Here is a 138,588-nt window from a genome sequence, read left to right as displayed (position 1 = left end):
TTTCCCAACTCTTTCAAATGTTCAAACACATTCCACAGTTCAACAACGTCACTACACGTCAATCACCAGGACAGCTTTGTTGCGAACACATGATTTACCCAAAACAGCTGCACTATCAGGTTACATAAGCACTCACTCTATAGCGTGAGAACATCCGAACAGGATGTACATAAATGGGCATAACCACGTGGTACATAAAATAGGTCATCAATCACTTTCGGACACATGCAGCCTACTGTATTCTCTCTCTGATACTCTGTGTGCCCCAGGTTCACTACGATGAATTCATACCTATGTTTGAAAAGAAGTATCCTCAGTATCCATGGAAAGAGGTTGAGATAAACACACACTTTTAATCTTTCACTTGTGTCTGTATGTGTGAGTTAAGAAGGGTGGACACTTTACGACTTTCAACATTAAACGACCGTCTTCCCTGTATTTTTGTTGGGGTGTTACCAACGTAGTGGTTCTCACACTAAACGATGTGGCACAGAAGGGGGGGTCACACACTACAAGATTCTTCACTTGGTCGTGAGGATTGTTGATACCACGCTGTCTCGCGAAAACAATGATGTGATTTAATGTAGCCACAACGAGCTGTGGCTCAAAGCAGCCTCATACACGTTTTCAGTCAGACATTCAGTTGAAATATCTAGTCAGCATTTTGAATTGAGTAACATTTGCTTGTGAACTTCAGAGCTGTAATGATTTGACGCTTTGGTTAAAGGCAAGTACAAACACATACTTGTAGTAGTCATGGCTCCTCCTTCTTCTCTGGTGAGCTCTCATTGGCTATTGCTGATCATCGTTCTCAAACATTGCCGTTGCACATCTCGCACTGCAAGAGCATTGCAGATTTTGTGCAGATAAAATCAAACATGTTTGAAAGTATTGGGACTTCTGGGACTGCTCAAAGACTAGATTGGTAACCCTTAGATTGCGTCTTTGACCCGCTCACATTAAATGAGCGTGGGTGACGGCCGCGCAACCCGAGTAGGCAACATGGGCATATGGTCTCTGATCTCAAACTTGACTAGGACAGGTATATCGTGGCCAACATCGTGCAGTGTACACCCGGCTTTTCTCTGTAACTCTTAAACATAATCAGAGATTAGTTAATTGTCACACCCTGACCATAGTTTGCTTTGTATGTTTCTATGATTTGGTTGGTCAGGGTGTGATCTGAGTGGGCATTCTATGTTGGATGTCTTGTTTGTCTATTTCTATGTCTGGCCTGATATGGTTCTCAATCAGAGGCAGGTGTTAGTCATTGTCTCTGATTGGGAACCATATTTAGGTAGCCTGGCTTTCACTGTGTGTTTGTGGGTGATTGTTCCTGTCTCTGTGTTTTGCACCAGATAGGACTGTTTAGGTTTTCGCACGTTTGTTGTTTTGTTAGTTTATTCGTGTACAGTTTCTTTATTAAAGTACAATGAATAACATCCACGCTGCCTTTTGGTCCACCTCTACTTCACCTAAAGAAAACCGTGACAGAATCACCCACCACAACAGGACCAAGCGGCGTGGTAACGGGCAGCAGCAGGAGCAGCGTAATAAGGATTTCTGGACTTGGCAAGAAATCCTCGACGGGAGAGGACCCTGGGCAAAGCCAGGGGAGTGTCGCCGCCCCAAGGTGCAGCAGGAGAAACGGCAGCAGGAGCAGCGAGAGGAATGGACATGGGAGGACGAATTGGACGGAGAAGGACCCTGGGCTCAGCCTGGAGAATATCGCCGCCCCAAAGAAGAACTGGAGGCGGTGAAAGCGGGGAGGCGCTGGTATGAGGCAGCACGGCGGCGTGGATGGAAGCCCGAGAGTCAGCCCCAAAAATGTATTGGGGGGGCTCACAGGAAGTGTGGTGAAGCCAGGTAGGAGACCTGCGCCAACTTCCTGTGCTTACCGGGGGGCTGGAGAGACCGGGCAGGCACCGTGTTATGCTGTGAAGCTTCCAGCTCCGCGTATCGGCCAGGCTAGAGTGGGCATCGAGCCAAGTGCCATGAAGCCGGCTCTACGCATCTGGTCTCCAGTGCGTCTCCTTGGGCCGGCTTACATGGCACCAGCCTTGCGCACGGTGTTCCCGGTTCCCCTGCATAGCCCAGTGCGGGCTATTCCACCTCGCCGCACTGGCAGGGCGACCGGGACCATTCAACCAGGTAAGGTTGGGCAGGCTCGGTGCTCAAGAGCTCCAGTGCGCCTGCACGGTCCGGTCTATCCGTCACCACCTCCACGCACCAGCCCTCCGGTGGCAGCCCCCCGCACCAGGCTGTCTCTCCGGCTCATCCTTACAGAGTCTCCTGCCTCTCCAGCGCTGCCAGAGCCTTCCTCCTCTCCAGCGCTGCCGGAGCCTCCCGCCTGTCCGGCGCTGCTGCCGGAGTCTCCCGCCTGTCCGGCGCTGCTGCCGGAGTCTCCCGCCTGTCCGGCGCTGCTGCCGGAGTCTCCCGCCTGTCCGGCGCTGCTGCCGGAGTCTCCCGCCTGTCCGGCGCCAGAGCCCCTCAGCCCAGAGGCGCCAGAGCCCCTCAGCCCCTCTGTCCCGAGCTTCCGTCCCGCGTTTCCGCCCCTCTGTCCCGAGCTGCCGCCCCTCTGTCCCGAGCTGCCGCCCCTCTGTCCCGAGCTGCCGCCCCTCTGTCCCGAGCTGCCGCCCCTCTGTCCCGAGCTGCCGCCCCTCTGTCCCGAGCTGCCGCCCCTCTGTCCCGAGCTGCCGCCCCTCTGTCCCGAGCTGCCGCCCCTCTGTCCCGAGCTGCCGCCCCTCTGTCCCGAGCTGCCGCCCCTCTGTCCCGAGCTGCCGCCCCTCTGTCCCGAGCTGCCGCCCCTCTGTCCCGAGCTGCCGCCCCTCTGTCCCGAGCTGCCGCCCCTCTGTCCCGAGCTGCCCCTCAGTCCAGTGGGGTCATTAAGTAGGGTCGCCGTGGCTAGGAGGCTACGGAAGCGGACAAGGTGGGGGACTAAGACTACGGTGAAGTGGGGGCCACGTCCAGCACCAGAGCCGCCACCGCGGACAGATGCCCACCCAGACCCTCCCCAATAGGTTCAGGTTTTGCGGCCGGAGTCCGCACCTTGGGGGGGGGGGGGGGTACTGTCCCACCCTGACCATAGTTTGCTTTGTAGGTTTCTATGATTTGGTTGGTCAGGGTGTGATCTGAGTGGGCATTCTATGTTGGATGTCTTGTTTGTCTATTTCTATGTCTGGCCTGATATGGTTCTCAATCAGGTGTAAGTCATTGTCTCTGATTGGGAACCATATTTAGGTAGCCTGGGTTTCACTGTGTTTGTGGGTGATTGTTCCTGTCTCTGTGTTTGCACCAGATAGGACTGTTTAGGTTTTCGCACATTTATTGTTTTGTTAGTTATTTCATGTCTAGTTCCTTTATTAAAGAACATGAATAACCACCACGCTGCATTTTGGTCCGCTTCTCCTTCACCACAGGAAAACCCTTACATTACTTGGAAAGGTAATACATTTAACAAAGTAACCCGCTACTTTGCAATATTACTTTGTGTGGATAGTAAATGTGTTATTTTCATGAGAAATCAAAATCTCACTCATTTGTTTGACTGTCAGAGATGCGCCACCAAAGATGGGATACTTACTCAAATCAAATGTTATTTGTCACATGCTTTGTAGACCACGTGTAGACTAACAGTGAAATTCTTACCAACGTGTCCTTTTCCAACAATGCAGAGTTAAAGTTAAGATCAAATAAATATATAGAAATAGTGACAAGAAATAAATAAACAGTGAATAACTAATAGAAATGAATAAAAATAACATGGCTATATACAGGGAGCACCAGTTTCGAGTCGATGTACTGTACATACAGTGCCTTCGGAAAGTATTCAGACCCTTTGACTTTATCCACATGTTGTTACGTTACAGCCTTGTTCTAAAATGGATCAAATCAAACCAATTCCTCAATCTACACACAATACCCCATAATGACAAAGCAGAAACATGTTTATAGAAATCATTGCTAATGTATTATAAATACAAATCGGAAATATAAATAACTATTCAGACCCTTTGCTCAGTACTTTGTTGAAGCACCTTCGTTAGCGATTAGAGTCTTCTATGAAGCTACACTCATCCCACTGCTATTGCACTCTTGAACGGCAATTGTTAAGTTGACTCAGTAAATAGGAGAAATGTTGTTGGGGCAATTCAATTAAAAGGCACTGCATTTTCCTCTGAACAGTCACTGTTGTGGGCTAATTTCCATCTTAATAGTGTGATCCTACGGTTGACAGAATGCCACTTCACTTTCCTACCATTAGTATGCTGTGTTGTAGACATTACAAAGGTCAGTGAAATTCCATTGAGGTCACACTTTCTGACCCCTAAATAGTGGGTCCAAAGGCACAGGCTATGGGTAGATGATCTGTGTGTGTGAGAGAGAGAGAATACCTCACCCAGAGTATGTGAGCAGAGTTGAGCGGTCAGAAAATCACAAAAAATAATAATCAAAATTCGCTCCATTAATTAAAATCCCTATTTAACCAACACCCATCAATTTTTGTGACTACATGGACCTCCCATTTGGTTTTGAAGTATTGAAACAAAACCATATGATTTGAATGAAAAGTATAATAAACATGAAAGGGTGATTGTAAGAAGTGCTCGTCATTTCAAATAGATGCCATATTAAACAGCATATAAACGCTAAATAGGTCAGGAGACAGACAGGGACTCTAAGAAGGAACGGATTTGAATTATTTCCGCTATATTATTTCAATTATTTCAAGGCTATAGCCTACAAAGAATTACATCGTGAAGCATTTGCGAGTGCGACACACTATTAGACTCAGTCTAAAGTGCCTTTGAATTGATATTTAGATACACCAGTTTGGCCAGAGTCTGTGGCTTCAGGCTCATGTGATGGTGCCTGGAGAGCAGGCCAACAGTGGAGAATATCTTCTCACCATGCTTGCAGAGCCACTGGAGATGCCAAACACCTTTTTGGCCACTCTGGCCAGTCTGAGCAGGAATGCAGAGTTGTTTTTCTTCTTCTATAGGTAGGCCTAAAGGTTTTCAGACAAAATAACCCAAGCAAAATGGAAAACTCCTTGAAAGTTGGAATATGCCAGGCCTATTGATCCAAAATCAACTAGGGCCTATTGATCCAAAATCAACTAGGGCCTATTGATCCAAAATCAACTAGGGCCTATTGATCCAAAATCAACTAGGGCCTATTGATCCAAAATCAACTAGGGCCTATTGATCCAAAATCAACTAGGGCCTATTGATCCAAAATCAACTAGGGCCTATTGATCCAAAATCAACTAGGGCCTATTGATCCAAAATCAACTAGGGCCTGTTGTATCAACTAGGACCTGTTGTATCAACTAGGGCCTATTGATCCAAAATCAACTAGGGCCTATTGTATCAACTAGGGCCTATTGATCCAAAATCAACTAGGGCCTATTGATCCAAAATCAACTAGGGCCTGTTGTATCAACTAGGGCCTATTGTATCAACTAGGGCCTATTGTATCAACTAGGGCCTATTGTATCAACTAGGGCCTATTGTATCAACTAGGGCCTGTTGTATCAACTAGGGCCTATTGTATCAACTAGGGCCTATTGTATCAACTAGGGCCTATTGTATCAACTAGGGCCTATTGTATCAACTAGGGCCTATTGTATCAACTAGGGCCTATTGATCCAAAATCAACTAGGGCCTGTTGTATCAACTAGGGCCTATTGTATCAACTAGGGCCTATTGTATCAACTAGGGCCTATTGTATCAACTAGGGTCTATTGTATCAACTAGGGCCTATTGATCCAAAATCAACTAGGGCCTGTTGTATCAACTAGGGCCTATTGTATCAACTAGGGCCTATTGTATCAACTAGGGCCTATTGTATCAACTAGGGTCTATTGTATCAACTAGGGCCTATTGATCCAAAATCAACTAGGGCCTGTTGTATCAACTAGGGCCTGTTGTATCAACTAGGGCCTATTGATCCAAAATCAACTAGGGCCTGTTGTATCAACTAGGGCCTATTGTATCAACTAGAGCCTGTTGTATCAACTAGGGCCTATTGATCCAAAATCAACTAGGGCCTGTTGTATCAACTAGGGCCTATTGTATCAACTAGGGCCTGTTGTATCAACTAGGGCCTATTGATCCAAAATCAACTAGGGCCTGTTGTATCAACTAGGGCCTATTGATCCAAAATCAACTAGGGCCTGTTGTATCAACTAGGGCCTATTGTATCAACTAGGGCCTGTTGTATCAACTAGGGCCTGTTGTATCAACTAGGGCCTGTTGTATCAACTAGGGCCTGTTGTATCAACTAGGGCCTGTTGTATCAACTAGGGCCTATTGTATCAACTAGGGCCTATTGTATCAACTAGGGCCTGTTGTATCAACTAGGGCCTATTGTATCAACTAGGGCCTATTGATCCAAAATCAACTAGGGCCTATTGTATCAACTAGGGCCTATTGTATCAACTAGGGCCTATTGTATCAACTAGGGCCTATTGTATCAACTAGGGCCTATTGTATCAACTAGGGCCTGTTGTATCAACTAGGGCCTATTGAAAAATGAAGGAAAGTTTTAAGAGATCAGGTTTTTTGTTTAGAAATACTTGCTACAATGCTACAATGACACACTTAATTAGCTGTGGTGTTGTTGAACCGTGATGTCAATGGGATCTGGGAACAATTGAACCACCCAACTTTCTATCAGAAATTGTCACGTGACCCCACACCACTGTCCAAAGAGGAGATTCACTGCAAGCTGAAGTCTCTTGTGGAAAGTCGAGACATTATGCAAAAATAATGTGAATTCATGAAAGTAGATCTAATCAGGAGCGTTATTCATGCCTCACCAAAAATCCACAAACTATTGGATAAGCCACCAGGGAGACCTATTGAGCCCTCATTTGGTTCCTTGACTGAAAATATTTCTGCTTTTGTAGATTTCGTTCTATAACCCAGTGTGCTGTCACTCTGCATATGTACATGATTCTATGGACATGATTAACACCCTTAAGACAATGCACAACATCAATGGGGAGATGCTTATGGCTTGCTTTGATGTTGAATCCCTGTATACTAATATCCCCCTCCAGAGAGGCCTAGAAGCCATGGCACACTGTCTTAGTCAACGACCCAATGGCACACCCCCTAGAACTTGCTGAGATTGTCAAACATGAAAAGGTTCTTAGTCAGAACAGTGACATGTTCATTCAACAGAAGGGAACTGCTATGGGTATTAACATGGCACCAAAATATTCCAATCTGCATGTGGGGTTGTTTGAGAAGAATGTGAAGAATTTCAGTCCTAACAATTCATTCTTGCGTCATATCAGACTCTGGAAACGCTTCATTGATGACGTATTTCTTCAACTCCAGCTAGCCTTTGATGCGCATGAAACAAGTTTCCTTTACATTTTGATTAAGAGGGGGGGGGTAACACGGATCTATACATGAAGCCGTAGGACAGGAATTCCCTGTTACTCGGAGACAGCTTCCACCCCACACCCCTAAAAATGAGCCTCCCCATTAGCCAATACATTCGTATATGCAGGATTTGTGAAAATTATCCACAATGGTTACTAGCCGAAGAACCCTTTTCTGGCACTATATATAACCATTTGTTTTTAGTGTGTATTGCATCATGTTTTCTAGTCTTTTCCATTCCATAATCCCAACATTACCACACTTCGCACAAATTCAATTTATGGTGACATACATTTCCTTTTTCCAGTCCTTTGATTATGGCCACTTGCCTTACAAGTAGTGAAAGAGAAATGAATTACTGAAAGAGAAAACGAAGAGGGGAAGAAAGGATTAGGAAAAACACTGATGTAGAAGATAAATCGTATCACAAGGTTTCAATAAGGGAATAGCCTTGATCCTTTCTTGATGAATTTTACTGAGTTGGTTGAGCATGGCAACAGTGCAATCCCTTGTTGGCTGTTCTCCCTGAGCTCTGGCCCCAGAGAGGAGCTAAAAAGCTACAGCAAGATAGCATGACTCTGCTTTTTTAAGTTTCAGCAAATGCACCACACCCAGAGAGTGTTATCTCTGTTCTTTGCTGTATTGAAGAGAATGAGAGAGTTAAAGAGAAAGAGAGAGCGAAAGGCTGTAAGCCGAGCAACAGGCCCAACCTCCACTAATACACCCGCCCAAGCCACATCCTGCAGCCTAAGAGGCATGCACCAGATGCTCAGCTCACACCTAGTGGTCCAAGCCTAAACCACGCAAATAACAACACTGGACACTGTGTAACACAAAGCCTTGACTATTTCATCCTGGAATATACAAGATCTGCCATTGAACTAAAGAGCGGGAACCCAGACCACCAAAGAAATCAGGAAATACAGACATTGTCATCCTACAAGAAACATGGTACAGAGGAGATGGTAGTCCCATCCACCAAAATACCTGGTGTGAAACAGGGAAGAGACTCAGGGGGTATGTGTCACGCCCTGACCTTAGTATTCTTTGTTTTCTTTATTATTTTGGTTAGGTCAGGGTGTGACATGGGTGAAATGTGTGTTTTTGTCTCATTCTAGGGTGTTTCTACTGTCCAGGTTTTTTTTGTAGATTTATGGGGTTGTTTTCATCTAGGTGTTTATGTTGGTCTATGGTTGCCTAGATTGGTTCTCAATTAGAGGCAGGGGTTTATCGTTGTCTCTGATTGGGAACCATATTTAGGCAGGCATCTTCTTTGGGTATTTCGTGGGTTATTGTCTATGTTATGTTGCACGTTAGCACATGTTTATATAGCGATCACGTTCGTCTTATTCGTTTTGTTGTTTTTGTTTAAGTGTTCTTCGTGTTCTTCATTAAATAAAGAAGAATGTATTCTAACCACGCTGCACTTTGGTCTACTCCATACGATGATCGTGACAGAATAACCCACCAACCAAGGACCAAGCGTGGTAACTGGCAGCAGCAGCAACAGCAGGATAGGCAGCAATATTTGGAGAAATGGACTTGGGAGGAGATTTTGGACGGCAAAGGACCCTGGGAGCAGCCAGGGGAAGATCGCCGCCCCAGAGCAGAGCTGGAGGCAGCGAAAGCAGAGAGGCAGCATTATGAGGAGCTAGCACGGCAGAGCGGCTGGAAGCCAGAGAGACAGCCCCAAACATTTCTTGGGGGGAGGCACACAGGGAGTGTGGCGAAGCCAGGTAGGAGACCTGCGCCAACTTCCTGTGCTTACCGGAGAGAGAGAGAGAGGGACCGTGTTATGCGGTGGATGCGGTGGAGCGCACAGTTTCCCCAGTGCCTGTGCATAGTCTGGTGCGGTAAATTCCAGCCGGGCTAGAGTGGGCATCGAGCCAGGTGCCATGAAGCCGGCTTTACGCATCTGGTCTCCAGTGCGTCTCCTCGGGCCGGCGTACATGGCACCAGCCTTACGCATGGTGTCCCCGGTTCGCCTGCACAGCCCAGTGCGGCCTATTCCACCTCGCCGCACTGGTCGGGCTACGGGGAGCATCCAACCAGGAAAGGTTGTGCAGGCTCATGAGCTCCAGTGCGCCTGCACGGTCCGGTCTATCCAGTGCCACCTCCACGCACCAGCCCTCCGGTGGCAGCTCCCCGCACCAGGCTTCCTGTGCGTCTACAGAGCCCAGTACGCCCTGTTCCTCCTCCCCGCACTCGCCCTGAGGTGCGTGTTCTCGGCCCAGTACCACCAGTGCCGGCACCAGGCCTACAGTGCGCCTCGTCTGTCCTGAGCCGCCAGAGTCTCCCATCTGTCCTGAGCCGCCAGAGTCTCCCGTCTGTCCTGAGCCGCCAGAGTCTCCCGTCTGTCCTGAGCCGCCAGAGTCTCCCGTCTGTCCTGAGCCGCCAGAGTCTCCCGTCTGTCCTGAGCCGCCAGAGTCTCCCGTCTGTCCTGAGCCGCCAGAGTCTCCCGTCTGTCCTGAGCCGCCAGAGTCTCCCGTCTGTCCTGAGCCGCCAGAGTCTCCCGTCTGTCCTGAGCCGCCAGAGCCGCCCGTCTGTCCTGAGCCGCCAGAGCCGCCCGTCTGTCCTGAGCCGCCAGAGCCGCCCGTCTGTCCTGAGCCGCCAGAGCCGCCCGTCTGTCCTGAGCCGCCAGAGCCGCCCGTCTGACCTGAGCCGCCAGAGCCGCCAGCCAGCCAGGACCCGCCAGAGCCGCCAGCCAGCCAGGACCCGCCAGAGCCGTCAGCCAGCCAGGACCCGCCAGAGCCGTCAGCCAGCCAGGACCCGCCAGAGCCGTCAGCCAGCCAGGACCCGCCAGAGCCGTCAGCCAGCCAGGAGCCGCCAGAGCCGTCAGCCAGCCAGGAGCCGCCAGAGCCGTCAGCCAGCCAAGAGCCGCTAGAGCCGTCAGTCAGTCCGGCCGGAGCTGCCCCTCAGTCCGGAGCTACCCCTCAGTCCGGAGCTGCCCCTCAGTCCAGTAGGGCCCTTTAGTAGGGTTGCCAGTCCTAGGTTGGCGGCGAGGGTCGCCGTTCCTAGGAGGCCACAAAAGCGGAATAAGACTATGGTGGAGTGGGGTCCACGTCCAGCACCCGAGCCGCCGCCGTGAAAGAGGCCCACCCAGACGATCCCCTTTAGATTAGGTTTTTGCGGCCAGAGTCCACACCTTTGTGGGAGGGTACTGTCACGCCCTGACCTTAGTATTCTTTGTTTTCTTTATTATTTTGGTTAGGTCAGGGTGTGACATGGGTGATATGTGTGTTTTGTCTCATTCTATGGTGTTTGTACTGTCTAGTGGTTTTTGTAGATTTATGGGGTTGTTTTCATCTAGGTGTTTATGTTGGTCTATGGTTGCTTAGATTGGTTCTCAATTAGAGGCAGGTGTTTATCGTTGTGTCTGATTGGGAACCATATTTAGGCAGCCATCTTCTTTGGGTATTTTGTGGGTTATTGTCTATGTTATGTTGCACATTAGCACATTGTTTATATAGCGGTCACGTTCGTCTTATTTGTTTTGTTGTTTTTGTTTAAGTGTTCTTTGTGTTCTTCATTAAATAAAGAGGAATGTATTCTAACCACGCTGCGCTTTGGTCTACTCCATACAACGATCGTGACAGTATGCTAATTTGGTATAGAGCAGACCTAACCCTCTCAATTAAATAATAAAAACAGGAACATATTACATCTGGTTAGAAATAAATATGGAAATAATCTCAACAGAGAAATTTCCTTCCTTCCTCCTTCCTACAGTGCCTTGAGAAAGTATTCACACCCCCTTGACTTTTTCCACATTTTGTTGTATTACAGCCTATATTGTATTACAGCCTATATTTAAAATGGATTAAATTAATTTTACAAATTAATGACAAATGAAATGTTCAACGGTTTTGAACCTCTGTTATGGCAAGCCTGAATAAGTTCAGGAGTAAACATATGCTTAACGAGTCACATAATCAGTTGCATGGACTTTCAAACACAGATTCAACCACAAAGACCAGGGATGTTTTCCAATGCCTCGCAAAGAAGAGCACCTATTGGTAGATGGGTTAAAAAAAGCATACATTGAATATCCCTTTGAGCATGGTGAAGTTATTCATTCCATTTTGGATGGTGTACCAATACACCCAGTCACTACAGATATTCAGGCGTCCTTCCTAACTCAGTTGCCGGAGAGAAAGGAAACCGCTCCGTGATTTCACCGTGAGGCCAATTGTGACTTTAAAATAGTTTCAGAGTTGAATGGCTGTGTAAGGAGAAAACTGAGGCTGGAACAACAACATTGTAGTTACTCCATAATACTAACCTAAATGACAGAGGGAAAGGAAGGAAGCCTGTACAAGATACAAATATTCCAAAACATGCATCCGGTTTGCAATGAGGCACTAAAGTAATACGGTAAAACAATTGGCAGGGCAATAAACTTTTGGTCCTCAAGACAGTGTTGTGTTTGGGACAAATCCAACCAGTGGATACTGCTGAGGGACAGCTCATAATAATGGCTGGAATGGAGGAAATTAAATGGCATCAAACACGTGGAAACCATGTGTTAAATGCATTTGATAGCATTTTTATTATTCCGCTCCAGCCATTACCAGGAGCCCGTCCACCCCAATTAAGGTGCCACCAACGTCCTTTGAATCCAATACAACACATTACCATTCTTCATATTTTCAAGCATAGTGGTGAGTGCATCATGTAATGAGCATGCTTGTAATTGTTAAGGACTGGGGAGTTTTTCAGGTTAACAAATACATTGAATCCTATAGGAAAACCTGGTTCAGTCTGCTCTCTACCAGACACTGGGTGATGAATTCTCTTTTCAGCAGGACAATAACCTAAAACACAAGGCCAAATCCACACTGGAGTTGCTTACCAAGAAGACAGTGAATGTTCTCAAAGTATGAGAAAATTCACTGCCCTTTTAACCAAATTCAAGCAGAAACTCACCCCCAACCTGAATTAGCATTTCTTTGCACTTTACTCGTAAAAACAAAGACAGGAACAACACACCCAGATTCTTATCTAATCAATTTAAATGATAGGAGCGCACCTCTGTGTCACTCCTCTTTGAACTATCCCTGTCCAATGAACAAAAGAATACAGCTTCCCTGTAACAATAAATCCATAGCACTTGCAGTACAATTAAATATACAATAAGTCATAGCTCTTTATAAACTCTTGAAACAATGCAAACATGACAATTTCATTCACACAGTAACATTAATTTTGTCTATTTCATTCCTCTTCTGGCATCAGTGACCCCAGGAATTGCATGGGAACGTCCCGCACTGGAGAAAAACCACAGATAAGGTGTGTTTGAACCCTGTGTTAGCCCACAAATGGTCAGCCATCCAAACAATGTCATAAAAAATGTGATTGAGTCTTCACGCTGGGCTTCAGGGCCTGCAAGTTGCCAGTCACGATTATCACCTTCACTCATTATTCCAGTAAAACAGCATTCCTTTCACAATATCCCCCCTAGACACAACTACGACAAAACAACCAACAAAAACGGGTCACAACTCCTGCAGTTCTGTCACACACTGGGTCTGTACATAGTCAAAGGTAGGCTTCGAGGAGACTCTCACAATAGGTAGACCTACAGCTCATGCCTTGGCAGCAGTACTGTAGACTAGTTTATCACTGACCTCAACCCAGAGTATCTCAGAGAGTTCACAGTCAGACCACTGACACCTCTATCAGATCACAACAAAATCAGTCTTCTTGAACAGAGCAATACTCAATCATGAGGCCTCAAAGCCGAAAAAACTGCATACTATTAAGAAATGCTAAAGACGGAAGGAAAATAGTGTGGAAATCTACCAGAATGTCACGACTTCGCCGGTCTTCTAACCATCGCCGATCCATTTTTCATTTTCCATTTGTCTTGTCTTGTTTTCCCACACACCTGGTTCTCATTTCCCTCATTATGTGTTGTGTATTTAACCCTCTGTTTCCCACATGTCTTTGTGTGGTATTGTTTATTCTGTTTCATGTTATGTGCACGTTAGTCTGTTGCGCTGGGTTATGTTAACCCAAATTGTTATTTCGTGTTCACTTTGCCGTGTGGTTTTGGTTCGCCTAAATAAAAGGCTCCGTTGGCTACCCAATACCTGCTCTCCTGCAACTGACTCCTTTACAGTCATGTACGCATACCTGACACAGAAAACAATTAGCCAACAAAAATTTTAATTCATTTCAGACAACTTCATGACGGTGGTAAAGTACTTAAGTAGGACTTTAAAGTATTTTTTACTTAAGTAGTTTTTGGGGTTATTTGTACTTTACTAGTTATATTTGACCATTTTACTTCACTAGATTCCTAAATAGAATTTTGAATGCGTAGCAGGACAGGAAAAGGGTCCAATTCACACACTTATTAAGAGAAAATCCCTGGTCATCCCTATTGCCTCTGATCTGACAGACTCACTAAACACTAATGCTTTTTTATTTTTTATAATTATTCATATTTTTTATTTGTAAATTGCAAAAACATGTGGCCTACCGAGTGGTGCATGTGTGGCCTCCCGAGTGGTGCATGTGTGGCCACTGCATCGCAGTGCTTGAGGCATCTCTACAGACCTGTGTTCGATCCCAGGCTGTGTCACAACCGGCTGTGAGTTGGAGTCCCATAGAGCAGCGCACAATTGGTCCAGCGTTGTCCGGGTTAGAGGAGGGTTTGGCCTGGGAGGCTTTACTTGGCTCATCTCACTCTAGTGACTCCTTGTGGCAGGCCGGGCACCTGCAGGCTGACTGATCGTCAGTTGAACAGTGTTTCCTCTGACACATTGGAGCTAAGCGGGTGGGTGTTTTTTGGCAGGTCATGTTTCGGAGGATGCATGACTCGACCTTCGCCTCTTCTGAGCCCGTTGGGAAGTTGCAGTGATGAGACAAAATCGTAATTGATATTAGGAGAAAAAGGGGGGACAAAATGTTTTGCTGCAATAGCCAAGGTGTAAACTTGGTAGTAGAAAGTCTAAATAGTATATTTGACCTCTCAGCCTCCTAATCAAATCTAAACATTTCAACCAGACAACCTAAGAAAATGAACTACAATGACAAATGCTTTGATGAAGAATTCAAAAACCTAAGAAAGGAACTGAGGAACCTATCCAACCAACCTGTCCAACCAAAAACAAAGTGACCCATAAAACCTGAGCCTACGCCTTCACTATGATTGTCAAAGACTCCAGCCACCCTAGTCATATACTGTTCTCTCTGCTACCACATGGCAAGCGGTACCGGACAGCAAAGTCTAGGTCCAAGAGGCTTCTAAACAGCTTCTTCCCCCAAGCCATATCCAAGAGGCTTCTAAACAGCTTCTACCCCCAAGCCATATCCAATAGGTTTCTAAACAGCTTCTTCCCCCAAGCCATATCCAAGAGGTTTCTAAACAGCTTCTTCCCCCAAGCCATATCCAAAAGGCTTCTAAACAGCTTCTACCCCCAAGCCATATCCAAGAGGCTTCTTAACAGCTTCTACCCCCAAGCCATGTCCTAGAGGTTTCAAAACAGCTTCTACCCCCAAGCCATATCCAAGAGGCTTCTAAACAGCTTCTACCCCCAAGCAATAAGACTCTTGAACACCTAATCAAATGGCTACCTAGACTATTTGCATTGCCCCCTCTTTTACTCTTGTTGTTATCATCTATGCATAGTCACTTTAATAACTCTACCTTCATGTACATATTACCTCAACTAATCGGTTTCCATGCATATTGACTCTGTACCGGTAGCCCCCTGTACAGTGGGGCAAAAAAGTATTTAGTCAGCCACCAATTGTGCAAGTTCTCCCACTTAAAAAGATGAGAGAGGCCTGTAATTTTCATCATAGGTACACTTCAACTATGACAGACAAAATGAGAAAAAAAATCCAGATAATTACATTGTAGGATTTTTTAATGAATTGATTTGCAAATTATGGTGGAAAATAAGTATTTGGTCAATAGCAAAAGTTTATCTCAAAACTGTGTTATATACCCTTTGTTGGCAATGACAGAGGTCAAATGTTTTCTGTAAGTCTTCACAAGGTTTTCACACACTGTTGCTGGTATTTTGGCCCATTCCTCTATGCAGATATCCTCTAGAGCAGTGATGTTTTGGGGCTGTTGCTGGGCAACACGGACTTTCAACTTCCTCCAAAGATTTTCTATGGGGTTGAGATCTGGAGACTAGCTAGGCCACTCCAGGACCTTGAAATGCTTCTTACGAAGCCACTCCTTCGTTGCGGTGTGTTTGGGATCATTGTCATGACCCAGCCACGTTTCATCTTCAATGCCCTTGCTGATGGAAGGAGGTTTTCACTCAAAATCTCACGATAAATGGCCCCATTCATTCTTTCCTTTACACGGATCAGTCGTCCTGGTCCCTTTGCAGAAAAACAGCCCCAAAGCATGTTTCCACCCCCATGCTTCACTCTTTGGATGCAACTCAGCATTCTTTGTCCTCCAAACACGACGAGTTGAGTTTTTACCAAAAAGTTATATTTTGGTTTCATCTGACCATATGACATTCTCCCAATCTTCTTCTGGATCATCCAAATGCTCTCTAGCAAACTTCAGACGGGCCTGGACATGTACTGGCTTAAGCAGGGGGACACGTCTGGCACTGCAGGATTTGAGTCCCTGGCGGCGTAGTGTGTTACTGATGGTAGGCTTTGTTACTTTGGTCCCAGCTCTCTGCAGGTCATTCACTAGGTCCCAACGTTTGGTTCTGGGATTTTTGCTCACCGTTCTTGTGATCATTTTGACCCCACGGGGTGAGATCTTGCGTGGAGCCCCAGATCGAGGGAGATTATTAGTGGTCTTGTATGTCTTCCATTTCCTGATAATTGCTCCCACAGTTGATTTCTTCAAACCAAGCTGCTTACCTATTGCAGATTCAGTCTTCCCAGCCTGGTGCAGGTCTACAATTTTGTTTCTGGTGTCCTTTGACAGCTCTTTGGTCTTGGCCATAGTGAAGTTTGGAGTGTGACTGTTTGAGGTTGTGGACAGGTGTCTTTTATACTGATAACAAGTTCAAACAGGTTCCATTAATACAGGTAACGAGTGGAGGACAGAGGAGCCTCTTAAAGAAGAAGTTACAGGTCTGTGAGAGCCAGAAATCTTGCTTGTTTGTAGGTGACCAAATACTTATTTTCCACCATAATTTGCAAATAAATTCATAAAAAATCCTACAATGTGATTTTCTGGAATTGTTTTTCTCATTTTGTCTGTCATTAGTTGAAGTGTACCTATGATGAAAATGACAGGCCTCTCTCATATTTTTAAGTGGGAGAACTTGCACAATTGGTGTCTGACTAAATACTTTTTTGCCCCACTGTATATAGTCTTGCTATTGTTATTTGACTGCTGCTCTTTAATTACTTGTTACTTTTATTTCTTATTCTTATCAGTTAAAAAAAACTGCATTGTTGGTTAGGGGTTCGTATGTAAGCATTTCACTGTAAAATTTTATTTGAGACACAATAATTCTCTATATTTCCCTCAGATTACACAGAAACACAAAGAATTGTGTGATTATGTGAACTTCCACAGTATACCACCACAGCAGCAAGATATGTGATCTGTTACCACAAGAAAAGGGCAACCAGTGGAGAACAAATACCACTGTAAATACAACCAATATTTATCAGTTTATTTATTTTCGCTTTTACTTCAACTATTTTCACATTGTTACAACATAGCCAACAATATAACATTTGAAATGTCTATATTATTGTAAAACCTTTGTGAGTGCAATGTTTACTGATAATTTATGATTGTTTATTTCCCTTCTTTATTTCTCTTTTTGTTTATTGTCTATTCCACTTGCTTTGGCAATGTAAACATGTGCACCCATGCCAATAAAGCTCTTTGAATTGATTTGAGAGAAAGAGAGAGAGCGAAAGTGAAAGAGTTAGGACACGACTTGTCTGCTTCCTCAAAAGCTCCCGAGCCACTCCTTTGTCTGTGGTGAAAGGGCAGATCAGGGATGGAGGATAGGAAAGGAGGGGGGAAGGGGGAGGGGGTTATCTCTCACCAGGTCCTTTATCTGAAGAAGAACCCACCTGGAGTGTGTAATAGTGCATCTGTCACCTGCAATCCGCTCTTTCATTGATTTATCATTATAGGGTAGCAGAGAGAGAAGCCCCGTTTATACCTGGTTCTAACATGAATCCTTTGTCCTGATCTGTCCAAATTTTAGGACAGGGGTAGACGATTAAAAGATGCACTGTGATCTGATTGTGATTCGATCTTCCTGACCACCTCTGGAAGTCGTCAATCTTCCTGACCACCTCTGGAAGTAGTCAGGCACACATTGCGTCCGGATATCTTACAAGTGTATACAGATATGGACAGTGAAACCATTTTAAAACATTATTATTGCACCTTCTAAAATCATTGAAAGGTAGCACCCACGTCTATTCCATGTTGGTTCAACGTAATTTCATTGAAATTAAGTGGAAATACATTGATTCAACCAGTGTGTGCCCAATGGGACCATTGACTTATGGCATCAATATGTGTCTTAATATGTGTCTTAAAATAAATAAATACATAATATTTTGAAAGAGTAGCTGTTAAATAATTTGCTTACAGAGAGGGACCAGGAAATCTGGTCACAATGCGAACACAGTGGAAAGATATGAGCCACATTTGAATACAATGTGTAGACACATTTCTGAAAATATGGGCACAATCAGAATGTGGACAAGATCGAGATAAAGGACGCATGTTAGCGGCAGGTATATATGTGGCTATACAGAGAGAGGCGAGAGAGAAAAGAGAGCGCTATGCTCAGTGAGCCTTACAGCAGGTCTACAGTAGCTTTTACTGTTGAAAATTACATAAAAAAATGCTTTGAGTCAAGAATAATGTATGTGCATGTTGAAAAGTTGTTGCTCTCTGTGTGGTTAAAATGAATTGCTTGATGGTTACCTCCTCACTGAGTACATATTTACCACAGCACTAATATATAACAGATGGTTGTTATGGTGTCACTGTTTACTACCCATTCTGCTAGAGAGAGAAACCAGATCACATCCCTGAAAGCTGATAGGCTACACGTGCTCTAAGGATACGTTTTTGTTAGCCGGGATTCAGGAACATGAACACACAGTCAGGTTTACAGTTAGTTTTGTGTCACACCTATTTAGGGTTCTTAGCACCAAAGATGCAGGAACCCTATTGTTTTTGTTTTATTATTTGTTTCTAACCAAATAACAAATAGGTATGGTACATAACTGTTATAGGGGGCTTCACACACTTACACAGTGATATGTTTGATGTTGATGTGCTCAAACTATTAAGACTGTAGCTCTCATTTATATTTGTTAGAGGGTCGTTCCACAAATATAGTGCCTTTTCTTTGATATTATAAGTAGAAATTGTGCACCAATATTGAATTTTAAAAGAATGTTATATTAAATGAAGTGCCCTTTAATATAGAACACATGGAGAATTCAATAAACCCGATTTCTTTTATATGAATACAGGCTTGATGAAGTGCCAATATTCAGCCTATGTCAACCCTTTTGTCACTTCTAGGAACATTTTAACCCACATAATCCCAAAATGTCTCCAAGTTTTCACCATCATTATAAATCCCTAGTTATTTTGTTGCTTTGACAAAGTAATTTCTGAAGATTATCATTTATTTCATGTGATTAGTGATTGACGTCTGTCCGTCATTTTAAGGTCAACCTTAAAACCTCAACCTTTTAATATGGTGAAACTATTCCTTTTTTAAAATTCAAATGAAACATTGAACATCTAATTGTCAAATCGTAGAGTAAAAGCAGATGAGCTGGTTCTACTGTTTTTGGCCATTTTCTGGTGTTTTGTGGTAGAAAACTGAGCAGGTCGATGCAATGAACACAATTTTGTGACGCTTGTATTCAATTGCCACTCCCTGTTTCACACAATGACCTTCCTTTTCCCCTGTCACAAAGGGATTTATGGCTGACTTAAAAATAAATCGTCAACCCTGTTATTTTATTTGGCACAAAATAGGCACTTAAGTGCCAAATATTTTACCTTTTGAGATTTTTTTTTATTACGTTGATGACAGAATGTTAAAATTACGTGAAATCTAAAGTTTTTGGGGGACTAAGTTACACTTCTCAAAAGGCACTTATTTGTGCCAAATATTGGCACAAAATAGGCACTTAAGTGCCAAATATTTTACCTTTTGAGATGGGATTTTTTTTTATTACGTTGATGACAGAATGTTAAAATTACGTGAAATCTAAAGTTTTTGGGGGACTAAGTTACACTTCTCAAAAGGCACTTATTTGATGGAATGACCTTACTAGTTTGCAGAGGTATGTTTTGTAGTGTTCATGTTTGCAACAAACCAATACCTTCAAGTGTACCAGGTGGTTCATGAACTCGAAGTTAGCTCCAGGTAGAAGTTGCCCTTAGAGTCAACTTGCCTCTACTCCTAGAAAGGATGTAGCATGCAGTACTATGTATTTACATTTTGGACATTACTCAATGAGACCGCTGCTATTGCTTGCCACCAATTACTTTATTTCCACCGCTCTCTGGTTTCCACTAGTTACCACAGCCACAAAGTAAGAATGGGCTTTTCGTAAAAATTCATGAAAAACCAAATGAGCTTTTTGGTCTTATTTTTAAGGTTAGGCATAAGGTTAGGTTAGCAGTGTGGTTAATGTTAGGGTTAAATTAAAAACACATTTTAAGAAGATACGTTTTAGAAATAGGCGGGGATTATGACTGGTAACTAGTGACGACCCAGTTTGGCGCTAGGTAGCTCGTGGCGTGCAACAGCACAATTCCGACTCGAGATCGGTGATTGGCTGACATAATTCTCCCGGCTGTCTTTCTTGTAACCTAACCCAGTACCATGTGCGTGCAACCAAGTTTACACAACAGGAAATAAAGTAACCGTTTTGAAGACTGGAGCTAGCAGACTTTGTCGCACCGCACGCGTGGAAGTTGGCCAAGCCTTTGAATAGAGCCAGCCGGAAAATATGGAACCGGTAAAAAAAGATGCGAAGACGAATCCATCGGCAACAGCTAATCTTTTCTCACAGGTATTCTTCTGGTAAGTCAACAACCTTCGCCGCCGGGTTATTGAAATAAAGTTGAGCTAGGCTCTACAGGTAGTCGTTATAGTGTTTACTGAAAGTGGTACCGTTAGGATATTCAAAACGTATTCGATACATTTTAGTTTGAGGGGTTAAATGATTTGCTGATTAATTGAATTAGGTATAACGTCATAATAAACACTTATAACTCAAATCACTAGTATGGTTTAACACAAAGTGCGTTTTACCCATGTAATTCGATGAGTTTCCCCACCGAGAAATCACCATTTCCGGTTGATTCATACAGTCTTGGATTAAGGATGATGCCAAATAAGATTCCAGTAATTTATGAATCAAGAATATTGTTTGCGCAAACTAGGCTATTAATCGCCATCTCATTTGTCTCGGTAAACCTCTGCGAGAAGGGAAAGGATGGATGCCTCGTTTTGACTGAATGAGACAAGCTGTGCTTTATATTTGCATTAAAGACTCACTCCAGCAATATTTAGACATTTCCTGTTGAAAAACAATACACCAGTCCCACGTATAAATACAGTAATGTACAAATGGGTAAAACAAATGTTTTGAGCAAAATCGTTTTTTTTTCGAGTGCAAATGAGCTGAAAAGGAGATTGAAGTAGGTCTTTAAAACATAATTTGCTGTTTGCTAAGGCATTTGCTGACAATTTGTACATTTTACATGCACAGTGCACACAGTTGGGTACTCAAGCATTTGCAATAAATGCTTTTTACAAAGACATGCTACCAGTAGGCCTATGTCACAAATAGAGTAGATTGTCTACTGCAGTGGAAGCTTGGAGAGGTAGTGGGAGATGAAGAATAAACAACTTTTTACATTTTTTTTGTTCAACTTACTCTTGAAAGTTGTAATAGTATAATGCACAAGGTGCAATTTCGAAATTGGGTAGTACATCAGCACTTTTCCTCTTGTCTTTGCAGACCTTAGAGCTATTTATAACTTGTCAGAAATGTCCAGGTGATGTTCACCAATTATGAAAGTAGTCATCGGGGAAAAATTGATAGCTACATATCGGGATATTATTTTTGATGTATCGTTTTGACTATCCCAATATTTTTGTGCTAGTTTGCTGTACCAAATCTCCAGTATTTTTCCTTCATAGCTTGTTCCCCATCTTTTTAAATAGGGAGCCAATTCATTTCAGCACTTTTATTTCTATGACGGATCAAAACTCGTTTTCTGATAGCTCTCTTGTCCCTCTGCAGCAGACATTTGGTGAGCAATATGTTTGGAACATTGAATCACAGTATAGAATCACAATGCATATAATATCGGCACCTAAGTATTGGGATAATATCGTGAGGTGCCTGGTAATTGCTAGCCCTAGATGAAAGGGGGGCATGGGTGAAAAAGTTTAGGAAGCACTGGTCTACTGCAAGATTTCCCAAAATTGGTCCTGGGGCCTCCCTGAGTGCAAGTTTTTCCCCCAATTTGTTCCCCACTAGCACTACACAGTGACTCAAATAACTAACTCATCATCAAGATTTGATTATTTGAATCAGATGTGTAGTGCTGGGGGGGGGGAACAAAACGTGCACCCGGGGGGCCCGGGACCGAGTTTGGGAACCCCTCGTCTAGTGCATGCATTGCTCTGCTCATCCTGAATGTAACACTACATGTATTGAACTCTTCATCTCTACCTCTTCTCTTCCCTTTTTCGTTAGCTGGCTAAATCCTTTGTTCCGCATTGGATACAAACGGAGGTTAGAGGAAGATGACATGTACAAAGTGCTTCCGGAGGATGGATCTGAGAGACTGGGAGAGGAACTACAGAGGTATGGCAAACATCATTCTGAACTAAGTCAGAAGTGGCCTGTTGAATTGTGGTTAATTAAGGCCAAATAGAACGTAATAGCGGAAGGGTCTTCCAACCAGATGTTTATCCTCCCACTACTATACACCAAGCATATCATGACAACCATATTCTGTTGGCTGTTTACCCTTTGATAAATAGATGGAAAGGAGTTGCTGCATTTAACATGTCATTGTTAATATTTTACAGGCTGCCTGTCCTGCCTGCTTTCAAGGATGATTGTGAAATAGCTCAGTAAAAGGAAGCATGTAAATGGAATAAATGAGAAAATAATGTTGTCTAGCTTCACCTATCCAACCTGGACTCAATTTGTAGGATTTGGAATGTACATTTGTATCCCTCCATTTAGTATGATATGTTACCGTACAAATGGAATAATGGTCGTACCACATCATAGAAATTGGATGACTGAATGTATCAAGCATCTTGGAGGATGTATAGTATTATACGTCTTGCTCTAAGGCCAGGCTTCTTGGTGCGTCATTAGCATTTGTGGCTAACGTTAGCGGCTAAAGCAGCAGGTTAGGAGTATTAACTTAAATTCTCCATACCTGCAAAGTAGAGGTTAAGGGGAACAGTTAGCTAAAATGCTACAGTTGTCCCCGACGCGACTAAAACATGTAACCTTTGAGTTGCTGGACGTACCCATTCTCCCCGACCAACCACCCAACTTTTGTTTCTGTCTTAAGTAACCGGACCATTATTCCATACGCAACATAGCGTATCATACTAAATGGAGGTACACAAATTTAACTAAAATATCCCACGTCTGTTAAATGTGGTCAGGCTGACCAATCTGTTGCCTTTATCAAAACAGGGGTGTCAAACATAGGAGGGGTCCAATCTGGCCCGCAGGTAGTTCGAATAATAAAAAACGACTTGTTTTTGCAGGGAAAATGACCTCGATATATTTTAAAATGACAAATCAATGTAGTTACGTCAGAACTATTTAAAGGTGTTCCATGTCACTCATTTAAATGTAAAGAAATTGCTGTACCAATCCTAGATTGTCCATTTGTATCACCACATGATGCAATGCAGAATTGAACATCCAGGTACCTATAGGGACTTCTTGCGTCGTAGGTCCTCGCCTCCTTCTCAATACTCATTGGAGAGGACATGACAAATCAAGTAATTTCAATTGCGATTCTCCCATAGTAAAATAAAAGCCGTCTTTCCTCAGGCACTGGGACCATGAGGTGCAGAAAGCTGCTAAAGAACTCAGGCCTCCCAAACTCACCAAAGTCCTCATCAAGTGCTACTGGAAACCCTACGCAGTGCTGGGGATCTTTACTCTTATTGAGGTATGTAGAAAAAAACATGACTTGTGGAAGACTTACCGGTACCCTGTCCTGCTAGGGAATTTCAATTTTATATATCAAGCTGTGGATTCACCTCATATCCTCTGTATTCTCTACCTCTTCTCTTGTTCCCCCAATAGGAGGTGATTAAGGTGATCCAGCCAGTGTTCTTGGGAAAGCTGATCCAGTACTTTGAGAATTACGATCCTGATAATATGGACGCACTGTATGAGGCCTTTGGCTACGCTGCTGGTGTCTGTCTGTCCACCCTGATCCTGGCTATCACGCATCACCTCTACTTCTTCCATGTCCAGAGGACCGGCATGAAGATGCGAGTAGCCATGTGTCACATGATCTACAAGAAGGTCTTTATAAGAGACACATGCCTACACACCTTTTTTTTCAGGGTCGTTTCTGAACTTGAGCTCGGCTGACTAAAGGATGAGTCTCTCTCTCACACACTCTCACACACGTCAAACTCATTCCACAGAGGGCAGAGTATCTGCAGGTTTTCGCTCCACTCTTCTACTTGATGAATTAAGGTCACTAATTGGTAAGGAACTCCCCTCACCTAGGGCAGTATTTCCCAACCCTCTCCTCGGGGACCAACATACGTTTCACATTTTTGTTGTAGTCCTAAACTTGCACACCTGATTAAATTAGTCATGGGGTTGATGATTGATAGAGTAATTTAATCAGGTGTGCCAGTTTAGGACTATAACAAAAATGTGAAGCGACTAGTGGTCCCTGAGGAGAGGGCTGGGAAACACTGCTCTAGGGTATGACTGCCTTTCCAAACTGACGTGTAGGTATTTTCTTTGTATTGTGACAGTGACAAATCACTTGGTGTTATTTATTGAGTTTGCAATAATTAACTTGGTAATGTCTGTGTCACCCCAGGCCCTGTGTCTCAGCAGTGCAGCGATGGGGAAAACAACCACAGGCCAAATAGTGAACCTGCTATCCAATGATGTCAACAAGTTTGATGAGGTATGAATCCTGTAATACATAAGGGTAATATATATATATATATATTTTTTTTTTTATCACTTTGCATATTGCTGACTTGGTCTAATAGCAACAGCAGAAAAAAGCTTTTGAAAATGAACCTATACTTTTGATCCACTGTGCAGACAGACCCAATCCAATATCAGCTCTGTTACTTCAACCCTGCACCCACCTTGCATAAGTCGCACAAGGCTGACTGAGTTGTTACTTTGACTGGCACCATGCAGGTTAACACTTGAGTTTAATTTTGATCTGTGTGCTGACACCTGGGGTGAAAACGTAACCTATTTTGGCATCTAAAGGGATCTGCTTCTTGGTGACAGACTGAAGTATAGTACTGTACATTCTGATAAAGGTCAGTCACAGGCTTCTCCAGGCACCTGGCAGACACATTAACATTTGAGTTGTTACTCCAGTGTTTCCCAATCCTATTTCCCCAGTACCCCCAACAGTACACATTTTTATTGTAACCCTGGTGGACAAGCACACCTGATTCAACTGCTCAACTAATCATCAAGCCCTCAATGAGCTGAATGAGGTGCGTTTGTCCAGGGCTACAATGAAACCGTGTACTGTTAGGGGTACTCGAGGACCACGGTTGGGAAAACACTGCCCTGCTCCACCCTACTGTTTTGATGCATGTTGTGGTCAATGATTCAAAGTCAAGGAAAGATGCTGCTACATATTACTGTTTAGAACATGGTTGAATGGAACGTACACAGTCCGATTCAGTGACTAGCATCAAACTACAGTGTAGATGAAGCAGACATGTTGAAGATGTAACACAGAGGTCTAGAACTCATGGCTTGTGGGCCACATCAGGCCTGTAAGTCACTGGTGGCCCGCGGGTGGGAATTTGAGACAACTGATGTACAACCATCTCCCAAAATCCTGTTGTCGTTTAGAAATACTCTCACCCTATGAGTTCTAACACATGATTCCCCCCCCTCCCCCCGCTTGGTTACAGGTGACTATTTTCCTGCACTTCCTGTGGGTGGGGCCTCTCCAGGCGGCGGCCGTCCTGGGGCTGCTGTGGGTGGAGATTGGCCCATCATGCCTCGCAGGCATGGCCGTCCTCGTCATCCTCATGCCAACGCAGACCATGTTCGGAAGGCTCTTCTCCAAGTTCAGGTAACACACAATGTAGATAGGAGTTTGAGCTTAAGATTTTTCAAAATAAGGGAGGGAGGGAGTTCGGTGAGTGCCTTCCTCCCTTTTCTTGCCCAATACGAAACCAAATGAACATACCAATGGCTTTGTAAACTGATCTTTGGCCTGCTTTTAGCATGGACCGCGTGAGAACGTAACCCCAGCGTGGACCGCGTGAGAACGTAACCCCAGCGTGGACCGCGTGAGAACGTAACCCCAGCGTGGACCGCGTGAGAACGTAACCCCAGCGTGGACCGCGTGAGAACGTAACCCCAGCGTGGACCGCGTGAGAACGTAACCCCAGCGTGGACCGCGTGAGAACGTAACCCCAGCGTGGACCCCGTAAGAACGTAACCCCGGCGTGGACCCCGTGAGAACGTAACCCCGGCGTGGACCCCGTGAGAACGTAACCCCAGCGTGGACCCCGTGAGAACCTAACCCCAGCGTGAGAACGTAACCCCAGCGTGGACAGCGTGAGAACATAACCCCAGCGTGAGAACGTAGCCCCAGCGTGAGAACGTAACCCCAGCGTGGACCGCGTGAGAACGTAACCCCAGCGTGAGAACGTAACCCCAGCGTGGACCGCGTGATAACGTAACCCCAGCGTGAGAACGTAACCCCAGCGTGGACCCCGTGAGAACGTAACCCCAGCGTGGACCACGTGAGAACGTAACCCCAGCGTGGACCCCGTGAGAACGTAACTCCAGCGTGGACCGCGTGAGACCGTAACCCCAGCGTGAGAACGTAACCCCAGCGTGGACCGCGTGAGAACGTAACCCCAGCGTGAGAACGTAACCCCAGCGTGGACCGCGTGAGAACGTAACCCCAGCGTGGACCGCGTGAGAACGTAACCCCAGCGTGAGAACGTAGCCCCAGCGTGAGAACGTAGCCCCAGCGTGAGAACGTAACCCCAGCGTGGACAGCGTGAGAACGTAACCCCAGCGTGAGAACATAACCCCAGCGTGGACCCCGTGAGAACGTAACCCCAGCGTGGACCCCGTGAGAACGTAACCCCAGCGTGGACCCCGTGAGAACGTAACCCCAGCGTGAGAACGTAACCCCAGCGTGAGAACGTAACCCCAGCGTGGACCCCGTGAGAACGTAACCCCAGCGTGAGAACATAACCCCAGCGTGGACCCCGTGAGAACGTAACCCCAGCGTGGACCCCGTGAGAACGTAACCCCAGCGTGAGAACGTAACCCCAGCGTGAGAACGTAACCCCAGCGTGGACCCCGTGAGAACGTAACCCCAGCGTGAGAACATAACCCCAGCGTGGACCCCGTGAGAACGTAACCCCAGCGTGGACCCCGTGAGAACGTAACCCCATCGTGAGAACGTAACCCCAGCGTGAGAACGTAACCCCAGCGTGAGAACGTAACCCCAGCGTGGACCCCGTGAGAACGTAACCCCAGCGTGAGAACGTAACCCCAGCGTGAGAACGTAACCCCAGTGTGAGAACGTAACCCCAGCGTGGACCCCGTGAGAACGTAACCCCAGCGTGGACCCCGTGAGAACGTAACCCCAGCGTGGACCCCGTGAGAACGTAACCCCAGCGTGGACCCCGTGAGAACGTAACCCCAGCGTGGACATTAGCACACTAGCACATTTCGCTGTCTTGTCAATAAACCAGGTTTTTCTAAGAAATATATAGTGGTCTTTTTTTCTTTTTTTTTAACGTTTTTTTTTGGGGGAGCAGATGGTCAGGGGGCTTGAACACAATTACAAATAATTTGTAGACTGCAAATTGACCGCAATAAGCCCAAACAGATATAATATTTAACTAAATAATAGTAATTTACATTTGTATACAATCATATGCAAGTATCTCTATGTGTGGGAGTACTAAATAAAATCACATGAAGCTGGTGTTTTTACAGTCTTAAAAATTGCTCAGAACTGTCCTTTTCTTGCAGGAGTAAAACCGCTGCCTTGACTGACAATAGGATACGCACCATGAATGAAGTGGTGTCTGGAATCAGGATCATCAAAATGTATGCCTGGGAGAAGCCCTTCTCAGCACTGGTCAATGATGTCAGAAGGTAAAAAAAAGTATAACATTGAAGCTTCTGAACGGATCCCGCTGCACAGAACAAACTCAATATTGAAATAGTGTTAGATTTGTAGATATTGTTACTGTAATAATGCTTACTTAACAAGCGCTATTGTCCAAAGCCCATTACAGATTGTGAAATGTGTTATTTCAAGAATTCTGCCATCACCCATGATTCAATTCAGCTGGTTATCCTGTTAGGATTGCTGACGTGAGTCACGGTCCCATGATGTGTTTTAACCAAATACCTTCCTCTTATTTTTCTGTGATGAGGAATCGACACCAACAACAGCTTCTTGTGATGTTGTAACGCTGTTTAAGGAAATTGTCAAACACACTAACTACATTCATGTCAGTCTCCTGAGGGTTTGTCCAGACATTTTAGATAAGCTTATCTAGACAATGCATTGAGTCCATCTCGTACTTTGTGCCAAAGTAACACTGACACAAATGTATAAGTTATACAAACATACAGTTGTCAGTCAAATCGACTGAAATCCTAGTGATGAACCCTTTTTCATTAGGCTGTGGTGGTGTACTGGGGTATTTTGAAGTACCCATGTTATGATTTTCAATACTGTCAATATATACTCAGTGGCCAATTTATTAGGTACACCCATCTAGTACCGGGTTGGACCCACCTTTTCCTCCAGAACGGTCTGAATTATTCAGAGATTAGAAACTTTGCTCAATTAGTATCAATGGACCTAACATGAGCCAGGAAAACATTCCCCCACACCATTACAACACCGCCACCAGCCTGTACCGTTGACACCAGGCAGGATTGGGCCATGGACTCATGCTGCTTATGCCAAATCCTGACTACCGTTGGACCAGGCAATGTTTTCCACTCAATTATCAAGCGTTGGTGTTGGCGTGCCCATTGGAGCCGCATCTTGTTTTTAGCTTGATAGGAGTGGAACCCCGGTGTGGTCATCTGTTGCAAGGACAGAGGAGTTTTGTGTTCTGAAATGCCGTTCTGCACACCGGTGTTGTACTGCGCCGTTCTTTGCCTGTTACCCCCTGTTAGCTTGCCTGATTCTTGCCATTCTCCTTTGCGCTCATCAACGAGCTGTTTTCGCTCACAGGACTACCACTGACTGGATGTTTTTGGTTTGTCGCACAATTCTCTGTAACCTTAGTCCACTGCCGTTGCTGAGATACTGGAACCGGCCCGCCTGGCACCGACACTCATACCATGCTCGCTTTGCCCATTCTAAAGTTCAATCGAACAGTAACTGCATGTCTGTCTGCTTGCTTTATATAGCAAGTCACAGCCATGTGAATTACTGTTGGGGTGGTGTACCTAATAAACTGGATACTGAGTGTATGTATTTTTTTTTGTCATCTTGTGCACTAGGTTAATAGATAAAGCAGATCTTGTTCTTCATTTTGCCTGTTGCTTATTTGTTTTTCTCATTATGAAGCCCTGCCCCAAAGCAGCTGATTGAGCCAATCATGGTATGTTTGTTTACAAAGAGCACAGAGTTAACGGAAGCTTTCGTGACGACTGTTGTCCAGTGCAAGAGAGGTGATCAAGTTTGCCAACTAAATATCTTACGTTTAACTATCTAAGACGTGCCAAATAAATGTAAATGGTTTGCTAGCTAAGTGGCTAGCCTGCAAGATCAAGATTCTTGGTTACAGCAGAGACGATCAATCCCCTCCTGGATCAAGAACCCTGCTGTCTAATATTTGTTGTGTGTGCAGCAAACCTTTTGACATAGTTGTACAGCTTCATGAGCTGGGGTGTCTGTCCTTGTAATTTGTTTATGTTGACTTGCGCTTGTTCGCAATTAGCATGCGTCCGCTACGGGAATACGCTAGTAATTTGTAAGCATTTTTTTTGGGGACTGTTTGAAAAGAAATGCTGCCCCCTTGTGTGCATTGCCGGGAACCCCATACCCTGGTATGTTACAGTAGCGGTATGAAAATCTGGATACCACCTGACCCTACTTTTCATAACCACCACTATTGTCTTGTGCGGTATTGCTAGAGGGCCTCTGACACACAACCACCATGTACACTGAGTGTACAAAATATCTTTCCATTACGGACTGACCAGGTGAAAGCTATGATCCCTTATTGATGTCACTTGTTGTATCCACTTCAGTCAGTGTAGATGAATGGGAGGAGACTGGTTAATGAAGTATTCTTGAGCCAATTGAGACATGGTTTGTGTATGCATGCCATTGAGGGTGACTGGGCAAGACCAACGATTTAAGTGCCTTTGAACGGGGTATGGTGGTAGGTGCTATGCACACCGGTTTGTGTCAAGAACTGCAACGCTGCTGAGTTTCGCACGGAACAGTTTCCTGTGTGTATCAAGAATGGTCCACCACCCAACGACTTGAGACTCCTCTGCGGGCAAAAGTGGGGTGCAACGCAATATTAAGAAGGTGACCTTAATGTTTTGTACACTCTGTGTATATTACGATGTCCTAAAATGGACAACGGATCACAGAGCTGGCACAAAGCCACTGGCATGTTAACAGGTGTCGACAAGCTCTGCTTCTCCACCTCAGAGCTGTGACATGCTACTACTATCCAGTCATAATGCTGTCTAAATCTGTCACCTGTCTGTTAGTATAAGGAGAACAAGGTGCCCATGGTTTATCCCAGTGATAAAAATACTCAATCTGAGCAATTTTATAAAGGGCTACATACGGATTCCTCGTGCAGTGGTTACTCATGTCTCTGAGTGAATCTGTGATGCACATCAACCTCTCCCCATGCAACAGGGCAACCCCTGCTCCTCTCCTTTTGAATATCCACACGTGTTTACACATACTCGCAGGGCTCAGAAAAGTGGCCAGATAAACCAACAGTCATCAAAGCCATGTTATCAGTGTGTCGTCGTCCTGGTTTTCATGTCAATCACGTAGCATCCTCAGGCATATTTATATGCAGACTTGTTTCTGTGGTCTTATATTTATTGAAATGCTTCCTGGGTTTGTTTATGTTACGGAACTCCTCTCTCCCATTCTTCCCCCAGGAAAGAGATCTCCAAGATCATGTCAAGCTCCTACCTGCGAGGCCTCAACATGGCCTCCTTCTTTGCGGCCAGTAAGATCATCGTCTTCATCACCTTCACCGTCTATGTCCTCCTGGGGAACACCATCTCAGCCAGCCGGGTGTTTGTGGCCGTGTCTTTGTACAGTGCCGTCCGCCTCACCGTCACCCTCTTCTTCCCCTCGGCCATAGAGAAACTGTCTGAGACGCGCATCAGCGTCCGCAGGATCAAGGTACAAAATACATGTGAGCTTCTGAGACTGCAACCATTTTAAGAAGGAGTTTCAGTATTTATTTGTGGTATCATATGGTGAAGTTACTGGGCAGCACACAGCATCTGTAGTTAATCCAAGGTAGAGATGCTATGACGCATTGTCCTTCGTTAAAAAGAAACCATGTCAAATGAAGACGTAAAAGTAGCAAAGAGCTGATGTGAATCATGACATTATTTCTTGGGTGGGTTTAATCATTATCTCTGACATATGTAAGTATTATCTCTGTGTGAACCATACAATACCAGAGCTCTCCTGAGGTTGTGCAAGGCTCGTCTTCTGCACGTGTTGGCTTCCGACAGTGCAGGTGTCGTCTCTGCGCTCGGTTCCTTTTTAGTTAATTTTAGACGTGCTGCCCTGACAGTTGCCTGGATGCCAATGTGAAACACAAGTCCCAGCTCTGGATCTGACCTCCTAAGACTCATTATGTAATCATGTCACATTATCAGGCTTTATGATCAGTGACTGTAAAATCATCATGGGTCTTATCTGAGCCACAGCCAGGCTTTTCATTACTGTAGGTCATCTGATTGTTCAAAGCCAGGGACGTAACGGGCATCATTGCTATCAAGATCTTCAAGTTGTTAAATGTGTCATCTCGATCCAACACGATTGTAAACTAAGCCTGAGATCCATCTCGACGCGGTGGTTTTGTTAACATGAGACATGGCTGTATATCACTGGTTCTCTCTTGTTTCCACTCTCAGACTTTTCTCCTGTTGGATGAGATTTTGAAAAGCAAACATGGATTCCTCCAGGAGGAGAAGCAAGAGCCCAATGTGGAGATCCAGGACCTGATTTGCTACTGGGACACGGTGAATGTTCAACCACTGCCACCCTGACTCCTAAATACAGCTACAGTGCTGTTTACTGATATCTCACACACCTTTATTACAGTTTGACGCTACTTGTGTGTGTGTATACAGTGAGCTCAACGTATTGGGACAGAGGCAATTTAGTTGTTTTGTCTCTACTCCAGCACTTTGAGCTCACTGTATACACACAGATACATACTCCAGATTTGAAATATTACTGAGGTTAAGGTGCAGACCCTCAGCTTTAATTTGACGGTATTTTCATCCATATCGGGTGAACCGTTTAGAAATTGCAGCATGTTTTTGTACATAGTCCTCCCATTTTAGGGGAGCAAAAGTATTTATAAACAAATTCACTTGTGTATTAAAGTAGTCAACAGTTTAGTATTTGGTCCCATATTCCTAGCACACACCGATTACATCAAGCTTGTGTTGGATGCATTTGCTGTTTGTTTTGGTTGTTTCAGATTATTTTGTGCCCAATAGAAATTCATGTTAAATGTCACTTATTGGAAATAAGAATATAATGTTTCTAAACACTTCTACATTAATGTGGCTGCTACCATGATTATGGATAGTCCTGAATGATTTGTGAATAATGATGAGTGAGAAAGTTAGATTATACCTCCAAGACATGCTAACCTCTCACTGTATTACAACTCATATAATAAAGTCTAACCTGAAATGTCCCCTCTCTCACTCTGTACAGAGTCAGGACGCCCCATCTCTCCAGAACCTGTCACTCACAGTAAAGTCAGAGCAGCTTGTCGCTGTCATTGGACCTGTGGGGGCTGGAAAGGTCAGAGGTCATGTTTCTTGGTGTGCCAGCCTATTACATCACTGTATGAGGACAGCAAGGCAACTGGAATATTTATTTGTCTACCGTGTGAATCAGAAACGAGTATTGCAGGATTTGTAAAGAGGTTTTCTCCTCTGACTGTGACAGTGCCTTTGTGTACACTGAGTGTACAAAACATTATGATTGCCTGCTCTTTCCATGAGACTGACCAGGTCAATGCTATGATACTTTATTGATGTCACTTGTTAAATCCAATTTAATCAGTGTAGATGAAGGTGAGGGGATATGTTAAATAAGGATTTTTAAGCCTTGAGACATGGTGCCATTGAGGGTGAATGGGCAAGACAAAATATTTAAGTGCCTTTGAATGGGGTATGGTAGTAGGTGCCAGGCGACTGGTTTGAGTTGTCAAGAACTGCAGCGCTGTAGGGTTTTTCACGCTCAACTCAATATTGGGAAGGTGTTCCTAATGTTTTGCACACTCAGTGTATGTTATCAAGCTCACCTGTTCCCCCTTCAAATTTCCCACAGTCCTCTCTGCTCAGTGCCATCCTGGGGGAGTTGCCTCACGACAAAGGGGTGTTGAAGGTCAAAGGTCAGCTGACCTACGCCTCCCAGCAGCCTTGGGTGTTCCCCGGAACCATCCGCAGCAACATCCTGTTTGGCAAAGCGCTCCATCCTCAAAAATATGAGAAGGTCCTGAGAGCCTGCGCCCTCAAGAGGGTAAGACACACTGAATGGAGCTCTCGTGGTATTTAACGCTGGGAGATTGCTAAATGCAAGGATTGAAGCTCCATTGAGCCCGTTAGATCTCATGAACTTTGACTGCAAAAGAGAACCAACACCTTGGGCTCTAGGTGGTACGCCTTACATCAGAGCTGTCAACACTCGTACATGAACACATACACGCTGTCCTCTCTGCCCTATTGAACACATACACGCTGTCCTCTCTGTCCTATTGAACACATACACGCTGTCCTCTCTACCCTATTAAACACAATGTGAGACTAGATTCAAGGTCTCACAACCACATCCCATGAAACAGACATCTGCTCTACAAACACTTCCTCTTTGATCAGAGGACTGGACTTTTAGCCACACATTCACTTGCCATGGAGAACGCTTCAAACCAATCAAATCAAATGTATTTATATAGCCCTTCTTACATCAGCTGATATCTCAAAGTGCTGTACAGAAACCCAGCCTAAAACCCCAAACAGCAAGCAATGCGGGTGTAGAAGCACGGTGGCTAGGAAAAACTCCCTAGAAAGGCCAAAACCTAGGAAGAAACCTAGAGAGGAACCACACACACAGTGATCTGTAGTGAGTGTCACTTCCCCAACCGTGCACTCTGTAACACTACCACTGTGTACAAGCTGCATTCCCTCTGTGTGGAAGATCATGTCCTGCACATAGTCATTATGGTCCTCCTGTTTGAGGGATTGTGGGTCCTATTAATTCCTGTCGTCTCTGTTGTCCCTTCTGTGTTCAGGACATGGAGCTGCTGCCAGATGGGGACCTGACAGTGATAGGGGACAGAGGAGCCACCCTCAGTGGGGGACAGAAAGCTAGAGTGAACCTGGCCCGGTAAGACCACAGCTCCACTTCAAACCAGAGTAGAAATGAGTTTAGGTACATTCTATAGATGTGATGAATATCCTCCAGTCTCTATCTGAAAGCTTTGTTGTGTCTCAGGGCTGTGTACCAGGATGCTGATATCTACCTGCTGGATGACCCTCTAAGTGCTGTGGATGCTGAGGTCGGGAGACACCTGTTTGAACAGTGAGTTAACCACAGTTTCAGCTAAACAGTTTAAAAAATAAAAATAAATTATACACAACTGAATATTGATGCAATACACTGCTAGAACTACACTGCTCTCGGTACACGTCTCAACATGACTGTAGAAGAGCAAAACTATAGAAAACACAAACCGACTGGGCACACACTGGTTGAATCCAAGTTGTTTCCACGTCATTTCAATGAAATGATGTTGAACCAATGTGGAATAGATGTAGAATTGACTTCTGTGCAAGCGCATCCATTTTGCAGCACCATAATCCTCACTCTCCTTGTCCTTATAAGGGGTCACGGGGATTGCCACAGGGTAGCTCACCAAGTCTAAACAAGATGTGCTACTGTAACATTGGCTAAGCAAGGACAGTACCTCCAAGGATCATGAGCAAAGCATACAGCAATGTATTCCTCTCTTACTTGTAATGCAGTGAATTAACTACTGACTTACTGAAGCATAAACTGGAATGTGTACAGTACTTCCACTATTGTTCTGGGGCGTTATGAAGCATTCTGTTCCTGCTCCTGTCCCCCAGTCCTTTGTTGGTGGCTGGTGATTTATCTGGCAGGGTAGCAGAAAGCCTGGAGCGTTCTATTCCAACCTCCCTGAGGTCTCCATCAAAGCAGCCCTAGCCTCTGATCACAGCAGAGGGGCCCGGTGGGGACCAGTGAGGGTAGGAAGGCAGGAAAAGGAGTGGTACTGCTGCCACTGTCAAGCACACAATGGCAACAGAGCCCTACTCTACCACTTCCTGTCACATGACATGGTCCCCTGGAAAGTGTTCATAATGGAACCAGCAGGGCAGTGACGAGGGGTGGGCAGCACTTTTACTGTGCAGGGCTCACATGTGTTTATTTTTTTATTTTATTTTTTACCTTTATTTAACTAGGCAAGTCAGTTAAGAACAAATTCTTATTTTCAATGACGGCCTAGGAACAGTGGGTTAACTGCCTGTTCAGGGGCAGAACGACAGATTTGTACCTTGTCAGCTCAGGGGTTTGAACTTGCAACCTTCCGGTTACTAGTCCAACGCTCTAACCACTAGGCTATACAAAGCTATAAGGGTTAGAACAGGTTTAAATAGCATTGTAAGTGTAAATCTGTGTTTTTGGTGTGGATGCTGTCACAGACCTGCCAACATGCACACATTTTACCTACCAACTATGCAATTCTGTCCATGTATAAGATTGAGTTAAAAGTATGCAGAAATGAATGGGGCCTGAATTGATTTGAATAAATACATCCACTGAGTAAATCATCCCGATTTGAGCTGCAACACACAGACATGTATGGAGTTTGTGTCAACAGATATGGTGATTTAATACATCATTATTCGACATAGCTGCCCCTCCTGTTTGATGTGATGCTGAGTTTGCCGACTGTCGGCTGTACGTACACATGGACAAATCCCTTTTCGGCTCTGTGTGTTGTGGAAAGGTAAACTCATTGTTTCAAGCGAACGTTAGCGAACATAAGCTGGACATTCAGTGGACTCTAAAGTGTCAGCAGTTCACTCGCATTTGCTAGTGAAAGGAATGAAATGCAAATACTAAAAATAACTGGTCTCATTTGGGCGAGTGTGATATACATTTAATACTGCGTTCCATTAGTTGTATTTTCCACGTAACATTACGAGGATCACGCAACCTGATAGGCTGTAATGATCAAACATCAATATAAACATCTTGGCATTAAATTGAGTGGGGAGTTTAGAAGACTGTGATGAAGAATGAGTGGGGAGTTTAGAAGACTGTGATGAAGAGTGAGTGGGGAGTTTAGAAGACTGTGATGAAGAATGAGTGGGGAGTTTAGAAGACTGTGATGAAGAATGAGTGGGGAGTTTAGAAGACTGTGATGAAGAATGAGTGGGGAGTTTAGAAGACTGTGATGAAGAGTGAGTGGGGAGTTTAGAAGACTGTGATGAAGAGTGAGTGGGGAGTTTAGAAGACTGTGATGAAGAGTGAGTGGGGAGTTTAGAAGACTGATGAAGAATGAGTGGGGAGTTTAGAAGACTGTGATGAAGAGTGAGTGGGGAGTTTAGAAGACTGATGAAGAATGAGTGGGGAGTTTAGAAGACTGTGATGAAGAATGAGTGTCTGGTATTAGCTATAGAGGAAATGCTTCTAAAATGCCTCAAATGTCTAGATTTGAGATTTTATCAATTTCGAAAATCTGAAATTATGTATGCGCTGCAAAGAAATCCAATAGGCACCTTTACCTAGGCTGAAACAGCGGACTCTTCTAGAGAACAGCGTTCAGGTTCCCTTTGTGGTAGCCTACTTAAGCTTTGTGTAGCCATTTTGATCTGTGTCGATGCGATCATATTTTTTCAAAATGATTTTGCTTTTGTTGTTTAGGAACCATGTCTACAAAGCAAATACTTGTGAGCTGGCCCTAATGATTGTCACCTCTCAAACAGGGCCAATCTCCAATTTGCCGGCGCGCATTTGGTACTCTTAAAAAGTCTCGGTGTCTATTTCCATGTGTGTCCAGGTGTATCTGTGGTATTCTGAAGAATAAGCCCCGCATCCTGGTCACCCACCAGTTGCAGTACCTCCAAGCAGCCAATCAGATCCTCGTCCTCAAGGAGGTGTGTTCAACATTCCACACACACTTTAAGACTACATAGGAGCACATATGCACTACCCTGTGCTTAAGTTAATGCAAGGACCCGCACTGCAAGCGGGTATGGTTGGTTACCATGGGTTACTGTAAACACACGTAGGAACACCTGTATAAATGCAGACCGACTTAAACATTACATACAAACTCCGAATGTTTGGTGGGGTGTGACTTTCGTGTGTCTGTTTCAGGGTCACATGGTGGCAAGGGGGACGTACAGCGAACTCCAGCGCTCTGGGGTCGACTTCACCTCCCTCCTGAAGAGGGAAGAGGAGGGGCCACAAGCCCCAGGGGTGGAGACTGAAAGCCGCTCGCCATGCAGCCGCACCCTCTCGCAGAATTCAGAGGTCTCCCACACCTCCTCCATACGCTCTGTTAAAGATGGAACTGAACAGCTTCCGGTGGGTCCCGCCCACTTCCGGTCCAGTCCTTAGATACTGTCACTAGGAGCATTTTCACTCTGCCCCTGATATTTTGTAGCAAAGCAGTGAGTGAATAAAAAGTTACCTGTGCTTGCTCTTTTTGTCCACAAGGCAGTGCGTACAAACTTTTAGTAGAAGTTTGCCAGTCAGCAAAATCCGTCACACGTCATATCTCAGACAGCACTGACCTGATTTTGACGACCTTTGGGTGAATGATGTCTTGCCATAGAAATCCGGCATTTACACAATTACACTTATTTGGCCCAAGAGGGGGGGGGGGGGGGGGGTGTTTACTGTTGCCTTGTAATTTTAGTAGAACCTATGCAAGCCACAGCAAAGTACATGTTGTACTTTCCTTAAAAAAACGACTTTCATTTGGATCTTGTTGACATGCTCAGATTCCCCAACACAGGGGTTGTGTAAGTTCTCAACTTCCCTCGTGCTTAAACTATGTAGAGGTTCATCTCCTACACAGAGTGCACAGAATGACTCACTAGACATGATATCTGTGCAACGTAATGTTATTTTATTTGCAGTGGCTTTAATGAATAACCCCCAATAAATCATCTGGTGTTTGTGTGTAATGCAGGCAGAGCCTGTCCAGACAGTAGTCGAGGAGAGCCGCTCGGAGGGGACCATCGGCGTCGGCCTCTATGTCAAGTACCTGAAGGCAGGCGCCAACATCCTGGTGTTGATAGGAGTTGTATTACTCCAGTTCCTAGCTCAGGTAATGACATCATAACCCCAGTACAACTACATAGTCAAAAGCAGCGCTAGTAGTGTGGAAGAAACTCAATCTGATGACGACTTCATTAAATGATATAGGTCTACTAACATGTTTTTGTGTGCAGGCAGCATATATTCTGCAGGACTGGTGGTTGGCATATTGGTAAGACGTTTTAATTTCACTGTTCATTTTCAGTAATGCAACTGTCATGATACCCTTTTAACATGCCGTGTTGGGACTGGCTCTGTGCTTTACCTCTGTCTCCTCTGTGATTGACAGGGCAGGAGAGCAGGAGAAGCTCAACGTTAACGGCACTGTGACCATCCAAAATGGTGTCAACGTCACTGAACAGCTGAACCTGGATTTCTACCTCGGCATTTACGCAGGTGAGACAGTGGAAACCCTACTCGGGGAGTTGTTTTGATACTCCTAGAATAGTGTCATGCAGGCTCTTTCTTCCTCCATAACCTTTGTGCGTCTGTCTGTGTTACAAAATGTGTGCTTCAGAATGTAACATTCTAAAATGGGAAATCTGTGTTTTCAGGTTTGACTGGAGCAACTCTCATCTTTGGCTTTGCCAGGAGTCTGGTGATGTTCAATGTGCTGGTGAAAGCTGCTCAGTCTCTGCACAACCGCATGTTCAACTCTATCCTCCGGACACCTGTACGCTTCTTTGACGTCAACCCAATTGGTGAGCCATAAGCCAATGTGCAAACTGGAACACATAGGGAAAGCAATTTTCTGTTGCCACAGTTTCTGTGTTGAGAGACGCTACATTGTTTGCTTAAGGTCAAACATGAATATATCTGTAGACAAAGAAAGAAGTCTTTAAATTCCTGGTCTTGTCTTCTGTTGTACCCCAGGAAGAGTCCTCAACCGCTTCTCTAAGGACATCGGCCAACTGGACGCGGCCTTACCTTGGACCTTTGTGGACTTCATTCAGGTGAGCCACGACACATTTTGGCCCTGCATCTTCACAAGGTATTTACTATTCGATCACCAGTTAACCTGTTCCCTCTCCTCTGGTTATGTCTTTGGGCCTGTTTTCCTGAGTAGATATTCCTGCAGATCATTGGTGTGGTCGCTGTAGCGGCCTCCGTCATCCCCTGGATCCTCATCCCATTGGTTCCTCTTGTCATCGTCTTTCTGTTCCTGAGACGCTACTTCCTGCAGACGTCACGAGATGTCAAGCGCCTGGAATCCACCAGTGAGTGCCAATGGCCTTTTTTGCTTAATAGTGTGTGTGCACATGGACAGTAATCAGTAACCGTGTGTCTCTATGCAGCTCGGAGTCCAGTCTTTTCCCACCTGTCCTCGTCCCTCCAAGGTCTGTGGACGATTCGAGCCTTCAGAGCTGAGGAGCGATTCCAAAATACCTTTGACGCTTATCAGGATCTGCACTCAGGTGATTGTCCTTTCAATGCTACCTTACTTCCGTTTTGTTTGTCTCCAATGGGTCTAAGTACATTGATGGAGAATGATATTTAATAACATGTATACATTCTACCCAGTCTCCGCTCTGTGCGGTCCGTTCTATAGGAATATAACTGAATCCGTGTCTCTCAGAATCCTGGTTCCTGTTCCTGGTCACCTCTCGCTGGTTCGCCGTCCGCCTGGATGGCATGTGCGCCGTTTTCGTCACCATCACCGCCTTCGGCTGCCTTCTGCTCCGAGACCGTAAGGGACAACGGCACACAGAGCCAACACAATTACAGAGTACAGTTGTGGCCAAAAGTTTTGAGAATGAGACAAATATTAATTTCCACAAAGTTTGCTGCTTCAGTGTCTTTAGATATTTTTGTCAGATGTTACTATGGAATACTGAAGTAAAATTACAAGCATTTCATAAGTGTCAAATGCTTTTATTGACAATTACATAAAGTTGATGCAAAGAGTCAATATTTGCAGTGTTGACCCTTCTTTTTCAAGACCTCTGCAATCCACCCTGGCATGCTGTCAATTAACTTCTGGGCCACATCCTGACTGATGCTTGGAGTTTGTCAGAATTTGTGGGTTTTTGTTTGTCCACCCACCTTGAGGATTGACACCAAGTTCTCAATGGGATTAAGGTCTGGGGAGATTCCTGGCCACGGACCCAAAATATCAATGTTTTTTTCCCCGAGCCACTTAGTTATCACTTTTGCCTTATGGCAAGGAGCTCCATCATGCTGGAAAAGGCATTGTTCGTCACCAAACTGTTCCTGGATGGTTGGGAGAAGTTGCTCTCGGAGGATGTGTTGGTACCATTCTTTATTCATGGCTGTGTTCTTAGGCAAAATTGTGAGTGAGCCCACTGCCTTGGCTGAGAAGCAACCCCACACATGAATGGTCTCAGGATGCTTTACTGTTGGCATGACACAGGACTGATGGTTGCGCTCACCTTGTCTTCTCCGGACAAGCTTTTTCCCGGATGCCCCAAACAATCGGAAAGGGGATTCATTAGAGAAAATGACTTGACCCCAGGCCGGCAGTCCAATCCCTGTATCTTTTGCAGAATATCAGTCTGTCCCTGATGTTTTTCCTGGAGAGAAGAGGCTTCTTTGCTGCCCTTCTTGACACCAGGCCATCTTCCAAAAGTCTTTGCCTCACTGTGCGTGCAGATGCACTCACACCTGCCTGCTGCCACTCCTGAGCAAGCTCTGTACTGGTGGTGCCCCGATCCCGCAGCTGAATCAACTTTAGGAGACGGCCCTTGCGCTAGCTGGACTTTCTTGGGTGCCCTGAAGCCTTCTGCATAACAATTTAACCTCTCTCCTTGAAGATCTTGATGATCTGATAAATGGTTGATTTCAGTGCAATCTTACTGGCAGCAATATCCTTGCCTGTGAAGCCCTTTTTGTGCAAAGCAATGATGACTGCACACGTTTCCTTGCAGGTAACCATGGTTGACAGAGGAAGAACAATGATTCCAAGCACCACCCTCCTTTTGAAGCTTCCAGGCTGTTATTCGAACTCGATCAGCATGACCAAGTGATCTCCAGCCTTGTCCTCGTCAACACTCACACCTGTGTTAATGAGAGAATCACTGACATGTCAGCTGGTCCTTTTGTGGCAGGGCTGAAATGCAGCTGAATTTTTTGGGGGGGATTCAGTTCATTTGCATGGCAAAGAGGGGACTTTGCAATTCATTTCAATTCATCTGATCACTCTTCATAACATTCTGGAGTATATGCAAATTTCCATCATACAAACTGAGACAGAAGACTTTGTGAAAATGTATATTTGTCATTCTCAAAACTTTTGGCCAAGACTGTATACTTGGGCTGAAGGAGGTTATGAAAACTGCAGCTTGTTGCCAGACCAGCCCTAGAATAGCAATGATTGATTGAGCATTGGGTCTAACCAGTGTCCTGTTTGTTTCTCCTCTGGCCTTGTTAGAGGTGGAGGCTGGATCTGTAGGCCTGGCGTTGTCCTACGCTGTGACTCTCATGGGGATGTTCCAGTGGGGGGTACGGCAGAGTGCTGAGGTGGAGAACATGGTGAGACAACCAGATATGTAGAGGAACACCTGTTTTTACAATCAACCCCTTCAGAGATGCTATATGCTTTACAAACCCACCAGACAACTTAGTCTGGAAGTATGTTGATTGAAATGTGTAACCCACTTCTCAGACCTATTAGTGGCCTCTCTGAAACTGCCTCCTGGTCTATTTGGCCTTTCATCTTGTTCATGCTGGTTTTCATGCCAGTGTTGTCTTTGGCTATGCCGGATTAAGTGAGATGACATGCTATTCTATAAAATCCTTTCTCTGTAATTAATATTACCTGATTGAGCTAATCATGTAAATGTAATTAACTAGAAAGTCAGGGCACCACAAAATAATATTTATAGAGCAGTTATCTTCCGAATAAACTCTTAAAGACCTAGTAATATTTTACATTCAATAGCAGTCAATATTAATCGTCACCTTATTTCAGTCTCATCTGAAAGTTGTAAATTCTTGGTTAGCTTCACGAACCCTGGCTAACAAGTTGAATCAGCAATACAAAATTGGGTTAATTGATTTATTTACTAAATACCTAACTAATCACACAGAATTACAGATACACAGGATGAATCATACCTTGATTACAAATTATATCATAAAGGAAAACGTCCCTGGCGGATGGAACAGATATGACAGCTGGTTACACAAAGAAAAGGGAGATTGGGTTTGAGTGAAAGAGCGGGAAGACTTGAGGAACAAAGGGAGAAGCCATGCTATTGTAAATACAGTATCTTATGCATTCTAAATTACCACCCATTTGGAAAAGGAAAATGCAGTAAATATTTACTCTGAGCTTAGGAAGGTCGTGTTGCCCAACAGAGTCCTTTGTCCTTTGAAGAATGTCTCTGCTGGTAAATTGGATATGTTGTAGTAATGTCGTTGTGTGGTAGACGGGATACTCTGTCTGTTCTTTCCTAGCCCACGTTTGCAGCTGCTGTTGCTAACTCAACTGCTAGGAGGTATCACTTCTGTAGTGAATAAGAGTTCAAAGTTCATACCATTCGCAACCAAAGCTCACGCTGAGGTTGGCTTCGTTCTGTAGTTATTATCTGAACCATTCTGACATCGGCTCGTCATCCTAATGTACCCGGAAAAGCTGACATGTTAGTTCTTTTAACATATGGACCGTCGTCCTCACATCCTCGGAACAGGAGGTTACATTTTCGTCAAGGCTTTATGTAGTGGAGAGAGAAGGGTGTGGTTTTATAACCCATGTCTCTTCACAGGGGCGGGCCACTGTTGAGCAGAGCCCTAACCTTATGAAAACCCAAATCTCTCATTTGGAAGCTAAAATTACATTTGATCTTTTCACCAATAATTTTATATTCAAACATTTAAATTGCACAACAGTTCAAATCAAATCAAATTTTATTTGTCACATACAGATGTTAATGCGAGTGTAGCGAAATGCTTGTGCTTCTAGTTCCGACAATGCAGTAATAACCAACAAGTAATCTAACTAACAATTCCAAAACTACTGTCTTATACACACAAGTGTAAAGGGATAAAGAATATGTACATAAAGATATATGAATGAGTGATGGTACAGAGCGGCATAGGCAAGATACAGTAGATGGTATTGAGTACAGTATATACATATGAGATGAGTATGTAAACAAAGTGGCATAGTTAAAGTGGCTAGTGATACATGTGTATTACATAAAGATGCAGTAGATGATAAGAGTACAGTATATACATATACATATGAGATGAATAATGTAGGGTATGTAAACATTATATTAGGTAGCATTGTTTAAAGTGGCTCGTGATATATTTTACATTTCCCATCCATTCCCATTATTAAAGTGGCTGGAGTTGAGTCAGTGTGTTGGCAGCAGCCACTCAATGTTAGTGGTGGCTGTTTTTCAGTCTCTCGGCCCCAGCTTTGATGCACCTGTACTGACCTCGCCTTCTGGATGATAGCGGGGTGAACAGGCAGTGGCTCGGGTGGTTGTTGTCCTTGATGATCTTTATGGCCTTCCTGTAACATCGGGTGGTGTAGGTGTCCTGGAGGGCAGGTAGTTTGCCCCCGGTGATGCATTGTGCAGACCTCACTACCCTCTGGAGAGCCTTACGGTTGTGGGCGGAGCAGTTGCCGTACCAGGCGGTGATACAGCCCGCCAGGATGCTCTCGATTGTGCATCTGTAGAAGTTTGAGTGCTTTCGGTGACAAGCCGAATTTCTTCAGCCTCCTGAGGTTGAAGAGGCGCTGCTGCGCCTTCTTCACGATGCTTTCTGTGTGGGTGGACCAATTCAGTTTGTCTGTGATGTGTATGCCGAGGAACTTAAAACTTGCTACCCTCTCCACTACTGTTCCATCGATGTGGATAGGGGGGTGTTCCCTCTGCTGTTTCCTGAAGTCCACAATCATCTCCTTAGTTTTTGTTGACGTTGAGTGTGAGGTTATTTTCCTGACCTCACCTCCTCCCTGTAGGCCGTCTCGTCGTTGTTGGTAATCAAGCCTACCACTGTTGTGTCGTCCGCAAACTTGATGATTGAGTTGGAGGCGTGCGTGGCCACGCAGTTGTGGGTGAACAGGGAGTACAGGAGAGGGCTCAGAACGCACCCTTGTGGGGCCCCAGTGTTGAGGATCAGCGGGGTGGAGATGTTGTTACCTACCCTCACCATGTGAATCTGATAACTCTGTGTATACTTTCCACTGTAGAGTTTGTCATCCTATCATTGATGAGAATGTCTCAGATGACATCGTATTCATTAAGTACCAACCCATATGTCATCCTATCATTGATGAGAATGTCTCAGATGACATCGTATTCATTAAGTACCAACCCATATGTTCAACTGGTCGGATTACCAAAATATGGTTCATTTCCCCCCCACCTTCTGATGTTCCCAGAATCTTTGTTAGCCAAGAGATTTTCAAATGTCACACCAGTAGGGTAGAGAAAGGGGGGGGAGAGGTGTATATATGACCGTCATAAACCTACCCCCAGGCCAACGTCATGACACCAGGATGGAATGTTCGTCCATAACATCTTTCAAGAATCCAGCCTGAGGGTTTTCTGAAGCTTCTTAATGCAGCTCTCTATAGTGCTTTTAGTTTCAAGTTTAAATGTACTGCACAAGTACAGTGTGACATGCCTTTTCTTGCCAGCTCTAAACCCAACAATTCAGTACTAAAAAATAACAGAACAAAATCACATGAGAAATAGAAATAAGAACAGCATATGAAGTGAGTAAGCTATATTTGGGGTCAGTCAGTTCCAGTACCATATTTACAATGTGCAGGGATACTGGAGTGATAGGGGTGGGGTAACTAGGCATCAGAATGTATGATAAACAGGAGCAGCAGCTAATATGATTGTGTGTGCAAGAGTCCTGTGAGTGAGCATAGAGACTAAATTAAATACAAGGGTCAACTCTGATAGTTTGTGTAGCCATTTTGTTAGCTATTTAGCAGTCTTATGGCTTGGGGATAGAAGCTGTTCAGGAGCCTGTTGGTGTCGGACTCGATGCACTGGTACCACTTACTGTGCGGAAGCATAGAGGACAGTCTATGGCTTGGGTTGCTGGAATCTGGGCCTTCCTTCCTGGATGGCAGTGACCTCGCCCCCAATGATGTGCAGGGCTGCTTACACACCATGCTAGTACAAAAGCCAGGGCTGTTTGACTGACATGGTTTATTCACCGTCCTCAGATGACGTCAGTGGAGAGGGTGGTGGAGTACACAGAGCTGGAGAGTGAAGCACCCTGGGAAACCCAGAAGCGTCCTCCTCCTGAGTGGCCGAGCCAAGGCCTCATCACCTTTGACCGAGTCAGCTTCTCCTACAGCTCAGACGGACCTGTGGTCCTGAAGGACATGAAGGCCATGTTCAGGCCCAAAGAGAAGGTTGGCATCGTGGGCAGGACGGGTGCGGGGAAAAGCTCCCTGGTATCGGCGCTCTTCCGCCTGGCAGAGCCAGAAGGCAGGATCTACATCGATGGAGTTCTGACCTCCGAGATCGGCCTTCATGACCTACGCCAGAAGATGTCCATCATACCTCAGGTAGCTACTGTTGGTGGGTCTTCTGTGGCTGCTCTGTCCCTTAGTCCTTCTGAATGTAGTAAAGGAAAGGCTTCTAGTTCAGATATGGCTCTGTTAGAGCTTATTACATTTTTCTGTTTGTGGCCCCTCTGTTCTGCAGGACCCAGTGCTTTTCACCGGCACCATGAGGAAGAACCTGGACCCTTTTAGCCAGCACACAGACGAGGACCTGTGGAACGCTCTCCAAGAGGTACTGCTCCTCAGACTCCTATTGATACAGTAATAGGACATACTCTCACGTATTGACATACAGGTTAATGTGTGTTTTTGGTGGCATTGATCAGGCTCTTACTCCAGTAACTGTTTCCTCTCCAGGTCCAGCTGAAGTCTGTAGTGGAGGAGCTGCCCAATAAGATGGAGACGGTTCTGGCCGAGTCGGGCTCCAACTTCAGTGTGGGTCAGAGGCAGCTGGTCTGTCTGGCCCGAGCCATTCTGAGGAAGAACCGCATCCTCATCATAGACGAGGCCACAGCCAACGTGGACCCCAGGTACAGAGCTGCCTCTCTCATACACACGTGTTGCCATGGAGGACCTCTTGTCTGTCCTTTCGAGCTGAGCAGCAGAGGCAGCTGATATGCTGCATTCATAACCAAGCGGAAGGTGGTATTTACCACTTATGACTGGGAAATACCACTTGAAGGCCCCTCCAACTAGTAATTACTAGTGGGGAAACTCATCTATCATCCCTGAGTTTTGACTTTTCTCACATGCTGACTTCCCCTACTAAGAAAATTCTCAATAACATTTGACAGTAAAACCATACTTTAAAAAAATAAATGTACTTATGGTTTTCGAACACTTGTTCACAGGCATGATAGCTGTAATTTTAGTTTGATGTTTGAGTTAATTGATGTCAATTAGCCACTCATCTTTTCTCAATTAGTTGAAAGCATCCAACTGGTAATTACCACCTTCCCACTTGGTTATGAATGCAACGTAAGACTGGGAGGCATCTAGTAGTAGAGGAAAGTGTGTGTGTGTTTCTTCCTCCCAGCTGAGTGTGTCCTCCCTGTCTGTGTCCTGTCTCTGTAGAACAGACGAGTTGATCCAGAAGACGATACGAGACAAGTTCAGGGAGTGCACCGTGCTCACCATCGCCCACCGCCTCAACACCATCATAGACAGCGACCGCATTCTGGTGAGAGCTCTCCAGTTACCCAGTTGGGTGATCATTGTGTATCTGTCTACTCTAGAGTATTATTTTATATATATACACTATTCAAAAGTTTGGGGTCACTTAAAAATGTCCTTGTTTTTAAAATAACATCATTGTTAATGTTGTAGTGGTCGGCCGATTATGATTTGTCAACGCCGATACTGATTATTGGAGGACCAAAAAAGGCGATGCCGACTTTTTTTTTTTTTTTTGTAATAATGACAATTACAACAATACTGAATGAACACTTATTTTAACTTAATATAAAACATCAATAAATCAATTTAGCCTCAAATAAATAATGCAAAAACAAAGTGTTGGAGAAGTAATATGTGCCATGTAAAACAGCTACCGTTTAAGTTCCTTGCTCAGAACATGAGAACATGTGAAAGTTGGTGGTTCCTTTTAACATGAGACTTTATATTCCAAGGTAAGAGGTTTTTAGGTTGTAGTTAATATAGTATTTATAGGACTATTTCTCTATACCATTTGTATTTCATATACCTTTGACTATTGGATGTTCTTATAGTCATTTACAACCGTAACAATGTATTTCTGATTAATTTGATCGACCAAAAAAATTTGCTTTTCTTTCAAGAACATTTCTAAGTGACCCCAAACGTGTGTCCAAGGGCTTGTCGGGTCCTTTTTGTATCCCTAATGATAGACCATAGATTACTTACTATAACTTCATTCTGTTCCCAGGTTCTAGACGCGGGTCAGATCCACGAATACGACGAGCCCTACACCCTACTTCAGAACCACGACGGTATCTTCTTTAAGATGGTCCAGCAGACAGGCAGGCAGGAGGCTGTTTCCCTCCTGCAGTCAGCTAAACAGGTAAGTAGCACACTGACTCAACAGAGCATGTCCACTTCACTCTCCCACTCTGTTCTCTGGCAGTGAAATAGCTTACTGCTCAAAGTGACATGCTACCACACAGATGTGTGGGAGTAGTGTTCTTGTGCATACCTCTGGCTTTTCGGGTTGGCGTACACTAACACTGGTTGTCTCATCTTGATTCAGGCATACAACAGCCGGAGTCGTCCCAGTACGAGCAACGGAGGGGTCGGAGTGGACGGCAACTTGGTCATCTTTGAGACGGCCCTGTAACAGCCTGGAGGCTTTGGCTATTGTTTAAAGCCTGGAGTACTGCTCCTCAGAGTTGGCTGGCACTGCAGTCCCATGGCATTCTCCAGTCTAGAGATCAACAGTGCCTTATCACCCTGCAAAAACTCCATGTCGGAAACTCCATTTGGACAGGAAGCTGCAAAGAGGTGGAACGGTTTGGTCCAGTGTGTCATAGGCGGAGTTGAGTCAAATCCACTTATGCAGTTGTAGGGATTTTTCCCCAAGCTAAGAAAGTTGGGATGGGGTACGTGGTGGGGAAACACTAAATGTTAACCATCCCTTATTTATTTCGCTTTTTTATTTATCAAACAAACATGCAGTAACCAATCGATTTTAAAGGAATAACCATCGAGACCCATGACAATTGATTGTATAATCGTGACTTGACTGGTAAATATTTTTGCCAGACTTGTGTCCACAATTTACAATGGCCAAAATTTGAGAACTCTTTCCTTAGATTCATTTACGTGGCCTATTGTCTGGTTATATAAACTATGTAATGTAGTTTAGTGCCTTCATTTTTTTGCAGCAGTTTTAGATTAATCATCTTTGTATAATTCATATTTATTAAAAATGTAATGTGTATTCCATGTAAAAACAGAAGTTATTTAGCTATACCAAATCAATCTCATGTAAAATGTAACACTTTGTACACCAGTGATTTGTCTATTCTTTTACAACTTATTTGCATCAGCAGCTCCAAATGCAGTATTTACTGTAGTCACTGCATCAAATAGGGCTTGCGAATGTCTTCTGAAACTCAATACTCGGGTAGTTTGATTATGAATCCCACTAAATATTTAGTCAAAGGGCAATTTCTCAGGCAAAAATTGTGCTGATAATGTCTGGGAGTGGCCTGAGTGAAGGGGGGGAACTGACAATTGGCTTATTGGCAGAGGTTTGGAATGCTCTTAGTGGTCTAACTAATTTACCGCATGGTGATGTCACCATGGAAGGCCAAAACTCTCCCAAAATTGCCTGAAATTTCAGCCTGTGTTTTCAAACAGCTCTTACGTTACAAGGGCTTCATAATTTCAGTATTACTCCAACCTCAGTCTGGAAACGTTTTATAAAACAGGAAAATCACATGACTGCACTGGGTTAAGAAATGGTTAGTCACGTAGATTAGAACTGTGATTAGTGAGGAATATTGAAAAACAAGTATTCGAACTGGCAACCTAACCTAGGAAAGTCACGTTTGACTGCACTGGGACTTGAAATGGCATATACAGGAGCTTTTCTCGCTTGTAAATCGATAGAATTGACTGTGCCTGTTTATATTCAGCATTGATCCTCAGATCTTGTCGGATGAGTTTACTTCAATGAATATCACTCACATTTCTAATTGATTCAATCTGTAGTGCAGAAAATCCCCCCACCATTATAGCATGATTGAAATGCAAAGGTTATTTCTGATTAAGCTGCTGTGGCGTTTACCTTATACAGTCTACGCGAACATTGCCTTTCAATCTCATTTGCGCTATAGCGTGGGACTTCCGCCATACAGACTGAATAAAGCCCCTAATCAACATTTATACAATTTGTAAAATCATCTCGTTGACGTGGTGAAAACCACATTTATAAATCCTGTGACTTTCCTTATTAGATGTTGAGGGCAGAAACAAAGGTGATTGTGTAAATTCAGGAATAGGGGTTGGGGTAAGGTTAGAAAACAAACCACACTGCAATTCGAAACCTCTGGCAGCAACAAGATTAGAACCTGTGACCTTCTGGTCCCTATCCCTGTACCTACAGTTGGAAGTTTACATACACCTTAGCCAAATACATTTAAACTCAGTTTTCACAATTCCTGACATTTAATCCTAGTAAAAATTCCCTGTCTTAGGTCAGTTAGGATCACCACTTTATTTTAAGAATGTGAAATGTCAGAATAATATAATTATTTACTTCAGGGTTTATTTATTTTTTCATCACATTCACAATTGGGTCAGAAGTTTACAAACCAAATATACTCAATTAGTAACATTGTCTTAAAATGGTTTAACTTGGGTCAAACATTTCAGGTAGCCTTACACAAAGCTTCCCACAATAAGTTGGGTGAATTTTGGCCCATTCCTCCTGACAGCTGGTGTAACTGAGTCAGGTTTGTAGGCCTCCTTGCTCGCACATGCTTTTTCAGATCTGCCCACAGATTTATAGGATTGAGGTCGGGGCTTTGTAAAGGCCACTCCAATACCTTGACTTTGTTGTCCTTAAGCCATTTTGCCACAGCTTTGGAAGTATGCTTGGGGTCATTGTCCATTTGGAAGACCCATTTGCGACCAAGCTTTAACTTCATGACTGTCTTGAGATGTTGCTTCAATATCAACATAATTTTCCTCCTCGTAATGCCATCTATTTTGTGAAGTGCACCAGTCCCTCCTGCAGCAAAGCACCCCCACAACATGATGCTGCCACCCCCGTGCTTCATGGTTGGGATGGTGTTCTTCGGCTTGCAAGCATCTCCCTTTTCCTCCAAACATAACGATGGTCATTATGGCCAAACAGTTCTATTTTTGTTTCATCAGACCAGAGGACATTTCTCCAAAAAGTACGATCTTTGTCCCATGTGCAGTTTCAAACTGTAGTCTGAATTTTTTATGGCAGTTTTAGAGCAGTGGCTTCTTCCTTGCTGAGCAGCCTTTCAGGTTATGTGGATATAGATACCTTTGTACCCGTTTCCTCCAGCATCTTCACAAGGTCCTTTTGCTTTTGTTCTGGGATTGATTTGCACTTCTCGCACCAAAGTACGTTCATCTCTAGGAGACAGAACGCGTCTCCTTCCTGAGCGGTATGACGGATGCATGGTCCCATGGTGTTTGTACAGATGAACGTGGCACCTTCAGGCATATGGAAATTGATCCCAAGGATGAACAAGACTTGTGGAGGTCTGCAAAAAAAGAAATCTGAGGTCTTGGCTGATTTCTTTTAATTTTCCCATGATGTCAAGCAAAGAGGCACTGAGTTTGAAGGTAGGCCTTGAAATACATCCACAGGTACACCTCCAATTTACTCATGATGTCAATTAGCCTATCAAAGCTTCTAAAGCCATGACATTTTCTGGAACTTTCCATGCTGTTTATTAAAGGCACAGTCAACTTGGTGGATGTAAACTTCTGGCACACTGGAATTGTGATAGTGTATTATAAGTGAAATAATCTAAGCAATTGTTGGAAAAATTACTTGTCTTGCACAAAGTAGATGTCCTAACCGACTTGCCAAAACTATAGTTTGTTCACAAATGTATTGAGTGGTTGAAAAACGAGTTTTAATGACCCCAACCTAAGTGTATGCAAACGTCCGACTTCAACTGTATTTCACGGTGCCATCGGGGGGAGGCCACCACACTGGTTTCACATTTAAACCTCTTCAGTCCCTTAGTCACGTAGATTAGAAATGTGAGGAATGTTGGGTAAGGTTGAAAGGTACATGCCGGATTCGAATAGTTGAATGTGCTGACATCAAAATCACACAAATTATCAATGGAAATCAAATTTTTCAACCCATGGAGGTCTGGATTTGGAGTCACACTCAAAATTAAAGTGGAAAACCACACTACAGGCTGATCCAACTTTGATGTAATGTCCTTAAAACAAGTCAAAATGAGGTTCAGTAGTGTGTGTGGCCTCCACGTGCCTGTATGACCTCCCTACAATGCCTGGGCATGCTCCTGATGAGGTGGCGGATGGTCTCCTGAGGGATCTCCTCCCAGACCTGGACTAAAGCATCCGCCAACTCCTGGACAGTCTGTGGTGCAACGTGGCGTTGGTGGATGGAGCGAGACATGTCCCAGATGTGCTCAATTGGATTCAGGTCTGGGGAACGGGCGGGCCAGTCCATAGCATCAATGCCTTCCTCTTGAAGGAACTGCTGACACACTCCAGCCACATGAGGTCTAGCATTGTCTTGCATTAGGAGGAACCCAGGGCCAACCGCACCAGCATATAGTCTCACAAGGAGTCTGAGGATCTCATCTCGGTACCTAATGGCAGTCAGGCTACCTCTGGCGAACACATGGAGGGCTGTGCGGCCCCCCAAAGAAATGCCACCCCACACCATGACTGACCCACCGCCAAACCGGTCATGCTGGAAGATGTTGCAGGCAGGAGAACGTTCTCCACGGCATCTCCAGACTCTGTCACGTCTGTCACATGTGCTCAGTGTGAACCTGCTTTAATCTGTGAAGAGCACAGGGCGCCAGTGGCGAATTTGCCAATCTTGGTGTTCTCTGGCAAATGCCAAACGTCCTGCACGGTGTTGGGCTGTAAGCACAACCCCCAACTGTGGACGTCGGACCCTCATTCCACCCTCATGGAGTCTGTTTCTGACCGTTTGAGCAGACACATGCACATTTGTGGCCTGCTGAGGTCATTTTGCAGGGCTCTGGCAGTGTTCCTCCTGCTCCTCCTTGCACAAAGGCGGAGGTAGTGGTCCTGCTGCTGGGTTGTTGCCCTCCTACGGCCTCCTCCACGTCTCCTGATGTACTGGCCTGTCTCCTGGTAGACATGCTCTGGACACTACGCTGACAGACACAGCAAACCTTCTTGCCACAGCTCGCATTGATGTCCCATCCTGGATGAGCTGCACTACCTGAGCCACTTGTGTGGGTTGTAGACTCCGTCTCATGCTACCACTAGAGTGAAAGCACCACCAACATTCAAAAGTGACCAAAACATCAGCCAGGAAGCATAGGAACATGCTTCAAGAGGGCCACCATTGTTCCTGTTCCCAAGAAAGCTAAGGTAACTGAGCTAAACGACTACCGCCCCGTAGCACTCACATCCGTCATCATGAAGTGCTTTGAGAGACTAGTCAAGGACCATATCACCTCCACCCTACCTGACACCCTTGACCCACTCCAATTTGCTTACCGCCCAAATAGGTCCACAGACGATGCAATCTCAACCACACTGCACACTGCCCTAACCCATCTGGACAAGAGGAATACCTATGTGAGAATGCTGTTCATCGACTACAGCTCAGCATTCAACACCATAGTACCCTCCAAGCTCGTCATCAAGCTCGAGACCCTGGGTCTCGACCCCGCCCTGTGCAACTGGGTACTGGACTTCCTGACGGGCCGCCCCCAGGTGGTGAGGGTAGGCAACAACATCTCCTCCCCGCTGATCCTCAACACTGGGGCCCCACAAGGGTGCGTTCTGAGCCCTCTCCTGTACTCCCTGTTCACCCACGACTGCGTGGCCACGCACGCCTCCAACTCAATCATCAAGTTTGCGGACGACACAACAGTGGTAGGCTTGATTACCAACAACGACGGCCTACAGGGAGGAGGTGAGGGCCCTCGGAGTGTGGTGTCAGGAAAATAACCTCACACTCAACGTCAACAAAACTAAGGAGATGATTGTGGACTTCAGGAAACAGCAGAGGGAACACCCCCCCATCCACATCGATGGAACAGTAGTGGAGAGGGTAGCAAGTTTTAAGTTCCTCGGCATACACATCACAGACAAACTGAATTGGACCACTCACACAGACAGCATCGTGAAGAAGGCGCAGCAGCGCCTCTTCAACCTCAGGAGGCTGAAGAAATTCAGCTTGTCACCAAAAGCACTCACAAACTTCTACAGATGCACAATCGAGAGCATCCTGGCGGGCTGTATCACCGCCTGGTATGGCAACTGCACCGCCCTCAACCGTAAGGCTCTCCAGAGGGTAGTGAGGTCTGCACAACGCATCACCGGGGGCAAACTACCTGCCCTCCAGGACACCTACACCACCCGATGCTACAGGAAGGCCATAAAGATCATCAAGGACATCAACCACCCGAGCCACTGCCTGTTCACCCCGCTGTCATCCAGAAGGCGAGGTCAGTACAGGTGCATCAAAGCTGGGACCGAGAGACTGAAAAACAGCTTCTATCTCAAGGCCATCAGACTGTTAAACAGCCACCACTAACATTGAGTGGCTACTGCCAACACACTGTCAATGCCACTGACTCTACTCCAGCCACTTTAATCATGGGAATTGATGGGAAATGATGTAAATATATCACTAGCCACTTTAAACAATGCTACCTTATATAATGTTACTTACCCTACATTATTCATCTCATATGCATACGTAGATACTGTACTCTATATCATCGACTGCATCCTTATGTAATACATGTATCACTAGCCACTTTAACTATGCCACTTGGTTTACATACTCATCTCATATGTATATACTGTACTCGATATCATCTACTGTATCTTGCCTATGCTGCTCTGTACCATCACTCATTCATATATCCTTATGTACATATTCTTTATCCCCTTACACTGTGTATAAGACAGTTTTTTTTGGAATTGTTAGTTAGATTACTTGTTCGTTATTACTGCATTGTCGGAACTAGAAGCACAAGCATTTCGCTACACTCGCATTAACATCTGCTAACCATGTGTATGTGAAATAAATTTGATTTGATTTGAACTGAGAAGTGGTCTGTGGTCACCACCTGCAGAACCACTCCTTTAATGGGGGTGTCTTGCTAATTGCCTATAATTTCCACCTGTTGTCTATTCCATTTGCACAACAGCATGTGAAATTTATTGTCAATCAGTGTTGCTTCCTAAGTGGACAGTTTGATTTCACAGAAATGTGATTGACTTGGAGTTACATTGTGTTGTTTAAGTGTTCCCTTTTATTTTCTTGAGCAGTGTATAATGCATCCTACCCACATTACACAAAGTTCTCCTTTAGATAGTTACAAGTATTTTCACTGCAAAAGTCAAGTATGCATTTAAATTCTCGATAAACCTGTATATTTGGAAATGTTAATGTGGATAATGAAATACTGTAAGTGTGTTTTGAAGAAGGTAAAGTGAAATTGTGGAAAGAGGCTTACAAAACCATCCTAGGAAAAGATGGTGTCAAATTGAGGAGCATTTTGGTCCCTTTAGTCAATGCTGATCATATTAACAAACAAAGAAAGGCAACTACATGTTTGTTTAAGATGTGACATAAGAGACCAGACTTAAGTTTTTATTAAAATAAAATTTCACAATATTATTGTACAAACTTCTATGTAAGGAAAATCGGTACGGTTGCTATTGGTACATAAGAATGCATTTGGGAAAACTTACATCCACTACGAAAACATTTAAAAACCAATGGACTCAATGTAGTTTTTAAAAATCGAAGGTCTCTCCATACGGCCTCATTAGAGGATACGTTTGTAGTTCAATACATTGATAGGTAGGTATTCCTGCTTTTAAATGATCTAGATCTGCCCTTACAACCATCACTCATGTAAACAATGTGAGACTCTCAAAAATCAAAAATGTCTTTTCATGTGCGTACAATGGTGAAGTGTAATTTTCCGTTGCATTTATAGTATATGAAATACACACGACAATTAGTTCCATTGCCCAGTAAAGTGATTGCAGAGACAGTGCAGCATGTCAGGATAGTGTGCCCTGTGCAGTAAGATAAATCAATAGGAGTAGCAGTAGTTCAAATAGTGAACGATTTTGAGGCACAAAGTATGAAAATGCAATGCTACTTCCATTGTTGTGTATTAAAGATGCAACACACATCAGCAAAGTGTCAATAAGGAAATACAGTTCCGTAAATCTTTCCTGATTTTGCATGCAAACTACTACCATAAAAATGGCATTTCAGTTTTTTTCCTTTTGACCAATCAGCTCTGGAAAAGATCTTATGTGATTGGAAGAAATATAAAATTGGGCATATCTCTTTCTGTTCGTCAAGTCCCAGCACCGTCACACAGCCGTCTCAAAGAAGACCACCACTCCGTTGGCCATTTTTGGACCATGGCTGTTGCCGTTGTTCATATACGCCTGAATGAAAATATTGTGAATTGGTAAAGAAATCAAGTTAGGTTGAGAGAATGTGTGTGCTGGGTTGGGATGCAGTGTCAGTGCTCACCTTTTTGGCTGATTCCAGCAGGGAAGCTGCCTCAGCCTTGCCCGTCTGCTGGACTATCCTGTAGAGGGCACTCTCCTGGTTCTGAAGAAGGACGTACGGCTCGTCAAACTCCTGGATCATACCAGCGCCTAGCACCTGAAGGCAGGGTCAAAAGTCAGTAATTCACCCTGGCTAAACTTGTCTGTAGTGAAATTATATGGGGTTCCCAAACTTTCACTCAGGCCCCCCTTCCAGCATTGTGGAACACCCCGTCTTTCTATGGGCAAGGGCACTGTTCATAAACTGTTCACACCCCTCTTATTTACCGTATTTCCTGCAATTCTTCATTTTGCCATGGGAATCAATAGGCAAAAAAACTTTAGCTGACATGGCCTAGATGATCTGGACATTTATGTATAAATAGCTCTAAGGTCTGCAATGTCTGTCACATCGAGGAAAACTGCTGATTCACTACCCAATTTCGAAATTGCACCTTGTGCATTCTACTATTACAACTTCAAGGATTAAGTTTAAATTCAGACCGTTCCTTAACAATTTTTTGGGGTGGGGGGACCCCCTCGGGCGCTCCCCATAGTTTGGGGACCACTGATCTAGCGCTGTTTACAATAGAGTAACCCTACTTCACTCTTCACTGGCTGAATTACTCAGCACCTTCAGAGAAGTGTATACAGGGTAAACTCATTTCACTAAACAAATATAGGATAAGATCTCGGATCAACCTGAAATGAAAGTGAATAAAAGTACATCTCTCAACCTGCTCAGTCTCGTTTTTTTATCTCATATATACATGACTGATGAGGTGTGTGCGTGTGACAGATATACATCTATTTGATGGGAAGAGCTCTCACCAGAATGCGGTCGCTGTCTATGATGGTGTTGAGGCGGTGGGCGATGGTGAGCACGGTGCACTCCCTGAACTTGTCTCGTATCGTCTTCTGGATCAGCTCGTCTGTTCTACGGACACAGACAGACAAACAGTTAAGGAAAGACACAACCAGGATAAAGAAACACAATCACGCTTTCATTGACTACTAGATGCCTCCCACTCAAAGCACATCAGCTGCCTAAAGGACAGACTGTGTGTGAGAGGCAGCTCTGTACCTGGGGTCCACGTTGGCTGTGGCCTCGTCTATGATGAGGATGCGGTTCTTCCTCAGAACGGCCCGGGCCAGACAGACCAGCTGCCTCTGACCCACACTGAAGTTGGAGCCCGACTCGGCCAGAACCGTCTCCATCTTATTGGGCAGCTCCTCCACTACAGACTTCAGCTGGACCTGGAGAGGAAACAGTTACTGGAGTAAGAGCCTGATCAATGCCACCAAAAACACACATTAACCTGTATGTCAATTCGTGAGAGTATGTCCTATTACTGTATCAATAGGAGTCTGAGGAGCAGTACCTCTTGGAGAGCGTTCCACAGGTCCTCGTCTGTGTGCTGGCTAAAAGGGTCCAGGTTCTTCCTCATGGTGCCGGTGAAAAGCACTGGGTCCTGAAGAACAGAGGGGCCACAAACAGAAAAATGTAATAAGCTCTAACAGAGCCATATCTGAACTAGGAGCCTTCCCTTTACACAATTTAGACGGACTAAGAGACAGAGCAGCCACAGAAGACCCACCGACAGTAGCTACCTGAGGTATGATGGACATCTTCTGGCGCAGGTCATGGAGGCCGATCTCGGAGGTCAGAACTCCGTCAATGTAGATCCTGCCCTCTGGCTCTGCCAGGCGGAAGAGCGCCGATACCAGGGAGCTTTTCCCCGCACCCGTCCTGCCCACGATGCCAACCTTCTCTTTGGGCCTGAACATGGCCTTCATGTCCTTCAGGACCACAGGTCCGTCTGAGCTGTATGAGAAGCTGACTCGGTCAAAGGTGATGAGGCCTTTGCTCGGCCACTCAGGAGGAGGACGCTTCTGGGTTTCCCAGGGTGCTTCACTCTCCAGCTCTGTGTACTCCACCACCCTCTCCACTGACGTCATCTGAGGATGGTAAATAAATAGCCATGTCAATCAAACAAACCTGGTTCTAATCTCATTTACCAGCCTACTCTTTGAGGCTGGGAACGTGGTTAACCTTGGTCTAATGCTAGTATGGCTTCTCAGCACTAAATTATACAACTTTAAAGAACTTAAATTCCACACGCTACATTCTTAAGTGAGCTGTTTCAGCTGAACATTCCTGAATGACATGATGCAACTAAAACCCTTCTGATTCTAATGAATCTTATTTCTACAGGTCACTGGCGCAGATCTTTGGGTTTGATTATTTTCCCTGTGGAAATTCATTCCCAGGTAAAATCTTTCAGATACTGTAAAAGGTCCTGGAGCTGGGGAAGGGACAATACCAGAGTTAGGACTTTTGACGTGATCTTACCATGTTCTCCATCTCCGCACTCTGACGAATGGTCCATTGGAAGTTCCCAAGAAGGGTGACTGCGTAGGACAACACCAAACCCACAGCTCCCGCCTCCAGCCCTGATTTGAACATTTACTCAATTCATTGGCTACACAGCATGTCAACAACTAGACGCCATGGATTACAGGCAACATCCGCATTGATCTAAAGGCTAGAACTGTCCCTTTCAAGGAGCCAGACACTAATCCGTACGCTTATAAGAAATCCCGCAACAACCTCAGTCGAGCCGTCAATACAGCACTAAGATCGAATCCTCTGGCACTGGTCGGATGTGGCAGGGCTTGCAAACGATCACTGATTACAAAGGGAAACCCAGCTGCGAGCTGCCCAGTGATGCAAGCCTACCAGACGATCTAAATGCCTTCAAGGCAAGCAACACTGAATCATGCATGAGAGCACCAGCTGTTCCAGACGACTGATCACACTCTCCGTAGCCGATGTGAGTAAGAACTTTAAACAGGTTAATATTCAGACGGATTACCAGGACGTGTACTCCGAGCATGCGCTGACCAGCTGGCAAGTGTCTTCACTGATATTTTCAAACTTTCCCTGATCTAGTCGGTAATGCCTATATTTCAAGCAGACCACCATAATCCCTGTGCCCAAGAACACCAAGGTACCCTGTCTAAATTACTATGGCCCATAGCACTCGTATCTGTAGCCTTAAATGCTTTAAAAGGCTGCTCATGGCTCACATCAACACCATCATCCCAGACACCCTGGACCCAACTAATTTGCATACCACTCCAACAGATCCACAGATGACGCAATCATTGCACTACACACTACCCTTTCCCACCTGGACAAGAGGAACACTTATGTGAGAATGCTGTTCATTGACTACAGCTCAGGGCTCAACATCATCATAACCTCCAAGCTCATCAATAAGCTAAGGACCCTGGGACTGAACACCTCCCTCTGTAACTGGAACCTGGACTCCTTGACAGGCCGCCCCCAGGTGGTGAGGGTATGCAACAACCCTCAACACAGGGGCCCCTCAGGGGTGCGTGTTTAGTCCCCTCCTGTACTCCGTTCAATCATGACTGTGTGGCCGCACACAACTCCAGCACCATCATTAAGTTGACAACACGATGGCGGTAAGCCTGATCACCGACGATGATGAGACAACCTATTGGGAAGAGGTCAGAAACCTGGCAGTGTGGTGCCAGTACAACAACCTCTCCCTCAACATCGGCAAGACAAAGGACCTGATCATAGACTACAGGAAACGGAAGGCTGAGCACGCCCCCATCGACGAGGCTGCACTGGAGCGGGTCGAGAGCTTGAAGTTCCCTCTGTGTCCACATCATTAAGGATCTATCATGGTCCACACACACCAACACAGTCGTGAAAAGGGCATGACAACGCCTAGTCTCCCTCAAGAGGCTAAAAAGATTTAGCATGGGTCCTCTGATGCGCAAAAGGTTCTACAACTGTACCATTGAGAGCATCTTCACTGACTGCATCACCACTTGGTATGGCAGCTGCTTGGCATCCGACTGCTAGGCGCTACAGAGGGTAGTGCGTAAGGCCCAGTGCCGAGCTCCCTGCCACCCAGAACCTCTATGCCAGGCAGTGTCAGAGGAAGGGCCTAAAAATGGCCAGACTCCAGCCACCCATGTCAAAGACTTCTCCTTATTGCAAGGCAAGCACTACCGATCCACCAAGTCTGGAACCAACAGGCCCCTGAACAGTTTCCACCCAAAGCCATAAGAGTGCTAAGTAACCTCTTATGGATCCCTTCGCACGCCAATCCCTTTAGCGGGATCGATTTGACAACATCCAGTGAAATTGCAGCGTGCCAAATTCAAAAACAGAAATACTCATAAGAATTCATAGAACATACAAGTGTTATACATCAAAATACAGCTTAACTTCTTGTTAATCGAGCCGCAGTGTTAGATTTCAAAAAGGCTTTACGGCGAAAGCAGACCATGCAATTATCTGAGGACAGAGCCCCGCATACCAAACACATGAAAATCATATATGAACCAGGCAGGTGCTACATAAAACTCAGATTTAACGATATAATTCATGCCTTACCTTTGAAGATCTTCTTCTGTTGGCACTCCAAAATGTCCAAGAAACATCACAAATCGTCATTTTGTGCGATAAATTCCTTCTTTATATCCCCAAAATGTCAATTTATTTGGCGCGTTTGATTCAGAAATACACCGGTTCCAACTCGCCCAACATGCCTACGAAGTATCTAATAAGTTATCTGTAAACTTGGTCCAAACATTTCAAACAACTTTCTTAATCCAACCTTCAGTATCCTAAAACGTAAATAATCTATACAATTTAACTTTTTATGGCTGTAGGGGCAGTATTGAGTAGCTTGGATGAAAGGTGCCCATATCAAAACGGCCTGCTCCTCAGTCATAGTTGCTAATATTTGCATATTATTGTTAGTATTGGATAGAAAACACTGAATGATGTCTGTGAGTATAACAGAACTCATTTTGGCAGGCAAAATCCTGAGTTGAAATCAAAACAGGAAGTCAGAAATCTGAGCTTGTATGTATTCACCACAGTCCCCAATGAAATCCCCTTGAGATATGAATGATGTTGCACTGCCTAGGGGTTCCACTAGATGTCAACCTTCAATAGAAATTATAATGAGGCTTCTATGTTGTTGTGGGAGTGAATGAGAGAAGAATATATCAGATGTCCATCAAGCAGCCATTTTGTGATCGCACTTTTTCCTCATGGTAGTCACTTGCGTTCCATGGCTCACGAAGACAAGAAGGAATACTCCGGTTGGAACTTTATTGAAGCTATATGTTCAAATATCCTAATGATTGATTCTGTACTTAGTTTGAAATGTTTCTTCGACCGCAAATCTCACTTTTTGAAGTTTTTGTCCGATATAACGCTGACCAGAATTAGCGTTTGGATATGTATACCAAACGCGCTAACAAAAGAAGGTATTTGGACATAAATAACGGACATTTTCGAACAAAACAAACATTTATTGTGGACCTGGGATTCCTGGAGTGCTTTCTGATGTAGATCATCAAAGGTAAGGGAATATTTATCATGTAATTTCTTGTTTATGTTGACGCCATCTTTGCGGCTGTGGTGTTTTTACTTTTGAGCGCCGTCTCAGATTATTGCATGCATTTCTTTTTCCGTAAGTAAAAAAAAAAATCTAACACAGCGGTTGCATTAAGGAGAGGTATATCTATAATTCTATGTGTATAACTATATTATCATCTACATTTATGATGAGTATTTCTGTTGAATGATGTGGCTATGCAAAATCACTTGATGTTTTTGGAACTAGTGAATCTAACGCTCCAATGTAAACTCAGATTTTAAAATATAAATATGAACTTTATCAACCAAAACATGCATGTATTGTGTCACATGAAGTCCTATGAGTGTCATCTGATGAAGATAATTCAAGGTTAGTGATTCATTTTATTTCTGGTTTTTGTGAATGCTATATTTTGCTGGAAAATGGCTGTGCTTATTGTGGTTTGGTGGAGACCTAACAATCGTTTGTAGTGCTTTTGCTGAAAAGACTATTTGAAATCGGACACTTTGGTGGGATTAACAACGAGAATAGCTTTAAAATGATATACAGTGGGGCAAAAAAGTATTTAGTCAGCCACCAATTGTGCAAGTTCTCCCACTTAAAAAGATGAGGCCTATAATTTATCATAGGTACACTTCAACTATGACAGACAAAATGAGAAGAAAAAAAAAGAATCAAGAAAATCACATTGTAGAATTTTTTATGAATTTATTTGCAAATTATGGTGGAATATAAGTATTTGGTCACCTACAAACAAGCAAGATTTCTGGCTCTCACAGACCTGTAACTTCTTCTTTAAGAGGCTCCTCTGTCCTCCACTCGTTACCTGTATTAATGGCACCTGTTTGAACTTGTTATCAGTATAAATGACACCTGTCCACAACCTCAAACAGTCACACTTCAAACTCCACTATGGCCAAGACCAAAGAGCTGTCAAAGGACACCAGAAACAAAATTGTAGACCTGCACCAGGCTGGGAAGACTGAATCTACAATGGGTAAGCAGCTTGGTTTGAAGAAATCAACTGTGGGAGAAATTATTAGGAAATGGAAGACATACAAGACCACTGATAATCTCCCTCGATCTGGGGCTCCACGCAAGATCTCACCCCGTGAGGTCAAAATGATAAGAACGGTGAGCAAAAATCCCAGAACCACACGGGGGGACCTAGTGAATGACCTGCAGAGAGCTGGGACCAAAGTAACAAAGCCTACCATCAGTAACACACTACGCCGCAAGGGACTCAAATCCTGCAGTGCCAGACGTGTCCCCCTGCTTAAGCCAGTACATGTCCAGACCCGTCTGAAGTTTGCTAGAGAGCATTTGGATGATCCAGAAGAAGATTGGGAGAATGTCATATGGTCAGATGAAACCAAAATAGAACTTTTTGGTAAAAACTCAACTTGTCGTGTTTGGAGGACAAAGAATGCTGAGTTGCATCCAAAGAACACCATACCTACTGTGAAGCATGAGGGTGGAAACATGTTTTGGGGCTGTTTTTCTGCAAAGGGACCAGGACGACTGATCCGTGTAAAGGAAAGAATGAATGGGGCCATGTATCGTGAGATTTTGAGTGAAAACCTCCTTCCATCAGCAAGGGCATTGAAGATGAAAAGTGGCTGGGTCTTTCAGCATGACAATGATCCCAAACACACCGCCCGGGCAACGAAGGAGTGGCTTCGTAAGAAGCATTTCAAGGTCCTGGAGTGGCCTAGCTAGTCTCCAGATCTTGTTCCTGTCTCTGTGTAGTTTTACCAGATAGGCTGTAATAGGTTTTCGCGTTCCGTTTGTTGTTTTTGTTTATATATAGTTATTTCATGTATCGCTATTCTTCATTAAAGAACATGAGTAACCACCACGCTGCATTTCGGTCCGACTCTCCTTCAGACGAACGCCGTTACACTGAGGTCTTGGCTGATTTCTTTTGATTTTCCCATGATGTAATGCAAAGAGGCACTGAGTTTGAAGGTGGGCTAGTTGAGAACGGGTTCTCATTTGCAACTGCGACCTGGACAAGATAAAGCAAAGAAAAAATGGCGGACGGAAGACAGGGTGGTGCGGCAGGTGCCGCTTCTCATTCGAATGCTGTAATTTTATCTAAACCATCAGGTGTACGCCGATCCCAGCTAAGTAACTCATGCAAAGAGTTAAAGCGCAATTATGTGTTTTATCTCCAGTACTCTGCCATGATTGTCAGTTATGTAGCTGCTCTACTGATAATCTCAGTGCGTCCTTGCTGGGATGACACAATCAGTCTACTACTGGAGAATATCAACACCAAACACATTGGTTCACCGTTCCACGGGAGCGGACAGTACACAGCATACCATAATGTTCTGAATAATGGCCAAGTCTACCTCGCTCCTTATTCTACTGAACCGCTTAGGCGTAACAAACACAAGTCCAACATTTATCGGAAACTGTTAAACTACATGTTCGCTACCCTCCTGCTCTCCGGGGATGTACAACTCAATCCTGGGCCCAATATCACCGAGCCAGTGATACGCACCGGAGTGGAGAGCGGTGGATGGCCTAGTCCACTGGTCGTCGCCGCAGTGGAGGTGGGTGAGTGCTATGGTCCTATGGTTTCTCTCGACTCACCCGGTTCCAGGATAGATTTTGACTCTTCAAACATACCAGAGTCGCTATATGCGATCCCTGACTCTGCTTCTGGTACGCAAGCTATTTTAATTATTTCCCCGCATCCAGTGCAGGCGGGAGGGATTGTTAATTGCGCTACCGAACTGCCCCTAATCAAAACGAAACAAAACGGCCTAAACCCAGCCGTCAGAAAACACAGAAAATGTAACTTTTTTCAATGTGTCAATCACTCTCGAGTCATCTGGGACCCACGAGCTAAGCCCAAGGGACTACTAGGGGGGCACTTGAACATTCGTAGTGCCATTCCAAAAAGTGATCAAATTCAACATCTACTCACAGACTCCAACCTTGACTTTCTCTACCTCTCAGAGACATGGCTTCATAAACACTCTCCATGTGCTGCTTTGGTTGTGCCTGGCTACAATGTTTTCAGGAGAGACAGGATTGAGGGAAGAGGAGGGGGTGTGATGATTTACATTAAAGAACATATCCGATGTAAACAAATTGAGTGGTCATGTGATAATGAACTAGAATGTATCGGCCTGAACGTTACACTGTCTCCCCAAATGTCTTTTACCCTCATTGGAATGTATAGGCCACCTTCCACCAAAAGTGTGTTTTTTGATCAGTTTAATACCATGCTTAGGGAATGTGATTTTGGGAAAGAGGTCATCTTAATGGGAGATTTTAACATTAATTATGAAGACAAGTGTTGTAGGAAAACCCTCAAACGGATCACTAATACCTTTGACCTTACACAGCTAGTTAAAGGGCCAACCAGGGTGACTTGTTGCTCTAAAATACAGATTGATTTGGTGTTCAGTAATAAACCAGAGAGAGTGACTAAATCATTCAATATGGTTACTGGGCTGTCTGATATTAATCTGACACTTATAGCCAGAAAGCTGTCTAAGAGCAGGTTTAACCTCTCTACTGTTAGAAAGCCGGATCAACTCAGAATACCTAAGAGTGAATTAAATAATTTTGAAAAAGCAATTAAGGGAATAAACTGGAATGATCTCTTGTCCTATACAGACGTGGAAGCTGATAGTCAGGTTTTTCTATCCACAATCCAGACTACAATAAATGGCTTCCTAAAGAAAATCAAATCCAAACCTGGCCAAAAGAGCACTCTTCCTTGGCTAAATGGAGAAATCTGGAAATTGATGAAAGAACGTGATTATGCTCTAAAAATAGCCCTAAAATCTAAATTAGAGCATGACAGACGTAGGTTTACCATGTTGAGAAATAAGGTGATGAAAGAAATCAGACAGGCCAAGGCAAACTTTTTTTATTAACATAATTGGTGAAGCAAAGGGAAATTCTAAATTGATATGGGAGAATCTAAAAAAGTTAACAGGGAAAGACCATACTAACACTGCAAAAAGACTAGAAATCATGGTGAATAACAATCTAACACAGGATGCAGTCGAAATAGCAATAGCCTTCAATTCCTACTTTATTGACTCTGTCAGGGTACTGACACAGAACCCCTCCACTTGTTTCTTGGGCTCAGTGCTAGTGAATGACACTCAACCTGTCTTCATCATAAGGGAGGTTTCTGAGTCAAAGGTGAACAAGGTGATTAGCTCACTAAAGAACTCTAAAGCCAAAGATGTGTTTGGGATGGACTCTACCTTTCTTAAAAACTACAAAGAGTCACTCATTGGCCCCATTACTAAGGTCACCAACACATCTATTGGTCTCGGTGTGTTTCCAAGGGTATGGAAGTCGGCCATAATAACGGCCATCTTTAAATCAGGAGACCCTGCTAACGTGAGTAACTACAGGCCCATTAGTATATTACCTGTGGTGTCAAAGGTTGTTGAAAAGTGTGTAGCAGAACAACTGATTGCCCACCTCAACAACAGCCCCTTCACATTACACTCCATGCAGTTTGGCTTCAGAGCGAATCACTCCACAGAAACGGCCAACTGCTTTCTTCTGGAAAATGTGAAGTCCAAGATGGACAAAGGGGGTGCTGTTGGGGCTGTGTTTCTGGACCTAAGGAAGGCTTTTGATACTGTTAACCATGAGATTCTCATCACAAAATTGTCCAAGTTCAACTTTTCCCCTGATGCCTTGAGATGGATGAAATCATACCTTGAAGGCAGAACTCAGTGTGTCAGAGTGAGCAATGAGCTGTCGCCCACTCGTAGCTATGATGTGGGCGTGCCCCAAGGGTCAATACTGGGGCCCCTCCTGATCAGCCTGTACATTAATGATCTGCCTTCTGTCTGTACTGGGTCTGAAGTTCAAATGTATGCAGATGATACAGTGATATGTGCATGCAAAGAGCAAACAACAAGCTGCACAAGAACTCACTACTGTAATGGTCCAGGTTACAAAGTGGCTCAGTGACTCGTGTTTGCATCTCAATGTGAAAACTGTTTGCATGTTCTTCACAAAGAGGGCAACAGATGCTACTGAGCCAGATGTCTATGTGTCAGGGGAGAAGCTCCAGGTGGTATCCGATTTTAAGTACCTTGGCATCATACTTGATTCCAACCTCTCTTTTAAAAAGCATGTGAAAAAGGTAATTCAAATAACCAAATTCAACCTAGCTAATTTCCGATTTATACGAAATTGTTTGACTACAGAGGTAGCAAAACTGTACTTCAAATCTATGATACTCCCCCACTTAACATACTGCTTGACTAGTTGGGCCCAAGCTTGCTGTACAACATTAAAACCTATTCAGTCTGTCTACAAACAGGCTCTCAAAGTGCTTGATAGGAAGCCCAATAGCCATCATCATTGTCACATCCTTAGAAAGCATGAGCTCTTGAGTTGGGAAAATCTTGTGCAATACACCGACGCATGTCTTGTATTCAAGATCCTCAATGGCCTGGCTCCCCCCCCACTCAATATTTTTGTTAAACAGAAAACCCAGACATATGGCAGTAGATCCACAAGGTCTGCCATGAGAGGTGACTGTATAGTTCCCCTAAGGAAAAGCACCTTTAGTAAATCTGCATTCTCTGTGAGAGCTTCCCATGTCTGGAATACACTGCCATCAGACACACATAACTGCACCACATATCACACTTTCACAAAATGCTTGAAGACATGGCTAAAGGTCAATCAGAGTTGTGAACATGGTCCCTAGCTGTGTGTTGCCACTCCATGTTGTCTGTAGCTTGTGAGGTGTGGAAACACTTTGTTGCTTTTATGAATTTTGTCTTGCTGCTTTTTGTTTTATGCTGCTCTGTCTGTATGCTACGTCTTGCTTGTCCTATGTTGCTCTGTCTGTATGCTATATCTTGCTTGTTCTATGTTGCTATTGTCTATATTGTAATTGTTTTTAATAACCTGCCCAGGGACTGCGGTTGAAAATTAGCCGGTTGGCTAAAACCGGCACTTTTACTGAAATGTTGATTAATGTGCACTGTCCCTGTAAAAATAAAAATAAACTCAAACCCCATAGAAAATCTTTGGAGGGAGTTGAAAGTCCATGTTGCCCAGCAACAGCCCCAAAACATCACTGCTCTAGAGGAGATCTGCATGGAGGAATGGGCCAAAATACCAGCAACAGTGTGTGAAAACCTTGTGAAGACTTACAGAAAACGTTTGACCTCTGTCATTGCCAACAAAGGGTATATAACAAAGTATTGAGATAATCTTTTGTTATTGACCAAATACTTATTTTCCACCATAATTTGCAAATAAATTCATTAAAAATCCTACTATGTGATTTTCTGGATTTTTTTCTCATTTTGTCTGTCATAGTTGAAGTGTACCTATGATGAAAATTACAGGCCTCATCTTTTTAAGTGGGAGAACATGCACAATTGGTGGCTGACTAAATACTTTTTTGCCCCACTGTAAGACACATGTATGTTTTAGGAATTGTAATTATGAGATTTCTGTGGTTTGAATTTTGGCACCCTCTATTTTCACTGGTAGTTGTCATATTGATCCCGGTATCGGGATTGCAGCCATAACAGGCTAAAACGGGATAAACTGTGTTCAATACCGGACGAAAACAACGAAGTACGCTCCAGGTCGCGCGCACCAAAACAGTAGAGTCCACCTGGAGTGACACATGGAAATAACAGGACTACTTCTTAATTTCTCAGAAGAAAAACATTGACCAATTACAAAAGACTTGACATCTAGTGGAAGTCATAGAAACTGCAACCAGGTTCCTCAAATATAGTTTCCCATAGAAAGCGAATGGAAAACACATTCACCTGAAATTTCTCTGGATGGATTGTGCTCGGGGTTTCGCCTGCCAAATCAGTGCTGTTATACACAGACATTATTCAAACAGTTTTAGAAACTTCAGAGTGTTTTCTATCCAAATCTACTAATAATGTGCATATCCTAGCTTCTGGGCCTGAGTAGCAGGCAGTTTACTTTGGGCATGCTTTTCATCTGGAAGACAAAATACTGCCCCCTAGCCTTAAGAGGTTTTAAAGGCAATACTAATTGAGTATGTAAACTTCTGACCCACTGGGAATGTGATGAAAGCTGAAATAAGTCACTATTATTCTGACATTTCACATTCTTAAAATAAGGTGGTGATCCTAACTGACCTAAGACAGGGAATTTTTTACTAGGATTAAATGTCAGGAATTGTGGAAAAACTGAGTTTAAATGTATTTGGCGTATGGCGTATGTAAACTTCCGACTTCAACTATATATACAGGCGTGTGCCTTTCCAAATCATGTCCAATCAATTGAATTTAACACAGGTGGACTCCAATCAAGTTGTAGAAAGATCAAGGATGATCAATGAAAACAGGATGCACCGGAGCTCAATTCGAGTCTCATAGCAAAGGGTCTTATGTAAGGTATGTTTTCAATTTAATACATTTGCAAAAATGTATAGAAACCTGTTTTCGCTTTGTCATTATGGGAAATTGTGTGTAGATTGAGGGGAAAAATTGATTTAATCCATTTTAGAATAAGGCTGTAACGTGAAGTGAACGTGTCTGAATATTTTCCCGAATGCACTGTATATGTACATCAAGGTATTTATTATTACTTTTCTATTATTTCTCTTTTCTCTGCATTGTTGGGCAGGGCCTGTAAGTAAGCATTTCACTGTTAGTCTACACCTGTTTTTATATGAAGCATGTAACAAATACAATTATTTTGATTAGATTTTATTTGATTTCATGAAACGTTCTTATTATGTTTGACATACACTAGTGGTCAAATGTTTTAGGACACCTACTCATTCAAGGGTTTTTTCTTTAGAAACATAGTGAAGACATGGAATCATGTAGTAACCAAAAAAGTGTTAAACAAATCAAAATATATTTTATATTCTTCAAATAGCCACCCTTTGCCTTGATGACAGCTTTGCACACTCTGGGTATTCTCTCAACCAGCTTCACCTGGAATGCTTTTGTTGAAGGAGTCCCCACATATGCTGAACACTTGTTTGCTTTTCCTTCACTCTGCGTCCCGACTTATCCAAACCATCTCAATTTGGTTGCGATCGGGGGTTTGTGGAGGCCAGTTCATCTGATGCAGCACTCCACCCCTCTCCTTGGTCAAATAGCCCTTACACAGCCTGGAGGTGTGTTGGGTCATTGTCTGGTTGAAAAACAAAATGATAGTCCCACTAAGCCCTAACCAGATGGGATGGCAGATCGCTGCAGAATGCTGTGGTAGCCATGCTGGTTAAGTGTGCCTTTTTAATTCTAAATAAATCAGTGTCACCAGCAAAGCACCCCAACACCATCACTCCTCCTCCTCCATTCTACGGTGGGAAATACACATGCGGAGATCAGCCGTTCACCCACACCGTGTCCCACAAAGACACGGTGGTTGGAACTAAAAATGTCCAATTTGGACTCCAGATCAGAGGACAAATTTCCATTGGTCTAATGTCCATTGCTCGTGTTTCTTAGCCCAAGCAAGTCTCTTCTTATTATTGGTGTCCTTTTAGTAGTGGTTTCTTTGCAGCAATTTGACCATGATGTCCTGATTCACACAGTCTCCTCTGAACAGTTAATGTTGATGTATGTTACTTGAATTCTGAAGCATTTATTTGGGCTTCAATTTCTGAGGCTGGTAACTAATGAACTTATCCTCTGCAGTAGAGGTAACTTTGGGGCTTCCTTTTCTGTGGCGGTCCGCATGAGAGCCAGTTTCATCATAGTGCTTGATGGTTTTTGAGACTGCACTTGAAGAAACTTTCAAAGTTCTTGAAATTTTCCGTATTGACTAACTTTCATGTCTTAAAGTAAAGATGGACTGTCGTTTCTCTTTGCTTTTTTTGGAGCTGTTCTTGACATAATATGGACTTTTTCTTTTACCAAATAGGGCAATCTTCTGTATACCACCCCTACCTTGTCACAACACAACTGATTGGCTAAAACGCATTAACCTTTTGCGTGTAGGGGGCAGTATTTTCGTTTTTGGCACCAAAAAAAAAACGTACCCATTTTGAAACGGCCTATTTCTCAGCCCCAGAAACTAGAATATGCATATTATTGTCAGATTAGGATAGAAAACACTCTAAAGTTTCCAAAACTGTAAACAAATATTGTCTGTGAGTATAACAGAACTGATATTGCAGGCGAAAACCTGAGGAAAATCCAATCAGGAAGTGCCTCTTATTTTGAAACCTCTGTTCCTATGCATGCCTATCCTCCATTTAAAGGGATATGAACCAGATTACTTTTTCTATGGGATCCCTAAGTTGTCAAGTCTTTAGGCATAGTTTCAGGCTTTTATTTTGCAAAATGAGCGTGAAAGACCATATTGCGTAAGTGGATAGGTGGGGGCGCTCCGAGTGAGTTTTGCGCTACAGAGTAAAGCGGCCATTGTTTCTCCCGGTGTTATTGAAAAACCTACACACCCTGTTGATATATTATCGAATATATATTTTAAAAACAACCTGAGGGTTGATTATAAAAAAACATTTGACATGTTTCTGTGGACATTATGGATATTATTTGGAATATACGTCTGCGTTGTCGTGACCGCTCTTTCCTGTGGATTTCTGAACATAAAACGACATAAATCTTTATGGAACATTTGTTGTGTATCTGGGAGTCTCGTGAGTGAAAACATCCAAAGATCATCAAAGGTAAGCGATTAATTTGATTGCTTTTCTGATTTTCGTGACCTAGCTACTTAATGCTTAGTGTACATAATGTTATGCTTTGCTATTAATTAATTTACACAAACCCATTGATTGCTTTCTCTGTAAAGCATAATTTTAAAATCTGAGATGACAGGTGGATTAACAAAAGGCTAAACTGTGTTTTGCAATATTGCACTTGTGATTTCATGAATATGAATATTTTTTTGTAATATTATTTGACTGTGGCGCTATGCTATTCAGCGGTTGCTGACGAAAATGATCCAGCTAACGGGATGGGTAGCGTCAAAAAGTTAAGGAAAGAAATTACACAAATTAACCTAAGAATGCACACCTGTTAATTGAAATGCATTCCTGGTGACTACCTCATGAAGCCGGTTGAAAGAATGCCAAGAGTGTGCAAAGCGGTCATCAAGGCAAAGGGTGGCTATTTGAATCTCAAATATAAAATATTTTGATGTTTAACACTTTTTTGGTTACTACATGATTCCATAAGTTATTTCATAGATTTGAAGTCTTCACTGTTATTCTACAAAGTAGATAATAGTAAAAAATAAAGAAAAACCCTTGAATGAGTAGGTGTTCTAAATCTTTTGACAGCGTAGCTTGGATAACTGTTTGGCACAAAGTGTAATACAAGTTGTTGCTAGGGAACAGGCAATGAGCCAAAGACTTTGATCAGAAAGATTATCCAACCTCATTCAATTTATTTTATGTCATATGCAACCAACTTTGATTTCTACCAGCTTGTGTAATGAAGCCATAATAATTTATCCTCTTACCATCTCTGAGGAAGAGGCAGCCGAAGGCAGTGACAGTGACAAAGGCTGCACAGATTCCATCCAGTCGGAGAGCGAACCATCGAGAGGTGACCAGGAACAGGAACCAAGATTCTGAGTGCAGATCCTGATGAGCGTCAAAGGTGTTCTGGAATCTCTCCTCGGCTCCGAAGGCTCGGATCGTCCACAGACCTTGGAGGGACGAGGACAGGTGGGAGAAGACAGGACTCCGAGCTGCAGAACACAGGAAATACATCAACTCACACATGCATGCAGACACAAAAGGAAATCGTACACATTAATAGAGAAAATGTACAATTATCCTTTGTCCCTTGGCCAGTCACTCACTGGTGGACTCCAGGCGTTTGACGTCCCGTGACGTCTGCAGGAAGTAGCGTCTCAGGAACAGGAATATGATGAGAAGAGGAACCACAGGGATGAGGATCCAGGGCATAACGGAGGCTGCCACCACCACTACGCCGATATTCTGCAGGATCGACTGTGGCAAGAACGAATACGCCCAGGAGATATGAAGAGAAGAAAAGATTTATGTAATATAGATAATGGATTGGGAAATCTATATCCTCCTGACAAAATACATAGATGTTCCCCGCTAGGGCTATACACTCACTTACCTGACTGAAGTCAACAAAGGTATTAGGTAACATGGAATCCAGCTGGCTGATGTCCTTGGAGAACCTGTTGAGAATTCTTCCTGTGACAGAACAGGAGAAAGTAATCCACTGTGCAAAAACGGGTTAAATCAACATTGTTTAGCCTCCCGGGTGGAGCAGTGTGCCACCAGAGACTCTGGGTTCGCGCCCAGGCTCTGTCGTAACCGGCCGTGACCGGGAGGTCCGTGGGGTGACGCACAATTGGCATAGCGTCGTTTGGGTTAGGGAGGGTTTGGCCGGTAGGGATATCCTTGTCTCATCTCACCAGCGACTCCTGTGGCGGGTCAGGCGCAGTGCACGCTAACCCCAGGTTGCCAGATGCACAGTGTTTCCTCCGACACATTGGTGCGGCTGGCTTCCGGGTTGGATGCGCGCTGTGTTAAGAAGCAGTGCGGCTTGGTTGGGTTGTGTATCGGAGGACGCATGACTTTCAACCTTTGTCTCTCCCGAGCTCGTACGGGAGTTGTAGCGATGAGACAAGATAGTAGCTACTAAAACAATTGGATACCACGAAATTGGGAAGAAAAAGGGGGTTAATTTATTTTATTTTGTTTGCCACGTCAATTCAATGTGATGACATTTACTCAATGTGGAAAACTGAATGGATTTGAAAAAAGTCATCACCTGCTAAGAACGCTATTTTTGGATGACTATTCCCTATTGGAATTTGGCCTCTATACACTAAGGCCAGAGGTCACCGTAAATCAGGTCTGGCATCTGGGCCCCTGAGGCATTAAAATCGACCATGGGTGTCCTAAGCAATTAAGTTTCAAATGTATAATCTATTCAACCCCAAGGTCTCAGCCTTGATTGAATGCTTTGGCACGAGACACGGAAGGGTGAAACAGCGAACAGGTAAGGCACAAGTATGTAGTTCCGACCCTCTCCTCTGGAGTGGGAGAGATTTGCTGCGAACCTCTTAGAGGAACATTTGTCTATTAAACCTTTTAAATATAGAAGTTGTTTGCCTTATATTTTGCATCTAGCATTTCTCCACAACTTGACCAGTTTTCAATTCCTAACAAATTTAAGGGAATTTAGTATTTTTTTCTCCACCCAACTTTTAACCTAAATACAATGAGTGATTTTTTTTTCTTCCTTCGTTGAATTGACATTGAATTGACAACTCAACCAAATGTAAATCAAAACTAGATGTTGAAATGACGTCTGTTCTCTCACCCAACCAGTTTGAAAGCATTTTGGAGGTCAGGACTAAATTACAAGAAATTGTATTGTCCTCAACAAGAAAAAGACAACACAAACAGATTCTATTTCATGCGAGGGGTTTCTCACCAATTGGGTTGACGTCAAAGAAGCGTACAGGTGTCCGGAGGATAGAGTTGAACATGCGGTTGTGCAGAGACTGAGCAGCTTTCACCAGCACATTGAACATCACCAGACTCTTGGCAAAGCCAAAGATGACCGAGGCCAGAGTCAAACCTGAACACAGAAGGTGACTTGTCAGTCGTTACCCGATTTCCTCCCAGGTAAGGGGACAACCTCATACTTACTTAGAAAATATTCAGTATATTTAGGAATTCTCTTCTGTATACCTGCATAAATGCCCACATAGAAACCGAGGTCCAATTCTTGAGTGATGTTGAGGCCATTTTGGACAATCACAGTGCCGTTAATATTGAGTTTCTCCTGCTCTCCTGCCCTGTCAATCAAACAGTCAGCGTTGTCATTTGAATATTCACATTGCTATGGTCCAACTGAACTGTGAAACAAATAATGAACTACTGTAACAATAGATGCTTCTCACCAATAGGCCAGCCACCAGTCCTGAAGAACGTACGCTACCTGTGGGTGACAAATTATATTATAGTTGGTTAGATCATTGCAATGTCATTGGTTCCAATGCCTTGATCTGTTCAGAGTTTGATTTTGCACGCATCTATCAGAAGTCAAAATGCTGGTATTTACTGTAGATGCTAGGAAGTAGAATGGTGACATGGTTATTCACTGCCTGACATTTTGGATGTGTTAATACCTCCGCAATGAGACTGAGGAGGACTGTGCACAGCATAACCAGGATGCTGGCTCCTGCGTTTAAGTACTTGAAGTAGAGGCTGGCGCCGATGTTGCCTTCCGATCGGCTCTCCTCTGCTACTGTCTGGACAGGGAGGAGACATGAACATAATACCCTGTTAACTAAAAGGAGGGACAATCTGGGACACTTCAGAATGAAAAATCGCCTTGTGACTGTATCTAAGGGCTTGAAAGGAAGTGGGTGGGGTTTGGACCCACCGAAAGCTGTTCAGTTCCATCTTTAACAGAGTGCATGGAGGAGGTGTGGGAGACCACTGAGTTCCAGGAGGAAATTGAGTTCTGGGAAAAGGCATGTTTGACCACTGAGTGATTGTTGTTGGTTTGTGGCTCCTCCTCGTCCCTCTTCAGCAGGGAGGTGAAGTCAACCCCAGAGTGCTGCAGCTCGGAGTATGTCCCCATCCCCACCACGTGACCCTGACACACACACACACACACATCACACCTTGCCCATCTTCTGGAGTCTGTATTCATATGTAAATGCATATGTCTTTGGGTGAACTATTCCTTTCATAAAGATTGACAGCAGACCTGTTATGTTCTCAGCAAAGTAAAAATGTAATCAAATGCACCTGTGGTCATACGTAGGTTACAAAGCATGTGTAGAATGTTAAACCCTGCCAGGAACACACCTCCTTGAGGACGAGGATCTGGTTGGCTGCTTGGAGGTACTGCAACTGGTGGGTGACCAGGATGCGGGGCTTATTCTTCAGAATACCACAGATACACCTGGACACACATGGGGATACAGACACAGACAATTTAAGTGCAGTTTCACACTGCTGGTGAAGGCCTAAGGCCTGTTCGAACATCAGAGAATCCACATGACCCTGAACATCCATTAACTTGTAAATGCTATACAAAAACCCATTCCTGCCCTAAAGAAACAGCCAGTAAGTAGACCTAATCTGAGTCTGGGAAGAATGTAGTTCAGTTGTACTAAAGGATAGTGGGGTAAGTTGAGCCAAAGGGTTAGCTGAGCCACCCTTTGTTTCTAGGAAACCATACGCAAAATGAATCATGTCACCAAATATTTAGGAAGAGGTCATAATTTCATAGTTGCACCACACCTCCCCAAATCATCTTGCTGCTCAATGTGTAAATGCATATTTTTAAACTGTAGGGCGTTGTGTTATATGTTGTAAATGGGTCAAATTTTGAGCTGCTATTTTGTCTCTCTTGTAAAGTAATTATTTATCTCAATGGGACGGGTCCGGTAAAATAAAGGTAAAATAAATACAGACAGTTTAGCTGAAACTGTGGTTCACTCACTGTTCAAACAGGTGTCTCCCGACTTCAGCATCCACAGCACTTAGAGGGTCGTCCAGCAGGTAGATATCAGCATCCTGGTACACAGCCCTGAGACACAACAAGGCTTTCAGATAGAGACTGGAGGATATTCATCACATATATAGAATGTACCTCAACTCATTTCTACTCTGGTTTGAAGTCGAGCTGTGGTCTTACCGGGCCAGGTTCACTCTAGCTTTCTGTCCCCCACTGAGGGTGGCTCCTCTGTCCCCTATCACTGTCAGGTCCCCGTCTGGCAGCAGCTCCATGTCCTGAACACAGAAGGGACAACAGAGACGACAAGGGTTAACAGTCAGAACACAAAACCATTGCAAAGCTTCTAGAATAAATACCATGAGAGCTCCATTCAGTGTGTCTTACCCTCTTGAGGGCGCAGGCTCTCAGGACCTTCTCATACTTTTGAGGATGGAGCTCTTTGCCAAACAGGATGTTGCTGCGGATGGTTCCAGGGAACACCCAGGGCTGCTGGGAGGCGTAGGTCAGCTGACCTTTGACCCTCAACACCCCCTTGTCATGAGGAAGCTCCCCCAGGATGGCGCTGAGCAGAGAGGACTGTGGGAGATGGGCTGGTAAACATGTGAGCTGGCTGATATGGCTTACTACATATTTTACCATATAGACACACACACACACACTACATGACAAAGTATTCAGTCAGCTGCTCATCGAACACCTCATTCCAAATCCATGGGTATCAATATGGAGTTGGTCCCCCCTTTTGCTGCTATAACAGCCTCCACTCTTCTGTGAAGGCTTTCCACTAGATGTTGGACTTGCTTCCATTCAGCCTCAAGAGCATTAGTGATGTTGTGCGATTAGGCCTGGCTCACAGTTGGTGTTCCAATTCCTCCCAAAGGTGTTCGATGGGGTTGAGGTCAGGGCTCTGTACAGGCTTGACAAGTTCTTCCACACCGATCTTGAGAAACCATTTCTGTACGAACCTCGCCTTGTGCACGTGGGCAGTGTCATGCATTGACACTATGCATTGGGACAGGTAGCGTTCTCCTGGCATCAGTCAAACCCAGATTCGTCTGTCGGACTGCCAGATGGTGAAGTGTGTTTCCACTGCTCCAGAGTCCAATGGCGGCGAGCTTTACTACACGACTCCAGCCAACACTTGGCATTGCGCATGGTGATTTCCGGCTTGTGTGCAGCTGCTCAGCCATGGAAACCCATTTCATGAAGCTCCCGATGAACAGTTCTTGTGATGACGTTGCTTCCAGAGGCAGTTTGGAACTTGGTAGTGAGTGTTGCAACCCAGGACAGACTTTTTTTTTACACATCTCTCTTCAGCACTCAGCCGTCCCGTTCTGTGAGCTTGTGTGACCAACCACTTCGCAACTGAGCCATTGTTGCTCCTAGACGTTTCCACTTCACAATAACAGCACTTACAGTTTCCCGGGGCAGCTCTAGCAGGGCAGAAATTTGACGAACTGACTTGTTGGAAAGGTGGCATCCTATGACGGTGCCACGTTGAAAGTCACATAATAGCTCTTCAGTAAGACCATTCTACTGCCAATGTTTGTCTATGGAGATTACACGGTTGTGTGCTGGATCTTATACACTTGTCAGCAACGGGTGTGGCTAAAATAGCCGAATCAACAAATTTGAAGGGGTGTTCACATACTTTTGTATATATAGTGTACTATGTATGAACTCTGACCTTTCCAGACCCCACAGGTCCAATGACAGCAACGAGCTGCTCCGACCTCACTGTGAGTGACAGGTTCTGTAGAGATGGGGTGTCCAGACACTGGAGAGAGAGAGAAATTACATTTCATAGCAATACATGAAACCACCACACAGGACAGGCGTATTCTTGTTTTGTATATCAACATTTGGACATTCAACATTTGACCAGAATATTCACCTTGTCCCAGTAGCAAATTAAGTCCTTGATCTCAACAGAGGCGTCTTTCTTTTCCTCCGGGGTAAATCTCATTTTGGGTCTCTCAATCTCCTCCAACAGAAGGAAATTCTGTGGGTCAACAGAGAGATGATGCAGCCAAACCAACCTTACTAAACCACAATAACTCATTGCACCTAGGTGCGGCACAGCAGCCATTTTGTGCCAGATGATCTATAGAGTACCTTGATCCTGCGGATACTGATGATGGTCTCGAACACCTTCTCTATGGCCTGTGGGAAGAAGAGGGTCACTGTGATCTTGATGGCACCATATAGAGACACTGCCACAAACACCCGGCTGGCTGAGATGGTGTTCCCCAGGAGGATGTAGACAGCGAAGGTGATGAAGACTATGATCTTACTGGCCGCAAAGAAGGAGACCATGTTGAGGCCTCGCAGGTAGGAGCTTGACATGATCTTGGAGATCTCTTCCCTGAGGGAAGAATGAAAGAAGCCTTTCAATAATAATAATGCAATAAAACAAAACATTCTGTTACACATCTGTTAAACCTTTCCATTGATGGATTCTAACTCCTAAACTTGGGATAAGGCTAATTATCAGGTATCCTATTGAAATATGGAGTGCTTAGGTTTAGAGGGTCTACACCAGAGGTTAATGATATCTGTAGGAGGAAGGTATATAGTGTGTACTATTAAGCTTGGAATGTGTTGAGTGCAGGGAAAGCGATCACGTGGCAGGCATTGATAAAAGGAGTGAGCACTTCGGGTTAGAGGTCAGGTCAGATGAAGTGAGGAAGAACAGATATCACTAAGGTTCTGTCGAGCAACAGAGATGCAATGGCTGTTCAGATGTGTTGGAGGTTCCTCAGCTTAGGAGGAAGGGTTATATATCAGTGCTTGTGTGAACAATGTATTTATCTGATGCAGCTGTATTGACCTTCTGGGAAGAATAAACTTGGTTTGAGCTTTCATAGTGACTTGAGTTTTTACTCAGAATTAGAACCAAACACCATTTACCTATAAAAGTCTAAGCCGTTGGGGGGGGGGGGGGGGGGGGGGGTCATACCATGGATCATTTAGCTATTTGAATTGGAATTGTAGGACCCATTTAGGTGTGTGTATTTAAAAAAATATATAGTTTTATATTTTTGTTATTTGATAAAATATTGAATTTGGCCTTTACTGTAACCCATAGACTCACACCGAATAACACATTCATAAATGCCAAAAACATTTTTTTTTTTTAAATAATCATAAATTAATAAGGTTCTAGTAGATAAGAAAGCTCACGAAATATTTACTTTTTTTGGACACCTATTTAACCCTTTTTATTTTTGATGGCACAAAAATACCTTCATACTTCCATTCCTTTGTATGGTCTACCTTCAGATGAGTTCCGTGACACTTGTTTGGGTCGTAGAGCAAAAACAGTTCATCATTGTGTTCAGGAGAGTCTCCCATTTCCACAGTGGGGTCATATTAGTCTGTAGCCCAAACGGTTCGGACGCTACCGACAGAAGTTGGCTCATTAGCATTACTGAATATTTAAGAGTCCAGTGGGGCTTGTGGGGGTTGTAGACCATAGAGTGGTCATATTAGTTAGTAGGCCAAAACGTTTGGATGCTGCAGACATTTTCCGGGTGTCTAACGGTCTGACAAACAGAGCTGTAGCTCTGCTACTTTCCACCACAGTTGCAGAAGGCTCTTCCGCAAAAAGACCTAGCTAGCTAAAAGACCAAGTCAACCAGTTCCTTTAAAAATTGCAATTCATTTTCTCATATCGTGTTTGTCCGTTTCCCCATACAAAAAAAACATCTAGCTTAAACTGACAGATTTTGCTGGTGATTTTTTTTTTTTTATGATGTCCATTAGATTGACGCGTCAATAGGCTGAAGAATGTTAAGAGGTTTTTCACTCATTGAGGAGACATGGAAGAAGAACGGCATAATTACTATTACAGCTTTTGTGCACTTTGCTGCAGCCAGGAATATGGGAGATCGTGTTTTGGGAATGGGAATTCCACAAATGCCCCAGACATTCCACTAAAAGCTACCATAGAATGTAACATTCAATAACATTCTGAGACAAATGCAACTTATCCTCGTGTTAAAGAACAAAGAGAAGCAGAAAGACTACAGCCAGGTCTCAGAGAGGGATCAGGGGACCAGACCTGTGATGTAACTGATAGCCGTTTGTTGGCAGCTGGTGAAGTGCATGTGGCTTTGCTCCCTCTGAGAGGCCCTGCTAGGGGTGCCTGGCACTCAGCCAAACACTATAAACTGCACATGCAGACACCGACTTCTAGGAAGAATTTAACCCACTTAAAACCTCTTAGGATGTAAGGTCCCTTTAAGGGACCTGCGTGGTTAATGTACCGGTTCCGACCAACATTTTCACTTATATATCAATCTGTGAATACCGTAGATCGAAAGGGCTTGTATTGAGCGATAGCCCTGGTTCCCTCGGATACAGTAGTATAACATTTTTAGAAGCATTGGACCAGAACCGTGATACTGTTTGACGTCTAAATGGGAACATTATTCATGAAGATTAGGCTATTAGCCTGTGTGACGTAGGATGTGAAATCTGAAATCACTTGAAGCTGGGATGTCCCTCCTACCATTTAATTTTCTCTTCAGACTGTCCATCAACCCCTGGCTGAACATACATCACAGCCATGGACAAAGCACATGCCTGCAAGCATTACATCGTAGCACAGCAGGAGAGAGTGGTTTCATCACGGGAAAATAAAAGATTTTAAACAAAAAAATATATTTGTTTGTCATAGATGGACAAGATTAATATGAGATGAAAGGAGAGTTCCTAAAGAGTTCAGGAAGCCAAGTTAGAGCTCTGTGACGTTCACAGCGATGGGGGCAGACGTTTGAATCAAGAGCGAACTTTAGAAAATATGAACATTTCTCCAACAATAAACAGAGATATGTATTTTACAGTTTTAAGGAAGGTGAAATCTTAGTCGTTTTAGAATTTTATTATGCTATATTTAGAAAGCACATAAAAAAAATATTAGAAAGCCCCAGTTTACAATTGGATCATTCATCCCCCTCCTCTCCCCAGGTCGTTGCTGTAAATGAGAATGTGTTCTCAGTCAATTTACCTGGTAAAAAAAAATGCAAAAATTAAATTAAATTTAAAAAGGAAATAGTTTTGTTGAACAGGAAATAACACAAAATATTTCACTGTGTACTTGAGCTTGTGTCGTCAAGTGTCTACACCTCAGCAATTTATTACTATTTTTACCAGAAAGGTACGATTTTAACCTTTCTTTGAGTATGCATTACTAGTTATTGTCTATGACCCTCATGATAAATAATTACTTTTGGGGATTATATAGATTACATTTAACTGGTTAATCCCAAAAATGTCTCCAAGTTTTCACCATCATTGTAAAGCCCTAGTTATTTTGTTGCTTTGACAAAGTAGTTTCTCAAGATGATTATTTATTTAATGTGAGTGATTCATCTTAACACATGAAATGTCTGTCCCTCATTTTAAGGTCAACTCCGTTACATTAACTGAACTCTGGTTTTAAAGGAAACAAACGTCTTATAGCCAAATCATAGTATAATAATGTGTTTTGCGGTAGAAAACTGAGTGGGTTGAGCATAACCCTGTTACAACAAGCTTCCATTCCCCCTGTTAATGGGATTTACAGATGATTTAAAATGAAATCGTCTAACCTGTTAAGGTCAACACTTTATTTGGCACATAATAGGCACTTACTATAGTCCATTTTATTTCACCTATTGAAATAAGAAAACGTTTTTCCTTAAAAAGGAAAGGTTCACTCATTTTGAATCTTGTTTTTGTGCATCTACCGATTCCCTGGGTCATTTCATGTATATCCGAGTCATTGGCGTTCAAGCAGGCAGAACTCTGTCCAAGCACTATGATAAAGTCGCTCTCGCTACACTGGAAGTTAATAGGAATACTTTTAGATTGCGAAAACGTCTAATAATACATCAGATTTCAATACTGCCCCATGTAATAACTCGAATGTCTTCTCTCGAATGAGCCATTTATCATATTTTTGCGATATTCCTACCTCGAGAAATGTGTAATTTAACTGTTAGACCACATCGATCTGCAGTTTTGATTGTAGACTCCTAAATTGAGAGTGCAGTTTGTTTAGGCAATTTTACAGCTAACTACAGTAGCTTTACATGCTGATATTATTATGTGTAGGTAACTTGGCTACAAAGCTAGCCAGCCCATAAGAAAGCATTGCGGATTTTGTAGTCGATTTGAGCTGGAACCGATTTCCACAACAATGTTCCATGTTGCGACCAACCTTACTATAAAACCAAAATGAAACTTTTGTTCACAAAAAATATTGTTCAGTGTTATTTAACACTATAAATGTAAGGAATGAGTGGTTTTTGTTGGATTTCTCCTTTTAAGTTGAACATGTGCCTAAAAATGAGAACATTGAAGGAATTGATCCCATCTAGCTGAGGGTCGTTGGTTTATCATACCGTTTGTGTATCCAGCTAATAGAAATAAACATACAGTTTGTTATAATTGTAAACTCAGCAAAGAAAGAAACGTTCCTTTTTCAGGACCCTGTCTTTCAAAGATAATTAGTAAAAATCCAAATAACTTCACAGATCTTCATTGTAAAGCGTTTGAAACACTTTCCCATGCTTGTTCAATGAACATGCACCTGTGGAACGGTCGTTAAGACACTAATAGCTTACAGACGGTAGGCAATTAAGGTCACGGTTATGAAAATATAGGACACTAAAGAGGCCTTTTAACTGACTCCAAAAGACAGATGCCCAGGGTCCCTGCTCATCTGTGTGAACGTGCCTTAGGCATGCTGCAAGGAGGCATGAGGACTGCAGATGTGACCAGGGCAATAAATTGCAATGTCTGTACTGTGAGACGCCAAAGACAGGACGGACAGCTGATCGTCCTCGCAGTGGCAGACCACGTGTAACAACACCTGCACAGGATCAGTACATCCAAACATCACACCTGCGGGACAAGTACAGGATGGCAACAACTGCCCGAGTTACATCAGGAAGGCACAATCCCTCCATCAGTGCTCAGACTGTCCACAATAGGCTGAGAGAGGCTGGACTGAGGGCTTGTAGGCCTGTTGTAAGGCAGGTCCTCACCAGACATCACCGGCAACAACGTCGCCTATGGGCACAAACCCACCGTCACTGGACCAGACAGGACTGGCAAAAGGTGCTCTTCACTGACAAGTCGCGGTTTTCTCACCTGGGGTGATGGTCGGATTCATCATCCAAGGAATGAGCGTTACACCGAGGCCTGTACTCTGGAGCGGGATCGATTTGGAGGTGGAGGGTCCATCATGGTCTGGGGAGGTGTGTCATAGCATCGTCGGACTGAGCTACATAGCATCGTCGGACTGCTGTCATTGCAGGCAATCTCAATGCTGTGCATGACAGGGAAGACATCCTCCTCCCTCATGTGGGTACCCTTCCTGCAGGCTCATCCTGACATGACCCTCCAGCATGACAATGCCACCAGCCATACTGCTTGTTCTGTGTGTGATTTCCTACATGACAGGAATGTCAGTGTTCTGCCATGGTCAGCGAAGAGCCCGGATCTCAATCCCATTGAGCATGTCTGGGACCTGTTGGATCGGAGGGTGAGGGCTAGGGCCATTCTCCCCCCTCCCAGAAATTTCTGGGAACTTGCAGGTGCCTTGGTGGAAAAGTGGGGTAACATCGCACAGCAAGAACTGGCAAATCTGGTGCAGTGCATGAGGATGCACTGCAGTACTTAATGCAGCTGGTGGTCACACCAGATACTTACTGACTTTTGATTTTGACCCCTCCCTTTGTTCAGGGACACATTCTTCCATGTCTGTGGAACTTGTTCAGTTATGTCTCAGTTGTTGAATCTTATGTTTGCTGAAAATAAATGCAGTTGACGGAGGTCGTTTCTTTTTTTGCTGAGTTTAGTTTTTACCTTCTGACATCATTGACCAGTGCTGAGAAGGGCTTCTCCCAGGCATACATTTTGATGATCCTGATTCCAGACACCACTTCATTCATGGTGCGTATCCTATTGTCAGTCAAGGCAGCGGTTTTACTCCTGCAAGAAAAGTAGGTCACTCAGTCAGTTCAGTCTTATCTCCTTGTGAACAGAAACTGACGTTTCCTGAGTTTAACGACTCGATGGCAATGTTTAAATTGCATTTAACTAAGATAACTCTTTCGTAGAATCAGAGAAGTCTGCATTGCTTTAGGGTTTCATAACACCTAATCAAGGCTATTACTTCCAGCACTTGTGTTGTTGATTGTGTGAACAACTGTCCAAGCAAGAGTTCACAGTTCAATTGCCAGTCAACATGCCAGCCAATATATGAAGCTAACTTTTCTTCACATGTGCTTGGAATGTTCTAAGAGGTAAATCATTACAGTCAAAACAGAAAAGGGGTTTAAGAGAAGGACATCATTATAACATATAGGTTGACCTATGGGTTACCATTGAACAGGTAGCTCTGACATAATCAATGAAGCATAGGAGCCACTCACTGAAAAACATTGTCCTTATCTATAGGGGCTGAGGTCAACTTTTCTCAAGAAGACCCCACTAAGGTCAAGCCATGTAATTTATGCAATTCACCTGAGGGAGCCGAAGAGCTTTCCAAACATGGTCTGTAGTGGCAGGAGGAACACCAGGACAGCCACGCCTGCCAGGCACGACGGGCCAATCTCATACCACAGGAGTATGATAACCACCACAGCCTGCAGAGGTGCTATCCAGAGGTAGTGCAGATTGTTGGTCACCTGCAAAGACCAGTGATCCTTGGTTCACTTAGCTGTTACATGTTTCTATGTAGTTGCATTGAGCATAACAAAGATGATAATGATCCTTCGAGCTGGATTCATGACCTACTACAGCAGCCAACAGGCCACGCTTGTCTTCATAAGCTGCATGGGCTCCCCGTGTTATATATATATACACATTTATATTCGTTCAGTCTGGTTTGAGTTTAGCATCGGATAACTAAACATTTGTGCTAAGCAACCATCTGCATTTTCCTTTCATCCATGACTTTGTTCTCTCCGTGTGGATTTAACTCCTGTACTTTAGTTGCAAGGACAAGATGACAGACGGCTCAAAGGCATTCCAGATTTTGGTGCATTCCATTCCTGTACATTTGACAAAGGGTAAATTGTTATATATGGGGCCTCTGTCAGATAAGCTACAGCCATACACTTCAGAAACCCACGGAATGAACCGAGGGAGATGACGTGCTGGAACTATTTCATCCAAAGGAACTGCATGCACTTCCTGCTTTTACCTCATCAAACTTGTTGACATCGTTGGATAGCAGGTTCACCATTTGTCCTGTGGTTGTTTTTCCCATCGCCGCGCTGCTGAGACACAGGGCCTATGGGGGGAATTACATTTACTAGCAAATTATTCTTGAAGATTTTAGTTTGTATAATGCTGTATGCAGATATGTAGCGTATAATGACCTTCTTGTAGATCATGTGACACATGGCCACTCGTATCTTCATGCCGGTCCTCTGGACGTGGTAGTAATAATGAATTTGGAGGACGGTCAGCGCGACAGTGGACAGAGAGATACCAGCAGCGTAGCCAAAGGCCTCATACAGTGCGTCCATATCATCAGGATCGTACTTCTCAAAGTACTGGATCAGCTTTCCCAAGAACACTGGCTGGATCACCTTAATCACCTCCTATTGGGGGAACAAGAGAAGAGGTGGAGAAATTTCAACCTGAACTTAAATCCACTTATTTACACTGTAAAAGCAGACATATATGGATAGAAAACCCACTTCACATTTGACCTATGTACATATAGTACATGGTATGTTCAAGAACCGGAAAACGTATATTTCTACATACTACGGTGAAACTAAAGATCCCCAGCACTGCGTAGGGTTTCCCATAGCACTTCACAATGGCTTTGGTGAGTTTGGGCATCCGCAGCTCCTTGGCAGCCATTCGAACCTCCTTATCCCAATGCCTGGAGAGATTAGCACATTGTTAGACTATGATCGGAAAACAGAACAGAGCCTAAATACACAACGGTGCTCAGTTCAATGTTTAGCACGAAACTCCAAATAGAGCCAGGGAAAGTTCTCCCTCAATGCTCTGAAAACAAAAAATACAATAAGGGATGAATGAAGAGGGATAGGGATAGGCTAGGGGACATGGCAATGTCCTAGGGAAAGGGCTAGGCTAGGGGATAGGACAATGTCCTAGGGAAAGGGCTAGGCTAGGGGACAGGGCTAGGCTAGGGGATATGACAATGTCCTAGGGAAAGGGCTAGGGGATCGGGCAATGTTCTAGGGACAGGGCTAGGCTGGGGACAGGGCAATGTCCTAGGGAAAAGGCTAAGGTGAAAGGGCTAGGCTAGGGGATCGGGGAATGTCCTAGGGACAGGGCAATGTCCTAGGGAAAAGGCTAAAGGAAAGGGCTAGGCTAGGGGATCGGGCAATGTCCTAGGGACAGGGCTAGGCTAGGGGACCGGGCAATGTCCTAGGGAAAAGGCTAAGGGAAAGGGATAGGCTCGGGGACAGGGCAATGTCCTAGGGAAAGGACTAGGCTAGGGGATAGGACAATGTCCTAGGGAAAAGGCTAAGGGCTAGGGCAATGTAGTAGGGACAGGGCTAGGCTATGGGATAGGATAATGTCCCAGGGAAAGGGCTAGGCTAGGGGATAGGGCAATGTAGTAGGGACAGGGCTAGGCTGGGGGATAGGGCTAGGCTGGGGGATAGGGCTAGGCTGGGGGATAGGGCAATGTAGTAGGGACAGGGCTAGGCTAGGGGATAGGATAATGTCTTAGGGAAAAGGCTAGGGGATAGGGAGCAAAATAGAGCTGGGCCACAGTATGTCATACCTCTGTAGTTCCTCTCCCAGGACCTGAGAAGCATCATCAGGAAGCACTTGGTACATGTCATCTTCTTCTAGCCTCCGCTTATTTCCAATACTGAATAAAGGGGTTACCCAACTGATATATATAGAGAGAAAGAGAGAAAGCAGGTTAATTAACCAATGCAATAACCTATTAACCAATGCAATAACCTATTAACCAATGTATTAATTAACCAATGCAATAAACTATTAACCAATGTATTAATTAACCAATGCAATAACCTATTAACCAATGTATTAATTAACCAATGCAATAACCTATTAACCAATGCAATAACCTATTAACCAATGCAATAATTAGCCAGTGCAATAACATATTAACCAATGCAATAATTAGCCAGTGCAATAACCAATTAACTAATGCAAGAATGAAGCAATGCACATTGCGGAAAGAGAAAACACAAAATAGGAAGTGGATGTGTATGAGCAACATTTAATCCATGAACCCCAATGTTAAAATGCACTGTACTAAATGTTCTGCTTTACGGGGGGGGGGGGGTATTAGGATACACATTTAGTAGGAGGGCCTGGTTTTTGGAAGAACTCGACTGGCCTTGTTCGTTTGCACTGCCCTACGACAACTTGGTTGAAGAGAAACAAATTAAAATGTTCCTTAAAGGATAAAGCTACTTAATTACGAATTACTGATTCAGGGTTCAAGTGTTAACTAATAGCTCATTTGTTTTAGTTGTGTCAGCCAACTTTATGTAACCTCAGGCCCTCTCCCTCAGCAGTGTCACTGATAAAGGAATTAGTATGATACAGGTGGCAACTGTTGCGTGATCAATATGCCTGCAAGGACAATGTTTTTACATCTAAATGCAAGGAGCACTGTGTACTTTTCCCTTTTCTTAGTACCACAAACCACACCGGTACAATTTACAATTGAATTTGTTTGTTCGACATGGTGGGATATTTTTGTGTCGGTAAAATTAATTATGCGAGAAATGGCAGTGGAAACCCTCTATGCGCAAATGTTGATATAATAACCATAATATCGTAGTACATTTGGAGTCACGAGATATGTTGTGTGGTCCTCCCACTACGACTTGGGAAAGCATGCAGTTTAAGATACAGATGAAATCAATGATGATGAACTTCACAGGGTGCTGAATTTGCAAGATGAGGAGTTTGATGCTCCTTTCCAATAAATATCGAGGGTCTTATTCTGGTGACATGCTCGATTGGCTGCCGTTTGACAAATAATAAATCGCTGTTATCCATAATAATCTCCTAATGTAGGCAGCCGACCCACACTGCATTTGCGAGCTGTTGGTTAAAGCAGGGTTTCCCAAACTCGGTCCTGGGGCCCTCCCTGGGTACACATCTAGTTTTTTGCCCTGCCACTACACAGCTGATTGAAATAACCAACTCATCATCAAGCTTTAATTATTTTTTATCTGCTGTATAGTGAGTGGTAGGGCAAAAACCAAAACGTGCACCCATGTACTGAATTCCCATTCAGTACTTGGGAATTTAAAATGGCAAAAGTTATTTTTATGTGCAATGCGTAATCATGCACAGCCTTTAATCCGCAAAAAGTCAGTTTGATGGAAACATCTCTGGTCTAAAACGTGCAACTTGTTTTATGCAGATTTTTTTTAAATATTTGCATGGAAATCTGTCGCTAATTGAATGGAAACCTAGCTACTGTTAACCTTGTTTTTCAGCTTGAAAGAACATTATCTTGCTCAAAACAACCAGTTCATCATACAGTGCAACATTCTCTCTGAAATCTAGTGGTGCTTTATGACACATGGGATAGATGGTTAACTTTGACTGACCTGTGATCAGTTTGCTTGCTTTGCTCTACTGATTCTGTGGTGTTTCCTAACCCTGGAAAACCCTGAATGGATAATCAGGCAGCATTGTCTGTGGCCAGCCCCGCCACTTCAACTGAAGGATGTGGCTGGAGAAATGGAACTGCTCTCAAATGTAATAGATGCTTTACATTGATTGTTTACAAGACTAAACAAGAGTAATACAAGTACAACCATATTTTGGGTTTTAATACCTGAAATGAGAATATCCAGATTCTCTTTAAAAAGACCACTTAAAGGAAAATTCCACCCAAAAACTCTATTTCAGTATTTGTTTTATTACTCTATTGTTATATGGTAAGTGTACTGAATAAGACCACCAAAATCTAAGTTTCAACATTTCTAATACATACTGACCTCATTTTTGGGGGTGGGGAAATCAAAAAATGAAGTGGAGATAAAATGTAAGATGAATCTCTGATCAAGTTTTATGACTTTACTTACAACATTTTTTAGCAAGAGATACAAATATTTGATCAAATATGTGAAAAGTCCAGGCTGGGCTTAATGGGTACCGAATGTACCCTTTCAGGCCATGTGTGTTCCAAATAAGCCCACCTCTTATATAATTAATTTCCAAAATGTCTAAAACTTAGACATTTAAGTAAAATGTGACGATATTAAATGTCCCCTAAAGTTATTCAAATAAACTGATCATTACTATTCATCATGATGAAAGTAGCACTCGTAAAAGGTCCAATTGTATCCACAGATATGACTGTACACTTAGGCTTTTGTTCTTGCCAACCAGTACACACACACCTGATTCAACTAATCAAAGATATAACTCAAGACCTGACTAGTTGAATCAGGTGTGATTTTCTTTGGTTAGAACAAAACCCTGTACCCACACTGGCCATCTGTGAATAAGAAGCCATGCAAAGACTAACACACACCACTTTCAATTAATTATCTGAAAGCTGATTCACATTTGCTGTACTGCTATTCTTGTTAGTTGAACTTGTCTATCTAAAGCCAGTTGAACCTTATTTATTTATAGCCATTTACATTCTGCTTAGAGGGAGTGCTTTTGTGCTACGCTACCCTTCAAACCCAACTTCTAAAAACATCACATTTAAAATGTATCCCCTTTGGCAAGTATTCAGACCACGTGATTTTTTCCACATTTTGTTATAGCATTATTCAAAAATGTAACAGATTTTTTTTTTAATGTATATTACAAAAATGACATAACTATTCAGACCCTGTACGCAGTACATTCTTTAGGCAGCAATTACAGCCTTGAGTCTTCTTGTGTATGACGGGACAAGCTTGGCACACGTATTAGGAGTTTCTCCCATTCTTCTCTGCAGATCCTCTCAAGCTCTGTCAGGTTGGATGGGGAGTGTTGCTGCACAGCTATTTTCAGATCTCTCCAGAGATGTTCAATCTGGTTCAAGTCCGGGCTCTGGCTAGGCCACTCAAGGTCATTCAGAGACTTGTCCCAAAGCCACTTCTGTGTTGTCTTGGCTGTGTTTTTAGGGTAATTTTCCTGTTAGAAGGTGAACGTTGGCCCCAGTCTGAGGTCCTGAGAAGGTTTTCATCAAAGGTCCTGACTAGTCTCCTATTCCCCGCTGCTGAAAAACACCCCACAGCATGATGCTGCCACCACAATGGTGCCAGGTTTCCTCCAGAAGTGACGCTTGGCAATCAGGCCAAAGAGTTCAATCTTGGTTTTATCAGACCAGAGAATCTTGTTTCTCATGGTCTGAGCATTTTTAGGTGCGTGACCATCAAGTTCTTGTCAAGTCACCTCCCTGACCAAGGTCCTTCTCCCCAGATTTCTCATTTTGGCCGGGCAGTCAGCTCTAGGAAGAGTCTTGGTGGTTCTAAACTTCTTCCATTTAAGGAGGATGGAGGCCACTGTGTTCTTGGCGACCTTCAATGCTGCAGAAATGTTTTGGTACCCTACCCCAGATCGGTGCCTCGACACAATCCTGTCTCAGAGCTCTGCGGACAATTCCTTCGACCTCGTGGCTTGGTTTTTACTCTGACATGCACTGTCAACTGTGGGCCCTTATATAGACAGGTGTGTGCCTATCCAAAACATGTCCAATCAATTGAATTTACCAAAGGTGGACTCCAATCAAGTTGTAGAAGCATCAAGGATGATCAACAAAATCAGATGCACCGGAGGTTAATTGAGTCTCATTGCAAAGGGTCTGAATACTTACAGTTGAGGTCGGAAGTTTACGTACACTTAGGTTGGAGTCATTAAAACTCATTTTTCAACTCCACAAATTTCTCCACAACAAACTATAGATTTGGCAAGTCGGTTAGGACATCTACTCTGTGCATGACACAAGTCATTTTTCCAACAATTATTTACAGACACATTATTTCACTGTATCACAATTCCAGTGGGTCAGAAGTTTACATGCACCAAGTTGACTGTGCCTTTAAACAGCTTGGAAAATTCCAGCTAATTATGTCATGGCTTTAGAAGCTTCTGATAGGATAATTGACACCCTTTGAGTCAATTGGAGGTGTACCTGTGGATGCATTTCAAGACCTACCTTCAAACTCAGTGCCTCTTTGCTTGACATCATGGGAAAATCAAAAGAAATCAGCCAAGATCTCAGAAAAAGAAAAGTAGACCTACACAAGTCTGGTTCATCCTTTGGAGCAGTTTCCAAACACCTGAAGGTACCACATTCATCTGTACAAACAATAGTATGCAAGCATAAACACCATGGAACCACGCAACCGTCATACTGCTCAGGAAGGAGATGCGTTCTGTCTCCTAGAGATGAATGTACTTTGGTGCGCAAAGTGCAAATCAACAGCAAAGGACCTTAAAATGAGTCCTATATCGACATAACCTGAAAGGCCGCTCAGCAAGGAAGAAGCAACTGCTCCAAAACCGCCATAAAAAAAGCCAGGCTACGGTTAGCAACTGCACATGAGGACAAAGATGGTACTTTTTGGAGAAATGTCCTCTGGTCTGATGAATCAAAAATAACTGTTTGGCCATAATGACCATCGTTATGTTTGAAGTAACAAGGGGGAGGCTTGCAAGCCAAAGAACACCATCCCAACCGTGAAGCACAGGGGTGGCAGCATCATGTTGTGGGGGTGCTTTGCTGCAGGAGGGACTGGTGCCCTTCACAAAATAGATGGCCTCATGTGGCTATATTTAAGCAATATCTCAAGACATCAGTCAGAAAGTTTAAGCTTGGTCGCAAATGGGTCTTCCAAATGGACAGTGACCCCAAGCCTACTTCCAAAGTTGTGGCAAAATGGCTTAAGGACAACAAAGTCAAAGTATTGGAGTGGCCATCACAAAGCCCTGATCTCAATCCTATATTAAATTTGCACCAGCCCTGTCAGAAGGAATGGGCCAAAATTCACCCAACTTATTGTGGGAAGCTTGTGGAAGGCTACCAAAAACGTTTGACCCAAGTTAAACAATTTAAAAGCAATTCTACCAAATACTAATTGAGTGTATGTAAACTTCTGACCCACTGGGAATGTGATGAAAGCAAGAAATGCTGAAATAAATCACTCGCAACTATTATTCTGACATTTCACATTCTTAAAATAAAGTGGTGACCCTAACTGACCTAAAATAGGGAATTTTTACTAGGATTAAATGTCAGGAATTGTGAAAAACTGAGTTTAAATGCGTTTGGCTAAGGTGTATGTAAACTTCTGACTTCAACTGTATGTAAATCAGGTGTTGATGTCTTATTTTTAACAAATTAGTCAAAATTACTGAACTTGTTTTCACTTTGTCATTATGGGGTAGATTGCTGTGGAATGCTTTATTTGATCCATTTCAAAGTAAGGCTGTAACGTAGCAAAATATGGAAAGAGTCAAGGGATTTGAATACATTCAAGGCACTGTATAACAATGCAAGGTTCATTTAACAGTAAAATAAGACAAAATGCATATTATTTTGTTGTAGATCAGCAAGATCAGCAAGATATAGAACTATTTCACCGTTTTTTGAACTTGATTAATTACATCTCTTCATTGAGATCTTGAAGGTCTTCCATTGGTTCTCATAGGGTATCGAGGGTTTGGATCTGGGTTTTCATCTGGTTGTTCAGCGTCCTGTGGACAAGTTTTCAGTTCTGTGAGGGTTTGCGCAGTAGTTTCCCCTGAAAACTGTAGAGATGTTGTTTCCAAGGTCTTCCTTCAGAGTTTGTAGCTGTGACAGTTTTCTTGTATTCTCATGAAGCGTTTTGCTTCGGATTTAGCTCTCGGGCCAGTAAGATGTTATCTTTCTAGGTTTAAATCCAAGGTAGTGGCTGAAATCTGTGAAGGACTATCAATTGAAAGGAGGTCCATTGTAAAAACAGACAATCTTGGGTACTCCAAAGGCGGAGAAAACTTTGTCAAGCTTGGGAAGGACAGAAGTGGCTGATGTGGACTTAACGATTTCAACTTCCGGATACCTTGAGTAACTTGACAACTAGGTAGTCACCCGATGGGAAAGGCCCGCAGAAATCGACAGATACTTCTAGTCGTGGACCTTTTGGTAGTTTCGACATAGACAGTGGTTCCGTATGACTTTCTACAGTGGCAGCTTGACATGGAATGCAGTGCTGAAGTGTTTTTCCCCACCATGTCATCTATGCCTGGAAACCACACCTGCTCTCTCAGTAGGTGTTTTGTTTTCACAATACCTAGGATGTCCTAGATTGATTGCTTTTTTTTTGGAGAGAGATTGGAAGAACGAGCCGTGTTCCTCTCAGGATGACACTTGCTGGTGTGTTGATTAGTTAGTTCATGTCTCATGCGAAAGAGTGCTTTTTTTAACAGTGTAGCTGTATGGTTGTAGTCTCAGTCTCCATCACTCAAGTCATGCTGGGGGTGTGGGTGTTGAAGATAAGCTCTAATTGTTTATGGTCTATGAAGTGAGCTCTATAGAGATACAAGTGAAAGTGTTCGCATGCCCAGATGATCACCAGAACTTCTCTCTCGGTTTGTGAGTAGCGCTGTTCAACCTCAGAGCGCTCGGCAGGTATAGTCAATGATATGGGCGTCTATCACTTGTAGGGTTGTTTCGACATAGTATGGCACCTAAACCAACTGGGCTGGCGTCAACTAACAGTGTCAACCTCTTGGCTGGGTCAAAGTAGGCTGTCGTATTGTGCTGCATCAGACAGGTTCTTAATTTTTTCCATCTCAGACTGGTGCTGTGGTCCCCATGACCAAGTGTGATCTTTTCTTGTGAGCTCACAAAGAGGCTGTGCGGTTGTTGCAAAGTCTGGTATGAACAGTTAGCAGTATTGCAGCATGCCCAGTAGACTGCGAACTTCCGAGGCATTTTGAGGTGCTGGCAGATTCTATATGGCTTTGATTTTCTTTGGATCCTCCGAAATGCCTTTCTCGGAGAAAACATGGCTGTTAACACTCGTGTTGTTTTGCTGCATTCACATTTTTCTTTGTTCCGCGTGTGATCTTTCGCAATCTCTCAAGACTCAGTGTGTTCATCTTGAGATCTACCATAGACTAGGATGTCGTTGCTCATGTTTCTCACGTTGGGAATGCCTTGCAGCACTTGCTGTATGTATTGCATTTTGAAACACCCCGGCAGCTGAATTTATGCCAGAGTTCAGTCTGGTGTATCTCAAAAGGCCAGTATGTGTGTAGTGAAGGTTGTGAGTCTGGATGTAACTCAAGCTGGTGGTACCCAGCATTAAGATCTAGCTTGGAGAACACCACTGCTCCATTCAGATCATGGATCAAGTCGTCAACCATTGGCGTGATGTGTCGTTCACGTTGAATTGCTGTGTTCAGAAGGTGCATGTCGACACAGACAAACTTTATCAGACGTCTTGGGTTTTGGTGTGACCACTATAGGGGATACCCATGGCGTTGGCCTGCTGATTTTTTCAATGTCTTGGCTTTTAAGTGTGTCAAGCTCTTGAACTTTTTCACTCATGTGAAAATGAATCCTCCTGTGGTTGTACTGCTGGTTGCACTGTGTCATCAATGTGCAGCTTCACTTGAAAGTCAGTTTTCCGATACCTTGGAAGAGGTCCTGGTATTCATTGGTAAACTGGCTTATGAATGAATCATCAGCTGGCGCTGTGAATTTTCTTCTGTGGAAATGGTTCGGATGAGCCATAAGCAAAGATGTTTGCCTTAGCCTGTTTTTTTTTTCATCAACAATGTTAACACTTGCTCCCAAATCACTAATACCATCCACAGTTGTGTTCATAATGGTAACTTGGATGTGTGGTTGCGACAGTTTCTGTAGTGTACACACACAACAGACACATAATCATCCAAGCTTGGTGAGGTGTTTTGTTTTTCTGTCTTGTCATCATGTGACTGCACTTTATGTTACGTTTCGGACGCCATTGGGTTAGTTTATCAGCAAATGGAGGAGTGGACTCTGTGGTTTGATCTACAACATTTTTGAAAGTGATTCAACTTTCCACATTCTTCACATCTTTTCCCCCCTGCAGGGCAGTTTGTTTGTCTTCCATCATGTGGGATTTTCCACCCACAGTTATTGCATGTTCTGTTTTGATGTTTGTCACTTTCATAGCCCCGGCTTTTGTTATGTTTTTTATTTTGTACAGTGCGCACTGAAAGTTATTTTTGTGATTTTGATTGAGCATTGTCAAAGCCTGCAGCTTGTTTATCCGACATTTCTTGTGCCCTGCCTGCATCAAGTAGCTGTTGGAGAGCCATTGAACCATCCTTTAGCGCCATCAAGCGGAGGCGCGCGTAACTGCAGCTTAGTATTATCTGTGACTTGATTTATCAACGTTCGCAAACTCGCATATGTATGCTAATTGCCCCAATCTTGTGTGGTAAGCATCCAAGGTTTCGTTTTCATTTTGTCAGAACGTAGGTTTCATATTCTGTGTTGACTTTTGGACAGAAATATGCAATGAGCTGGGCTACAGCTGTGTCATAGCAATCAGCTGCTGCGGTATCTTGCAGTGGTCAAACATCAAACATCAGACCCTGCATAGTGTAACAGTAATGCCCTTTTCTGTATGTTATCCGCGATGTCTAATGCCACTAGAAAATTGTTGAATCTGTTGATCCATTTTTTCGACCTCGAGCCGATTTAACTGGGTTCTGTGTGCACATCATGGTATTGTAATGTACAATGTTAACTAGGCTGTTGATGCTATCTGCGTTTACTCACATAGGCACGTAGTTCGTCTTGTAAATTGCATTCGCCTCTTGTGCGTTTCACTCGTCGCCAATTGTAACATCCACAGTTGTTTAGATGTCTTATGTTTAAAAGAACGGATGCCCAGGCGTTCATATACTTTAGTTTAACTTTACTCCAAAATTTACGGGAATTATAGTTTAAATGGCATATGTACTGTCTGGCTCCTGTAAAACATGGAACTGGAATCCCACAGTACGAATACACGGACTGGATTGTGGCATAATGTTCACTACATTACAGCTACTTCCAGACCCAAATAAGAAGAGACCTCTGACCATTTTACTCGCCCTAGCAGAGCTGGTTAAGCTGTTTTTATGTTACCCATATCATTGGTGACTGTGCTACTGGCAACAATTTAATCACGCTTTTTTTGGCCTACGTTTACTGACACCAGCCATAGTCAACCGGTGTTGAGCGTTCGTAAATTCCTCAGTTGTTCTGAACTCTGGCACACTCAGACAAGAGTGCTCTGAAATTGTGAGTAAATAGCCAGAGCGAATTTACGAACGCACCCTTAATGGCCAGCCACCTTACTAACTAGCTACTTTTAAAATAATCGAGCTACAGTGTTAACTGTAAACAAGTACTTACCAGAAAAACACCCGTGAAAAGAAATTGGCTGTAGTTGATGGATTAAATTTCACGTCTTTCTTCAGTTGTTCCATTATTCAATGACACCACGCCAAAATGTGTAAATAAATACGAGGAGGAGTCTACTGTGTCCAGTCGAATTCACCATTCATTTTCTGTGTTCAGAGTTCACTCAAACATCGTTTTAAGCTGTGTTTTACTATTGACAATTACAGCTGATTTCAGGATTGTATATTGATTTACTATACTTACTATAAATAAGTAATCTGATTTATTTGTTTCAGTCTCTGAATTGTTTAATCAAAATGTTCACCACCAGCTCCTGATATAAGGCCATAAAACAAAAGGTCTCCTGAAATAGTCTTGTGGCCCGAGCTGGTTTCCCCACTTAGGTATAGTAAGAACGGGTTTCCCTGGCTAAACCAGTGGTGTGTATTCATCGCATGAGGTTGGTGGCACCTTAATTGGGGAGAACTGTCTCATGTTAATGACTGAAACGGATGGGTGGGATGGCATAAACACGCACTTGGCCCAAGCTAGTTGTACCCGGTTTCCCTGCCGAGGTATAATAAGAACTGGTTTCCCTGGCTAAACCAGTGGCAGGTATTCATCGCATGAGGTTGGTGGCACCTTAATTGGAGAGGATGGGCTCATGTTAATGACTGGAGCATAATAGGTGGAATGGTATCAAATACATCAAACAAATGGTTTCCATGTGTTTGATGCCATTCCATTGGTTCCGTTCCGGCCATTATTATGAGCTGTTCTCCCCTCAGTGGCCTTCACTATTCATGGATGCCAAGGAAACCAGGCTTCCCCCCCAAAAGACAAAAACATATACAATAATTTATTTTGTCTCTTTGTTTCATAATTTCCCTTGTATCTCAATGGAGAAAGCATCCAAGTGAGCAAAATATATCTAATCTGTCTCAGTATGTGTAGCCCATCTGATGCTGTCTGGCCAAAAAGGGTATGACATTGTTGCTGCCCATAGCATTGAATGTAAGGAAAGCCAACGAGCATTTGGCCTCCCTTGATACCAAATAAAAGAATAGGCAATCAGCGTTGAGCTAAACTGTGAATGGTCCTGGCATACCAAAACAAAAGCCTGTTTGGGTTTGGCTTCACACCAATCACATCAAAAGCAAAACATAATTTACAGAAACTTGAGTTGTTGCATCGTGTAGTGTCGTTGTTCTCCAGTGGCTAGCTAGCTAGCTAAAATCGTCTCGTTCCTAAATGATCCATTGATGGAGATTTGGGCAGGTTTTACTTAAATCTCCATACTGGCCAATGATTACAATGACGATTCTAATCCAAACATAAATTCATACATTGTGCCCCTGGCCTGAGAGGATGGAAGTTCAATATGTAGCTAGATGTAGTAGGTTAATGTAAACTAGCTGGCCTGGCGCATCGTTGCCCTTGAGAGTAAGTTAGGCTAGCGAGCAAACATTTTAGCCAGGTAGCCTAGGACAACAAAAACTCTAAGTGTTTAGGTCTACTGTATGACAGTCATTGACCGTTTCATCAACATGAAGGATGTCATTGACCGTTTCGCTACAAGTAGGGTGAGTCATGTTTTTTCTACTTACACACACACACACACACACACAGTAATCAGTACTATAGATAGTCACATCATATTTAGCTTACGTTGATTGGACTAAATTGTTTTTGGTATCTTTTAGTTGTCACTGTATTAGACTAAGCATAGGTGATTTGATGATACTGAAATGTTAAAGTTGAAATGGTGCTGGAATAGTGGAGGCAGCTCCTGTTTTCTTTTCAACTTGTGGTAACTCTGTGGTTCTAAATCAATAGTTGTTTAGTAATCCGAAAATGACGGAAACATTAACTTCCTTGATCATGCTGTAGGTCATGCTACCCTCGGGGTGACAGGGTAGCCTAGTGGTTAGAGCGTTGGGCTAGTAACCGAAATGTTGCAAGTTCACTCCGTTCCAGCCATTATTATGAGCCGTCTTCCCCTCAGCGGCCTCCACTGATGTAACTGTTTGTTACATGTAATATGCTTTGTTGCTTTCATTTTTGTGATGAAACAAAGGTGTGGTTAAATGTAGTTCTGCCACTGTCTTATTGTCTCGGCCTTAGGCCTACATATCACACTATATATCACAGTAGCAAGGCATATGAACTAACAGGTTATAGAGCAAACAACACAATTATGCCTTTTTTCCTGGATTGGCTTCCCAAGGGATTTTACTCACGCACCGCTACTGGGCTAAACTAGCTGGCTAGCTGAAGTATGCTTGTTTTCGTCCTCATTGCGAATCTTCATAAAGCACCCTCAACTTCAAAACTAATTTGTTAGTTATATAAACATGTAACTAAGACATTCGCTGGAAAGCAACTTAAATGATGTATTGTTTTATAAGACGACGGTGGAGAAGGATATCATTGCTACTTAACGCGGATCCAAGTTCAGTTTTGAGATCCAACGGTGCCATTAGCGTAGGGTTAGCTGGGTGTTTCTGACTGGTCTTGGAACTGTGACAACGGGAAGCTTTACCCGCTTGGCTTGATGGGATATTTTGTGATTTTGCCAACAGCAATGTACAGTATGTACATAGTCTTGTACCCTTAACCTTTTTTCTTAACCTTTTTTCAACTGACTATCGTATTTGTTGATTAATCAATCTTTATTAATATAATGAGAAATCCAGGAATGTCACAAGAAAACTTGAGAAAATCTACAGATTGCAATGAGTACAATGAATTGCTAAATTACTTACCTTACAATTAACTTACGGCTAGGGGGCAGTATCCTGAATTTCCAGCTGACTGAGGTGCCCAAAGTAAACTGTCTGTTACTCAGGCCTTGAGGATAGGATATGCATATAATTGGTAGCATTGGATAGAAAACACACTGAAGTTTCTAAAACTGTTAAAATGATGTCTGTCTGTATAACAGAACTGATTTGACAGGTGAAAACCTGAGGAAAATCCATCCTGAATAGTTTTTTTGGAGGTCACAGGCCTTTTCAATGCAAGCATGTGGGATATACAAAAAAATAGCTCCCAGATTGCAGTTCCTATGGCTTCCACTAGATGTCAACAGTCTTTATACAGGGTTTCAGGCAAGTAGTTGTAGTTTATCCAAGATGTTCTCATGTTCTCATCAGGAAAGGTAGGCTTTTGGCATGCATGAATGAGGGCGCGCTATTCATTATTTTCCTTTTCTATTGAACACCGCTCTTTCCGTATGAAATATTATAATTAATTTACATATTAGGGGACCTGAGGATTGATTAGAAACATTGTTTGACTTGTTTGGACAAAGTTTACCGGTAGATGTTTGCAATCCTTTGTATGCTTGTTGAAGGAATGGATTACTGAAATCAATGGCGCCAACTAAACAGACCTTTTGGATATAAAGAAGGACTTTATCGAACAAAACAAACATTCATTGTGTATCTGGGACCCTTGGGATTGCAAACAGAGGAAGATCTTCAAAAGGTAAGTGATTTATTTTATCGCTATTTGTGAATTTTGTAAAGCCTGTGCTGGTTGAATAAGTATTTTGATGTGGGGCGCTGTCCTGAAATCTGACAAAGGGGTTGGATTAACAAGAAGTTAAGCTTTTAAATTATTAAGACACTTGTATGTTCATGAATGTTCAATAATACGATTTTGAAACTTTAATTTGGCGCGCTCCAATTTCACAGGATGTTGTCAAATTTGATCCCGATAGCCGGGATCCGATCCCTTAGAGGTTTTCATTTTAACAGGCAGTTCTCTTTAGTTTTTGTAACGTGTCGCCAAATGACCCATGGGAACTTCTTCCTGCGATGTGATTGAGACGCTAAATACCAATAATGTTTACAGTCATTGTCAGAAATTAAAACCGAGAACATTGAAATCTCGACTCACTCCTCTCGTGAACCACCGCCCAATAAACGCCATCGCTCATCCTGGGCACAAATCTCGATGCTCTGAGATGCCAAGGAGATGAAGTCACTGGACAGTCGTATTGGACCATTGAGTCTGCCCTCATGCACATCATGGCCAGCCTTCCCCCGCCGGTACCAAATACAACCTCTGAACGGAGCGTGGTTGTAGAATCGGGTGACAGTTTCCCACTATTATGACAGACTACATGCACTCTTTTTTATTTATTACTTTATTTAACCAGGTAGGCTAGTTGAGAACAAGTTCTCATTTGCAACTGCGACCTGGCCAAGATAAAGCGTAGCAATTCAACACATACAACAACACAGAGTTACACATGGAATAAACAAAACATACAGTCAATAATACAGTAGAACAAAAGAAAACAAAAAGTCTATACAGTGAGTGCAAATGAGGTAAGTTAAGGAAATAAATATGCCATGGTGGCGAAGTAATTACAATATAGCAATTAAACACTGGAATGGTAGATCGGCAGAAGATGAATGTGCAGGTAGAGATACTGGGGTGCAAAGGAGCAAAATAAATAAATAAATAAATACCCGTATGGGGATGAGGTAGGTAGATAGATGGGCTGTTTACAGATGTGCTATGTACAGGTGCAGTGAACTGTAAGCTGCTCTGACAGCTGGTGCTTAAAGATAGTGAGGGGGATGTGAGTCTCCAGCTTCAGAGATTTTTGCAATTCGTTCCAGTCATGGGCAGCAGAGAACTGGAAGAAAAGACGACCAAAGAAGGAATTGGCTTTGGGGGTGACCAGTGAGATATACCTGCTGGAGCACGTGCTATGAGTAGGTGCTGCTATGGTGACCAGTGAGGGCCAACCAACGAGAGCATACAGGTCGCAATGGTGGGTAGTGTATGGGGCTTTGGTGACAAAACGGATGGCACTGTGATAGACTGCATCCAGTTTGTTGAGTAGAGTGTTGGAGGCTATTTTATAGATGACATCACCGAAGTCGAGAATCGGTAGTATGGTCAGTTTTACGAGAGTATGTTTGGCAGCATGAGTGAAGGATGCTTTGTTGCGATATAGGAAGCCGATTCTAGATTTCATTTTGGACTGAAGATGCTTAATGTGAGTCTGGAAGGAGAGTTTACAGTCTAACCAGACACCCAGGTATTTGTAGTTGTCCACGTATTCTAAGTCAGAGCCGTCCAGAGTAGTGATGCTGGACGGGCGAGCAGGTGCGGGCAGTGATCGATTGAATAGCATGCATTTAGTTTTACTTGCATTTAAGAGCAGTTGGAGGCCACGGAAGGAGAGTTGTATGGCATTGAAGCTCATCTGGAGGTTAGTTAACACAGTGTCCAAGGAGGGGCCAGAAGTATACAGAATGGTGTCGTCTGCGTAGAGGTGGATCAGAGAATCACCAGCAGCAAGAGCAACATCATTGATGTATACTGAAAAGAGAGTCGGCCCGAGAATTGAACCCTGTGGCACACCCATAGAGACTGTCAGAGGTCCGGACAACAGGCCCTCCGATTTGACACACTGAACTCTATCAGAGAAGTAGTTGGTAAACCAGGCGAGGCAATCATTTGAGAAACTAAGGCTGTCGAGTCTGCCAATAAGAATGTTGTGATTGACACAACTGATTGAGTCGAAAGCCTTGGCCAGGTTGATGAATACGGCTGCACAGTAATGTCTCTTATCGATGGCTGTTATGATGTCGTTTAGAACCTTGAGCGTGGCTGAGGTGCACCCATGACCAGCTCTGAAACCAGATTGCATAGCGGAGAAGGTATGGTGGGATTCAAAATGGTCAGTCTTCTGTTTGTTAACTTGGCTTTCGAAAACCTTAGAAAGACAGGGTAGCATTGATATAGGTCTGTAGCAGTTTTGGTCTAGAGTGTCACCCCCTTTGAAGAGGGGGATGACTGCGGCAGCTTTCCAATCTTTGGGAATCTCAGACATTACGAAAGACAGGTTGAACAGGCTAGTAATAGGGGTTGCAACAATTTCGGCAGATCATTTTAGAAAGAGGGGGTCCAGATTGTCTAGCCCGGCTGATTTGTAGGGGTCCAGATTTTGCAGCTCTTTCAGAACATCAGCTATCTGGATTTGGGCAAAGGAGAAATGGTGGGGGCTTTGGCGGGATGCTGTGGAGGGTGCCGGGCAGTTGACCGGGGTAGGGGTAGCCATGTGGAAAGCATGGCCAGTCGTAGAAAAATGCTTATTGAAATTCTCAATTATAGTGGATTTATCGGTGACGATGGGTGATGACGACTGATGATGATGATGACTCTAATGATGATGCTATGAACCACAGCTCTAGCGTCGACTAGTCCCAGCCTGCCGGCTTGGCAGTGACCGTCGACTAGAAAATATCCTTGCATGAAATCTTTGAGAGTGTGCAAGGTGGAACCTCAGTGTGTAGCATACACCTACTGCCATGGCATCCTCATCCAAGTTTGATAAATTCAGTTCTTCAAAGACAGAGACATCCATCCCGTTGTTCAAATACTTTGTGCGTGAGCTCCAATGTACTTTGACCATGCCAAATGACAGAACCCTAGCCATGCCAAGCCTTGCGAATTTCCATTTCCACCATATGGACAAATCATTTGCTTCGCTTGTTCTGCCTGATCTCTCCGTCACAGTTCAGACTAGAGGTCTTCACGAATCCACCTGTGCCCGAATACCCGAGACTAGATCCTGGACCTGAGCAGGTTTGGATATATATATATATATATATATATATATATATATATATATATATATATATTGTCACGGGTCTGGGTCAAATCTGATATGATTGTCACGGCTCTCAGGTATGTGTAATTATAACTGAGTTGTCCTGTCACGCCCTGACCGTAGATTGCTTTGTATGTTTCTAGTTTTAGTTTGATCAGGGTGTGATGTGGGTGGGTATTCTATGTTTTGTTCTATGTTTGTATTTCTATGTGTTTGGCCTGGTATGGTTCCCAATCAGAGGCAGATGTCAACAGTTGTCTCTGATTGAGAACCATACTTAGGCAGCCTGGTTTCGCCCTTGAGTTGTGGGTAGTTGTTTTCTGTCTTTGTGTGTCTGCACCAGACAGAACTGTTTCGTTTGTTCCGCTTTGTTGTTTTTTTGTTCTAGTGTTCAGTTTCTTTATTAAATTTACCTTGAACAGGTACCACGCTGCACCTTGGTCCTCTTCACCTTCTTCCACCTACGACAACCGTTACATGTCCGGAAGGACCTGTATAGAACCAAACGCGATGCTGCAGTATGGAGAGAGACAGAAATTGTATAATTTATGCTGCTGCTCTTGCTTTTCATGAGAGTGGCATGTGTAGCTCGTTGTTGGCCAATCGTAAGTGTCGTGACTTTACCTTCATTCATCTGATGACTTATTTATTCAATCCACTAGCTATGTTTAATTATTACCCGATTCAATTAATTGTATAAGAATTAACTCATTAGGATTTGGGGCACCACGGAAGAAGTTGTTTAGAGTTACCATCTCCCGAATTAAACTCTATAAGGTCTTTACCTATAGCATCCATAAAACAGTCAACATATTAATCATAACCTCTTATCAATTCTCATTCTGACCTACTTGGATCTGCAAGAACCCCAGCCTTGAGCATTATTCAGTACTATACAGATTGGTTTGATCATTTATTTACTAGCTTACTAAATGAGTGTGAATACACACTTACATGAGACAAGGGTCCCTAGTGGACTGACAAAATATAATGGCTTATTACACAGAGTTGGAGAAAGAGACACATTCTATAACTATTCTCACATTAATCATATACCTTGCACCCAAACCACCGCCCGCTTGGAATAAGAAATAATGAATGTATTTACGTGTGAAATGCCTTCGTTCATGGTTAATCTCAGTCGGAACCAAGCCTTCTCTGAAAGTTGTTCTGGTGGGATCTCCTGTTGGTGTAAGGCTCTGATTGTCCACAAGAGGTCACAATGTACCTCTTCTAAAGTTTAAATGATTCTCATTGATGATGAGCATATTAGGAAAGCCTCACTTAGATTCGCTTTTCTCGATATCTGACTTAAGACAGCTAATCAACTGTACCAGTGATTTGTCTGAGGTGTGCTTCTCCTCTCTTCCTCCTTGTGTTGGTATTCAGGATTCGGACCACGATGGACATGAGCTGCAGCTCTTAGTCTCTCTGAAGGAAGGTGAGTTAATTTATTCACCCCGTGTTGAGGTTCAAAGCGTCAACCATTTCAAAACATGTAGCTCTCCTCCTCACGTTTCCTGGTCTAAAGGTTGATTTTTTCACCAAGGCTTTTTATGCACTCTGGCCAAAGGGGGCGTTCTGTCATGCTGACACAATCTCTGAGCTCACTCGGGCGTGGCTAGTTACTGTGCATAGTTTATAGGAAAAACAATTATCTCATTAGAAGACTAAAATCACAGTCCTATCTTAACATAGGATTGTTAAGACATTGCCAGGATTGCCAGGATTGTTAAGACATTGCCAGCATTGCCAGGATTGTTAAGACATTGACTGTAGTGACACCTCTTGCACTGAGATGCAGTACCTTAGACCGTTGCGCCACACTGTCACAATCTCGCCAGTCTGATCCTCACAGGATAGTCATCAAAGCAGCAATAGGCTACAGTCAAAGAGTTAGGAGATATATGTAATCACAGGAATATGGAAATAAAATGATGGAATTAAAAGTTCCGTTCGGAACTGGTCCAACTTTTTGGACCTGTGAAGGCCTCTAGTTCAGACCAAGAGCTGCCTAATAAATGATGCAGGGCATCTGATTGCTTTCTACGTAGAACACATGACAGCACCTCTTCAGCCGCCAGGGTTACCAATTCAGTAGCGATACTTGCTTTCTATCAGAAGGCGCTGCAGGCACGCCTCGCCGCAAACTACGATGCTGAGACCATGAAAGAACTGTCTACGGTTCCAGACCTACTCATCCAATGTCTTCGGGAGAATGCTCAGATTGTTGGGAAATCAAATCAAATCATTTGCAACACTGTGTTGGCAACACTATGGTTAGGGCAGTCCAAGCTCCCTGACAAAGAGAAGGTTCCACTCCTAGGTGTACCCATATCACCTGGCCAGACATTTGACCCAGCAGCGGCCCACCTCCTCCAAGTGTCTGAAGAAGACAAGGAAGCAAATATGGTGCTTGAGCGCCTCATTCCAAAGCCTAGAATGCATCCGGCACAAACCATTACTCCCATCACAGGGCCCCAAATGGGATGCCGAGAAACCAGGCTCAGACTTGTGCTGTACCTGCTCAGGAGTGGAGGAACAGACACTCTCAGCCCTACCGACGAGGTGGTAGCGCAGCATCGCCCAAGAAGCAGAGGTGCACCATGTGCAGGCCGTGTCCCCTCTGCACCACAGCACGCTGAGCCTCGTTCCTGACGGGAATGACTCTCTAGCGCAACATCATTTCCTTGAGCACCACCTTTCCAGCTGGAAAAGGCCAACAGCCAACAAATGGGTGTTATGCACTCTAACACAAGGTTACGCACTACAATTGTCAGTGACTCCTACACTTCAGGGGTGTCTTGAAAACAACAGCTCGCATTTCCTCCTGGAAAAGCATGCAATCGAAGAGGTAGAACCAGAGCAACAAAACTGCAGGTTCTAAACAAATCTATTTTCTGGTGCCAAAAAAGGGCAGAGGCCTTGTTCTGATCCTGGACCAAAGGTGTCTGAATCATAATCATTCAGCACTTCCCTTCAAAATGCTGCTAATCAAAACAATCCTTCAGTCAGTAAAACCAGGTGATTGGTTCACCACAGTGGATCTGAAAGACACATACTTTCATATATCATTCTACCTGCACACAGAAAATACCTGAGATATGCCTTCGAAAAAGTGTTTTCAGTTATTTCACTCGCCACTCAAATCATGTGAGCAACACTCTCTCCAGAAAGAGTGGAGTCGTTGCCAAATTGCCTTTCAACATTCAAACAGCGAAAACAGGTGACAGTGCTAGAGAGTCAGAGGCTCCTAGGCCTCCTAGCTGCTGCAGTCCATGTTGTACCGTTGAGCTTGCTCCACATGTGGCCAATAGAGTGCTGGTGTCCCAGAAGAGACTAGCACAAAAAGCTGACAATTTCAATGAGTTGCTGGAGAGCAATACAATGGTGGTGCCTAGCACTTCAAACTCCCAGTGGAGTTCTCCTAGCCACAGATTACAACCAGGTGACTCTGACCACAGACACCTCCCTACAGGGATGAGGAACAGCTTTGAACTAGTCAGGGGTCTATGGTGTATGGTCAGCACCATGGACAACACCTCACATCAACGTACTGGAGCTCAATGCGGTTCACCGTGCACTCCGTCATTTCCTCCCAGTACTATAGGACAACCGTGGTTGCACACATCAACCACCAGGGCGGACTGAGGTTTATAGCACTGCAGCAGGTAGTAATGGAGCTACTGCTTTGGGCAAACAGACACCTTACATTCCTCAGAGCAATACACCTGCCGGGTGTGGAGAATCAGGCAGCATACCTTCTCTCTAGTGGAGGCCCTTATTCTTCAGCCTGGCGGATACAGTGGGCTGCTGGAAGAGTTTCCAACAATTCTCTTGCTCCGTCAAGGTCTTGAGGAAGATCAGTCTCGAGAGCACGTCAGTTCTACTTGTTGATCCACATTGGCCACAGCATCACTGGTTTTCAGACCTTGTACAGCTGACAACCTCCCAATCATGGGATTCCCCTCTTCGAAAGGACCTCAGCATACTGAAGTTGTGGGTGTGGCCCCTGAACATGACTGCCTTGTAGCTGCAGGGTTGCCCTCCTTGGTAATTGATACAGTTCAGGCAGAGAGGGCATCCTCTATGCTGGAAAGTGGAATTTGTTCTGTAATTCGACTTTTCTCCAGTAGCTTATGTCTGCAGGGAAGTCCCCATCTATACTGAAGTGTTGGTCCCATTTCTCATGAGCAGAAATAAAAGTTCCCAGAAATGTTCCATACGCACAAAAAGCTTTGTTTCTCTCACATTTTGTGTACAAATTATTTTGCATCCCTGTTAGTGAGTATTTCTCCTTTGCCAAGATAATCCATCTACCTGACAGGTGTGGCACATCAAGAAGCTGATTAAACAGCATGATCATTACACAGGTATACCTTGTACTGGGGACAATAAAATACCACTCTTAAATGTGCACAGATGCCTCAAGTTTTGAGGTTGCACGCACCTGGCATGTTGACTACAGGAATGTTCACCAGAGCTGTTGCCAGAGAATTGAATGTTCATGTATCTACCATAAACAGCCTCCAACGTCGTTTTAGAGAATTTGGCAGTATGTTGAACCGGCCTTAAAACCACATGTAACCATGCCAACCAGGACCTCTACATCCAGCTTCTTCATCTGTAAGATCATCTGAGACAAGCCACCCGGACGGTTGATGAAACTGAGGAGTATTTCTGTCTGTAATAAAGCCCCTGCTCAGTCATGTGAAATCCGTAGATTAGGGCCTAATGAATGTTTTTTAATTGACTCAGTAAAATCGTTGAAATTGTTGCGTTTTTATTTTTGTTCAGTATACATTAAAAGTGTATATGGCAGCCATCTTTATGGGTCATGGCCAGATTGCAGGTGCATCAGAGGCATTCTAGAATTACAATTAATTAAAAGGTGCCCACAGGCTACGGCCGTCCAACGCTCCTTCAATACCCTCAGGGGCGTTAGATGTTGTCCTACGATCACTTATGAGCCCACCATTTGAGCCCCTGCCTTCACTTGAGCTATACCACATGACCAAAAGTATGTGGCCACCTGCTGGTTGAACATCTTATTCCAAAATCATGGGCATTAAAATGGAGTTGGTCCCCCCCTTTGCTGATATAACAGCCTCCAGTGTTCTGGGAAGGCTTTCCACTAGATGTTGGAACATTACTGTGGGGACTCACAAGAGCATTAGTGAGGCCGGGCACTGATGTTGGATGATTAGGCCTGGCTCGCAGTCAGCGTTCCAATTGATCCCAAAGGTCAATGGGGTTGAGGTCAGGGTTCTGTGCAGGACAGTCAAGTTCTTCCAAACCGATCTTGACAAACCATTTCTGTATGGAACTCACTTTGTGCATGGGGGCATTGTCAAGCAGAAACAGGAAACGGGAAAGGGCCTTTCCCAAACTGTTGCCACAAAGTTGGAAGCATAGGATCGTCTAGAATGTCATTGTATGCTGTAATGTTAGGATTTCCCTTCAATGGAACTAAAGGGCCTAGCTCAAACCATGAAAAATAGCCCCAGAACATTATTCCTCCAACACCAAACTTTACAGTTGGCACTATGCATTGGTGCAGGTAGCGTTCTCCTGGCATCCGCCAAACCTAGATGCGTCTGTCGGACTGCCAGATGGTGAAGCGTGATTCATCACTCCAGAGTCCAATGGCAGCGAGTGTTACACCACTCCAGCCGAAGCTTGGCATTGTGCATGGTGATCTTAGACTTGTGTGTGGCTGCTCAGCCGTGGAAACCCATTTCATGCAGCTCCCAACCAACAGTTCGTGTTCTGATGTTGCTTCCAGAGGCAGTTTGGAACTCGTGTGTTGCAACCGAGGACAGAAGATTTTTACTTCAGCACTCGGCGGTCCAGTTCTGTCAGCTTGTGTGGCCTACCACTTTGCGGCTGAGCCATTGTTGCTTCTAGACATTTCCACTTCACAATAACAGCACTTACAGTTGACAGGGGCAGCTCTAGCAGGGTAGAAATTTGACAAACTGACTTGTTGGAAAGGGGCATCCTATGATGATTCCACATTGAAAGTCACTGAACTCTTCAGTAAGACTATTCTACTGCCAATGTTTGTCTATGGAGATTGCACGGCTTTGTGCTCGATCTTATACACCTGTCAGTAACGAAATAGCCAAAACCACTAATTTGAAGGGGTGTCCACATAATTTTGTATATATGGTGTATGTGAGCTCTCAGTCAATTGGCTATTGTTTCAGCCAAGCGTGTTGGAGAATTACATGCTCTTTCTACCCATCCTTCCAGCCTCACTTCAGCAGAACATGGATCTAAGGCAGTGCTTCTGCCAAATCTAGCAAATCTAAGGTGCTTTCATCATCACATGCTAACCAGCCCTTAATCATAGAAGCATTTCACCTGCCTCCTCACAGGAGTCATGAGTTGCATATCCTTTGCCCAGTTAGGGAACTGACTGCCTATCTTGCTGCAACAAGAACTGTTTGTCAAACGGAACAGTTTTTTGTGTGTTAATGGGGAGAACACCAAAGGTTGCACTGTTTAGAAGCAGAGACTGATACATTGGATTACCAATGCAGTGTCAAAATCATACACTGCAGCAGGTACACCAAGTCCAGACAGCGTGGTAGCACACTCCACCAGGGGTATGGTCACTTCATCGGCCCTGTTCAGAGGGGCCTCCCTGGACTCTATCTGTGCTGATGCAAGTTGGGAAACACCCATGACTTTCATGAGGTACTACACACTCAATGTTATGCCCACACCATCAGTGGGAGGGGTGAATCTGGACACAGCACACTAGCTCAACCCAGAAAAGTATGCGTACCGTGAACCTTGTACATACTTACTTATCAACCATCAGTGAGATGGACGTTCTAAACAGTGACCTTCCACTCTTGGTGCTGTTGCACCCAGACGAAGCCTCATGTTTTAAGTTCTAGCTTTCAGCTTGCTTGTCTATAAGGTTGTAAATCACAGTTGAAAGTCTGTGTTACCCTGTTGGGTAATTATATTTTGCTGCATCCTGTGTGGATACAAGGATGTCCCTTGGACTCATCTGGACTAAGTTAAATGGGGGGTTATCCCACTCTGTTGTCCGAAAGAACTCTTTGGTACCACCTCTCCCATAGGTTGTTTGGTGACATGTTGCGAAAACGAAAGAGAACGTTACGGATGTAACCTTGGTTCTCAGAGTAGAGTAACAGGTCGCTAAGCTTTCATGTCTTTCCGCCACCTCCATGGGGTTATGTGAAGTGATAGACATGTAACGCCACACCGCCTTTTATAATGACAGGTCACGTGAGTACAGTAATGGTGTGGAGTGACTGTACAATGGTTGGTTCTAATCCTGAATGCTGATTGGTTAAACCCGCATTCCAGTCGGTGTCTATTTCACAAGTTACCACCGGCTAAATCTATGACGTTGAAATGCCTATTGACTCTGTTCCATCTCACTGCACAATCCACTGTTTCATCCACCCTGCCAGGAAATGTATAAACTTGACCTCCACTATAAAAAACATAGACATTATCTCCCTTTTCTTTTATAGACTAGAATTTGGTTTTCAACAGCAGAGACTTGTATAAACATTGCTGTCTGTCTCTCTGACCTTTTCAATATTGTTTCAATGTTGAATTGCGATCTCCACCGCCCCATATAAAATGAACATATCAGAACGACACTGACAGCATATTGAGCTGGTTGTCATAGCAACATACAAAACTTTTTCAGTTGACTGGCTAAATCGATACTTTGTTGCGATAACTAAAATGGATAAGTGGAACATGTATTTTGATCTTTTCGACGGCATTACTATGGATGAATGGGAAAAAGAGATGGCAATAATACCCAGGCATGCAGATTTGAAGGATACCGCATTGAATGACCTAGAGAAAATCCGCAACGAAAAAAAACACAGTTAAGATACAAACTGAACTGTGCGTTGCTTCGAGGGCTGGCTAGCAGAGAATAAAACAGTTGTTGACTTCAAAACGGTCACTAAGGAAGAGTTTAACATCCTTCTCCGACAGTTTTATGGAAATGTACGAAATGGGAAGGGGGAGCAGTACAGCATATGTAGTTACCTGGCACTCCGGAGTGGGCTCAACCGGTTTCTAAATAACCCACCCATCGGTCGCAGCTGGTGCCTTACGCAGGACACTGAATTTACCACCTCATGTATTTCAGGGAAACATCAAACAGCTAATACGACAAGGAAAATATATCACAATCAGCCACCCTCCCTTCACCGATAAGGACATGGCCCAGCTCCAAAACTCCCAGGCTCTGAATCCCTGTACACCAAGGGGTCTGGTCCAGAAAGTGTGGTTCGACATCCAGTTACATCTGGGTCGAAGAGGAAAAGACGGGAACAGACAACTAAAGCCCAACGGCCTAAGGTATGTTGTTCATAACCTGTTTGTTATTTCTAAGGTGCACTCGTAATTAGGCTACTGGAAAACAATATAACAATGCATTCTCTCAGATACGCCACTCTCGCATATAACGAGGCCATAAAGAATCATCTAGACCCAAGGGAGACACCGGTGCCAATATATCCAACAAACACCGGCCTCTCAGGCATTATAACTTAAGTCTGCTGTGGTGGATAACAACGTGAATGTATGGTTTCATTTATTAAAATCAGCTCAAATCAATATCATGAATTGTCTTTATTTTGTCTGAATAATAAATAATTACGTTGCCAGTCAGTATGGCATTTAGAACGAACGACTGGGTCGCGTCCACAGATACAGAACAAAAAGAATGAACGACTGGGTCGCGTCCACAGATACAGAACAAAAAGAATGAACGACTGGGTCGCGTCCACAGATACAGAACAAAAAGAATGAACGACTGGGTCGCGTCCACAGATACAGAACAAAAAGAATGAACGACTGGGTCGCGTCCACAGATACAGAACAAAAAGAACGAAGCAACCCTAGATTTGTGTCAGGACTATATCTTGTGGAAGGATGACATAGTACCAATAAATGTATCAAAATAACTTTTTTAATTAAAATATGTCAATCATTATTTCCCTAAGTTGGTAAAAAACAATGATAATGCCCTAGAAGCTGACATTATCACTTAAACGTTTGATGTCTCAGCCTCCAGTATTTATGCTGCAGTAGTTTGTGGTGGTGAGGGGGGGGGGGGGGGGGGGGGTAGGATCAGTTTGTTATATCTGGAGTACTTCTCCTGTCCTATTCGGTGTCCAGTGTGAATTTAAGTGTGCTCTCTCTAATTCTCTCTTTCTTTCTCTCTCAGGGGACCTGAGCCCTAGGACCATGCCTCAGGACTAACTGACATGATGACTCCTTGCTGTCCCCAGTCCACCTGGCCGTGCTGCTGCTCCCGTTTCAACTGTTCTGCCTTCTTATTATTCGACCATGCTGGTCATTTATGAACATTTGAACATCTTGGCCATGTTCTGTTATAATCTCCACCCGGCACAGCCAGATGAGGACTGGCCACCCCACATAGCCTGGTTCCTCTCTAGGTTTCTTCCTAGGTTTTGGCCTTTCTAGGGAGTTTTTCCTAGCCACCGTGCTTCTACACCTGCATTGCTTGCTGTTTGGGATTTTAGGCTGGGTTTCTGTACAGCACTTTGAGATATCAGCTGATGTACGAAGGGCTATATAAATACATTTGATTTGATATTAAGCATTTCAATCACATCGCGTGAAGGAGTTCCCATAAATCGCTTGGCGACAGACTATTCAGAGAACCAAGGCTACATCCGTAACCCAACGTTATGTTAGCGGGCACATGGCGATGTCAATATTGATGCAGTGAGACAAGGAACTGACAGTGGTGAGGTTTTCAACTGCACAAAATTGGTTGGTTTTCATTTGCATTTTCTCACGTTACCTCTGAGGTTGCTTTTCTATAGACACCTACCTTTCCCATGTTATTTCCGGTGCAGTAGGAATCCCATTAGCTTTGACAGCTTTACATACACACTGTAGGCATAGAGATGTTATACAATCTATGGAAATGTACAGCAGCATGAATTGTTTTGGTAAAATGTTTTAAAAGCACGTCATAATTTTGTCTAAAACACGCTGCTCAGTGCCCTGAAAATAAATTCCATACATTCCAATCTAATTATTTAAATTGGACTGTAGGCTAGCCTTCAGCTGGGAGGTGAAGAGGAATGTATTTCTTTAGTAATAGCTCCGTGGAACAAAAGGAGACACTTGCGTTGCATTTCAACAAAAACTAATTTGCATAATAACGCTTACATCACTTGTTGATCTGAGGAGATTCCCTCTGATAGGACATGAAATGTGATTCATTCAGATGGAGCGGCAGGTAGTGGTTCGAGTGTTTGACTTGTGACTGAAAGGTTGCAAGATAGAAACCCAGAGCTGACGTGGTACAAAATCTGTCGTTCTGCCACTGAACAAGGCAGTTAACCCACTGTTCCTATGCCGTCATTGAAAATAAGAATTTGTTCTTTTATTTATTTATTTTACCTTTATTTAACCAGGTAGGCAAGTTGAGAACAAGTTCTCATTTACAATTGCGACCTGGCCAAGATAAAGCAAAGCAGTTCGACAGATAAAACGACACAGAGTTACACATGGAGTAAAAACAAACATACAGTCAATAATGCAGTATAAACAAGTCTATATACAATGTGAGCAAATGAGGTGAGAAGGGAGGTAAAGGCAAAAAAAGGCCATGATGGCAAAGTAAATACAATATTAACTGACTTGCCTAGTTAAATAAAACAAATCATAACTTAATGACACACTAAAGCACATAGCTGTCACTGACCAAACCTTTAAAGTAGAATTAGAATGTTAGCTGTGGCTATGTGTTGTCAGTCTGAGCCCCAGCTGTTACTGTGCCACATCTTGTTTACAGCAGGGGCAGAGGCTATGGTTGACCTAGTTGCTGCTGACAAGCCTAGGGGCCAACATCACAGACATGGAAACACACACACACAGATTGTAATTCAATTTGTATGTTTCTCGACACACGCTCCACTGTGATTAAGAAAGAATAAAGCAGGTCAATTCCATGCTAACAGAATGCTGAGACTCTGATTTTTCAATTCTAAATGTTTAACATTTTTACAAAAACACATTTACTTGAACAGAGCAGATGCAAAGTTTGGTAACAGAAGGACGGCACAAACCATTCTTCTATTAACAAACTTTGAATTTGCACTGTTCTTCAAATGTTTTTGTAAATTGTTCAATGGAAATTGTTAAGTCGTCCTTGTGCATAGAGTTTTATGGTTTGTTTAACTTTGCAATCATTGGTTTTTGTTTGGCATACATTTAAAAAAATCAGAGTCTCAGCATCATTACCGTGGAATGGCCTAGCAGTCGGTTGCTTTATCATTTATCTGAACATAATGGCAATGTGATTGTCTTAACCTATACACTGGGCAGCAGGCAGCCTAGCGGTTAAGAGCTTTGGGATAGTCGCTGGTTTGAATCCCGAGCCGACTAAGTGAAAAATCTGTTGGTGTGCTTGAGCAAGACACAATCCTAAATTGCTCTGGATAAGGGCGTCTGGCTAAATGACTAAAATGTAGTGCTTTTCCTCAAAGTTCTTCTGAATAATGGGACCACAACTTCAGACCCACTGGCTCTCAGCCTCATGTACTTTGCACACAATGTCATGACTAAGGCAGTGAATTTCAGACCTGAAGATACTGTGTCATTATTGGCATTTATATTAAATATGTTGGAAATCATTTAAAAGTTCCAGACAAAGCGATTACATTTCCAGTATAAATCATAATACAGCATCAGTACATATTTTGTTGAGCGAATAAGTAGGTCCCATTTTCCATTCAACAGGAGTAAACAGAACAGAGTAGTCAACATCAAAAGAAACCAGTATGTCCTCAGGGGTGAGGAAAGTCCCACCCACCATTGTCTGTCTGTGAGGATGGCTATGATTGGTATCTGAGTATTTCAGCTGCTGTCATTGGCTGTCAGTCTTGGGCCACGGACTCGTTCCATGGTAAACTGAGCAGCTCCTGGATCTTCTGTATGTCCTTGTCTACATCCTGGATCCGCCCACTGCTGCTCAAATCACCAATCAGGTCATCCGTCAACTGCAAACGGGCACTCCTTGAGGGCGTAGGAAAAAGTGAGTGAATACTAGGAGTAAAAAAGTGTATGTGTGTGTGTTTTGATGCCCATGGCATGTACCATTCTGCCAGTTTTAGTTCATACAGCTCTCTGCGCTCCCTCCTCCTCACCCGGACTGTTTCTCCTGCCAATCCCTGCATGGTGCTGATCAGAGCTCCAGCCAATCCCTGCATGGCGATGATCAGAGCTCTAGCCAATCCCTGCATGGCGATGATCAGCGCTCCTGCCGGCACCCTGACAAGAGATGACATGAGCCGAGCTGACATCACCTTCATTCCAACATGTCAATGTTCTGCGTCACATTAAATTCTGTCACTGTGGCTGTCACTTACTCTCAGTAACCCTCAGACTGTTATACAATATAGAGAATTTGGCCAACTTTAAAGATGGACGTCATGTTACTACCTCTCTGAGCATTTCACCCGATATCAACTACAGTTCTCATTCCAACCCCCCTAAACTCAGTTTAGCATGAAGAGCTGTGGTGGCTGTCACTCACTTAGTAACCCGCCCCGCCCCTATCACCTCTTCCACGTGTCAGGACTATGAGGGAGGTAGGGGCAGACATTTGGAGCGTGATGTGTTATCTGATTAGCTGCCTGCTTTCATCCCCCCACATTGCACCTGGCTGAGGCTGTGGGTGCTCCCGGGACTGTTTGCACACATCAAACACACAGTCCAGGTGGCTGGGCACTGAGGCAGACACGAACAGCGCTCTGCTTCGCTCTGGAGACACAGCAACATGGATGTTGGATCACATACACCCAGTCCATTACTACTCTAAAAACCTTCACTGACACATTAGATATACATACATATCAAAAGGGGAAGAGAGGCAGGAGATGAAAAAGAGGCAGAAGACAGGTGAAGAGGAGAGGACAGAAGGGACTAGTGCAGCAGAGATAGAGGGAGCTGGATGGAGATGAAACGCTGGCGTAACAATGGGGTGGTAAAAATAGAGGGGCAGCTGCTGCCTTGGCCTCCCTCCCTGCTCTTCTGCCCAAAACACAACCCTCTGCAACGCACATGAGTCCCTCTGGCACCCAGCGCATGGTAAGGGGGAGGGAGGGGGGCAGCTGGGTAGCAGAGGGGTTGCAGGGAGGGGGCGCAGCTGGCAGCCAGAGACTTGCTTCTCACATTCTTCAGGCTTCATAGTTCATATTTTACCATAGTCCGGGCTTGCCCTGCAGTATCTGGCTCCCTCAAATTGCTCCTCAAACCTCTTCACTGTAAACACTATTAGTCCAGGTAACCACTTTGTTCAAAACCAGCCCGTTATTTTGACACTGAAAACCCTTATATCATATCCCACCCCATGGTTGCTCCTATGGCCGTGCCTGCCACCAGTCACCCAGAGACCCAGGTTCAGCCTGAATAGGCCTCCTGTCACAGCGGCTCAAACCCACACAGGTAGGAATGTCATACTCACACATTTACAAAATCACACTTACCAAGTGCCTTCAGAAAGTATTCATACCCATGACTTATTCTACATTGTGTTACAGCCTGAATTCAAAAGAAAAAATGCTCACGCATCTAAACACAAGTGAAAACATGTTTTTAGAAATTAGCAAATGTATTGAAAACGAAATACAGAAATGTCTCATTTACATAAGTATTCACACAAGTTAATACTTTGTAGAAGCACCTTTGGTGGGGATACAGCTGTGAGTCATCTTGGGTATCAGCTTTGCACATCTGGATTTGGGGATTATTTCAACCTGTTAAGTGAGAAGGGGAGCGGTGGTGTATTTCCACAGATTTTCAATGGGATTCAAGTCTGGGCCACTCAAGGACTTTCACAGTCTTGTTCTGAAGCCATTCCAGCATTGCTTTGGCTGTATGCTTGGGGTCATTGTCCTGTTGGAACGGAAATCTTTGCCCCAGTCTAAGGTTGTTTGCAATGAAGCAGGTTGTCATTAATGATTTGCCTGTATTTGTCTCCATTAATTGTTCCCTCTGTCCTTACCAGTCTTCCAGACCATGCCACTGAAAAGCATCCCCATAGCATGATGCTGCCACTCCCATGCTTTACGGTAGGGATGGTGTTAGATGGGTGATGAGCTGTGCCTGGTTTTCTCCAGACATAGCGCTTTCCATTCAGGCCAAATCATCAGACTACAGAATCTTTTGAGTCTTTCACGTGCATTTTTGCAAACTCCAGGCGTGCTGTCATGTGCCTTTTTCTCAGGAGTGGTTTCCGTCAGGCCACTCTCCCATAAAGCCCAGATTTCCCAATGATGGAGACCACTGTGATCTTGGAAAATTTCAACACTAGAAATTGTTTTTATACCCTTCCCCAGATATATGCTTCCTCACAATTCTCTCTCGAATATTTACTGTTATGCACTGTCAACTGTGGGACTTTATATAGACAAGTGTGTTTCTTTCTAAATCATGTCCAAACAATTTAATTGGCCACAGGTGGACTCCAATCAAGTTGTAGCGACATCTCAAGGATGATCAAAGGAAATTGTATGCACCTGAGCTCAATTTGGAGTGTCATAGCAAATGGGCTATGTGTTTTTCATTTTCAACAAATTTGCTGAAATATCTTAACATGTTTTCACTTTTTCCATTATGGGGTATTGTGTGTAGATGGGTGACAAATATTTAATCAATTTTGAATTCAGGTTGTAACACAACAAAATGTAGAATAATTCAAGGGGTATGAATACTTTCTGATGACACTGTAGGAAAAGTATTCATTATCAGCGTTTTCTTATCTAATAAATTATATCATAATTAACAGTATATATCAACAATTATTTCACTAGGACCCATTTATACTAAAACACTATCGTAATGACATTTTCATAAATCACAAGACTCATATACAGTGCCTTCGGAAAGTATTCAGACCCCTTGACTTTTTCCACATTTTGTTACATTACACCCTTGTCCTAAAGTGGATTAAATATATAAAAATCTTCAGCAATCTACACACAATACCCCATAATGACGAAGCAAAAATAGTTTTGCAAATGTATTAAAAATAAAAAACAGAAATACCTTATTTACATAAGTATTCAGACCCGTTGCTATGAGTATCAAAACTTAGCTCAGGTGCATCCTGTTTCCATTGATCATCCTTGAGATGTTTCTACAACTTGATTGGACTTGGGGCGGCAGCAAGTAGCCTGGTGGTTAGAGCGTTGGACTAGTAACCGAAAGGTTGCAAGATCGAATCCCCGAGCTGACAAGATAAAAATCGTCGTTCTGCCCCTGAACAAGGCAGTTAATTAAATTGATTGGACAGGATTTGGAAAGGCACACACCAGTCTATATAATGTCCCACAGTTGACAGTGCATGTCAGAGCAAAGACCAAGCCGTGAGGTCGAAGGAATTGTCTGGAGAGCTCCGAGACAGGATTGTGTCGAAGCACAGATCTGGGGAAGGGTACCAAAACATTTCTGCAGCATTGAAGGTCCCCAAGAACACAGTGGCCTCCATCATTCTTAAATGGAAGAAGTTTAGAACCACCAAGACTCTTCCTGGGGAGAAGGGCCTTGGTCAGGGAAGTGATCACGGGAAGGTCACTCTGACAGAGCTCTACAGTTCCTCTGTGGAGATGGGATAACCTTTCAGAAGGGCAGCCATTTCTCTCACTCCTCAGTAAAAGGCACATGACAGCCCACTTGGAGTTTGCCAAAAGGCACCTAAAGGCAAAAAAACCCCCAAGATTCTCTGGTCTGAATGCCAAGCATCATGTCTGGAGGAAACCTGGCACCCTCCCTATGGTGAAGCATGGTGGATTGAGGGAAAGATGAATGGAGCAAAGTACAGAGAGATCCTTGATGAAAACCTGCTCCAGAGCGCTCAGTAGACTGGGGCAAAGTTTCACCTTCCAACAGCACTGCCTGGTATGGCAACTGCTCGGCCTCCGACCTCAAGGGAATACAGAGGGTAGTGCGAACGGCCCAGTACATCACTGGGGCCAAGCTTCCGGGCACTCCAGGACCTCTATACCAGGCAGTGTCAGAGGAAGGCCCTAAAAATGGTCAAAGAATCCAGCCATTCTAGATAGACTGTAGACATAGACTGTTCTCTCTGCTACCGGGCGGTAAACGTTACCGGCACGCCAAGTCTAGGTCCAAGAGGTTTCTAAACAGCTTCTACCCCCAAGCCATAAGACTCCCGAACATCTAATCAAATGCCCAGACTATTTGCACTGCCCCCCTTTTACACCGCTGCTACTCTCTGTTGTTATCGTCTATGCATAGTCACTTTAAAAACTCTACCTACATGTACATATTACCGGTACCCTGTACAGAGTCAATGTCTAGATATTGTTATTTTACTGCTGTTCTTTAATTATTTGTTACTTTAATTTCTTATTCTTAACCATATATATATATATATTTTTTTTTTTAAACTGCATTATTGGTTAGGTGCTCATAAGTAAGCATTTCACTGTAAGGTTGTATTCGCATGTGACAAATAAAATTTGATTTGAAGACAACGCAGGAGTGGCTTAGAGCCCGGACTTGAACCCGATCGATCATACATCTCTGGAGAGACCTGAAAATAGCTGTGCAGCAACGTTCCCCATCCAACCTGACGGAACTCCCCAAATACAGGCGTGCCAAGCTTGTAGCATCATACCCAAGAAGACTCAAGGCTGGAATTGCTTCAACAAAGTTCTTAGTAAAGGGTCTGAATACAAATGTAAATGTGATATTTCTGGTTTTGCTTTGTCACTATGGGTTATTGTGTGTAGATTGGTGAGGGAAAAAAACGATTTAATCAATTTTAGAATAAGGCTGTAACCTAACAAAATGTGGAAAAAGTGAAGGGGTCTGAATACTTTCCGAAGGCAATGTATACAGTACCAGTCAAAAGTTGACACCTACTCATTCAAGGGTTTTTCTTTATTTTTACATTGTAGAATAATAGTGAAGACATCGAAACTATGAAATAACACATATGGAATTATGTAGTAACCAAAAAAGTGTTAACCAAATCAAAATATATTTTGATAAAAATATAGCCACCCTTTGCCTTGATGACAGCTTTGTACACTCTTGGCATTCTCTCAACCAGCTTCATGAGGTAGTCACTTGAAATGCATTTCAATTAACAGTTGTGCCTTGTTAAGTTAATTTGAGGAATTTCTTTCCTTCTTAGTGCGTTTGAGCCAATCAGTTGTGTTGTGACAAGGTAAGGGTGGCATACAGAAGATAGCCCTATTTGGTAAAAGACCAAGTCTATATTATGTCAAGTACAGCTCAAATAAGCAAAGAGAAACGACAGTCCATCATTACTTTAAGACATGAAAGTCAGTCAATGTGGAACATTTCAAGAACTTTTAAAGTTTCTTCAAGTGCAGTCGCAAAAACCATCAAGCGCTATGATGAAACTGGCTCTCAGGAAAGGAAGACCCGCCACAGGAAAGGAAGACCCAGAGTTACCTCTGCTGCAGAGGATACGTTCATTAGAGTTACCAGCCTCAGAAATCACAGCCTAAATAAATTCTTCACTGAGTTCAAGTAACAGATACATCTCAACACCAACTGTTCAGAAGAGACTGCGTGAATCAGGCCTTCATTGTCAAATTTCTGCAAAGAAACCACTAGTAAAGGACACCAATAATAAGAAGAGACTTGCTTGGGCCAAGAAACATGAGCAATGGACATTAGATCGGTGGAAAATGTGAGATTTTTGGTTCCAACTGCCGTGTCTTTGTGAGAAGCAGAGTAGGTGAACAAATGATTGCCGCATTTGTAGTTCCCACCATGAAGCATGGAGGAGGTGTGATGGTGTGCTTTGCTGGTGACACTGTCGGTTGATTTATTTAGAATTCAAGGCACACGTAACCACCATGGCTACCACAGCATTCTGCAGCGATACACTATCCCATCTGGTTTGCGCTTAGTGGGGCTATCATTTGTTTTTCAAAAGGACAATGACCCAACACACCTCCAGGCTGTGTAAGGGCTATTTGACCAAGAAGGAGAGTGATGGAGTGCTGCATCAGATGACCTGGCCTCCACAATCACCTGACCTCAACCCAATTGAGATGGTTTGGGATGAGTTGGACCACAGAGTGAAGGAAAAGCAGCCAACAAGTGCTCGGCATATGTGGGAACTCCTTCAAGACTGTTGGAAAAGCATTCCTCATGAAGCTGGTTGTGTGTGCAAAGCATTCATCAAGGCAAAGGGTGGCTACTTTGAACACTTTTTTGGTTACTATATGATTCCATATGTGTTATTTAATAGTTGTGCTGTCTTCACTATTATTCTACAATGTAGAAAATAGTAAAAATAAAGAAAAACCCTTGAATGAGTGGGTGTGTCCAAACTTTTGACTGGTACTCTATGTCTTATGAATTATTACTGTAAAGTAATTGAATAAGTGTGGGTGTGTATAATACATTGAGGCATCCTCTCCATTTGAAGTAACTCACCTCCTGCGTATTGGTTGAGGGTATACTTGTCTCTACACACAGTGCTGGCAGAAAACACACACACACACCGAGAGAATCAACCAATGTCAATCAGCACAGGAGAACAAACTAATATAGTGGCCACATAGGAAAGAGTCCCATAGCCATGTAGTCATTGTTTACGTGAATAATGTGACGAAGGCTGCTACTCTCCAGCTTCACCTCAAGCCGTACCGCACAAAGCCCCGGATGGCTGCGTTATGGGCAGAACGCTGGGGGAGACACAAACAATAGGAGAGAGGCGTCACGGTCATAAATGACTCCCTGCCGAAGAGATCCTTGATGCAGTCCCATCCAGTGTCTGGGAACTCTGGCTGGCCCACGAGGCTGGGCAGAGGGGAGGGGATCTGTACCGGGGCAGGCGTCACACTGTCAGCTGCATGGAACCTGGGGAGGAGGCGGCCCAGGGAGGGCATGGCTAGCTGGAGACCCCGCAGTGGTCCGGTGCAGAGGGTGCCCTGGGGGGCCGAGGCAGCCTGCTGACATGGGGCTGGGGACACCCAGGGCCGTTCAGGAGGATGCATCATGAACGCTCCTCCAGCAATGGGAGCTGGATCTGAGAACACATGGCCAGGAGCTAGGATGTTACAGCTAATCCTTCTGCTAAATAAATGCCTTTTGGGCAGATGAAGAGAGAGCAAATGTACAAAATACATACACAGTGCAACAGCTGTTTTAATACCGCATCTGACATTGCAGTCATTGTTGATATATGCATATTATGTACTGTATGAAGTAGAGTGTGCAATATTCTAAAATAGAATACCTACTGTACATTTTCAGGGTTGGTATTTATTGTTATGGAACTTTAACACTTGCTGGAACATTGACAAATAATGTCTACACTGGTTGGAAGTGACATATGGGTCAACAACAACCAAGCCAAAGTAAAGGTGACCACCTACGTTATGTAGCTATCGTATGAAGCAGACTGAACGACACTCGATACAATGTTACGTTTGCATTCAAGTGGAGCAGGTGAGGTGACACGGTTACCAAAGACGGTACATGTCTTTATCATAACTTCACGTTCTCAAAGCATATTGTTCCATGCGAAGAAGCAGCGAGATAAGGGGGCTTCATCATGCTAACCGTGTAAGCTGTTCAGCAGTTCCGTGCTTTATGAAGCAGTCTATTATTTGTCTAACGTAGTTAATCATTGTTATATCACAGACTACGTTTGAACGGTTAAATTGTTTACCGTGTATTTACCTATTTCATCTGAAATGTCCTTGTATTTTGTTTTTCCTACCTGCTTCTGCTTTCCACCCGCACACCGCTGAACTGCTAGCTGGTAAATTGAAGATATCTAGTTGGAGAGCACCCCCTTCAGGTGGAGGACCAAACATACACATTATAGGGAGAGCATTCTGAATTTACTTGAGATTTGAATGGTTTATTAGAGGTAAAAATTATACATTCGACATAAAATAATATTGCATCATATCACAACATTGTCATTGTGTTTCATGCCAAAAATAGCATCAATTACTGTTAATTAAAGGCCAACAGACAAGCCAAAACCATTCCACTGATTTTGCAGGTGAAGATCACGTCATATGTTTTGACCACAAGCTGAACATAGTTTTTTGGCATTGTACCTCTTACTTTTGGTCAAGGCAATACACAGCACAAAGTACCTTACATACATGTATGCCACAGCTGTAGAATCAGAGAACTATAACACATACATTCTACAATGGGAATACTAGAACATATTCAACATTTCGGGACCATTGTGGCTTATAATCTTTTCCAAGGCAGGTCCAAGTAAAGTAGTGTAGCGACAGTGGGTTTGACATGTCATTCTACATTAATGAGTCGCGTTCTATTGGCACTTGGTGTTGAGTGTAGTTATTTACTGCTTAATATGTAGTGTTTCAAGCTTCATCGTATCTCTACGGTATATAGCAATGGTTGTGCATTGTTCTTCTTAAACAGAGGTGAGGAGTGTTTTGGTTGTGTTTGTAGTTGAATGGACCACTGGAAATCAAATGGAAGGTGTAAGTATCAACTCCTGAGCAGCATACAGGGCTTCGGTCACACACTAGAGGGCAGTAAGGGAAAGCTGATGGAAAATAGCCTTTTAGGTGTCATTTCCCAGAAACAACAAATTTCATTGATTTTTCACAGAATTTCAGTGTGGGGTGAGATAGCAGAAATCAGTTGATGGCAAACGCTATCAAGCTCTTCCTAAATCCTCGAGTCTAAGTTCCTTTCAAGGCATAAAGTCACTGATATTTTGAGCATGGAAAGACTAAATACCAGACCTGGATTAAAATAAATGTGTATTTGATCATTTGTTATTTAAATACTTAAATACAGAGAAAATAAGTATTTTCAAATAATGTGGCCCGAATCAACTACTTCTATTGGAATTATTTGAAAGTATTTTCAAATAACTTCCTATAAACAGCCTACTATTTGAAAGTACTGTATTTTCAGAGGGGTTGGGTTAAATGCAGAAGACACATTTCAGTTGTACAACTGAATAGGTATCCCCCTTTCAAATACTAATTTCAACAACAACAACAAAAGTCTAATACCTGGACTAAATGCATGGGAGTATATTTGAGTATCTTCAAATACTTTCCAAGTGTATTTCCAAATACACTCCAATATTCAACTACTATATTTGAAAGTAATGATAATACCCTAAACAGTATTTGAACCCAGGTCTGCTAAATACAAACGGTAAACCGTGTGATAGAACCAACATATACAGTATCCTACTCTTTCTGTGTGCTAATCCCAATGGTCATTTCAATCCCAAATAGCCACTTTCTTCTCATAGCGTTTTTTCAACTCCTAAATCTTCTATAACACAATACTTTTAAAAAAGGTACTCCATTACATCTAACCATATGGAGAATCTATGGGGAGACCACAGCCTAAATGTGAAGACCAGCAATTCTTCATTCTAAGACCAGCATTAGGGACATTAATAAGCAGTGTGAACAAATATCAATCTGCAGCTATCTATTGACTGGATCTCCATATAGTCTATACAGTTATGACACACAGCCAAGCCAGGCGGGTCACCTGAGGTCAGAGAGGTCCTGTTTGACAGGGATGTAGTGTACCCAGGGTAGCAGCTGGGGATAGAAGAACTCCATCCACTCCCTCCCTACATGGAAGACCAGAGAGCCACACAGGAACAGGTGCCTGAGGCGGAAGCTGGCCGCCACGCCCCGGAAGTTGAACAGGTACCTGAGGAGTTAGAGGTCAGATGATGAGGTAGGAATTGTGGTGGAAATCACAATGTGTACAGGGTAAGGAAAAAGTTAACCCTGTCCTTGGTAACTGGTAGTCTGTAACAGGTGGGGCTACGATTTGGAGCCCTGGCCTTACGTGCAAATGTAACTGAAGCTGACAATGCACACCTGTAGTGTTTCATACCATAGCTGAAGGTGTAGGATAAATAACCAGGGTTAATTAACTGACCTTTGAAACAAGTAACAAAAGTTTCCCTCTCAAGTCATGAAAACCAGGGCCATGTTTATTCAGTCAATCTAAAAAATCTCTGAAGCTAAAAACATTTTTTTTTAAACAAGTCTAATGTTATCCAGGCTGACCTGGAAAATGCCAGTGAGTGTCAGAGAGTGAAGCCACATCTATGCACTTGATTTAAAACATTGTATACACAAAACCAAGCGCAATACATTTCCACCATAATATCTTGTTCTTACTTGTATTGACAGTGCTCCACCAGGGGAATCTCCTGAGCTGGTGGTCTACCTAGTGTGTCCTTTGTAAAAAATAAGAAGATATTGAACAGTTGTTGATATTGCGGTTGAAAAACATAGCACTGTTCTCAGTGCATTCAAGCGGCAGGTAGCCTAGTGGTTAGAGTGTTGGGCCAGTAACCGAAAGGTTGCTAGATCGAATCCCCGAGCTGAGAAGGTAAAAAAAAGAAAAACTGTTGTTCTGTCCCTGAACAAGGCAGTTAACCCACTGTTCCTAGGTCGTCATTGTAAATAAGAATTTGTTCTTAACTTACTTGCCTTGTTAAATAAACATTTGCATTGGTAGTTCCAGATAGACTTCTAAGACTGGTTCTTGGTGTACTCAGCATCCACCAGGTCTGGAGCCTCTCTGGTCCAGTGGGTCCCTCTCAGGACTAGTCCTGGAGCCTCTCTGGACAGAAGGACCAGTGGGTCCCTCTCAGGACTAGTCCTGGAGCCTCTCTGGACAGAAGGACCAGGGGGTCCCTCTCAGGACTAGTCCTGGAGCCTCTCTGGACAGAAGGACCAGTGGGTCCCTCTCAGGACTAGTCCTGGAGCCTCTCTGGACAGAAGGACCAGGGAGTCCCTCTCAGGACTAGTCCTGGAGCCTCTCTGGACAGAAGGACCAGGGGGTCCCTCTCAGGACTAGTCCTGGAGCCTCTGAAGAATCCTCTGGACTCATTCCTCTTCCAGGGCCACTGTGCTGCCGATCTAAGACAGAGTGTTTGTGAATAACAGAGAAAATGATCTGGTAGTATAAATACAAATGTTTCCTTGTACCACAAGTAGGTCAAACCTACTTTTTAAGAGGTCCCATCATCCTAGTCCATTGGGATATATGGGCCATACAGCCGGGCCCCCCTCCCAAAACATCCAGGCAGGATACATGATGTCGTGGTAGTTAGCAGTCTAAATGCACACAACACACTTTAATTTTACACTAACAAATGCCATCACATTGGACAACTCTCTTTTACTACTTCCAACAAATATATCTAATTTACAAAAGTAAAAACATATTTCGAAATAACATAAACAAGCAACACTGTTGTGTGTGTGATGAGGACATGCATGGTTGCAGAGCTGACCTTACTGAAAGACCGGACAGGCAGGATAGGCTGCACCCAGCCTGGCACCTGAGGGTAGTCCCACACGTTCACCACCATCTCCACGTCACGTCTGTCAATCACCTGCAGGATGAAGTGCTCCACCCCACTACACCTAAACCAATCAGAGAGACAGGCGGGTGAGACATGACACTACACCTAAACCAACCAGAGAGACATGATGACGGTATCATATTAACTAGCTCGCTACTGATATTGGCCTAAAGATAATAAATGTTACTAAATGATCGACCACTAATTAATGGACCACATTTATCATACAAAACCAGGGTCTGACTTCTAAGCTTGATGAGAAACACTTGCACACACAAACTCAAATGTGTACACAGACTAATTGTAATGTTTTGTTTCTTCACCTGGCTGGGAACATACAGTTCTGTTCCCGATACAGTTTACCATTAATGATTTGGTAATGGGTGCCCACATCACTTCGAAGCGTGTCCGCCATGAGCTCCTCAGACACTCCCTCTCTGAAGGGTCGTAGGTCATCATTCAAGACACTGGATGGATTGAGGACAATGGAGAGAGAATGAAGGATCTGCTCTCCTGATTAACCAACGGCTTTTTGTTAAAAAGCTGAAAACCTTTTGTATAGCAATATTGTTTTCATGGGGAGCAACATCTGTTCTCCTGCATGCATTAACTGCAGTTGTATGGGCTGCAAGGCTTGTATTGTTGCGTGGCTTTGGTGATATTTTCAAGGTATATCTGCTACCTGTCACCATTACCTAATAAAACAGAGCTTGTTAGGCAAAGAGCATGCACTTCCTGGACTACTGAAATACAGATCAGTATGCATGATTATTTACACACTGAAAGCCTGTGGCAAAGGTTACTTACACTGCCATGGGTTGTAAATATGGGATAAGTTGCACACTAGTATTTAGAAGAGACTGAGGTCAGGAAAGGCAACCTGGTCTCAGAGCATTTCGTATTATTCTGTACATAAATCTAAGACACTCCATTTCATATGGTATGTTACAAATTGCAATTAATATGATATGTTACGTATTCCAATTTGTTGTGGCTAACATTAGCTAGGTGGTTAACTTTAGCTAGCGGTTTGGGTTAAGGTTAAGATTTAGGTTTGCTAACCTTTTAAAGTAGTTGCAAAGTTGCTAGTTAGCTAAAATTGTCCATGATGGGATTCGAACTCGCAACCTTTGGGTTCCTCAACGTTTGTGTTATATGCCCACCGGACCAACCACCCTCCTTTCGTTTTTTCCCTTGAGTAACCTTCTGTCTTATGTAACCATACTAAACGCAAAATACTGTAATTTTACTAATTTACTATGTTATGATTTACATTTACTATGTTACATCTAGTCTATGAGACCAGGCTGGGAAAGGTTAGGGTTCGGCCCGCTAACGTTAGCTGTCTAGAGCACACCGGACTGTTAGCGTAAGAGGCTCATTGGACAAATTCTTCGGCCACTATATCTATTTTGCCAATTGGCTTGGTTTACCACACGGAGCCCTGCTGATCCGTCTGCCGACATATTCAGCACGAGGGGGCCACAACAGACTTTCTTCCGTCGCAACGTCCTTCTAAGTTGCCTTCTGCTAGCTGCGGCCCTCTAGCTGCCTGAAGCCACTCACTGGACTCCCATGACTACTCGGCTACGCATGCCTCTCCCTAACGTCAATATGCCTTGTCCATTGCTGTTTTGGTTAGTATTTATTGCCTTATTTCGCTGTAGAGCCTCTAGCCCTGCTCAATACGCCTTAGTGAACACTTTAATTCCACCTCCAACACATTCAGTGACATCACCTGGTTTTCATTGTCACTCTATGCACAGGATTACCCCCACTGTATTCACATCCTAACATACCTTTGTCTGTACATTATGCCTTTAATCTATTCTACCGCGCCTAGAATTCTGTTGCTTTTACTCTCTGGTCTGAACGTACTAGGCGACCAGTTCCTTTAGTCATACCCTTATCCTACTCCTCCTCTGTTCCTCTGGTGATGTGGAGGTTAACCCAGGCCCTGCAGTGCCTAGCTCCACTCCTATTCCCCAGGCTCTCTCATTTGTTGACTTCTGTAACCGTAAAAGCCTTGGTTTCATGCATGTTAACATTAGAAGCGTCCTCCCTAAGTTTGTTTTATTCACTGCCCTAGCACACTCTGCCAAACCGGATGTCCTAGCCATGTCTGAATCCTGGCTCAGGAAGACTACCAAAAACCCTAAAATTTCCATCCCTAACAATAACATTTTCTGACAAGATAGAACTGCCAAAGGGAGCGGAGTTGCAATCTATCCAAGTCTGTACCCAAACAATTTGAGCTTCTACTTTTAAAAATCCACCTTTCCAGAAACAAGTCTCACTGTTGCCGCTTGCTATAGGCCACTCTGCCCCCAGCTGTGCCCTGGACACCATATGTGAACTGATTGCCCCCCATCTGTCTTCAGAGCTCGTGCTGCTAGGTGACCTAAACTGGGACATGCTTGACATCCCGGCCATCCTACAATCTAAGTTTGATGCCCTCAATCTCACACAAATGATCAATGAACCCACCAGGTACAACCCCAAATCTGTAAACACGGGCACCCTCATAGATATCATCCTAACGAACTTGCCCTCCAAATATACCTCTGCTGTTTTCAAACAAGATCTCAGCGATCATTGCCTGCATCCGTAATGGGTCCGCGGTCAAACGACCTCCCCTCATCACTGTCAAACGCTCCCTAAAACACTTCAGCAAGCTGGCCTTTCTAATCGACCTGGCCTGGGTATCCTGGAGGATATTGACCTCATCCCGTCAGTTGAGGATGCCTGGTCATTCTTTAAAAGTGCCTTCCTCACCATCTTAAATAAGCATGCCCCTTTCAAAAAATGTCGAACCAGGAACAGATATAGTCCTTGGTTCTCTCCAGACATGACTGCCCTTGACCAGCACAAAAACATCCTGTGGCGTTCTGCATTAGCATCGAATAGCCCCCATGATATGCAACTTTTCAGGGAAATTAGGAACCAATATACACAGGCAGTTAGAAAAGCTAAGGCTAGCTTTTTCAAGCAGACATTTGCATCCTGTAGCACAAACTCAAAATAGTTCTGGGACACTGTAAAGTCCACTGAGAATAAGAGCACCTCCTCCCAGCTGCCTCCCCGATTTCTCCTTCACCCAAATCCAAATAGCTGATGTTCTGAAAGAGCTGCAAAATCTGGACCCCTACAAATCAGCTGGGCTAGACAATCTGGACCCTCTCTTTCTAAAATTATCTGCCAAAATTGTTGCAACACCTATCACTAGCCAGGTCAACCTCTCATATCGTCTGAGATTCCCAAAGATTGGAACGCTGCAGCGGTCATCCCCCTCTTCAAAGGGGGAAGACACTCGAGACCCAAACTGCTACAGACCTAGATCTATCCTACCCTGCCTTTCTAAGATCTTCGAAAGCCAAGTTAACAAACAGATTACCGACCATTTTGAATCTCACCGTACCTTCTCCGCTATGCAATCTGGTTTCAGAGCTGGTCATGGGTGCAACTCAGCCAAGTGACAAGTCCTAAATGATATCATAACTGCCATCGATAAGAGACATTACTGTGCAGCCGTATTCATCGACCTGGCCAAGGCTTTCGACTCTGTCAATCACCACATTCTTATTGGCAGACTCAACAGCCTTGGTTTCTCAATCGATTGGCCCTTCGTTGGACACTGTGTTAACTAACCTCCAGACGAGCTTCAATGCCCTACAACTCTCCTTCCGTGGCCTCCAACTGCTCTTAAACGCAAGTAAAACTAAATGCATGCTCTTCAACCGATCACTGCCCGCCCGTCCAGCAGCACCTACTCTGGACGGCTCTGACTTAGAATATTTGGATAACTACAAATACCTAGGTGTCTGGTTAGACTGTAAACTCACCTTGATGACTCACATTAAGCATCTCCAATCCAAAATGAAATCCAGAATCGGCTTAATATTTCGCAACAAAGCATCCTTCAGTCATGCTGCCAAACATACCCTCGTAAAACTGACCATCCTACCGATCCTCGACTTCGGCGATGTCATTTTTAAAATAGCCTCCAACACTCTACTCAACAAATTTGATGCAGTCTATCACAGTGCCATCCGTTTTGTCACCAAAGCCCCATATACTACCCACCACTGCAACCTGTACGCTCTCGTTGGCTGGCCCTCGCTTCACTCTCGTCGCCAAACCCACTGGCTCCAGGTCATCTACAAGTCTCTGCTAGGTAAAGACTTGCCGTATCTCAGCTCACTGGTCACCATAGCAGCACCCACTTGTAGCACGCGCTCCAGCAGGTATATCTCACTGGTCACCCCCAAAGCCAATTCATACTTTGGCCACCTTTCCTTCCAGTTCTCTACTGCCAATGACTGGAACAAACTGCAAAATTCACTGAAGCTGAAGACTCATATCTCCCTCACTACCTTTAAGCACCAGCTGTCAGAGCAGCTCACATATCACTGCACCTGTACATAGTGTTATGAGAATTATGTTCTCAATGTTCATAAACTGAACCTCACTTAACTACTCAGTCTGAAACCCAGAATTTATAAGATACTGGTTGAAATAAAAACAGAGAAGTAGAGAAGTACTCCTTGTCCTCCCCCAAGATTAAGGAGACCCTGAGAAGTACTACCCTCCCCTCACAAATCTCTCAGAGGCCTAGCCAGGTCGGCACCGAATTTTGCTCACAGTCTGTGTTTAAGATACTATAAAGATATTTTGTACAGATATATTTGACCCTAATTCTGACTAAAACTACACACATCATTATCATTTTACTGACTAAAACTACACACATCATCAGATTAGAATTTTATGATTCTAATCATTTTCATAGAATTATAAGGTTTCAGAGTGAATTATTTCATCATTATCTTTCAACATTTAAATTATTTTATCACATAGCCAATCTGTAAACAGCCCATCCAACTACCTCATCCCCATACTGTGTTTATTTATTTATCTTGCTCCTTTGCACCCCAGTATCTGTACTTGCACATTCATCTTCTGCAAATCTACCATTCCAGTGTTTAATTGCTATATAGTAATTACTTCGCCACCATGGCCTATTTATTGCCTTAACTCCCTTATCTTACCTCATTTGCACTCACTGTATAGACTTTTTGTTTTCTTTTTTCTACTGTATTATTGACTGTATGTTTGTTTATTCCATGTGTAACTCTGTGATGTACGTGTCGAACTGCTATGCATTATCTTTGCCAGGTCGCAGTTGCAAATGAGAACTTGTTCTCAACTACCCTACCTGGTTAAATAAAGGTGGGGGGGAAAGTGACAGACCTGTTGCATTACATTAACTAACAGCTAAAGTAACAGTTTGAGCCACACAGTTAATCAAGTTCCTATTCTTTAAAAAGGGGTGTCTTGGGAAAACTCTGTATCCGATATTGTATTAAGATTTCTGCTAAAAATGAAGAAATATATATTATTTCGCATGCAACCAGTTGTTTCTACTTGCTACATTAGCTAACTTAGTTTGTTAGCTAACGTTAACTGGGCTAACTAGCTAGGATGAATGGGAACTCCTGAGATTAATTCGGTCATGCAATTTCAGTCCAGCACAGCCCTACAAAAATGTACATATTCCATATCTTTATTGTTACCTAAACCCGGCCACGCTGAAATCAACTCCACAAAACTGTAAAGTTAGAAGAGGGATGAAGAGCCACAGCAGCTTCATTTTCTTCGCTCAGACAGTTAGCAATGACTGATGCTTGGTCAGCCTCCAGTTAGGTCTGAAAACACTTACCGTAATTACAGGTTTTGACGTATCTCCCCGTAATATTGTGACCATTTTGTGTGTGTTCTGTCACCCTGGTCTCATAGACTAGATTTAACATAGAAAACGTAAATCCGAGACACCCAAATTAGTATGATATATTATGTTTGGTATAGTTACATAAAACAGGTTACTGAAAGCTACAATATGTAATTTTTTGGGTGATTTTAGCCACCTTGCAAATACTTACAACTTTTTTAGCTACTTTGCAACTACTTATCATGTTAGCTAACTTTAACCATTTAACCTAACTCCTGACCCTATCCTTAACTCCTAGCCACCTAGTTTATGTTAGCCACAACAAATTGGGATTCGTAACATATTGTACGAATTGCAATTCGGAACATATCATACGAAATGGATGATGGACATCCACAAATGAATACATACCATAGGAAACGTAACATATCGTACTACATGGCGGGAGACAGATTTCCTTTAACTATGTTTACATGTAGCTCTGAGTCCAGGTTTGTTCTGTACATTGCTTCTTTTTGTTTCAATGGAAAGAGGCCTCAATCTGCTGCTCACTTGATTTGAATTTGATCAAACACAAAACGCATTCAATCACAGTTATGTACACACCCTTGTTCCATGCTGTTAGTCCCCCTGACAAATATAGGACACAGACATATTACATTTGTAAACTTTTCTCTCAAGTCTTAGATGGCATTGTAAGTGTTATTTTGGCCCTCTCTACCCGGCCGTGGAGCTACATTACACAATGAACAAATCTGTATTCAGTACGCTCATCTGCACCATGGTAACACATTGTTAGTCTGGGTACCAGTCTGTTAAGATATCATTCCACTCCTTGCCATTTGGCATATGACACGAAGTACAAGGATTGGAATGTTAGCTAAACACACTGTGGCTTCCTTAGCACAAACAGTGGCTTGTGTGAGGGCAATGATTACATTTCCTTCACATTGTAGATCAGGCTTTAGACCTATTATTCTTTAAACACTCTACTGTATTAGGATAACATGCATTGCTGTAACAGCACTTCACATTACTGAAAACACACTCATTGCTAAAATAATGGTGATCCTGATCAACTTCTCTCCTCCGCCCCACACCCCAACTCCTTGGCTATTCCCCCGACAGCTAGAGAGATGTTTCATCATGTCAGGCGCTGATAGAGAGACAGTGGAAACCCCCTGGGGTTCTCCTATCTATCTATCTGTCCTCTTTTCTGCAGCCCAACAGTTATTTTAAGCCCAGAAACAACTGGCCTCCTAAAAAGACCCCGAAAGTGCGATAGAAAGGGGGTCACTTGCTATTTTATTGTGAGCTTTCCACTCTGCCAAAACTCCTCAGATTCACTTTTGGGGACTTATTTTTTCAACCACAGTGTGAGGCAGGCAAGAGAGAGAGAGAATGAAAGAGAACTAGAGAGAGTGAGGAAGAGAGAGAGAACGAGTAAGGAAAAGAGGCAGAAAGAGAGTGAGGAAGAGTGGAAAGAGAGGACGAGGAAGGGAAAGCGAGAGAGAGGCAGAAAGATAACTAGAGCGAGTGAGGGAGAGCGAGTGAAAGAATACAACCAAAGCTGGAGACTTTAGGATAAACAATTATTCTTCTCTTGCTTGTTTCTTTAACTGGTGCAAATTGGTGGCTAGTACTGGCTACTACCCATTGAAGGCTCAAGGGTTCTAGTTCTGTATAGTTTCCCCTGCTTCTTCCAGTTCCTACTCATTGTCCACTAGTGGGCATTTCCCTCTAAGAAGCATGCAGCTCCTCTGGCTGTCCCTATTGCCCTGTCTGTACCTGGCCTCGCTGTGCTCTGCAGAGCAGGGACTGGAGTTCCCCAGCTTTGACGGGAAGGACCGCGTTCTGCACATCAACGAACGCAACTACAAGAAGGCTCTGAAGAGGTTTGACATGCTGTGCCTACTCTACCATGAACCGCAGCCGGCTCACAAAGGCAGGCAGAAGCAGCTTCAGATGACTGAGCTTGTGCTGGAGGTAAGATGGGGAAGAGGAGATGAGGTGAGAGTGGAGGAGAGAGAGGGGGAGAAAGTAGTGCAGGGATGTTCAGATGCTATAGGTCAGCCAACAGGGGCCAACATTCCTTGTCTGAGGGTCAGTGCTATCCGGAATCCTTGGGATGTCCCTACCCCCCATTGAAGTTGAAATTTAAAATGGTTCAATTAAGGGTTAAGATTAGGGTTAGGTAAGGGTTATGGTTATGGTTAAGGCAAAGGTTTAGGGTAGATACGTTCCAAGGATCCCGGATAGTAAATGTTTTCTGGTAAGCAAGGTCAATAAGGTAGTGAATAGGATTATGGGATTATTATTCGACCCCAAGACAAAATGTGTAGAGCACAGACAAAAGGTCATTTTAACAGATGAGGATGGGGACATGTAGAGCTTTAAGGCTTAATTGGTAATCACAGTGAATGTATACATTTAATTTGATAATTGACATGGAAGATATATTACACATCCTAGTTCCTTAGATACATCTTTGTAAAAGCACCTGTTTGTTCCCAAGGTCAGCATCGTCTTTCCATCACATTCAAGCTGGTTGATTTACATGGCTTCCCTCGCTGAAGTTAACCGTCTGTCACTTCAACTCCGGTGACATCATAAATAGAGTTGACATCTTTATGCGCTACCAGGACATTTTAAATGAGGATTGCTGGACACTGTGTGGACAAGAGAAATAAGTTCTGTGCCTGGACAGCTGCTATATGACCAAATGAGAAGCCTTTGTAAAACAAAGATTTGATGTCAGAGATTACTCAAAGCCAAATGGCACCTCAATCACACATATCTTTCTGTCACCCAACTACCTCATCCCTATATTGGAATTTATATTTTGCTCCTTTGCATCCCAGTATCTCTACTTGCACATTCATCTTCTGCACATCTATCACTCCAGTGTTTAATTGCTAAATTGTAATTATTTCGCCACTATGGCCTATTTATTGCCTTACCTCCCTAATCTTACTACATTTGCACACACTGTATATAGACTTTTCTATTGTGTTATTGACTGTATGTTTGTTTAGTCCATGTGTAACTCTGTGTTGTTTTTGTCGCACTGCTTTGCTTCATCTTGGCCAGGTCGCAGTTGTAAATGAGAACTTGTTCTCAACTGGCCTACCTGGTTAAATAAAGGTAAAATTTAAAAAAAAATGAAAACTGTTGATTGGTAATTTCAGAGAGAGAATTACCTGGTTTCTCTTGGAGAACAGAGCAATATCATACCATCAGGCCGTGATGATTATGGGTATTCCCATGTTGATTCCCCCAATGTCCCAGCACTGTTTCTAGGTCAGCTTATAATTATAGTTGATACAGTGCATTCTGAAATTATTCAGACCCCTAGACTTCTTCCACTTTTTGTTACATTACAGCCTTATTCTAAAATGGATTCAATTACAAATGTTCAATCAACACACAACACCCCATAATGACAAAGTGAAAGCAGGATTTATACATTTTTGCTCATTTATTAAAAATGAAAAAGAGAAATACCTTATTTAGAAATACCATGCTTCTACACCTGCATTGCTTGCTGTTTGGGGGTTTAGGCTGAGTTTCTGTACAGCACTTTGAGATATCAGCTGATGTAAGAAGGGCTATATAAATCAATTTGATTTGAATCAATTTGATTTACATAAGTATTAAGACCCTTTGCTATGAGACTCGAACTTGAGCTCAGGTGCATCCTGTTTCCATTGATCATCCTTGAGATGTTTCTACAACTTGATTGGAGTCCATCTGTGGTAAATTCAATTGATTGGACATGATTTGGAAAGGCACACAAGGTCTCGTAGGTGGTCCGACAGTTGACAGTGCATGTCAGAGCAAAAACCAAGCCATGAGGTCGAAGGAATTGTCCCACAGTATTGTGTCGAGGCACAGATCTGGGGAAGGGTACAAACAACTTTTTGCAGCATTGAAGGTCCCCAAGAACACAGTGGCCTCCATCATTCTTAAATGGAAAAGGTTTGGAACCACCAAGAGCAATAGGGGGAGAAGGACCTTGGTCAGGGAGGTGACCAAAAACCCGATGGTCACTCTGTCAGAGTTCCTCTGTGGAGATGGGATAGCCTTCAAGAAGGACAAACATCAACAATCAGGCCTTTATGGTAGAGTGGCCAGACGGAAGCCACTCCTCAGTAAAAGGTATATGACAGCCCACTTGGAGTTTGCCAAAAGGCACCTAAATGACTCTCAGACCAAGAGACACAAGATTCTCTGGTCTGATGAAACCAAGATTGAACTCTTTGGCTTGAATGGCAAGCGTCACGTCTGGAGGACATCTGGCACCATCCCTACGGTGAAGCGTGGTGGTGGCAGCATCATGCTGTGGAAATGTTTTTCAGCGGCAGAGACTGGGAGACTAGTCAGGATTGAGGGAAAGATTAATGGAGCAAAGTACAGAGATTCTTGATGAAAACCCGCTCCAGAGCGCTCAGGACCTCAGACTAGGGTGAAGGGTCACCTTCCAACAGGACAACAACCCTAAGCACACAGCCAAGACAATGCAGGAATGGCTTGGTCTCTGAATGTCCTTGAGTGGCCCAGCCAGAGCCCGGACTTGAACCCGATCGAACATCTCTGAAGAGACCTGAAAATGGCTGTGCAGCGACGCTCCTCATCCAACCTGACAGAGCTTGAGAGGATCTGCAGAGAATAATGTAATGTGAGAAATTCCCCAAATACAGGTGTGCAAAGCTTGTAGCGTCATACCCAAGAAGACTCGAGTCTGTAATCGCTGCCGAAGGTGCTTTAACAAAGTACTGAGTAAAGGGTCTGAATACTTATGTAAATGTGATATTTCAGTTTTTTCTGTTTAATACATTTGCAAAAATGTCTAAACCTGTTTTTGCTTTGTCATTATGGGGTATTGTGTGTAGATTGATGAGGGAAAACAACTATTTAATCAATTTAGAATAGAATAAGGCTGTAACATAACAAAATGTGAACAAAGACAAGGGTTCTGAATACTTCCCGAATGCACTGTAACTACTTACTTGGCTCATGAACGTGAACTAATTAATGAAAGAGGCTCCATTGCTTCTTGTGACAGTAAAGATGCATACTAAACAGTAGCTTAACTATTTGCAAACATCTGTTTTTCAAAAAGTGAGAAGTACCCACCCCAGTCACAACAAAAGGACCTCAGTCAAACTCCACTTTAGCCCTCTGCAGTGCAGTGGGAGTTTGGAGACCTTTGTTCCTCTCTGAGGAAGTGTTCTCTGAACAGTAAACAGTGCTGACACTTACAAAGGAGTTTCTCCCACAGTCAGTCCACAGGGTGCTCTCTTCTAGAACCTTGGTGATCAAAGCTGTGTAGACAAAGACAGCACTGGCTGCAGTTGCTAGCCCAAATTCCAAGCATCAGGGAGAGAGGAAGTTGAGCTTGAAAGCAGGTTATATATTTCTATTTCCCACAGTGGACTAATGCAATGCTGAATATGTCTAATGATTTGAGGTGGATCATAAGGAAATAAGTGCCCACAACACCCCAAACAACACATTGTTGCTACGTTGTTGAAATACCAAGTTGGCTGATGACAAATGTTGTGTCTTGTTAAATCCTCAGCTGACTGCACAGGTCCTGGAGGACAAGGACATTGGCTTTGGGATGGTTGACTCTCAGAAGGATGCCAAAGTTGCCAAGAAACTGGGTACGTCATAATTTGTCAAACTCAGCAACAAAAATAAAACATCCCTTTTTCAGGACCCTGTCTTTCAAAGATCATTTGTAAAAAGCCAAATAACTTCACAGATCTTCATTGTAAAGGGTTTAAACACTGTTTCCCATGCTATGTTCAATGAACCATAAACAATTAACGAACATGCACCTGTGGAACAGTCGTTAAAACACTAACAGCTTACAGACGGTAGGCATTTCAGGTCACAGTTATGAAAACTTAGGACACTAAAGAGGCCTTTCTACTGATTCTGAAAACACCAAAAGAAAGATGCCCAGGGTCCCTGCTCATCTGCGTGAATGTACCTTAGGCATGCTGCAAGGAGGCATGAGGACTGCAGATGTGGCCAGGGCAATAAATTGCAATGTCCGTACTGTGAGACGCCTAAGACAGCGCTACAGGGAGACAAGATGGACAGCTGATCGTCCTCGCAGTGGCAGACCACGTGTAACAACACCTACACTGGATCGGTACATCCAAACATCACACCTGCGGGACAGGTACAGGATGGCAACAACAACTGCCCGAGTTACACCAGGAACGCACAATCCCTCCATCAGTGCTCAGACTGTCCGCAATAGGCTGAGAGGGGCTGGACTGAGGGCTTATATGCCAGGTCCTCACCAGACATCACTGGTAACAACGTCGCCTATGGGCACAACCCCCCCCCCAAAAAAAAAGTGCTCTTCACTGACGAGTCGTGGTTTTGTCTCACCAGGGGTGATGGTCGGATTCGCGTTTATCGTCGAAAGAATGAGCATTACACCGAGGCCTGTACTCTGGCGCGGGATCGATCTGGTGGTGGAGGGTCCGTCATGGTCTGGGGCAGTGTGTCACAGCATCATCGGACTGAGCTTGTTATCATTGCAGGCAATCTCAATGCTGTGTGTTACAGGGAAGACATCCTCCTCCC

General features: G+C 43.6%; 3 protein-coding genes and 1 long non-coding RNA gene across 4 annotated transcripts in view; 2 read left to right on the top strand and 2 right to left on the bottom strand.

The window, feature by feature from the left end:
* The first annotated feature begins 20,184 nt into the window (after positions 1-20,184).
* LOC109890582 (multidrug resistance-associated protein 4-like) lies at positions 20,185-48,705 on the top strand. The gene is made up of 30 exons (XM_031824315.1): positions 20,185-20,425; positions 22,113-22,223; positions 23,445-23,565; positions 23,703-23,927; positions 24,463-24,552; positions 25,538-25,701; positions 27,633-27,758; positions 30,765-31,014; positions 31,761-31,868; positions 32,578-32,667; positions 33,199-33,390; positions 34,160-34,254; positions 34,363-34,449; positions 36,956-37,052; positions 37,276-37,485; positions 38,096-38,233; positions 38,358-38,395; positions 38,513-38,619; positions 38,778-38,924; positions 39,097-39,176; positions 39,290-39,440; positions 39,519-39,638; positions 39,800-39,910; positions 41,612-41,712; positions 45,380-45,727; positions 45,867-45,956; positions 46,082-46,254; positions 46,799-46,904; positions 47,628-47,762; positions 47,949-48,705. The coding sequence occupies exons 1-30, from the start codon at positions 20,352-20,354 to the stop codon at positions 48,033-48,035; spliced, it is 3,972 nt and encodes a 1,323-aa protein (XP_031680175.1). The 5' UTR covers positions 20,185-20,351; the 3' UTR covers positions 48,036-48,705.
* A 5,982-nt stretch (positions 48,706-54,687) lies between these two features.
* LOC109890581 (multidrug resistance-associated protein 4-like) lies at positions 54,688-96,426 on the bottom strand. Its single transcript, XM_031824314.1, has 29 exons — positions 96,211-96,426; positions 86,617-86,727; positions 85,620-85,740; positions 85,226-85,450; positions 85,048-85,137; positions 84,366-84,529; positions 83,706-83,831; positions 77,964-78,213; positions 77,743-77,850; positions 77,536-77,625; positions 76,233-76,424; positions 76,029-76,123; positions 75,834-75,920; positions 75,194-75,290; positions 74,763-74,978; positions 74,506-74,628; positions 74,278-74,315; positions 74,066-74,172; positions 73,806-73,952; positions 72,474-72,553; positions 72,187-72,337; positions 71,842-72,072; positions 58,314-58,414; positions 57,572-57,919; positions 57,343-57,432; positions 57,045-57,217; positions 56,792-56,897; positions 55,944-56,078; positions 54,688-55,855 (listed from the first exon to the last, which is right to left on the bottom strand). The coding sequence occupies exons 1-29, from the start codon at positions 96,282-96,284 to the stop codon at positions 55,778-55,780; spliced, it is 3,954 nt and encodes a 1,317-aa protein (XP_031680174.1). The 5' UTR covers positions 96,285-96,426; the 3' UTR covers positions 54,688-55,777.
* Positions 96,427-122,749: 26,323 nt separating this feature from the next.
* On the bottom strand, positions 122,750-125,249 carry LOC109890401 (uncharacterized). The gene is made up of 2 exons (XR_004209937.1): positions 125,059-125,249; positions 122,750-124,579 (listed from the first exon to the last, which is right to left on the bottom strand). It is a non-coding gene; the product is annotated as an uncharacterized LOC109890401 (long non-coding RNA).
* A 7,961-nt stretch (positions 125,250-133,210) lies between these two features.
* Positions 133,211-138,588, top strand: part of LOC109890091 (calsequestrin-2) — a 10,417-nt gene continuing 5,039 nt past the window's right edge. The window contains exons 1-2 of the mRNA XM_031824313.1: positions 133,211-133,968; positions 137,564-137,648. Of these exons, the coding sequence (XP_031680173.1) occupies positions 133,732-133,968; positions 137,564-137,648 (322 nt within the window). The 5' untranslated portion in view covers positions 133,211-133,731. The remainder of the gene's footprint in view (positions 133,969-137,563; positions 137,649-138,588) is intronic.

Source organism: Oncorhynchus kisutch, linkage group LG5 (assembly GCF_002021735.2).
Source record: "Oncorhynchus kisutch isolate 150728-3 linkage group LG5, Okis_V2, whole genome shotgun sequence".
Taxonomy (NCBI): Eukaryota; Metazoa; Chordata; class Actinopteri; order Salmoniformes; family Salmonidae; genus Oncorhynchus; species Oncorhynchus kisutch.
The sequence above is the reverse complement of the archived record's forward strand: the minus strand, read 5'-3'. Positions and strand labels throughout refer to the sequence as shown.

Bases quoted from the DNA above. Each gene is read 5' to 3' on its own strand.
- LOC109890581 (XM_031824314.1), bottom strand. From the start codon at position 96,284: ATGGAACAACTGAAGAAAGACGTGAAATTTAATCCATCAACTACAGCC. The intron at 57,920-58,313 runs GTAAGATCACGT...TACCATCCTCAG, and splicing joins GTGCGGAGATGGAGAACATG to ATGACGTCAGTGGAGAGGGT. The intron at 56,079-56,791 runs GTGAGAGCTCTT...CCCTGCCTTCAG, and splicing joins TAGACAGCGACCGCATTCTG to GTGCTAGGCGCTGGTATGAT.
- LOC109890582 (XM_031824315.1), top strand. From the start codon at position 20,352: ATGGAACCGGTAAAAAAAGATGCGAAGACGAATCCATCGGCAACAGCT. The intron at 23,928-24,462 runs GTCTTTATAAGA...GTGTCACCCCAG, and splicing joins GTCACATGATCTACAAGAAG to GCCCTGTGTCTCAGCAGTGC. The intron at 39,441-39,518 runs GTGAGTGCCAAT...GTCTCTATGCAG, and splicing joins CAAGCGCCTGGAATCCACCA to CTCGGAGTCCAGTCTTTTCC.